The sequence below is a fragment of the Andrena cerasifolii genome, chromosome 3, assembly GCF_050908995.1.
Source record: "Andrena cerasifolii isolate SP2316 chromosome 3, iyAndCera1_principal, whole genome shotgun sequence".
NCBI classification, from domain to species: domain Eukaryota; kingdom Metazoa; phylum Arthropoda; class Insecta; order Hymenoptera; family Andrenidae; genus Andrena; species Andrena cerasifolii.
The window spans coordinates 9,383,355-9,522,381 of record NC_135120.1 but is presented as its reverse complement, the minus strand read 5'-3'; the positions used below and the strand labels follow the sequence as shown (position 1 = coordinate 9,522,381).

The 139,027-nt window shown below is 41.0% G+C and overlaps 16 protein-coding genes across 38 annotated transcripts in view; 10 read left to right on the top strand and 6 right to left on the bottom strand.

Moving 5' to 3' along the window:
• LOC143366919 (phospholipase A1) overlaps positions 1–2,637 on the top strand; it is a 3,024-nt gene extending 387 nt beyond the window's left edge. For 2 of the 4 annotated variants that reach the window (XM_076808388.1, XM_076808390.1), the window contains 5 exons: positions 644–792; positions 926–1,168; positions 1,846–2,034; positions 2,250–2,400; positions 2,471–2,637. In XM_076808388.1, the coding sequence (XP_076664503.1) occupies positions 644–792; positions 926–1,168; positions 1,846–2,034; positions 2,250–2,400; positions 2,471–2,528 (790 nt within the window). In that variant the 3' untranslated portion in view covers positions 2,529–2,637. Of the gene's footprint in view, positions 1–25; positions 793–925; positions 1,169–1,845; positions 2,035–2,249; positions 2,401–2,470 lie in introns of all 4 variants that reach the window. The other 2 variants (XR_013084854.1, XM_076808389.1) reach the window with 2 other exon arrangements.
• Positions 2,638–39,647: 37,010 nt separating this feature from the next.
• On the top strand, positions 39,648–48,434 carry Stma (Protein EFR3 homolog stmA). 3 transcript variants are annotated; one of them, XM_076809241.1, is made up of 16 exons: positions 39,648–39,893; positions 42,833–42,909; positions 43,553–43,668; positions 43,891–44,053; positions 44,225–44,377; positions 44,546–44,652; positions 44,949–45,092; positions 45,186–45,264; positions 45,358–45,493; positions 45,574–45,845; positions 45,939–46,111; positions 46,199–46,559; positions 46,630–46,829; positions 46,903–47,002; positions 47,067–47,222; positions 47,308–48,434. In XM_076809241.1, the coding sequence occupies exons 1-16, from the start codon at positions 39,812–39,814 to the stop codon at positions 47,458–47,460; spliced, it is 2,472 nt and encodes an 823-aa protein (XP_076665356.1). In that variant the 5' UTR covers positions 39,648–39,811; the 3' UTR covers positions 47,461–48,434. The 3 variants fall into 3 exon arrangements, with proteins under 3 accessions (XP_076665356.1, XP_076665357.1, XP_076665358.1); XM_076809242.1 differs by lacking the exon at positions 39,648–39,893 and adding an exon at positions 42,522–42,696; XM_076809243.1 differs by lacking the exons at positions 39,648–39,893; positions 42,833–42,909 and adding an exon at positions 42,947–43,084.
• A 711-nt stretch (positions 48,435–49,145) lies between these two features.
• Fkbp12 (peptidyl-prolyl cis-trans isomerase Fkbp12) lies at positions 49,146–50,685 on the bottom strand. Of its 2 annotated transcripts, none has more exons than XM_076809252.1 (4): positions 50,467–50,685; positions 50,064–50,130; positions 49,752–49,938; positions 49,146–49,379 (listed from the first exon to the last, which is right to left on the bottom strand). In XM_076809252.1, the coding sequence occupies exons 1-4, from the start codon at positions 50,491–50,493 to the stop codon at positions 49,322–49,324; spliced, it is 339 nt and encodes a 112-aa protein (XP_076665367.1). In that variant the 5' UTR covers positions 50,494–50,685; the 3' UTR covers positions 49,146–49,321. The 2 variants fall into 2 exon arrangements, with proteins under 2 accessions (XP_076665367.1, XP_076665368.1); XM_076809253.1 differs by having other exon boundaries at positions 50,083–50,130; positions 50,467–50,679.
• A 230-nt stretch (positions 50,686–50,915) lies between these two features.
• Positions 50,916–55,102, bottom strand: LOC143367437 (DGAT1/2-independent enzyme synthesizing storage lipids). Of its 2 annotated transcripts, none has more exons than XM_076809249.1 (6): positions 54,994–55,102; positions 53,046–53,184; positions 52,880–52,974; positions 51,951–52,312; positions 51,673–51,876; positions 50,916–51,592 (listed from the first exon to the last, which is right to left on the bottom strand). In XM_076809249.1, exons 2-6 carry the CDS (start codon positions 53,135–53,137, stop codon positions 51,485–51,487), a joined length of 861 nt encoding a protein of 286 aa, XP_076665364.1. In that variant the 5' UTR covers positions 53,138–53,184; positions 54,994–55,102; the 3' UTR covers positions 50,916–51,484. The 2 variants fall into 2 exon arrangements, with proteins under 2 accessions (XP_076665364.1, XP_076665363.1); XM_076809248.1 differs by lacking the exon at positions 54,994–55,102 and adding an exon at positions 53,443–54,090.
• On the top strand, positions 54,547–58,882 carry LOC143367436 (E3 ubiquitin-protein ligase MARCHF5). Of its 4 annotated transcripts, none has more exons than XM_076809244.1 (7): positions 54,547–54,824; positions 55,637–55,871; positions 55,997–56,129; positions 56,222–56,430; positions 56,503–56,821; positions 57,760–57,925; positions 58,005–58,882. In XM_076809244.1, the coding sequence occupies exons 2-7, from the start codon at positions 55,685–55,687 to the stop codon at positions 58,158–58,160; spliced, it is 1,170 nt and encodes a 389-aa protein (XP_076665359.1). In that variant the 5' UTR covers positions 54,547–54,824; positions 55,637–55,684; the 3' UTR covers positions 58,161–58,882. The 4 variants fall into 4 exon arrangements, with proteins under 4 accessions (XP_076665359.1, XP_076665361.1, XP_076665360.1 ...); XM_076809246.1 differs by lacking the exon at positions 54,547–54,824 and adding an exon at positions 54,856–55,008; XM_076809245.1 differs by lacking the exon at positions 54,547–54,824 and adding an exon at positions 55,273–55,415.
• Positions 58,883–58,976: 94 nt separating this feature from the next.
• Positions 58,977–61,248, bottom strand: LOC143367438 (2-aminoethanethiol dioxygenase). Of its 2 annotated transcripts, none has more exons than XR_013085036.1 (3): positions 60,249–60,754; positions 59,604–60,129; positions 58,977–59,564 (listed from the first exon to the last, which is right to left on the bottom strand). XR_013085036.1 is itself a non-coding variant. In XM_076809251.1 (3 exons), the coding sequence occupies exons 2-3, from the start codon at positions 60,546–60,548 to the stop codon at positions 59,737–59,739; spliced, it is 693 nt and encodes a 230-aa protein (XP_076665366.1). In that variant the 5' UTR covers positions 60,549–60,585; positions 60,787–61,248; the 3' UTR covers positions 58,977–59,736. The 2 variants fall into 2 exon arrangements, 1 of the variants encoding a protein (XP_076665366.1); XM_076809251.1 differs by adding an exon at positions 60,787–61,248 and having other exon boundaries at positions 58,977–60,129; positions 60,249–60,585.
• Positions 61,249–62,100: 852 nt separating this feature from the next.
• Positions 62,101–66,188, top strand: LOC143367458 (uncharacterized protein C2orf42). 3 transcript variants are annotated; one of them, XM_076809291.1, is made up of 7 exons: positions 62,101–62,257; positions 62,733–63,121; positions 63,233–63,556; positions 63,809–64,028; positions 64,097–64,302; positions 64,379–65,226; positions 65,404–66,188. In XM_076809291.1, the coding sequence occupies exons 2-7, from the start codon at positions 62,735–62,737 to the stop codon at positions 65,486–65,488; spliced, it is 2,070 nt and encodes a 689-aa protein (XP_076665406.1). In that variant the 5' UTR covers positions 62,101–62,257; positions 62,733–62,734; the 3' UTR covers positions 65,489–66,188. The 3 variants fall into 3 exon arrangements, with proteins under 3 accessions (XP_076665406.1, XP_076665404.1, XP_076665405.1); XM_076809289.1 differs by having other exon boundaries at positions 64,379–65,291; XM_076809290.1 differs by having other exon boundaries at positions 64,379–65,298; positions 65,411–66,188.
• Positions 66,189–66,832: 644 nt separating this feature from the next.
• Positions 66,833–69,814, top strand: Bic (bicaudal). The gene is made up of 4 exons (XM_076809299.1): positions 66,833–67,097; positions 67,672–68,043; positions 68,695–68,821; positions 68,907–69,814. Exons 1-3 carry the CDS (start codon positions 67,020–67,022, stop codon positions 68,803–68,805), a joined length of 561 nt encoding a protein of 186 aa, XP_076665414.1. The 5' UTR covers positions 66,833–67,019; the 3' UTR covers positions 68,806–68,821; positions 68,907–69,814.
• A 144-nt stretch (positions 69,815–69,958) lies between these two features.
• Crzr (corazonin receptor) lies at positions 69,959–86,812 on the top strand. Of its 7 annotated transcripts, none has more exons than XR_013085040.1 (7): positions 69,959–71,037; positions 73,006–74,302; positions 82,577–82,760; positions 83,732–83,934; positions 84,264–84,385; positions 85,548–86,112; positions 86,161–86,812. XR_013085040.1 is itself a non-coding variant. In XM_076809294.1 (7 exons), the coding sequence occupies exons 3-7, from the start codon at positions 73,673–73,675 to the stop codon at positions 85,669–85,671; spliced, it is 1,263 nt and encodes a 420-aa protein (XP_076665409.1). In that variant the 5' UTR covers positions 69,959–71,037; positions 71,485–71,951; positions 73,006–73,672; the 3' UTR covers positions 85,672–86,812. The 7 variants fall into 7 exon arrangements, 6 of the variants coding, with proteins under 6 accessions (XP_076665409.1, XP_076665411.1, XP_076665407.1 ...); XM_076809294.1 differs by adding an exon at positions 71,485–71,951 and having other exon boundaries at positions 85,548–86,812; XM_076809296.1 differs by having other exon boundaries at positions 73,247–74,302; positions 85,548–86,812.
• Positions 76,139–78,596, bottom strand: LOC143367462 (uncharacterized). The gene is made up of 4 exons (XM_076809300.1): positions 78,453–78,596; positions 77,262–77,488; positions 76,813–77,090; positions 76,139–76,370 (listed from the first exon to the last, which is right to left on the bottom strand). Exons 1-3 carry the CDS (start codon positions 78,594–78,596, stop codon positions 76,817–76,819), a joined length of 645 nt encoding a protein of 214 aa, XP_076665415.1. The 3' UTR covers positions 76,139–76,370; positions 76,813–76,816.
• Positions 86,813–87,471: 659 nt separating the features above from the next.
• LOC143367408 (ATP synthase F(0) complex subunit g, mitochondrial) lies at positions 87,472–88,361 on the top strand. Its single transcript, XM_076809195.1, has 2 exons — positions 87,472–87,632; positions 87,977–88,361. Exons 1-2 carry the CDS (start codon positions 87,596–87,598, stop codon positions 88,234–88,236), a joined length of 297 nt encoding a protein of 98 aa, XP_076665310.1. The 5' UTR covers positions 87,472–87,595; the 3' UTR covers positions 88,237–88,361.
• Positions 88,362–88,366: 5 nt separating this feature from the next.
• LOC143367404 (tRNA (guanosine(18)-2'-O)-methyltransferase TARBP1) lies at positions 88,367–93,874 on the bottom strand. Its single transcript, XM_076809189.1, has 10 exons — positions 91,139–93,874; positions 90,847–91,076; positions 90,560–90,776; positions 90,337–90,489; positions 90,085–90,249; positions 89,799–89,987; positions 89,546–89,720; positions 88,890–89,230; positions 88,680–88,816; positions 88,367–88,616 (listed from the first exon to the last, which is right to left on the bottom strand). The coding sequence occupies exons 1-10, from the start codon at positions 93,872–93,874 to the stop codon at positions 88,466–88,468; spliced, it is 4,494 nt and encodes a 1,497-aa protein (XP_076665304.1). The 3' UTR covers positions 88,367–88,465.
• A 510-nt stretch (positions 93,875–94,384) lies between these two features.
• Thg (tRNA-histidine guanylyltransferase) lies at positions 94,385–96,964 on the top strand. The gene is made up of 3 exons (XM_076809193.1): positions 94,385–94,739; positions 94,917–95,161; positions 95,235–96,964. Exons 1-3 carry the CDS (start codon positions 94,385–94,387, stop codon positions 95,691–95,693), a joined length of 1,059 nt encoding a protein of 352 aa, XP_076665308.1. The 3' UTR covers positions 95,694–96,964.
• A 126-nt stretch (positions 96,965–97,090) lies between these two features.
• On the bottom strand, positions 97,091–99,135 carry Vhaac39-1 (V-type proton ATPase subunit VhaAC39-1). The gene is made up of 6 exons (XM_076809194.1): positions 98,886–99,135; positions 98,409–98,759; positions 98,120–98,277; positions 97,858–98,034; positions 97,679–97,756; positions 97,091–97,591 (listed from the first exon to the last, which is right to left on the bottom strand). Exons 1-6 carry the CDS (start codon positions 99,004–99,006, stop codon positions 97,430–97,432), a joined length of 1,047 nt encoding a protein of 348 aa, XP_076665309.1. The 5' UTR covers positions 99,007–99,135; the 3' UTR covers positions 97,091–97,429.
• A 634-nt stretch (positions 99,136–99,769) lies between these two features.
• L(2)gd1 (lethal (2) giant discs 1) lies at positions 99,770–104,669 on the top strand. Of its 3 annotated transcripts, none has more exons than XM_076809191.1 (12): positions 99,770–100,138; positions 100,214–100,355; positions 100,669–100,775; positions 100,860–101,229; positions 101,298–101,669; positions 101,771–102,145; positions 102,232–102,602; positions 102,685–102,860; positions 102,939–103,205; positions 103,542–103,580; positions 103,943–104,033; positions 104,109–104,669. In XM_076809191.1, the coding sequence occupies exons 1-12, from the start codon at positions 100,079–100,081 to the stop codon at positions 104,226–104,228; spliced, it is 2,490 nt and encodes an 829-aa protein (XP_076665306.1). In that variant the 5' UTR covers positions 99,770–100,078; the 3' UTR covers positions 104,229–104,669. The 3 variants fall into 3 exon arrangements, with proteins under 3 accessions (XP_076665306.1, XP_076665305.1, XP_076665307.1); XM_076809190.1 differs by having other exon boundaries at positions 99,771–100,138; positions 101,765–102,145; XM_076809192.1 differs by lacking the exon at positions 103,542–103,580 and having other exon boundaries at positions 99,773–100,138; positions 101,765–102,145.
• Positions 104,670–119,753: 15,084 nt separating this feature from the next.
• Tj (Maf family bZIP transcription factor traffic jam) lies at positions 119,754–131,489 on the top strand. Of its 2 annotated transcripts, none has more exons than XM_076807701.1 (5): positions 119,754–120,888; positions 124,867–125,401; positions 125,916–126,250; positions 127,024–127,480; positions 129,446–131,489. In XM_076807701.1, exons 1-4 carry the CDS (start codon positions 120,805–120,807, stop codon positions 127,405–127,407), a joined length of 1,338 nt encoding a protein of 445 aa, XP_076663816.1. In that variant the 5' UTR covers positions 119,754–120,804; the 3' UTR covers positions 127,408–127,480; positions 129,446–131,489. The 2 variants fall into 2 exon arrangements, with proteins under 2 accessions (XP_076663816.1, XP_076663817.1); XM_076807702.1 differs by having other exon boundaries at positions 120,123–120,888; positions 125,916–126,241.
• Positions 131,490–139,027: the final 7,538 nt, after the last annotated feature.

Here is a 139,027-nt window from a genome sequence, read left to right as displayed (position 1 = left end):
GGTGACGACTTTCTAATAGTTTCAGACGTGTGTTCATAGAAGTAGACAAATAACATCCAGTTAGCACAGGAAGGCATTAATTTCATGGAGTAACGCAAGTGATAAACTCAGCTTTGTTTGTAAAATATTCTGGGCGATTTATTATCTCCTGTATTTGTGTTTTTTACAATTACCTGCCGGCGCGTGGTCATATAACAGTGTATTATAAACATACAGTCGCCAAAGATTGACATGGGGTATTAGACAAGCGAAGAGAAATCACTGGCGTTACTGTTGCAGAAAATTGCAAACTTTCCAATAGACTGAAACACATTTGATTTATAGGCTCACATTAACTGGAAATACTTTCCTTACTTCTGTGAGCACTGTACGCCTCTAAACTCTTTGCCCCCTTTTTTTAAAAAATAACCTATGTGAAATTCAAGAGTGCACAATAAGAAAACGTCACGCTATAAAACGACAAAGATCATAATTAATACAAAACATCTCATCCTCCGTGGTACAAGAATTATCGCCAAAGTGGATCTGACTTATCATTAAAATGAAAACTGACTTCTTCTGTCTACTCGATTCTAATCCAATTCTAAACCATTACAACTAAACCCGCAGAATAATCGATCACAAATTATTATTGAAACTGTAGCACCAGCTCTCATTCAATATCCACCATGGACACGCCAAGAAATCCAGAAAATATTATAGAGGACATTCTCCCTGACAAAAGATCCATTCTTTATATACACGGATTCATGGAGGACCCAGAATCTGACAACGTTCGGATAATTATTAAAGGTACCGATTTCATATTCCCTAATAAACATACTCAGTGGTCCGGAATACGGGGAGACGACGAGAGGAAGCGAATAAGCGACGGAAGAGGCGACGGAGAAATGAATTTCGCCGGTGCTTGATTCCATGTTCGAAGCGTACCTGGATAAAGGAGACGTGAACGTTATCCTGGTGGACTGGGGCGAAATAGCGATTGACATTAACTACGTTTACGTCGCCAGCCAAGTGCCTGTTGTAGGAAAGGCGGTTGCAGAATCGCTGGAGAAACTCGGTGAAGCGATCGATTTGAACACGTTGCACGTGATCGGGCACTCTTTGGGCGCTCACATTGCTGGCCATATCGGGAGATACATGAATATCACTCTCAGTCGGATAACGGGTAGGTTCTCCAAGAAGGAACTCGTTCCACCGCCAGGTGAGAGTCAAATTGGTAGGATGTTTTATCGAAATCAGCTTTTCACAGTAAATTATTAGCAATTTTCTTGATATCAACCTGGATCACTAGATAACAAGCAACTTCTGATGACGAACCTTTGATGCCAGATAACAAGGAATTTTATCCAAATCAACTTCGATTGTTAGCTAAGAAATGCAGAGTTATTCATTCGACCACTCTAAAACACTAGATCTTGATAACCCTTTCTTTGAAACACCCTATATGTGTAAACTCCAGATACACTTGGGCACTTTATTTGCGAGCATTTCGAGTTTATTTCTATCATTAACTTTCGGAGTTATTAACCTGCGAGCGAATAACAGGATTTAAGGAGAGCAGCGAGGGTCTTCAGAGCGTGGGTGAAGATAGACCCAGGCTGTTCGAAATTTAATTTGAGGGAATCAAAGTGAAAGCATTTTTGGGGGGTTTCTTAAGTGTTCCCTCGAGGTACTCCTGCTAACTAACACCTATTTCTGACAATTATGATTACTATGGTACGAAAGATATTCCGTAATCAGTGGACGCTTGACAGAATTAGGTCCCGGGGTACTCCATGATCCTCGAATAAAGTGCTAAAGTGGAAAGCAGAGTACCCTACATGTACGAATCGTTCACCGCAGGATTAGATCCGGCGCTCCCGCTATTTTATCCTTCCACGTGTCACGTTAGATCAACCGACGCGGAAGCAGTTGTTATCCTTCACACCGACGGTGGGTTCTACGGAACGCCTATCGACACGGGGACCGTCGATTTTTATGCGAACAGGGGAGTCAGTCCCCAGCCTGGCTGCCCCATAATCATCGGAGGAGGTAAATCGCAACGCGTATCATTAACATGTTCGACTCCTTTGTCGATGACATAGAAAATTTGGATGCACTGAAAACTTACGAGCACACTTCGAAACGAGAGAGAAATTTACGAGCTTTAACAGAACAGTTGATCGAGATTAGAGTAATGCAGAATATTGAAATGCATCGTCGATTAATATTTATGATTTCTTGGAGAGTTAATTATTTTTCGGAAGAACTGTGCAGCCACCAGAGGTCCACCAAGATATTCGCGGAGGCCTTGAAGAATCCGAAAGCCTTCCCCGCGCACAAATGCATTGACAAAATCCCAAGGAACAGAAGCGAAGGGGCAGAAATCTATTTTGGAGACTCTACGCCACATAATATGTAATTAGAACACTCGCTACAGCGCTGTTGCATTTTACAATATTTGTCCTGATATGCGCGGTTCTTTCAGCTGTGGAGCATACTGTTTCGACACAAACCCGCAGTCCCCGTATGCTAAGGGGACTTAATCATATCAAATTTAGCAAGAAGGGACTCACCCAGAATAAAAACATTCCACTCGTTCCAAGAGAGAAGAAACAACCCAACAAAAAAGAACCCAGTGCAACAAATTATGTCTAAAAAACACATGCGCGCATGAAGTCTCTCAAATAAAAGGAAAAATATATGTGCTCAGTTTTGAGAGAAAAGGAATTTCTCAGGAATTGGATTTGCTTTCCACAGCAGTACAGTGAGAAATAATTTGTCTTGTTAGAAAAAGAAACCGAATATCGAAGGCTGAGGAGACTTTCGCAGTAATTTATCAATGTGTCCCACGCGAACGACTCGAAACTGCCAAGATTCATCGGGCCCGACGAAACAGGATTGAGAATGAGCATCAACGTCGCAGGGGATTGGAAAACAAGATAAGAGAAAAATGCAGGAAAGAATAAATGAGTGGGCGTGATATAATTGGCAGCAGTTCATAGGCAAGCGGTGGTTCCATCAGGCAGCTAGTCCCGAGACGCCCTCCAGTTTATGTTAATGGCCCCAGCTCCACTTTTATGCCACCTCGTAAAGCGGAACGTGGCCGTCACGATTGGAAAGTAATCACCTGCGTCTCTTTGAAGCAACCTTATTGCACGTACGCCGACGTTTTACACGCCACGAGATCCTCCTCCCTTTCTCTTGGACACGGATGAGACGCTTAAGGGAGCACGCCACTTTGGTGCTTTCGAAAAATCCATTTCCCTCCACATTCTTGCAACTTAATATCCTAAGAACATTTCCCAAGGACACCGAAGCGAAATTCGAAACGATAGCCCGGATAATACAAATACTGATTTATGGACCTGTGCTCAAGGAAGATTTTTTTTATCCAATTTTTGCGGCTACTAAATATGTGCCTCCGAATTCATCGGCTACTTTTTAGGGCGCCTGATACAGTAGTGGTAAAAAGAAAGTTTAAACAGTGAATGGTAACAAAACTAAGATGGTCTCATTCGAGAAATTTATATCCCATATATTAAGGGGTAATTCAGAATTGACCAGTGGTATGGTTTGTTTTACGCAGACGTGTAAAAATATGAGTTTTGAACTTTCTTTTGAACACCACTCGTGTTTGATTTTTTTTAGCAATTTTCCAACTTCGAGAAAAATATAAGAAATTAATGTACCTGTTCCTCGTTCTTTGGCGTTATGTTAAATATATATCAAAATTGAAGGCTGTAATCTTGATTAGAATATAATTTCTTGAATTATTAAATTAATATTTACTAACGATTGAAACGCGACTTTCCCCATCAAAGTGCATCAATGATACCGCGTAGATGACGAACAAGCCTCTGCAGCTTATTGTCGACTTCTGCACATAGCACAGGCACGCGCAGACGACCGTTGGATTGCAAATTCAAAAAGGACAACCAGCCAACCCACGCTACCTCGTAGTTCTCCATTGCTAATCAATTGACGCTGTATCAGAAGTTCTTTAACCCCATTGTGTTCCGCGAAGGGCACACTGAACGCGGTATAATAGATTCGTGTCCACGAAAATCCTTCGACGCTTGATAAATCAACAACTACGTACACTAGCACGTGTACAGGGTGTGTAAATAAGTGTCGCCCGGTATATCATAATCGAAAAAGCTTTACTATTTCCACCTGAGAACACCGATTAACTACCAATGAACTCGATCAAACCATTCTCAGAAGTTGTACAATACTTTGAATCCTTAGGTAACTTCTAATATTGAAAATTTATAATAATCCGTGAAATCAGACGACACGTTGTAATAAACGTTTGTAACTTAAGATACTCGTAACTCTGAGCTACATTCGTTATATAAAAGAAACTATATTTAGCTATGTAAATAATAATTATTATTAGTCTTTAATGCGCAGAAATTTCGAAAAAAGTTTTACATAATAAAGAAGTAGGTGTCATTGGTGCACCTTAACTAGGGATTGCAGTACCGGTAAATCGGTTTCCCGGTTTCCCGGTGAATCGCGAGAAATATCCTCAAATTCTTACCGGTAATTCGCCAAATTTTTACCGGTAATTCGATCAATCACGTACAGCAATATAGCGCATATATGTGTTCATTAATTCCGTCGACATCTACTGCGTTATCAGTGAAAAAATACTTCAATTACTAATAAAGACGAAAACCGAAGTATCTCGTGAAGAACGATCTCTGATCCAAAAGGGAACTAAAAATCTGAATCAAGTCATCAAAAAAATGGAAGTATTGTCAAGTAGAGAAAGTAAGAAGAAAGTATATGTATACAAATGACATATGATTTCTTAATGACTACCCAAGTGACTGGATTATTTTGTAAAAAAAATTAGGTCGCGTTCAGGAGACGAAAATTTAGACAAATTATGTTTTTCGAGCTTATTTGTTGAAAAGAATTATTAAATAAAAAATATTTAATTACGTACGTAAGTTAAGTTTCTTTTCATTGTTTTCGTGGCGAAGATCCACATTAATAAGTATTGCTATTAGTTATACAAATATATCTATTTTGTGTTATATCATTTTATATTTTATGTTCAGAATAGTTTCATTTGCGTGTAATTTTTATAATGCTCGATTAGAGTTAAAAAAAAAAGTTTTTGTAATGTTTACTCTTATATTTTCAATACCGGTAAATTACCGATAAACCGGTTTCGATCGGAAATTTCACCGAATTACGGGTAATCTAATTAAATCGGTAAATTTGCAATCCCTAACCTTAACATAATTAAAGTAGTTTTCATAACCCGAAATGTTCCTCGAATCGTTTTACTGTATTTGAAGCACGCATATCCTCGTAGAAAATTATAGGATTTTCCGTCTTTCAATTTTAGAAGCACATAAAGTTAAGAGTAATCGCGACCTACAAATATAAGAATACTCTTATTGCTTGGCGCAGAAGGCCATCGCGCTTCCACCAAGCGCGTGCACCATCATCAGCCCGCGTATTTCATTCGGCAAGGCGCAAATGGCACTTCCGTTCACGAATTGTACACAAGTCCGAGGGAATTCGCTAACCGATTTGGTAGGCTGACGCACGAGTAACCGATTATAATTTCATTCCGAACCGCGCGCCGTCATGAATAATTAATACGAATCTGGCCGTTCTTCTTGGCGCGCTTCGTCCCACAGAACCTCCCATCGAATGGCGCACACATTCCACGTATTTAAAAAACGTCTTCTCCGCTCCGAAGTTCAAGGGCCACTAAAAACAGAACCGACGGATGTCACATGTCGCGACAGTAATCGAATTACCTAGATCCAGATCGACAGGTATCGAACAGTACGTTGCCAATAATACCAACACCTCATCCTACGTCTATAAAACTTCTATGAGTAAAAAGAATATTCCATCGACTTTCGTATATACCAAGGTGGTAAATTTTAACAGAATAGCAGTTATTCCTGACAATTGACTTGCTTAAATAAACGAAACGCAGATGATATACAATTTTCGACGTCACTGCGTCGACACTGTGGATCGAGGAGCCTCGAATGAAAGAAGGGTAGACACGAAGGAGATGGAATGATTGGAATGTGTGTTCGCAAATTGCGAACAGATGTTCTTCTCTGGTTTAGTATCACTGGCAGGGGATTGAAGGCGGCCCCTCAAACGACCGAACGAAATTAAATGCCCCGCGGGCGTGCACGCAAAAGAATTCTAACGAATTGAATTAAGGGGTTATGCCTAGTCAGCTTTCGTAAAAGGACGGGATTTTCGGGAATTTTTTGTGGAATATCTACTGTATATTTTTTTACAACTATTAGCTTATTTTGAAAGTACATATGTGTAGCAACTCTCAGTAATTTTGTTATAGAAAAACATTAAGAAATTAACGAATAACAGCCATTCTCGCGGAAGCTGTTTTGATAAAGGCGCTGTGCGGTGAGCAAGTTTTCTCTAAGCCGGATCAGCTAAAATTAAAAATTCTAAGTAGTTGTAAAGAATAAATGTGACTTGGAATGCTTAAATAAATCGGTCCTTCCCTTCCTTCTATCTTAAATAAAAGCATTTAAAATTATTAAGTGTTGCTCGATTATTCCCACCCCTGAATCCTACGAAGATCATCGGTATTTTATTTTAATCGAGAAGAATTGGCCCTTTCGAATCAATATATTTCTTATCCAAAAATTCGTTTTTGCAAAATGAGTATTAGAAAACAAATTCTTGTTTTTCAATTTGTTTTTATTAAACATACCAATATATTACACCTTCCTCGTCCAGAAATTATTATCTCGAACTTATTATATTATCTTATCATTATGGAAATTGTTGCAGTTGACACGTTTCTACAATAAATATCTACGAGGAAAACTGTCAACGACAAGATTTGTTTCCAGCTACTTGTTCTTTGCATGCGTAGCCGTCGACAGCGCAACGTGCACGCAAACGAATTCTAATTAGGCCAGTTAAATTAACCTGAATGGTCAGGCTTGTTAACCGCGACAGCATGTGTGACTGGTGCTCGTGAGAACCGCTATAACAGCTTGATCAATGAATAGAATTCGTGATTTATTTCCCCACGGAAGGCATTTATTGAATCCAGGCGGATAAGGGGACAAGCGAGATAATTAACTTCTGCTAACGAGTGAAAAACGGCAGACGTAAACACGTGCAAATGAATTTTTCATACACTGATAACTAATTGAAATAACCCTAACACAATTCTGTAATTATTGAGCCCCTTAATCGCTTAATACGAATATATCTGTATCAAATAAATTTCTATTTAACTCTGTGAATTAATCTCATGCAGGGTATTCCAACGATATGTACATATTAAAAGTGGTTTACTTTACACCAAAAAATAATTCCAGATGCTAAGATTTATCCTAGAACCTAGCTTTCAATAAAAATCATGATAAAAATAAACCAGCAAATTTCCATACAAACTCCCTTCGTCTTTGTACAGGACAACATGATTTAATATGCTCGCGATAACACGTCACCACTTATTTTCAATCAGTCTTACTACATCACTGTCAGTATCAACTATCAGTTTCTATCAAGCTATCGACATGGCAACGTATAGCAGTAGCGAATACGCGGATATGCTCCTCGCGTTGAGAGCACGTAGCGGTAATGCTTCTGCTGCTGCTGCAGGATCTCCAAGTGAATAAAACAAGATTATTAAAAAGTAATGATCTGGTATTACCCGAACCCCTCCTTGCTGTAAATTACGTTGCGAACCAGGAAGCGTAATGGAAGGACCGCGCCAAGTGTATGCACGGTTCGCTTAGCAAGCCTTCGAAACAGTTTTCCTTAATTGGTCCCCTAATTTGAGCCCTCGCGTATTTTCTCCGACGCCGCTAATAATCTCGAAGATATCGGCGTGGCTCGGGCGAGATGGGACACCTCCTATAAACCCAGTGACGTCTTAATTGTAATTTACAACCCCCTCGCCTAATCGTCGCGATACGTATTACGCATTTAACGTCAGCCTCGGCTCAGCCGCTCTGATGAAGTGCTCGCTCGAGCGCGCGCAGCGTTTAGATATCCGACCAATCGCGGGCCGATCCGACGCCTTCCTAATTGTGTTGTTAACACGCGCGGCGGCCGGCTGACCGCGGCAAAACAAAGTCCAAGCGCGGCGAACCAATTCTAATCGGAGCAATTAAGTTAAGCCGGCAGGGCAGCTGGTTCGTTACTGCATCCCGCGCTCGCAACAACCGTTACCACTAGCGCCGGCGAAAAGACTTCCGAAAAACAACTGTCACTTTTCCCTTCCTGGCCATTCGTTCTCCGACTTATCAGCCGACCGTGCCATATCTCAGCCTGGCAATACTCCATCAATTTCGTCGTGCCTTTTATTCATTAATCGCCGAGCTGCTCCCTTCACGCATCGCTGCGCCCCGATCGCAATACTGTCAATACGTGAAATCCATCGTGACTGTAATATCCTCGCACGCAACGGTAATACGAATTCTCCGTCGTTCGTGGAGTATTAGGGTAGACCGGGGCGAATCGGATCAAATTAAGAATTCAGCTCGTATTTCTTACATGGCGATAGAAATGAGCATTCCGATCGTTCGTAGTACCTCGTCCCTCTACTCCGCACCTACCGCAATAGCCCGTCAATTGTTTTAAGTCATTGTTTAGAGCTGGCATACGCTTTCAGTGAGATGGACGCATGCGAACGTTACAATTTTGGTCCGAATCTAACCTACGTAATCTGCAATTTCGTATTTAAAATAAAAAGTAAGCTTGGAAATTCTAATGTGTTTATTGTTATTAGTTTGCACGGTGTCCAAGTTTAGTATTTGATGTATTTTCGACTGTTATAACATAGTATGTTTATGTAATCTACAACCTTTGAAATACTTATATACGGGGCTAATCGGATCACGTTATTTGGGGCGAATCGGATCACTCTTTTTTTTCATTTCAGTATTTTTATGATTATAAATATGATAACTGTTTATATACAGATGGTTCGTACGTACATAAAAAAGAGCAATCAGGGATCACGGTTTCCAAAAAAATAAAGGAAGCTGTGATAAAAATTAAATCTAAAGAAATGACGGAAAAATAAATAAATTAATGGTCTTAAGAAGATGTCATTGTATTTACTGTGATGAAAAATTAATTCCTCCACTTTCAGACGATTGTCTGAGAAGAGTGGTGCCACTAGACTCCACTGTCATTAAATTAGATTTTTTTAAGTTGATTCTAAAGATTTTCTTATGAAAATTTCATTTTTTTCAGAAATTTCTGTGTTATCCAATATTTCTGACTTTTTCGTTTATTGTTTTAAAATGAAGTATTTTTATGTTTACTTGCAATTTTTATATATTAATGTTCAAGTCAAAGGTGTACTGGTCACGAATATATATTAAAAAATTAATTTTTTAAAGTTTGACTATTTTTTTACCGTCAAACGCAAAGTGATCCAATTAGCTCCGGCCTACCCTATTAATAAAGTGTGTCGAATATTGTAGCAACCCTCTCCTAGCGGAGGCTGGGGTCTACTCTGACCCATCCCAGCTGTATCAAACCACATACATTACTCGCTGCCCAATACATTACATTGCTTCTTCGAGGAAACAAGGGTGAATCGAATGTAGAAGCTCATCCCGATAAGCACAGGGAGGAAATTACTGTAAGCCATAGAAGCTGACTTGGCAAAGTGTTTGAGGTGGAAGACGCGAGGGTAGTAATACCTTACGCGTCTTAATAAAACTCAACAAAGAACGTGGTTTATTTAACGATGTAACAGCAAAAACTTCTCTAGAGTAAAAAATGTCGAGCGGACGAAAAGCACAACCGCTCAAGACGCTTGCTTCAAACCGAATGGGAGGTTCCGCCGCCTGGCAAAATCCAAAGTCCACGAAACCTTCGGTTGAACCTTATTACCGTAGCCTGATCTTCTGCTTCGCTCGAAGTCCCGCCCTATGCACGCTACACGTTAATACTGTTAGTCCACCATTGCTCCAATTTCCCCAAGACCTACGACACTGTTTTCCGAGGACGTAGCCGCAGAGAGCGGGATCATCGGCTACATCAACGACGTCCGCGAAGGATCCAGCTTCCAAGGCAGGATCTCCCGAGCCATTCATGCTCCGCTGAATAAAACGAAACAAATGCGATCGTTACGTATCCGCGGACCCCTTCTTCCGCCAGCTAGCAAGAAACCCATACAGAATCTTTGGCTGGATCGGCACCGCACAATACGCTCGCGCGTCTATCGGGACGATGGTATCCGAGGACGAGTGTTGGGCGCACGAGGCGCTGCAACCGGTGCGCCTCTCCAGAGGGCATAATTCTTTGATCTCGATTTTTGTCCACTCTGCCCCCCACCCCGCGACCCCCTCCCCCCACCTATGCTCCTCCGCCGTTCCAGATCGCGCACCGCCCTCTCCCCGTACAGAAAATTCAAGACCGGTTAATCCAGATTAACTTTGAGCCGGCGTACGTAGGTACGCGCCGGTACATACTCGCCCTATGTACACACGTAGCCGTGCGCGCCCGCGTACATATGTCCGTAGCGGCCAGCAGAGCCCCGATCGGGAGTAACGATCTTCCGCGATCAAAATGCAACGATACTTTCCCCCCGGAGCCACTCGCCGGACCTGTCCTACCGCTGCACCGAGATCTTCTTCGCATAGGCAGAATTACGGGCGCGTGCAACGTCTGCGCGCCCGTGACCTGCGAGTCCGCGGGCCCTCAGAATAGGACGAATCTCCTGTGACGGGTCGCTGGTGCCACGAAAGCTTCGATTGCCGTTCCAGGGAGATTCTGGGGGATGGTGGGACGTGGAGCTGGTAGTAAGAATTGAATTGACAGGCTTCGGTGACGAGAGGCTTTAAAAATGCACGGTTCAATCGACGAGGACTTTCTGTCCGGGTGATTCGCTTCTGGTAGGACAGCTTTGCGCAAAGCGAACTTTCAGCTTGCTTTGGTTTTGAAGCAGCGCTGTCCTGCATAGGGGCCCCCTCACGCGCCTACTTCTCCTGCCAACCTTCCAAGCAGCGTGACTTGTCGCCAAGGAAACCTCGCGACGCTAAAAAGGAGACCCTGACAGTTCCGTGGACAAGGAAGCTCAGACGCCATACGCAACGCCGATGTTCATTGTTACTCTGACTCAGCAGCATGGTGGGGACGGCTTTTGCCTCCCTGGAGGCAAGTTGGACCGCGCTGTTTTAAAGGAAACGTTTCAGGACCGTGGGTAATAGAGTCGATGATTTTTAGAAAATATCGGCGAAACTGGTCTGGACCGTGCGCAGGGGACAAGTCCCTCGGCGTGGAAACATGCCAACGCCAGAATTAACGCTACAGTTTCGCGAAATGTATTCCAATAGGCTGTACTGATCATATAAAATAGTAAAAATTAATTTTTTTGCAATGTGGGGTGGCCTGTTTTTGCTCTCCATGCCTCAACTTGGAGCTGATCCGGAGGTAATTCAGATTGAACCTGGAGTATCAGTTTGCATTCTGATGTTTGCTCTGGTCATGCCTGAGTGTTGTGCGGAATTTTATGTCACGTCTCGACCACGACAAATAGAAAACAAAAGCTATTTCACATCGAAGAGTAGTTGCAAGGAGAAGACTTTTATTTGTGACTCGCGAAGAGCATGGAAAAGGAGTCGATTCTGATCCACCAAGAGCGAAAGAGTGGATTACTTAAAATGTTAAAATCACTGATGTTACCATCTCGTAAATGAACATTTTAATCAAAGACTGCACGATGTTCGCCTCGAAGAAAAGAGGACTATACTTCTGCCACAGCGACCGGTCAAGGTAATGCTTTAAAAAGAATCTCGCTTAAAAGGCTACCCAGCCATTTCCCGAGGAACCTTCTCAATATCGACCCATGCGGAATCTAGGCTGAAACGTTAAATATTGCAAAAGGTTAGGAAAATGTAGGCCTGCGGGCCAATCTACAATTTAAATCTCTCTTTAATCCTTTATTCCTTCGATGCATATTGTATACAGCACTGATGCAAATATAACGTCGCATTGCTATTAGTATGTCGAGGATAAGGGACAAGTCGTGTCAGAAGATATTTGTCTGAGTTAGGTGGATAAGGAAGAAGTGGTGTTCGAAGATATTTGTTCACATTGAATTCAAATTATAATCCGATTCGTACACCTCCATTGTGGATGAGTCGATCGAAGAATGACCCGGTCTATGCTCGTAACATTAATCGAATCGATTGCGATTGAAAGTTACGTGTAAGATCTGTGTCCAACGCAAGAAGAGGATACCTATCGAGGCTGCGAGATCGCTGTATAAGGCATCGTACCCGATATTAATGATGGCAACGCATCGCCAGTAATGAACACATGCACAACCTGTCCCGCCCACGTGCCTACCCCGTTTCATACGCATGCAACGACATTATCTCGAACAGTGCTGTATCAAGGATTCTCCTAAGTCCTCGGGAAACTGGGCTATTGCCCTTATTTTAATAATTGGAAGCTTCGGCTCGAGTTTACCTTGTCAGCATAAACTTATCCGCTCTATTGCACGTCAAGGAAACGTTCAGTTAGCAAAATACCTTGGACTAATTATAAACCAATAATACAAAAATCGTAGGCCACACGAATGCCTCAATTTCCGTACCAGCTCTTCTAATTACGTTCCCCAATTTGCGTTCTAATATTAACGGTTAATATAGTATCTTAACCAAGCGAAGTTCTCGCCAGGATATCCTTCCTTGGTACCATATCCTTTTTAGATTGTAAAAGATTTGATCGTCATGGCCATCAGATTTCTACTCCCCCGATTGTGCAAATAATGCACGAAAGCTTCCAACGAAACTTTCGTCACATATCCCCAGAGTGTCTAAAGACACTAAAGAATTACGAATCCCTAAAATGGAGTAAGTTTAATGCACTCCGCCCTTGACTACGAGGAAACGCAATACCTGACAACAATTCAGAATAACAGATTCCCCCATTAACGTCCACACCCCCTACGAATTTCACTTTCAACCCCCTCCTCAATTTCCCCAGTCCACGCTCCATTTCCCTCCCGTTCTCCTTGCAACCCATCCCGCGTTTCTCCCAGCGTTTCATCTCGCCAGGACGGGCACTCGTAAAGACGCCCTTAGTCGACATCGTACCTGTGATTACGTTGCGGACGAATCGAATGAAACGGTCGTTCGACTGGCTCGTCTGTGACCTCGCCACCGATGGACGAACGTCGATCCATCGAGAGAAAAAATACCCACACAAGCGCACCGCCGTTTCGATTCGCCGGGGCGACAAGAAAGGTGCCCCGAGCGGCCGTTTAGTACGGAGCTCGGAGAGCGCTAGCTCCGCTAAAAGCGTCCCCGTTCCGGCTTTATTATTTCCAAGCCATTCGGAGATAAAGATTCGCACGAACTGGCGCAAGCGGCGCGCTTAAAGCGGGGCTGGTACGCACGGTGGCTGGCCTCGGGCGCCGAAACGTCTCGACGGGCCGCTGATTTCAGCATCGCGGGGCCAGCGGGACGTTTGCGCGCATGATCGGGGACGTTCGTGCGCATGATCGCGGGACGCCGGGGACGCGCGCACGCCGTCGTTTCCCGCTGTATGACGGGTCTCGCGACAGGGGCGCCGCGTCTCTGTACGCGCGCCAGCGTAATCTGCATAAATAGTCATAAAGCCAACGGGCGGGTAAAGTGGCGGTGATTAAAATAAAGGTGCCTCCCCGATTAAATCTGCCCCCTTCGTCAAACACGTGTGCATCTTCTCGACAACGGGCCCTCCGTGTCGCCTCTCCCTCGCGCTCCCCGCCGCTGGTTCGTTGCTCCACTCGAGCGAACCGGTCCGATAGGGAGGGCCTCGATAGAGAGGCATGCACGGACAGACCTATGAATTGATACTTGATGTAGATGCACGTACGCAATTGATTACGGGCAAAAATCGCCGGCCGTGGAGCGGTCTAAATACGCGAGCGTAAGGGCTGCTTCACACTACGCGTGACACGATGTCGTTGAGTGGAGAGGGTTCGATGTTTCTGGTGAATAATTGCGGGGGAGCCTTTGTTGCTATGGGTGTGCAGTAGCGGTGAAAAGAAAGCATCAACTGCGAACGGTGACATTAGGAAAAATTGAAGAGACCATGTAGGAAACACTGTAAGTGCCAAAAATCAAATTTTATACCACAGTATTACCATTGACAACAGTTTCCGATACAATTTTTTGTTAATTTTGGAACTTAGCGGATTTTCTACAGGGACTCTTCAATTATATCACAAAATTTACATCCCATAGATTAGAGGGTTGTAAAATAGACGTAAAATCAGTGGCGCAAGCAGAAGGAGGGCCAAGAGGCCCTGGCACCCCCCAGAAAGGGGCTTTATAAGAATAAAAGAAAACTGGATTTTATTCTTTCAATAAATTATTTTAATCACCTAATAAATTTTATCCAATTTGCATAAAAAATACTTTCATCCGTTCAACGCGACTCTAAAATATGAGGTTCAAACTTTCTATTGACCACCACTGTGGATCGTTATACGATTGTGGATACTAAGAATCATTCCAAGAAGCTGCTTCTATCTCAAAGATTTTCTCAACAAGATTAAACCTAAGAATGCAACGCCACGCACATAGTGTGAATCCACCCTAAACCACGAGCACGATAAACGTTCGCATTCTTCGCAACCTGTCGCCTAACATAAATGACTCGACCAGCGATAGATTCCCATTAGCGCTAGAAGCGATTCCGCTGAAACGAAGGTAAGTATTTAGGGTCACTGTCAGTGTCACTGCTCTATCCCTGATACCACCACAGTGGCGGAGAAAGTAATACGAGCGCGCGTTTATCACGCCAGGGAATTTAACGACGCATTGCGTAAAGACTCTGCCCACAATGGAAGGACGCCCAGAAACTTGCCATAGTTTGTAACTGTATGACATTATGCAGATCACGGCGTAGCTAAACAAGCCCTTCATCTTCCAATATCCCATTGAACAGCAGCGAATGATGTGATTAAACACGATTAAGTTACTTTATCCGCCGATTTTTCTCGTCCCCTCGTAACTCGAAAATCGCATAGACAGCGACGCCACTGGCTACTCCGCGCTGAGTAATTTGTAGTTGTGCCTGGTAATGAATACTAACGATGATACTCCCCGGCGTCACACCGCGTAATCAGGCGCGTTGACATTCGTACGGCGAGACCGGCGAGGGATGCAAAAACCTGCTATTACGTTCGCCGATTACTGATATTAAGGCATTTAAAGAGCGCGGTAAATAGTAAAATTTACAACTAGAGGCTGCCACGGCCGCGGCGCGTTGCCCTATATCGTGTCAATATTCAAGTAATTGCGGGGCGTGGTTCGGTCTCCGTATTTAAAAAGAATAAAGAAGTATCTAATGCCGATGGAGGCAGTAAAGCTGGAGGGAATAATTAAAGAACCTTAGGATAAAATGGACTAAGAACTTCCTTGGAACGACAACTCAGCAGTTGGACGAACGCGCCATCGTGGCCAGTTTTCCAAGCAGCTCACATACGTTTTCATTAACGGCTCGTATACCAGTGAGACGCGGCTTTACGTTCGATTTCACTGAGCTCGAGAAAGATGGGTAGTAGATTTAGCATGTTCCTGGCGTCGAGAAATTGAGCCCTCGTAAATAAGGCGCCTGGGTGCTAACGATATTACGTTCGCCAGAATTGCGACGTCCTTGCGCCGCATGGATACCTACCGTGCGCCTGCGTCCCGTCCGCGGCCCGTCGAACGGAGCGTCCCCTGAATGATGCTTAATGAACCTGAATGGCCCTATCGGCGCGTCCGTGCGCGTCACCTTGAATGGGACCACGGTTTTCTATCGGCCCCCGATTGCGCAATAACTCCCCGAAGAAATAGTTGCGAGAGATCGAGGGGTATCGTGTGTCGTCGCGCTGTGTCTGTTCGCCGCTCGCGCGTCCTTCGGGAGGACGTGATTCGTTTCTGGTTTCAGGGAAAAATGCCTGCCTCCTTCTTCCGCGGGGGAACGCGCTCTTGTGGCCGGAAAGGAAATCTGATATAGGGAAATTATATACCGCGGATTACGATATTACGTGCGTCGAGGGTGTAAACTTAAGCGCGGTGCGGGCTCGTGCCTGGGAAACCAAAACTGAAGCGGTGTGAAGCGATATTAACACTTCGAGCGGCGCGAGCTTTTGAGAAGGGTCCCTTTAAGTCGGTCGGGTCATTCCTAGTGATCGTTTCTACTGGGAAAATTTTGTGGGTAAGTAGAGGGCAAAACCCTTGCTCGGTTTGATTTCAAAGTAATATTCGAAGACTGTGGGATAATACTTTTCATGATGTATTAAAAAATATTGACATGTTTATAAGTCGATTCTTAACGACAATGGGAATATAATTGATAAGAAACGGCAAGGGATGGAGTTTTTTTACAAAGTGTTGTAACCAGGCAACGCCCGAGCACACGTATTATACACACTACTATACATTATACATATTATATTACTCTAGAACGTTTCGAGACGTTTCTAAGCTAAGTCAGTTGCGGGGCAAGCGCGAATCTACGAAATCAGCAAAATGCGAGCGCTTCGTCATGACCATGTACGGTAACGCGAAGCGACGGCACCACGCCCAATAGCGAAACAAAACCGATTTGCCGCCGCAAATAAAAATTAAAACCTACTTGTACACCTCAGTCCAGTTTAGTTGTTTCTGAATAAAGACTTAGTCTTTCAGTTTAAACACACATGGTGTAGTTCACCCGGTAGATTCTCATCCTTTAATCACTCCCGAACCCACGATTACGTCAGATCCCTTACCAGCCTTGCTAGCCATCACGCAGGGCACAACAAAAGGGAATTCTGTTTTCGAAACATTGAATAACGTGATCTGAAACAGACGCGTCCACAGTGAAAGCTGTTGACCCGCGTCTGATCGCATACAGGGCGTTTCTACTTGCCCGTGTTACTGGCTGAGGAAATACTTTACGAAGGCGCGCTAAAACGATGATAAAAGATACCTGACATTTTTAGCTGTTAAGTTATTAATGTATACACATTTAACTGTACACGATTATATTATTTTTGTTCTTCAAAATGCCTGAGTAGTACAAACTCTTTTCCTGATACGCACACTTTGAAAATAGTCATGCAAAATACTTTTAATGCCAGTATCGTCGATCTTCCTAATACTTTATCATCCCTCCTTGCGATATACGACTTAAAGATTATTATTTCACATTACACAAACCAACCAGCGGAAGCAGAAAACTCAGTTGCCTCCCAATAAGTACCGTAAAACACATTCAGCAGGAAAACAACATTGAAAGTGGAACGGATCTTAAATATAACTTGCGCTCCATAATTCATCTTCGTAACCGTGTTACGTGATATTGATTTATATCGAGCGACTAAGTACCTACGTCTTAATCTTCCATTGAACACAGGCCGAATCATAGTATCCCCAAGAGTTTGCGACTACTTTCTCCGGTGTTGTACAAGCATCATCGAGCGTGACGAAATAATTAGCGGCGATAGACGCGATTACTTAACGCTCCCTTAACATGTTAATGCCTCTGCCAGACAGATTGATCGAAGAATAATGGAGGAAGCGAAACAGTGCCGCGTACACCTATCGCGGCGAGCGGGAGGAAAAATCGGCAATCGTAAACACTATCGGCTTCCAATTACACAGACGCTTGCGCGAGTGTGTACGTCATTGTTTAGGGCCTCTTTCACGCCAACCGATTGTTATCACGCGACCAATTTATTATGCAGCTTTCAATCAAGTTGTCACAGCGCACTATCGATCGCGGGACTATCATCAACTAAATTGACTGCCGATTGAAACGACCGTCTTGCAGCGCTGTCGCTCGAAACAAAGCCGGTTAAATGAGTCTTCCAACGGGGAACGATCGATGTCGTGACTTCAACTTCTTCCACTTCCATCCAGGCACTATCAGAGAAGTTCTATATTTATAATCATCAACTTCATCGTCACGATGCTAATAAGTGTTACGGGCAGGATTCCGATCTCGTTTTGAAAATTCTACTTTGTTATATTCCATTTTAATGTGTTTGATCAATTGTCAGAGAGGGACCAGTTTAAGGGTACTAGGCAGTCGTTCCTGTCTAAAATGAAGCATTTCTGTTTCAATTAATTGCAAAGAAACCAATTGAAACTGAGTCTTGTTCTTTGGCATGAAGTTTATTAACATCATGAGCATTAAAAATATTGTTTGTGTAGTCAGAAATATGCATTATATATTACGCTACAGATGGATCATTAAAAAGGCTTTTTAAAAAAAGTTTCTTTTGTTTTGCAGGGATAACTCAGAAACGGAGGTTCCAAACGATTCAAAACAAATTCGAGGATTTTGACAAAATGTGTAGTTTTGGGCCAGACCTAAATTAAAGTTAATGAAATATCTTATTCTTTATGAAAATAAACTGAAACCCCATTGAGACCCCATTGATGAGGTTTTACCATCCCCCAAGCCCCAAAAGGTGAGGTCTTCGTTTATTTTCATAAAGAATAACAGTTTTCATTAACTTTAATTTAGGTCTGGTCCGAAACTACACATTTTGCGAAGATGCTCGAATTTGTTTTGAATTAATTGGAACCTCCGTTTTTGAGTTATCACTGCAAAACAAAAGAAACTGTTTCTCATAAAGCCTATTTAATGATCCATCTATAGCGTCGTATATAATGCATATTTTTTACTAAGCAAACATGCTTTTTAAAACTTATGATGTTAATAAACTTCATGCCAAAGCACAAGTCTCAGTCTCAATTGGTTCCTTTATAATTAATTGAAACAGAAATGCTTAAATTTAGACAGGAACGACTGCCTAGTACCCTTAAGGGAGATTGTAAAGTGGGTCTTTGTCTGAAGTTGAATTTTCTGTGCTTTTGGTTCAAGGATTTATAAATTCACTTCACACTGAGATATGTAGGAATAGGTTTTATAATTCCTATTTGTGGGAGCCACAGAAAAAAAGGGGCGACAGGACTCGAACCCACGATCCTCTGCGTACTGGCCAGCCGCCTAAGCAACTCCACCAACGCCACCCTCTTCCTGATTCCACACATACCTGCCCCAAAACCTGTAACGTTCAGGCGTTTCTGATCCGAATTCTCAAACATTAATAACTAAAACACGAAGCCTCCACCGTAACCACATTATTCTTGACTTTCCTCTTATTTTATCACGCAGAATCACCCATTTCGTTCTCCACTACCTGTTGCCGAACGCCCTGTAGAAAAAGCAGCGTTGAGCTCGCACGTGGAGGTAGAAGAAAGGGAGCGATCCCACCCGTTGCAATGAAGGAGATATCAAAAGCAACAGTACACGTTGCGGACCCGATGCTCAATCCAAGAGATTAATACACCCGAGCTGGATTTCATCATGGCGCGTCTGAAGCGACTGGCAGCCGACGCCTCGGCGTCGACGTACCGAGCCTCTATTTAGACGGCATGGGAACGTTCCTGAATCATCGTTGATCGGTGCCTCGGCGCAACAACAGCGTCTCCCGAGCACTTTGTGCCCCTTCGTCACGTTCGATTGGTGCCAATGTACAATCAATCGCCGGTATTCGCGTAATTGATACCCATCCGTAGCGTAACAAACGACGCTGGCCAGGACGAAGGCACCTCCATGACTAGGCCTATCGTGGATCATTCCCTCGACTTCATAGTAGATGCGGTTCCCGCTGGGGCTCCACGTTATCACGGATTAGAGCGTCGATAGGCATTCCTCGCTGTATCTCCTACGCTTTCGATATTCTTAAATAAAAAAAAACTAATAACGGGCTAATTAATTGTCCAGATTGGCTTAGATCACTAAACTTCGATGCGTCGCCGAGACACTAAGAGATTTAATAATAATACCGTTTAGTTAATTTCTAATGTAAACTGTGCGTTGCAGATTTCCTCGCATCATTCGACTCTAAAGAAGCTACTTGAATCAGTGGACTTTTATTCCTATGTCTCCAACACCGTTTCAAAAGTTCCTTTAGAAACCCACTACAAATCTGTTGCTCGGTTCCACTTGGGAGTCGGTATTCTGTAATCTATGCGCCAGCCACGCAAGCCTCATCTCCACAATCCATCCCCACGGTTAATTTCCATGGGATGCCCATCCATTACAGAAGTCCACTTACGGGATCACGTTATGAAGATGATCTAACTCGCAATTCCCACGTGGAGGACCACCGTTCTCCGCATCGCGAGCGGGTTATTATACGTCGGAGGATTAGAAACGACCGCGTGTCGATCGAGGTAACGCCGATTCAAAGGGGGGCCCCCGGTTGAAAGGGTAATAAATAACGGTGCGAATTAATTATCGGGCGTTCATCTGTTCCCTGGGTGACACGGCATTAAGCGCCAACATCAATCAATACCATTTTTCCTAGGCCGGGCGCATCGTTTGCGCGCCGAATAATAGAGCCCCTGGGAATGCTCGCGCCGATTCGTACGGTAGAAAATGGTTAATTAACGCGTACGAGCGTGGCCTTGTTGGGTGGTCCGCATGAAATACAAGCGTGCACGTCGCTCGTTTATATCGGAGATATTAATACGTCGCTAATTACCCGACAGTAGCTTCGACGGCAGGCAGGCAGCAACAGCTGTGCGCCGTTGTTGTTGCTGACTCCTGGCATCTCTGAGAGCCGCGCCACGAGAGAGGGGAGAGGAACAATAACGCGTGGAATACCGACGACGATAATCAACCGATTCGCCAGCCAATCAGCGTAAGTCAATTCTTTATGGGTAAAGTGGGTATAACTGGTACCGTGCGGCTGGAGAACGGGGGAATCTCTTCGGGGAGGGATAGCCAATCAATGCCTCGCTTAAATTAGTCAACGACGAGGACAATGCAACGAGGGCTGATTAGTTTCGAGGTTTCTTTTCCCGTGCAAGTTAGGTATTATTCTTCCGTCGCTCCTCTCATTAGGCTTAAGTAATTAACCCTCGGAGGGCGAATAGCTCGCCAGTCAGCGTAGCGGACAGCTTGTGTCGACAAAGGATAAAAAGATAATCGAGCGTCATTTCGCTGCTGGTCTAAATAATTAGTCGTAGAATCGGTGATATTAGCAAATCCTCGCCCACGTCGAAATTATTGCATCGAACGCGATGTGTTTATTCCATTGTAACCAGTTAATTTCATACCCCTGTTACACAATCTTTTGACGAGGCCTTCCTTCCTTTCCTTTGAGTTCTTGCAATCGGGACTGATGATTTTAAAGCGTAAAATGACTCGAGCGTAAAGACTGTACCGCAGGATGACGAGTCGGTCTAGCCGTCGATGACTTGGTCATTTGCTGCAGGTTGAGCGACGAGAATGGAATGGTATGTGCTCCAGAATACGTGCACTGCACGATTTGGGCTGGCGATTTGATTATCGTCGCTCGTGGGTGATGACGATCGAAACGCGAACGCTACAAAGTGGAGAAATGCCAGCTAAGTGTTGACCACTGTTAAAATGTTAACGGCACTGGCAAAGACTGGTATTTGCGCAAAAGTGACTTAGAATGTTGAGCTCTTAGACCTTCCAGTTGGTGTCTCTTTAGAGACTAATTGGAAAGTTCCGCTATTGGAGCTGTCTTCACCAAGAATTTAAGAATGCCCCGATACTACCATCAGTGCCCATGAATCACCTCCCCCCGCCGCTGGAATCAGCATGTAACGAGTCACTATCACCACCTCCTAATACCAGTGTCAACATATATCATGCAACTATCAGTGCGTCCTCAAGCTACCGATAAAACCAGCTTCGACGCCGGCGAACCGTCAGAATCATTTTTCAAAAGCACACACCTCGCACCCGGAAGCCTCTGGCAGCCTCAGCGGCGAGCACCTGGGCCGCCACAGCCTGGAGGATCTCCCTCCCAGCAGACATAATACAGAACTCAGTATCGCTGATTGGACGACCAAAGGCAACGGCTATCCGCCCTGGAAAATTGCACAGAAGAACGGAACCGTTCCACAGAAGCAGAGCACCAGAGCCGTGCAATTGTAACCGTTCACCCTAAACACGTGTCCCTCGAGACTGTCTTATTCCGCTCCGTCCTCTCTTCAGCGGGATTAACCGCGTCCGGTATCCGCTGAAATTCAGTTTCGCCGTTAAGGGTAGAGCCGCGCCTCTGATAAGAGCCGGTAGCTTATCGTTTCTCCACAAATTTTCAGGCAATTGCGCGCGCGGAAAGGGAAAAACCTGACGCGCCGCGTCGCCCCGCTTATTGGATCGGACGAAACCTGCTCCAGCCCCAGGGGTGTAGCGTATGCATTATTCAAATAGCGGTACCAGCTATCCAACACCTCGCTAATAACACCGGGCCCATTTTTCTCCCGGGCGACTAAGTATCCGCCGCTCGAAGCGCATCGACGAGCTAAACGTCCGTGTTGGAATGCCAGGGGAGGCCGCGGACGCGTGGATGAACGATAATAAACCACCGTGCCGCGAGGTGGACGGCGCGGGGCGCGCGCGTAAAAGTTCGCGGCGATCGCGGCTGTTCGCGCCGCGCGCATGCGTAATGGCCGAGTGTCATCGGCCGTATCCTGGTTCCTGACGCGACGTCGACGCCTCGTTACGATAGGACGGAAAAGGGAAACGGTAATTAGTGAACGTCAGGGGAATACTGTGGGATTCTAACGTGCCAATACACGCCTCAGCCACGTCGTATTATTGAATACAAGGAGGCGCTGGGCGGTACCGAGCTCGACGTACGGTATCCTGTGTGTTCTTGGAACTGGATGTCCCTGCTCCTCCACTCCAACTCGGGTAGGTCTGTGCTTTCATGGTTCTTGGAGTCATAGCGTACCTACGCTTTTGTAACGGCGAGGAGGAAGGCTTAAGGGGAGGTTTCGGTCTAAAACTTGATTTCTTTTAGTTCATTTTTCGAATGTTCAACCTTTTAGGAATGCGTGTTTAAAGGGATTTTTTGAAATTCGTAGGACTCCCGAAGTTATAGGCATTTGAGTAGCGGCAAATGCATGGGTAACACCCGGCCACTCGGCACTCGCGTAAAACTTTAAACGCGTATTTCTCGAAACAGTGTTCTCAGAATCGGTGGAACCTGTATCTCAAAAAGTTATTATCCGATTCGACTGAAACTTTTTTTATTTTGAAGAATATACTTCTGGCTAGGGAGGATCCCAGAAAAAATAGAAAAAATTGAAAATTTATAATTTTCTAAAGCGTCGAAAGGATGAAGAATATAGGGAAAAAGTAATTTCACACTTCAAGTGTTGTTATTTTCTAGAAAAATGCGATTTTTGTAAATTTTCTAGTTTCTCAGCTAGCCAGAAATATATTCTTCAAAATAAAAAAAGTTACAGTCGAATCGGATAATAATTTTTGGAGATACAGCTCCCACCGATTTGGATGAATTTTTTGACGCCTCGTCTTTAACGACTCCCCAGTGCAGTCTGCAATGATTTATTATAAAACAAAAAATATATTTCCATAGTTTAAGGCATCCTTAATACAACACAAAAAGTCCCATGAAATTATAGGTATTAGTTTTCCTTTAATTAATTCCTAAAGAACAGCCCCTTAAAGCGGAGATCTCTTTGGGCGTTGGGTCTATGGTGAAGTTGGGATGTCTGGGGTCAATTTGTTGGACGTATCAATTTGTGATTCACCGTTCATTTCCATATGAGCTAGGACTAGCAGGTCCTAGTAGAAGGTGAGGGCTTCTAAACGGAGTAGAGTCGATGGAAATAGAATTGAAGAATATTATTCAATTCCAGAGACTTTTATAAAGACATTCATGTCTCCTTAGCAAGAATATGTCCTTACTATACGTCCACCTTTTTGGTGGCTCTAAACGCGCCCCGTTGGGAGAAATCGGGCTTGCGTGCTTAGTGGTTACCAGCAATTATCTTCCCCCTCCTTAAACAGAAAACGCCAAGCGATAGCACGGGGCGAGTTGAAGAAAAAAAAGGCCCAAGAAGACGTAATATGTACTTGGGAGCCAGGAACAACACTTTCCGCGGTTACGCCGGCCCGCCGAACGTTCGTGCAACGTTTAATCGTTACCTTGGACTTTAAGAAGCTCCCCGATTTGTCCCGGTCGAGCGATCGATCACTCAGCGGCCGGCTCGTTGTTTCGCAAGCGAGCCAGACGATCGCGGGTGTAATTACGCTGATCGGGCAGCGTTCCTCGAGTTAACTTTCACACCGCGAGGGCATTCTATCGGCGGCCCATCGAGCGTTTCACGCGTCCAGCCGATACTCACCATTCCGCTCACGTCTCTCATCCGCCGTCTATGAATGATAATTCTTTCATCCCATAAACTATTAATTACACCAGCTCCGGGGCGTATCGATGATCGAAAGCCGTTTTAAGGCTATCAGCCGCCATCGCGCTCCCTTTGCGCATGCGCTCATCTTTCCGCCGAGGGTGCAACATATCGTGCAACATTCCATTCCATTCGAAAGAATAATCCGTTCTGCCCACCATCGCCCTCGGTCTTTGCTTCGACGTTCAATTAAGTTTCTAGCGCGCCTACTGAGTACGTTGACGTTTCTGAGTTTCGCGAAACGTCACAGTCCCTTGGGAGGATAAAGACGCGGAGAAAGTCGACTTATCGTTTTCTGTTGGATGGTAACGAAGTTCTTAAGGCTTTACGAGGAAATACTAAAGATCCATAGCCCATTAAGTCTGTAGGAACGACCGAAGCCTTGCTAAAGGTGGCTACTTCTACGGTGAAACAATAGTAGTAGAGTCCACTTTCCTTGTACTCTTCTTCGTTTAATGATTCCTCAGTGTTTTTCTGCAAAGCATTTTGGGGCCATCGAATCTCAACTCACCTTACTTGGACGCCGCAAAATAAGAAGGACGCATCGGTATATCTCCCGACATGAACACTAGTTAAAACCTGTAGCAATTTAATGGATTTAATTGTCCGAAAGGCAGCAGCATGGCACGGTGTCCCTGCATAGCGGACCTACCGACATCCTCTGTCCCTGTGTCGGCATCTTTTTGAAGATTATCGCCTTCGCGATAGTCCATAAAGGCTGGCAATAAACGCGGCAAATTGCTCAGCGTCCTCGCTTAGTTTTCCACACTTCCCTCCAATAAAATCCTGGATATTTTAATAGATATCACTTTCATCAGCGTGCGCATCTCGGACGATTGCGAACACGATAGTTATCGAGTAATCCTACGTTTTATCGCAAACACCAGCAGTTACTATACCAAAAAAAAGACTCGTAAAGTGATTCCTTGGGCTTGAATAGCTGTGCCAGTGACACACTGTCCGTATCTGTTGCAGATACGCCGGCAAAAGTATCGATCGCTCGAATCAGCGGATAATACCAGTTGGTCCGAAGTTCCTTATCAAGCGGAGCATTCGCGAGGAAATTACTATGTCATGGGTAAAGGAGATCACTGTTTTCTGAAACAAACTTTATCTATATATGTTCGGGCTTAGCTTCCAAGGGATGTCGCTTGCAAACGCGTGTAACGAGGCAGTACCAAATCGTTAAAAAAAGCTAAGTGTTATCGGCTGACCAAAAGAACTCTTCAACCAAGAAATACACTTCCACCCAGCAAGGAAGGAAGCATACCTTTCGATATTGAAACAGAACAAGGAAGTACAGACACTGAAACAGCAAGAAATTGAATGCGACTTCAACTTTCCTCGAACTGAACGGGCCACTCCAAAGTTCTAAGTAGTATTTAACCTGTTAAGCTATCTATCAACATTTGCCTCTCCTCTTCTTCAAACGCTTAACGCTTCCCCTCCTATCTCATTGTTCTTCCAATTCTCATTGTCCCACCATAACCCAGGCCAATTCTCGTTGTCCCAGTGTATTCACAGTTTCCCCAGTTGCACCTTTGACATCGCGTCAAAGGGGCATTGTGTTCCTGATTCGGCGGGCCTCGGCGACCAGATGACTCGCTCTCACGCAAGATTTTTCCGCGGATGCCGCGCAATTATCAAAGAGCAACCCATAACGTCAATCTCGACTTCGTCTGGAGGAAGGGAACGCGTCAGAGGTCATCGCTGATTGATCTCGCAGCCCGGCCAGGAAGGGGCTCTATCCTCTCGCTGGAGGAAGAATCCGACTTTTCCAGCCGCATACCACGGACACCTTCGCGAGGGTTCGCGCGCGCTGCCCGCAAGGATTCCTCGACCGCCGATGATTGCCGTCGACCAGGAATTTCATCTGGCGACCGGCTGAATGAGTTCACCGCGGCTCGCGATGTTTAGGGCCCCCGGGGCGCTATAGGTGGTCCCCGGTCGGCAGGTTGCCTGCTATCGCGGCGCAACTGGCCCAGGGTTCGTTCACCCACGGTTCACACCTCACTGGACACAATGCCGAGCGTGTACAGAGCGCTGCGCCTTTTGTGTCTCCTATCTCGAGATTAGAACGCGTATCGCCGACAGGCCCGGCCAGATGGCGGGGAATTAACATACCTGCTAATGATTCGCACGCCACTGCAACCGTGACCTTCTGCCGCGAAAGAAAATATCGACGACGGTCTTATCGGGAATGCGAATTGGAATAAAGTGGACGGTGCTGGGGAAATTCCTGTGCGCGCGTGCGTGAGTTTTTGCGGATATGTCGCGGCTGTTGGAAAGGGAAACGATGAGAGTGAAGGAGGTTGGGACAGTGAGCTTTTGCCAAGAGGTCGAGATCTAAGAATGGGGTAACTTTCACCACAAAACTACATTTTGAAACAAATTTCTCTAGCGTCTATTGTAGAACAGGTATTATTCTCAAAGTTACAACGTGAACTGGAGGAACATTGGCAGCTAATTAACATGTGGGGGGCTGAGAAGCATAGTGATGTAAGTCCGACTAACAAGGAGACGTGTTTAGCTATCCGTCTCCAATTACTTTGGTTTCTGGGTATGTTTTAGGGAACCGAAAAATAAGATATACGTGTTTTTTTATGTTGTCCCATTTTCATATTTGGGGGTTAAACCACTCCTCAAAGTTATCAGATTTTTAGATGTGTATCTTACTCCGATTGCTTTGGTTTTTTTATATGTTTTAGAGGATCCAAAAATAAGAAATACGTGTCTTTTTATTTTTGCCCATTTGCACGTTTAGGGGGTAAAACCACTCTTCTATGTTCATAAGATGAAGTACGAAAGTTCCTATTGTTTTATACTTCTTTTTAAGTATATTCATATTATAACATTAAACACGAAACATTACTTTACGCGAAACATCATGCGAGTGACTTACACCACTATGAATCTCGGCTCCCCAATTGTATTGAAGAAGGAAAAGGAGAAAAATGTTATGCATTTTCACACTACCGGCACAATCATAAATCTACCTACTCAAAGGAAATATAAAAATGTTAATTTTTATATTAAAAATGTTAATTTTTATTTTAAAAATGTCAATTTTTATATTAAAAATGTTAATTTTTATTTTAAAAATGTTAATTTTTATATTAAAAATGTTAATTTTTATATTACGTAACAAAATGGTACCCCATAACAATAAGTTACCCCATTACACGCATACATCAAGTCTATCTCGAATTAACCAATCATGAACCTCAGGTTCGTGGTACTAATGACCCCATTCAGGTGGCGAATATTGTTTATTCTCAAAGATGGCGTGGTTCAAATCGTCGCAGAGCCTTCGTGCGCTCAGTAGCCGCATACCGTATCCAGTTTAGATCAGTGATACGTGCAAGTAGAATCATCCAGTATGCGATCAGACGCGGGTTAATCATTCATACCGTGAAGACTTCTGACTTTATGTTTAACGTCCATTCTCTTTGAAACTTTAAAAAGCGTCACCCGTAAAACTTGAACGATCAGCTGATGCTTTTCGCAACCATCTAGCGTTCAAAGATTCTAATAACTACTTCACCTTGCAACAAACACTTTCCCCCAAGAAATTCAAATTTATATTCCCAGGCAAGATGACGCACTAACGAACAGAAAAATACAAAGTCCACAATCCCTCGTTCGCGCCAGCATACAACCAAAAAATCGCTCCCTCCTATTCCAAGCTGCTCGAGTCGCAACCCCACTCCGGAAATCCCCATGGAGCTCGCCTGATTCTCCTCGGAGTGGCAATAACCGTAAATTCGGCGCCGCGGAACAGCGGCGACCGGTCCCGTACGGTTCGATTCCAGATTTACCGCGGTGTAACAGATAAACAGGTGTAAAATTTTATCGCTCGCGTATATAGTGGGATCGCGAGCGGTCGCGTGGTGCGTTAAATTCAACGGTGAAAACTTGTTACGGTGCAGTCAGCTTAAAAGGTGAGCATCATTAACGACACGCACCATAACTCCGCTGAAAGCGCAATGCTCTATCGCCCTCCCTCTCCCCGCCCCTACCCTCCCGCCGCCCCTGGCTGCGGGTTGCACGCACACGCGGCCGCGAGGTGCGAAAGGTTTAAGCATTTTCTAATGAATGATTATCGCGAATCGGTCCGAGAGTACCCGTCCGTAACCCCTGGTTATCGGAGCGGAGTTATCGGCTAACAAGTTGTACCCCATAGAAACATAGTAATCCCCATTCCGGTGGTAGAGATAAGAGCACCTTGCTGCGCTCGGAGTAACGCTATACTCGCAGCAACGTTGCCCTATCTCACCCCTGCGTAGCGTTGTACTCGAGCTGGTGAACGGTTCGAGTCAGTTTCCCCTCTGCTGTCTTTGGTGTGGTGGTTCTTTTCTAGCTGGAGAATAGGTTAGTCAGGGTTACATTGGACGTGTAATGTATTGGGTAGAGAGAAGGAGTTGGTGAGACGGATCTGAATGTCAGTGGGAGAGGAAGTTGCTAAGTATCTATTAAGCCATGTGGTTTCTCCATCTTCAAGGGTGTGGGAAGACTTTTGGAAATATCTTTTTAGCATAGAGTTGAGATATTATAAAATTGATCTTGTTTTCTTGAAATAAATACTTTTCATGATTTCAAGAAGGGAGTAATGAGCGATAGCTATTAAAAGATACCGTGGATGTTCGTTGAGGGATTCTGAGGAGGAAGATTGGTAAACTAAAACAGGTTGTAGGGTGGTGTCTTACAACTGTATGGTTATTTATCTGCTATTTGGTTGGAGCTATTTGTAACGGTTCTAACTTTCAGATTTATCTATACTGATAAAGAATGTTCAGCATTTGTCTTGGATGATGAAAAAATAACGAGAAAGATGGATGGATGTTAATTGCGAATGAAACAAAAGACTTAATTATTGGAAGCTTTTTCCAAGTAACAATAAAATCTTTCTGCAATTTTGATTAAGTAACACATTTTCTGTTAACTCATATTAATAAATTGGAGTTTAAAATTTTTGTATCTTCAAACACACGAATCAAGTTATGTTCTGAACGAAAGCTGTCCTGACTGTGAGTAAGCCTGCTTACAGCTTTCGCTGTGCCTTGCTTCAGGTAGGCAGACAGTCGTTCCCGTTTACGACGGTACCATGGTGCAGGAAGGAAGTTAGAAAGGCGTGCAGAACCACGACAAAGCAGAGGAATGGCTAGTGTCGAACATCTCCCTAAATTGCGACTCGACTATTTCGTCGTCCCGCTTACAATTACTTAAACGAATACCAAACTATTCTCAAGTACAACGAAACCAACGATAACGAGTTTACAGATGGCACAGAGAAAAAGAATATAAATAGCAAGTGTTTGGAGCAGTGCAGACGAAACTGCCGAGATACTTTTGCTTCACTCGCCTCCGAACAGGAATTCTGGGACACTCGGGCAATACTTTCGATGCTTTCCAGAATATATGAACGTGGAAACCAGGTGGTAGTCCCTCGGCGTGAAAACACGACGACACCAATCAAAGTGTTCATCGACTATACCATACCTAATAAATAATCTAATTCTTAAACACATTCAGCCACAAGAAAACCGCCCATCTAATTAAATCTGCCCGTTCATATAAATTTCCCACAGTGGCAAACGCGAAAAGTACCATCAAAAGAACCTTTACCCAAGAACAGACAGAGTCTCGGCACAAACTCATACTGGACACTCTCTGATAATCACGAACCGCACAGCAAGGTGCCTTTTCTCTAAGAAGGAATCAAAGGATGGTGGCAAGCGACTAGGAGGACGAAAGTAATGACGACGAAACTCAAGCACCTCGAAGCTAACAGCTTCTGTAAAATCAGACACCGAGGAATAGGTGTTCCCAACAAACTATTAACGTTTCAACGGGACAAAACTAGCATTGAACCAGTCCTGAGGTGCCGCCAGCGCGCGCTCGTGCGGCGCGCATCGCGTCCGCGCATTGCCTCGAACAATGCGCATCGCCTCGCACAATACGCATCGCGCTCGCGCTTGCGCATCGCCTCGCACAATGCGCGTCTCGCGAGACAGTCGACCCTCGGGGTGAAGGTGACGTTCCAGTCCCTGTGCTCGGCTACGTTTGGCCAGATGGGACGAGAAATTTCGCAAACAACCAGCCCCACGACAATCTGCGCAGCTCGGAACGCGGCAAAAGCGTTGCCTGCCTCTCAAACAAATTAACGCGAGGGGCAAACACTGACGCAAGCGTCCGCGCTAGGTTCCTGCCTCCTCCATTCACCAACGCAGAGGCGACAGAAGGATGGACGGGCCCCATTCAGCCTTTTTTACTAGGAAACCACTCTCAAACATTTGGTTTGACACTTCTGTGACGCTTTTCGCGACCAAGCATAATAGCCGTTTGCTCATTAGGGAGACGGGTTAAAACCTCGATCATTGCCACCGTTAACGCGCGACGAGCAGCGCGAAGGTGTACGTGCGACTCTGCTCGGCGAGATCCTTGGGGGACGGTGAAAAGCGGCTCCCTTTCGTTCCTACCCTGCAGCCAGCAGCTTCGCGATGGTTAGGGGACTGGCAGTCGATCAAAGGACACGTTTGCCTCAATTATTCAGGTCCTATCAAGCCTCGTTTCCTAGAGGGGCGCCTTTCTATAGACTTTTTTGTGTAATTCCTAGTTGCAGTAGGGAATATTAATTTAAATAAATCTTGTGTAATGTGCGGCTTTTCTCGCAAATGCTCTGTGAACTTGGTGGTTCGGGGATGAGGTGTACAAGTTCGTCGGAAATAGTGGGAACGTTTTGATGTGTTTTGTATGAAGTAATTTCGCTACAAGTGTGCGGAAATGCAAGTCTGATGTTATATTGTAATTGTTTTAGCAGCTTTGAAGTTGAACAAATCCGTGCAACAGGGGGAAGAATTTTTGGGCAGCAAATGCTTGTGCTTTCGTGGGTATAAATAGAAAAATAGATACGAATGGAGCTTCTTAATAAATTAACGCCATGAAGACGATTATGAAATCCTGAAAATGGTTGAACAATTTTATTCAAGCAACAGAAATGTGGGACAGATGAGGGCAATATATCTTTTGGAAGATGTTTGAAGAACTACTTTGCATTGTCAGTTCTTCGTGCCCAAGTGAAGGGTAGATTTGTAATAAAGGAACGCGATTGTAGCGCATTGTGGCGAAGCTTTATCGTAATTCGCGTTCGTAGGAAAGAATTCTGCCCTGTTTTTAATATTATCCAACCCGACCAAATATGTCCATCGACCATCAATATTTGGTTTCCTCGTGGCACAATGCACATTGTCTGGTGCGCAGAGGGAATAGCCTTCCTTTCTAAAGGCACCTATAAGTTCTTTACCTCATCCGCCTCGTGGCCTCGTTGGCGGAACGGTATGAAAGAACTGTCGTAAAACCGAACGCAAAGATAGATAAAGCTAAATGCTAGATCAACGTCCTGCATGCACGTCATCAAGAGTTTGAGAGAATGAAATGCAATACAAATATATAAAGCACACTGAAAGCATTTGTTCTTATTTCCTACTTGATTCAATTTGTCCTAGTAGCCTAAGAAAATTATTCCCCCTGCTTAAATATTTTATGCAATTACAATTTCAAAAATTAAAAACTCTTCATTTAGCCTCTTAACGCTATTCGGTTCTTAATACCATTCTTTATTACTGGAAAGCGTTATGTTTAAAAAAAAAATATATTATCGCATTTATGAGAAAACGTGGAATGTTTATATGATTTAAAACAAATTACTTTTGTTACTTTTTGAGCAGACCTCAATTTATAACTATTAAGTCTCCATGATCACACCTTCTTATATTCACCAATTGATCACATGGGGTTCACTGCACCCCAGCGTCATTTTTCAGTTATCATTTTCGTATTTTAGAATCTTTTAACTTTTGTGTGATAATTGTACATTCGTAATACTCATACAATCAGGCTCGAATAGTACTTTTCAAGAAATGTAAATTTCGATATGAAGACATTTGTAGTTGAAAAAATATTTGTGGAGAAATATCGATTTTTTTTTGTTAAAATTCCCTAAATTTTGAAATCGTAATATTAAGGTCTAATAATTTACAGAAATATTGGCAAAGAAAAAAAAATTGCCTGGAGTGCGATATCAATATTAACAGATACATTTATAAATAACAATAAATTGCAAAGTCATTTTACAATCACGAGACAGAGAACTAACGTTCGAGAGATTAATACACATACTTGTACCACAAACACAATCATCAAAACAATAAAAATATTCAGGTTAGAAATATAGCAATGAATGACTAACCTGCCTTTTTAAATTTGGCGCCATTTCTGCATGTCCCTCCACCTCAACTGCACTGCGACACCACCTCCCTAACCTCGCTCACCCGACATCAAAATATCGTAAACCATAACTACACATTTAACCCACGAGCCTTAACATCAACCTAATATACCGCACACTGCAACAATACAAACGCAATCGAATAAATTTTAACAAATCCGTACCAAACCGTCCTCTGCAATCCGCGCGAAACCCTTCAAATCGAAGGACGTTCGTAGACTGCTTTTTACGATTCTCCACTAACCTTGCACAGTTCAGCCGAACATTTCTCGTACGATGCCCTTCGAAGAATGTTCGCACCACACCAAGTGAAGAATCAGAAGAATCTTTCCCATGGTTATCAAAGTTATCTGCCGTTCCAGGATGAAATTGCAGGCACAAGATGGTCCAGTGGCAACTAATATGGCGCACGTACGGTCCACGGATTAATCGCCTTATATCGTGCCACGGCCCCACTAACCTGTTACACGTACGCACTGTTTCGCGAGAGAACACTCGGCTCTATTGCACCGCTGATAAATAATGACACGACCGGCGCAACGCGTTCGCCGCGGTACCCTGCGGTTCACGATCACAGGCACGATGTTCTAATAATCGACACTTTAATTATCCCGCCCAATTCCCGTGGCTACGCCACAATGATGGCCGAGGAGGTTCGCAGGTTTCGTGCGTGCCGCGCCACCATAGGAAGTTCGCAACGCCACCCCACCCACTACGCGAACATTGTTGCGCGAGCTATTTACCACCAGTCGATTTCAGCGCAGCAATTGTCGAGAAGGAATTACCGATAACTAACGGTAATTATAGGATACAGCAGAAACTATGTACATGCGTTTCCTAAGATATTCCTACATCACTTCTACATATTATATTGTTCATATATCTTTCTCTTTCGCTCACGGCATGCTTTCTCCGTGTTTATATGCTCTAAGTACACATGTATGCAGTTATGTCTGTCTGGTTGCATCTGTTATACACCTAGGGAGCTTACTCGCAATCGGTACCTTCTTTCTGCGCCTCTAACGATATTGCCAATCGATTACCTGTGAGAATCGTTGCGTGATTAATTACTCTAGAGGTATCGATATCTAATGAACCGAGCGTGCACGATATATTGAATCGTAACACTATTTCTTGACGGGCATAGTGATATATTACTAATTGCCCCTGCGGAACGGCTTTCCCCCTACCACGCGAGCATCACAGGTGTTTAAACGGGGCTCAATCGTCTCACCCTTTGCGCAGCTTCAAAGCGTCCTAGTTCTTTAAATATCACCTGGGAAGACTATATAAAACTATTATTTTTAAATCTATCGATTCAAATCAGCATATAAATATTCCACGTTGCTAAACCATTTCTAAAATTCATTAGCTTCCTGAAATTATTTGTCTCTGCCAATATGTCGCAGGGCAATTGAAGAGTCTCTGTAGAAAATACTGTAGGTGCCAAAATTAAAAAAAATTTAATCACTACTTACAGTATAAACACTATTTATAGTATAAAATTTGATTTCTGGCAATTTCAGTGTTTTCTACAAGGACTCTTCGATTGTAAAATCAGGCTTTTTGTAAGAAGGCTAGGTTTTGTTACCTCAATTAGGCTGGGGAAACATAGCCTTTTTGCAATACGGCTAGAGACCTGCAGGCTTAATGGAATAAAAACATTCGACAACAAAAAGTATTAAAATATTGTATGATTATATATTAAAAGGCTTAATTGAGGCAAACACATTTTTTTCAAATAAAAAAGGCTGATTTTATAATTATCCTGCGACATATAGGTACATAGACCTACTAGCAATGCTTATGTAATTCTTCTTGCCCAACCAGATTCCATTTACATTAATTAAATTGAGTGACGGATCACCTCGGCGAGCCGAGCGATTCACGTTTCCCTTAAACGTGCAGTGCATCGCGCGTGAACTTCGCGCAGTCACCAGTGTATCGTTAACGTTAACACGTACTTAAACGGGCGTCCCGCGGTTTTACAGCCGAACGCCTTTCGCAATTGACACGTAAATTAACAGCGTTCTGCAGACGCCTCTCGTTCGCTTTCCCACGTACGCGCGATCATATCGCCGATTTATCGTTAATGCGTCCGTCAACAATGCCGGCCAAGTGCATCGTTAATTTAACAAGCGGCGCGTCACGGGACGATTGGCGTGGAAGATGTAAAATAAACGGGGCCCAAATCATTCCTTCCCACGATCGAACGAAGCGCATCGAGCGGATTGCGAATCCCGCGCGGCGCCATGTGCTCAATTTCATTATTCTGCCTTGGGCAGGTAAAATCAATTTCACATACGTATTCATCATTGCGCGCGTAGTTTCCACTATACGCTCGAGATGTGGCGGAGGCTTTCCTTTTTATTTCAAAGCGCCACTCTCTCGTGAAAGAATGAAACTCACGGCTTGACGTGACGATACAGGGTGCGCCCGGAAGGATGGTACAAGTGTACGAGTCGTATTTCTTAAATGGTATCTTTAGATTTCAATACTATTATTAAAGATGTTGTTTTTTTACCCTGATTTATGGACTTAATAGAATCTATATCTGTGTAATAAACTTTGTAACTAATTTTAATTGTATCTCTCAAAGCAACATTTTTCAGAATCGTCAATTAAATCGATGGGAAACATAAGTTTTTCATATCTAAGCATATACCTAACGTTTGTGATTTTTGGCAGATTTTGAGCACCGATCGCAGGAAAACGAAAGCAAATATTAAAAAACGAAATATAACACATTACAATGTAATTTATTTTCTCTCAGAGGACAGTATTTTTTCAATTTACAACATGACGACAGTCGATTGTGTGTTCGTTTGCTCCCAATGTACGACGTCAGGTCAAACTTCTAATTTACATATTTGTAAAGGAACAAATTGGAGTATTACTCCGTTACAGATTGTTTTAGAAACCTTTTCTACAAACTTTATTGCTAGTCACCCTCTCAGCTCTGCATTAAAAGAAACTTGAGGGGTGCAACGTTTGCACGCCACCGTGTACCAAAGTGTTAATAAATAAATAAATCTGGAATTATCGAAATAACAGATTTCTATTTTTGTATAGGTATTCATCTAATAAACTTGCCCTCCTTTTCCTTTGCTTCTACTTGTCGGATATATTGATCGTCCAGCCTCCAAGGTTGCCACTGTGGACCAATTTATATAAGCGATCGATAACGTGCAAATTAACTGGGCGAGTACAACTTTCGATACGTTTACAAGCAGGTTGCGCAACGACCCGAAGCTTTCGAATTCCAGCTCGACACAATTTGGAACTCATTAAACTCGCCCCTTCTTTCAATTCGATCAATGAAACTTCGTAACCCGTGCAACGGTTGCGCAAAACACACGATTCTTCCATTCTACTTGCATCGTGCCAAAGAAGATTGCAATTTCGCTTTGATTTATCATTATCTCACGTAGATCGAGCAGCTTGCCAAGAATCCACTTTCGCCCGACAGCTGTGCTCTAGAACTTCGATACTCTTGACTTTCGTCTCATTCGCTCACGTAGAATCACTGATTTCATTTTCTGCCACCTGTTACCGAGCACCCCGAACAGTTCCAAGCCAGATCATTTTTTTAAATTCATATTTGTATAGGTACCTTTGATTATACAAGACTAAACGTTAATGTATTTTTATGTATGTTATGTCTTACAGTACTGGAAATATTTATTTTATCACAAAATCATTCGTATCAAACTTATTTTGGCCAAGGTAGAGATCTACACACTTTTGCAATAATATTTTCCTAATACTAATGATAAGTGAGGTACAAGTGATAACGTGCTTAATATTCTGGAGATGCCATAAGTATTATATTTCCAGTACTTATTTAAAGGATCATTCTACTTTGATCGGCCAAATAATTAAACTAAGATTTTTTCTCAATAAATACAACATATAGTGAAATAAATCTTTTTGGAATTTGTTAAGCTACTCTTATAATTTTTCGACCGTTCAAAATAGAATGGCTACTCGAGTGTTTCCCCATCCCATAAAAAGTTCCAACATGAAAGAAATATTAGTTTATATACAGTTTATGATTCTGTCTCTCCACTTTCTTCCCGCAGATCCTACGTTTCTGCACGAACAGTGTTATAAAGCAGGCGATACTACCCAGGCCCGTTGCAGCAGCCGATTTATGCCTCGGCGGATGAACGTTAAATGTCGTCGCGAAGAAGCTTTACCTACATCGAGGACTGTACGAAACCTGCTGATAACAATGCGATGCAAAGGTTCCGCGTGCTCCTGCAGCGCAACACGAAGACAGAATCGTAACGAGAGTGGCAACTTCTACCTTCACACATCACGGGACGGAATCAGATAGAATCTGCAGGTCGTACGTCGATCCCAGCGGGGTGCCTTCGAGTCCCGAAGTTCAGCGAATCTGATAAATGATACGACTAGAAATCGAGCGAATAAACAAGCATCGGAGTTGTGTACGACTCCGACGAAACTTACGTTGAATCGTAGCAGAATAAAGTATACCTATAACTTTATTTGTTCTTCTGGCAGTCTGATAGAGCATAACAAATAGAACAATTCTTATATTTAAAGTTTTGTTCTACCTCGCACCGTTACAAAGTTATAATAAAAAAAAACGAAAAATGGGATAACTTTAAGGGCTGATTTCACTCCTCCTGAGTGAATTTCCACAGAAAAAATAACAGAAGGCGGCGAATCCCACAGAGTTTGCCAGTGTCGTTGTCCATCCAGACTATAATTCCAATAATTCCATCAGAAAACGCATAGCTGTGATAAGTAAACGACTCGACAGTCACGGCGCCCTCTTTTACCACACAGTAATGAAAATTGGATAATCGAAAGCCTGAATGGCAAATAAACAGAAGTATTTCAGGAATCGTTTCATGTACCTATCTGCACAGGCATTGATGTACTCAAGCGAAAGGTCGATAGATCTATGTTTGATGGTCTCGAGTACCAAGAGCTAATTGTTAGGGGCGTCGAAGATAGTATACAGTCGTAAGAGAGATGTACCTACTAGATTTTAGTAAGAAAGATTTCGCATAATAGTAAAGTTCAATATTTAATTTGAGAGATATAAGTATTAGTGGAAATCTATGCCCACTGTTGCTCGCCCTTGCAGGCATCGAAGTCACCAGTCACTGCTGCATTTCGAACGTCCACGTTGCCTTAGTCTTCTCATATTCTTACTTTCATGATTTAAGGACGTCAACTGTACACGATATGTTTATATAATATTAATATTATACATTAGGAATTGCGCTTATAATATGAATAAACTATTATGAGTATATACTATGAGGAAACAGTTTGTCATGTACAATGAAGAAATGTGTACTCTCACAAGAAAAGGTGTTGATATTTGCTTAATAAGTAACCACGTACAATTCTAATATCAAGTGTTTATAATTTATTTCGAATTAATGCATCACTTTTCTTTCCAAAATTTCGATACGTTATATAGTGGAAAATTTGTTAAAAGTCTTTTAGCTATATTACTTCAAGATTGCATCTTACTTTTTTTGCAGGGTGACAGTGGTGGCCCCCTTGTTTACAATGGCACACTTATTGGTATTGTTGATTGGGTGATCCTTGAGCTCAAGGCCTATCAGATGGCTTTACACGTATTTCATTTTACGTAGACTTCATCAATGACATAGTAAAAAAACGTAATTTAATGGTGACTTCGTAGACCGTACAATCTGTAAATACGCACTATGTAATATGATTATTATGGATTTCTTAATTTCTTCTTCTTTAGTTGTGCAATTGTTTAACACCTCAGACGTAACTTTCTGTATCTACCAAAAATTATGCTCGAAGTTTGAGCTTATGTTATTATCAAGTCCAGTTATCTTATTTTATGGCGAAGATATTTCGCATTTTATTTAGTTCTAAACGTTCTTATGGCAAGTGAAATCTTTGAAAAGTTACAAAAGTTTGAAATTGTTGATGAAATATAACAAGCAAATTTTTCTTTGGAAAATTGAAACTTATTATTAAATGCTTGCCCATATAATATGTTCTTTGTATGAAACGAGTCAACCTGGCAGTAAAAGAACATAATGAGATTAATTACTGTTGTCAGTGGACGGTGACGTCATCGACACTGCTCCACTGTCCTCGCCGTCTTTGGTATGGCAGAACGTGTGGGTCAGCCAGATAGGCCCACTCGTCTGCGGGACCCATTATGGAACCTCTACTGTATACCATTGACTCACGCGATGCCTGAACTTATGGCGATATTGCCACGAACAAATCGAAACAAAATGTCCAATAAAATCACTGTTTTTTTTTTTCTAAACTTAAAATCGTCACAAACTTTCACCGTTTTTATTAATAACAGACCAACTATCATAAATATTTCTGCAATTCTAGGTCACACATTAGAGGTACAGCCTTCCTCGGATTATTGAAATGCTTATTCCCCCGGATTATCGGGAAAGAACTACCCACCCCACAGTTCTCCTTCCTCGCTGCGGACGGGGCCTGCGGTCCCGGGTAGGCCGCCGGTTAACTGTCGAGAGCAATAAAACCATTGGGCCAGGTAAAATAGCCAGTACAGAAAAATAAAATGTTCACGTTTTTGATAAATGTTCATGAAAGTATTACCAATGGATTTTTTAAGGTTTCTCTGAACGCGCACTGAACGCGAGCGAGCAGGGTAGCCCGAGAGAGGGTGCTTATACGGTCTAGCAAAGCCAGCAATTCCTTATGATTTTTATTCATACGAACATAAGAAAATTCCTTGAAATTTTAACACAATGCGGACTACACTTTGGACATTAGATCAAAACACTTTTCAAAGATTTCTCCTTATTTTTGCTCCGCTATCGAACCTCCTTAAGTAATTGCTTTTTAAGCAAATGATTTTGCTAATAAGGAATTGCTTGCAGGAATTGCTTAGGTTTTATTCATCAGGCCCATTGATTTACGCGGACCGCGACCCTGAGAGGACGCAGCCTTTGTTAACAGAGGCGTCGGAAGAGTTGCCTACCCTCCGGCGCTGCTCCTCCAGGCGGCAACCCCCTGCACAGGCGCGAGAGGCGTCGCGTGACGTAGCTGGGGAAAGTATTGCCAAGGGTAGCCTCGTGCGGGGAATGCGGGTTAGTGGGGCACGGGCGTCGCGACGTCCAGCGTCGACGTCCCGCCGTTATTACCCTCTCCGCATACTCGGCTCCTCGTTTTCGTTCGTCAGCCCTTTACGTAAGCAGTTACGTGGCTCCCAGCCAGCCGCGCAACGGTGAGCCGGTCCAAGGGGGCGCCGAATCTTCGTCGAAATCATCCATGGGATACGCGACCGTTTGGGGAAATGGCTATGATCAGATGTTGCCTCGAGGTGGAAATGCCGGATGTGTTCGACTCCCTCGTACGGAAGTGCACTGACCCTGGCTGTGAGTACGAATCGCCGCTTCGCGTCCAAGCATCGATCACAGGGATCGAACGAAAATTTTCTTAATGGTGCTTCGTAAACAATCTGCAAAATATTCGTAGTCGACTTGAAACAGTGGCACCGTGGAATTGAGTGGGGAATGTGAGACGATCTGTAGCGTCTCGTGTTAATAGTTCTTAGCTTGTTAAGCAATGTTACATTTTTTATAAATTAATAGCTGGCAAGGAGGAATTATTGAAAAAACTGTAATTTCAGTTCGTACGTGGTTTCGCATCGGTTCTTTGTTTAATAAATAATGCTAATTTAAAATATAGTAATTGAGTTTATTTCAACTAAATAAATATTATAAATTGCCACTACGATCGCCAAATGTTAAGATTTATTATTGTAGATACGGCATTTGTATATTCGTGAAAATTCGTGGAGGAATTGAAGTTTCTGTGTATTCGAATTCTGTGTATTAGTTGAAGGGTGCGTTGATAGCAATCGTAGAAGTGATTTAAAGATACGTTGAGGGTGTTCGCAAGTGTAAGTAGGATTTAATGATCTTGCAAAGAATTTTCAGTCGCTTTACAGGGATAAGTGAAGATGTTACTTCGCGTGGACTCTTATCACGATTCGCAACAGCTGCTAAGCATCTCCGGCACAATTTACTTTCGTTTATCTTCCGCGAGTGCGAAATTACGAAACACCATTAGCAATGAATTAAAATGGATATTTGTACATTATTCTCAGTGTTCGATGTTTATAATGCACGTGCTTCGCTCGTAGTGGTGTTTATTTATAATTTTAGCGATTTATCGACTTTATGGCTAATTAACTATAATCTACATTTCACGTTATGTAGCTTTGTCTGTTTAGTGTTGAGTTTCCTTCTCAGAGCTAATATAAAATAATTATTCGACCATTTTTTATCATAATGAACAGTGATAAAACGATGCTCCTGTGGCCACCACAGTATAATCACGCGAAACGGCCGTTACTATTGATTTCCGAAGCCTCGTGTCAACAGCTGGAACATCTTGTCTTTCTGAACCACTTCGACTGACAGGCACTCTTACGTTTTCCTTGAAATAATGTCTCTCCTTCGGTAAACACACTATTATACGACAGAAAATTCTTAGGATTATTTACAGTACACCACCTTTATTAAACGGATCGTGTTACAAATTACGAATTGAAACGCAAGATAAATTCCTTCGGTACAGTCTGAAACAGTGAAACATTGAAAATGACGCGAATCTAACAAGTATCACCTATCGAACGTATCGATGCATTTTTCGTGTCGTTTGAATTCACCGCGAGTCGCTCCTAATTCAAAATTTACGCGGTAAATCCGTGTACAAATGGTGCAATCGATTGAAAAACGAGAACCGGTTATTTATTGCAGAAAAAATTGGATATGATTGAAGGAGATAAGTGACAAGGTAAATGGAAATTGTAATACAAAATAACACTCACGCGTCGATTTCTTTACTTCTACTTTTGCAATTCTTATTCAATGCTTCGAATCAGTGGGGTTCATTAACCATTTTTGTGCAATTATTTTAAACAAATGCAGTTTTTAACAACGGGGGTGATTTTAAAATTCTGAAAAAACACAGAATATAGTTCGAACCTTCCCCTTCATGGTCTAATTGTCAAAAATATGGGCATTTTAAAATTGGCCTTGTAAAAATTGCCGAAAGTTGACGCTGCGTCGCCCAACGCCGCGGTACTCGCAGCGGCCAAGCGGCTGTACTTGATATTCTTATACAGTATTCTCGAAAGTGGTAAGTATTTGAAAAAACCTGAAGAGGAAAACTTTCACTGTTTTTATATTTTCCTTGAACGAGGGTGACTAAGTTTTTTAAATGGAATATTATATATTTGATTACCCAATATGAAAGCGACTGTCAAGACAAATTCAACCATATGGTACACTATGACCTTCAAGGCCACACATTTGCGAGAAGGATTTTTGGCGACTCGAAAAATTTTTTTTTTACCATTTCAATGTCGTTCCCTACCTTACCGACAGAGCGGAGAATCGGATACAACAGTTATTCGATGCATTCTCTTTATTATTCTCCTGTATATACATATTTAATGTCATGCTCTGAAGGTGTAGTTTTAACTGAATTTTGCATCCTAACTTAAATGGCTAAAAATGTTTCTCGCAACATTATTGCTATCTCTGGAATAAGCGCACGTCGTCACGGGCCCAGCGACCGCGACTGATCTCTCTTCTAATAATAAAACATCCCTCTAAACGACCGATCAGTATCAAGCTGATATCTCTTTCTAAGTTGATCTCTGTTTTATAGAATTTAAGGAGAATGCATTGAATAACTGTTGTCACAGACGAGGTATAGATCTATACCTCGTCTGTGCTGTTGTATCCGGTTCTCCGCTCTGTCGGTAAGGTAGGGAACGACATTGAAATGGTAAAAAAATTCGAGTCGCCAAAAATCCTTCTCGCAAACGTTATTTTTATGCAAAATGAAGCTATTTTCATAATTTCAGCCCAATCGGGTTTGACCGGTTTTCGGAAGTACAGCCGAAACTCTGCCACCACTAAAAATAGATATAAATTCGCTAATCTAATAATAGCATCGTCTATTTCCGATTTGATTTATGTGAATTCTAATTCCGAGGCTCATTTATGAATTACCAATGCTCCGTGGATAAGACGAGAATGTCACAGAGTTACATAGTCACGCAATGTTTTTGCTAGCGGCTCAAAGTTGCACTCCATTGATAGTATCAGTCGATCGAAGCTCCGTCGTGTGCACTGTAGTGGCTCGATCGCGTCGAGATGTTTGGTAAATGTGTGATTCTCATTCTGTAACGATCCATTCTTCCTCCGAGATGATTCTCCTCACATGCCCATCAATTATTTCACGCATTCAACGGAGACGCGATCATCAACTTATAGCGGTTTCTTTCTAATTTTGCCAGGTTGCTGCTGGTGCTGCTCTGCTTTAGGACCACGGTATAAAAGGCTCGTGGACAATATCTTTCCAGTCAACCCACAGGTGAATTTCTTTACTATGTTTGCCACTGCCAATGAAGCTGTATGATTCTTGCACATTTATTTCAAGCAAACAAACGTGATACCGTGGATTTCTTCTTACATAAGTAATCTCGAGTACGCTTAAAGGTGGTGTCTATGAAGACAGTTCGTAACAAGTTTCTTGTCACACTCTACACGTAGTAATAGCTAAACATTTATTTATAATCATGAGCATTCGTCCAAATGCTGATAAGTTTATGTTATTAATATCTACTCCTTTTTCAAGTTCTATCGAATTGCAACAAACCTTTATACGTATATGCAATTTAGGTGCGTTTGCTAATTGAGTCAATGAGAGCTTCGTGCGAATAAAGCCAGATTATGAAATCCTGATTTATTTAAATACGTGTACATTCAGATGCAAAGAACTCTCATCAAGCATGCGATGCGTTATTGTAACTTAAAAATTATTTGAATATCTTTCTGTAGCATTTGAAGTGAATGCAGTCAGCGAAGTATTTTGTGGGAAATATTAGCAAGTAATTCTTAATATTAATGAAAGGATGCAGAATTGTAACACTTTACTTTAAGATTTCATACGCTAACGATGGTATCTTCTATAAAACCAACCGATTAATGTAAATCGTACATTGTTCCATAATCAGGATGGCTTGATAAAAAATAACATGGAAAAATTGACGTTTTATTCGTTGAGCAGTCCTGAGAAACTAGACAGAATTGGAGAGTATTTGTTTCAAAGGGCTTCCAGGGACATTTACAGGTACGACGCAAACAATCTAAATGCTAAACAATTATCTGTAATTAATCTGGCAGCTTTGATAAACGCATAGTCATGTGATTAATGTTAATTATTATTTGCTTATGCCATTTGTACGAATGATTACACGTTAAGAATGAGTAATCACGCGGGATGTAATAGCTGTGCTACGAGTACGATTGTTGTGTACGAGTATGACTAAAATAAATGTATTTAAATTGACAGGAGAAGAAATGGATTCGTCGTTATTGCCATGGAGGCAATGGATCAGCTTTTAGTAGCGTGTCATGCCCAAACTCTGAACTTATTTGTCGAGAGCTTTTTAAAGATGGTGCAGAAATTATTGGAGTCCACTGATCCGCAGTTACAAATACTGGCAACGCAATCCGTAAGTGTTGACGAATGGTATTAAATATTTACACTCGATCGCTAAACTCAACTAAATTGTACTGTTACCATTCTGAATTATGTGCTGCTGATATCTTTCATTTATATTAAAAAAATAATGATATTTTTGACATCTTTGTATTCAGTTGACCAAAGTGCTGGCTTCTTCCAGTTTGTCCGATTTGCCAACATCGAGCAAGATACGCCGTCTTATCACACACGTTACGATTTCTTTGTATCTAAGTACTCAGCCATGTGCCACTCCAATAATGATGACCCTGCGATCCGGAAACAAATTAGACTTGCTGGAATTCAGGGATTACAGGCATGGTTTTTACGTATACATGCATGTATAATTATTGAGTAATAGCTTGGCAGACACTACTGCTACAAATTAAATATATAATGTCTAGTTATATTCTTAGTGTTTCAAAATACTGTATTGTATTTCATAGATTGAAATGTTGTTATTTAATTTCGGCTTTTCATGTAGGGTGTCGTAAGAAAAACACTGTCCGATGATTTAGTGGAAAATATTTGGGAACCTGATCATATGGATAAAATTGTTCCTTCATTGTTATATAACATGCAAAATTCCAGGTAATATATTCCTGTTAATATTGGGATCTGACATCCGTCACTATGACATCTGGTGGCGGAAAGTAGAAGCGCTCGTTGGGTACACATCAATCCCCTCCAAAAATTTCGCTGAGCAGGATTTGAACCTACCCAATCACAAATACTTTGCATAGAAAGGAAAATTTTCGCAAAAAACTACATTACGGCATGTACAACACATGTATCTTGTACCCATATAGGCGCCATGTCAGATCCCAATAATTTACGTGTCTGTAATGTAGCTTGCTCGCTCTGTATCCATAATTTAATCCTACCAGGTATTCTAATAAAGAAGATGCAACACCAGACAGCCCAACCGAAGAGCGATCTGATCCTCCACAATTTGCTGAAACTTGTATGCGAGAACTTGTTGGGCGAGCATCGTTCGGGCATATCCGATGTGTTATCAGACCAGTTTTAAGGTATGTTTGTAACTGCATATTATTTACTACCGCAGCTAAAATTAGAAATAGTGCACTAACGGAGGTACGAGAATTATACAAAATAATTTATAGGCACTTGGATAATCATCAATTATGGGTTCCTAATTATTTTGCGATTCACACGTTCAGGATAATTATGTTTTCCATTCAGGTCAGTGGAAGAATAAAGAATCACGGCAATTATTTATCCGTGTGAAGTCGATAATTCGTGACATGTGAAAACATTAACAACTCTTTTTTCCAGTCACAATATTCTTATACGGTCGTAGAGGCATTAATGACTCATCTCGATGTTCATTCAAAATCATCTCCAAAAATTCGAACAAGTATCGCGGACACTTTATCCAAAATTATTTCAATTGCAGCTGGTGAAAGTGTCGGTAAGTTTGGCCGTGCGAAACGAACAGACGAGTAAATACGATTAAAATGCAGTGTTGCTTAATACATCGTGCCTTTTAAGGTCCATCCGTTTTGGAGATAATAAACTCCCTACTGTCTCACCTACGAATTAGTGTAACGAAAAATCAGCCAACCAGCAACGACGAACAGTTGTATCAGGAAGCACTTATTAATGCTCTTGGTGAATTTGCAAATCATCTGCCGGATTATCAGAAAATAGAGATTATGATGTTTATCATGAGTAAAGTTCCATATAGTCAACCAGATCGCATAGTTTCCGTTGGAAAGGGTGATGTACTGCTCCAAAGTATTCTTCTCAAGTCTCTTTTAAAGGTAATTTATGTTTGTTTTCTTCATCGATACAATTAAGATATACATACATCATTTGCCGTGTTTATTATCGATCGTATCTCTCGTTATCTCTAGGTCGGCACAAAATATCAAACGATACATTTAAATACAACATTTCCGCCAAGTTTCCTGGAGCCATTGTTGAGAATGTCGCTGGCGGCTGATGCGGAAATGCGACTTTTGGTACAGCAGATCTTCCATACTTTAATCGACAGGCATCAGAATATAACGAAAGTCGCGAAACCAACGTGAGTTATCAATAAATCGTTTGGAGCTATACTGCCAATCTAATTACGATCTATATCGAAAATAATCGCATTGTACTTGTTAAACAGAGTACATATTGCGCCACTCGATCTTACTATTGAAAAAGCATCGAGACCAGATGTGATCTTCATTCGCAAACACGGCCCTGAAATTTATTTAGCGCTGTATGAATCATTAGAATTGCCGAGCAACACGGTGGAAAACGTGGAATCTATATACACGACGTTGGCGTTGCTCGCTGTAGAATTGGCTTCGGAAGAAACAGTATTGGAGCTGCTAAGACTAGTGTTGAGTCTTCAGGATTTAGCTTTAACAAGTGGCCAAATCAGTGTCTCGCTCAAATTTAACTTGCACGCCATCGTCATCAGTTTATTGGTACTGATATCTTACGTTTGTAATATTACTTCGCTGATGGATTATGCAAGCAAAGTAAGTCACTATTTACTGGTGGTGCCATCGCATTATGACGAGTAGCTTCTATAATTTCTCGCATTTTAAGATTGTAGAAACACGAGGCAAGGAAGGACCTCATCTCCTGCCCGAGTTGCAGGCTCAATACGACAACGGTTTATCTTCTAGATTAGCGCCAGCTTTATTGGTCGATCAAACTGTCCTAAGCGAATGTTTGAAAGGAGCTGGTCTCGATAGTGGAAAGTTACAGCAGGGATCTGGTTACAGTAGCACTTCGTTACAACATCGGTAATATTAATATTCGTATCTTAATTTTCGCGTTCTCTTATACGATTGCATAAATATTACTATGATATTTTAGGCATTCATGGGTGGATAGTGCTGGACGAAACTCATTGGCTGACATTAATTCTGGTGGTCAGGAATTAGACAGCGGTGGCTCATCTCCTGGTGTTCAGAAGGTATACTGTTTTTTTTTTTTTTTTACAGTTTCAACTTACCTTTTCTGATATCTTTCTCTTATAGAAATTGCCAGGAGAGGAGTTAACGTTCGAGAGCATGAAGCGAATTCTAACAGAAAATAATAATAATCATGTGATGGCGGAAGAAAAGCGATTACAGTTGTCACACTTCTTTAGAAACGCACCGTTCCAAGATTTGGTATCAAAGACACAACCAAAGGTATGAAGAGTAATATCCTTTCAATCGAACGAACATACGGCTTACTGAAAGGATTAAGTTTGTAATTTCATGGATAATTTTACAGCATGACGTTCTCCAGAGCAAATTGTCTGAGATATTTAATACATTGGCTGTCGACCCACGAAACACAATTCTGCCCGGGAGTGCGCCGACAGATGCTAAACCAAGTCAAGCACCAGCTTATGAAATACATTTTCCAGAATTATTTGTCTATTAAGACAGGATGTTTTCCCTCCTTTTCTATGACATTGTTAATAAGTTAAATGCCACAATTGACGGATGTCAATTATAATTGCGTTAATTTATTTATACGTTTTACACTAAAGGTATGTAGTGTTTTTACGTATTGTTCGTTTTGATGAATTTATTTAATATTTATTTAATATTGAATACTCGTTTATATATAAGTACATACATAGAGAGAGATATATATATACATGCTGTTTTAATTTATGGAGAAGTTAACAATTACTGTTACTACTGAATTCCAGTGGTAATAAGTATTATTTTGATTCCGATGAATTTTGTTGCCAACTGTATTTATGAAAATATTTTTAATGAGTTGGAAAATATAATTTAACTGTTTATGACATTGCAATTCGTAACGCATACTCTATTAACCGCATTAAATAATAAATGCTGACATATTTCTGTACTTTAACGTCATGCTACTGATACGCTGCGTAATAGCACGTGCCCAATGTTGTCTTGTTGAAGTGATTCGTTCCATTGTCTGCACACCACTGGTGTAAATTGTACAAAAATGTATGAAGATTGTAAAACATGAGATTACTGTATACGTGGAGGAAGAATGAAAAAAATAACATTATAAAAACGTTCAAGTATTCGTACAAATTGTGTTCGAAATAAGTTAAGTTCTTTCGAAACCGGTGTCTCCGATATTCTCAATTTTACTTTATGTACGATAATTTCTATGTCTGCGTTCATATGCAACACCATGAAATTACAGTCGCAGTGTCTCAATGCCCACGATCGCGGCACATTTAAACCATGGATTATTTTGTATTTTACACGTAAAAACAATTGCACTTCCTAAAGTTTGGTTGAAGTGTAATCGTTCTTTGAATGAATATTGTTTCTTCATTCCTTTCAAATGTAGACTTCCTCTTTAGAATATGGGACACCTGACAGCACCAGATGATAATAAAGTAGATTATATTTCATGAACAAGTAGGATTTTATAAACTTTTATTATTACCTTTTATGTATAAAGCTAATAAATACGATACCTCGGTTAAATACTGTATAATTTTTTTTTAATTATCGACAGATCATATTCGGGCCACAATTAAAGATTAATAAGGAGAATGCAATGAATAACTTGTATCCGATTCTCCGCTCTGTCGGCAAGGTAGGGAACGACATTGAAATGGTAAAAAAAATTCGAGTCGCCAAAAATCCTTCTCGCAAATGTTATTTTTATGCAAAATGAAGCTATTTTCAAAATTTCAGCCTAATCGGATTTGACCAGTTTTCGGAAGTATCGCCATTTCTTGATATACCTTTGTATATACCTATTTACGTGAAGTAAACAGAAGTAAAATACCGCCATAAACGTAAGAGTTGTTAAGAGTGAAATGGTGTATATCTCTTTCTCTCTCGTAGGATTTAGCCCAAACATGGCGGACAGTGGCTTGTGGCCAGACTCTGATTATAGTGTCTCTAGTTGCTTCCGGTTAAAGGTCAGCGATCGATGGGTCATAACTTCCGGTCGCGGCAAATTTGAACTGTGCATTGTTTAAGATTCTGCACACAAAAATTGTACTTCGCGAAGTTACTAAACTTGAAGTAATCATTCTTTGAACGAATCGTGCTCTCTCATTCGCTTCGAGTGTAGAATTCTCCTTCAGGAAACGGGACATTATGGTTGATGAACGAGTGTAGGATTTTATAAACTTTATTATTACCTTTTATGTATAAAGTTAATAAATAAGATACCTCGGTTAAATACATGTATAATATTTTATGGAATTATCGACAGATCATAATTGGACCACGGTTGAATTATCAGTGGCTCTGATGTGTGTAATCAATTTGGTATACCCCAGGTAAGGTCTTCAATGCTCCACCTTCAACAACTCCACATCAAAGATAAGGACAGCATTTTGCGGAATAGTGTGTCTTTGTCAAGGATAATATAACAAAGTAGATTCGTATGATTTATAAATTAGAAAAGTGACTGTCTGAATAACAAAATACTAAATACATATACAATGGAGGGGCCCAGTGGAAAACAGGCACATGCCACTGCTTTGCTATTATATTAGCTGATGGAATTACACTGCAAAGCAGAGATGAGCAAAAAATTATTTGAGATAAAAATTTCGTACACAAATTTTTATTTCAAACAATTGTTTGCCCATCTCTGCTACAAAGGCATGTATCCGTTTTCCACCGAACCCGGCGATCTATAAATTTGTTCATGAGGATTTAAACTTCCTCCTGCATGTAATTGGCAATGAACGTCTATTTTGTATTAAAGGATATATTCCAGGATGCCCTCTGCTGCCATAAGCAAAGTCTGGTGAGCAAGTTAACCTGGCACGCTCACCAACGCACATTCGAATAACTCCGCAATCCCAGCCCCTAATTACTTCTCCGTTACCTATTTTGAATGAAAATGGTACCCCGCGATCTCTGCTAGAGTCAAATTTCTGGCCACTTTCGAGATAACCTATTACACATACAATATTTATAATACGCCAATATCGTATACGAGAAAAGTACATCCATCAACGTGTAAGAATTGAAAACTTTGAGTACGAAATTCATTATCTTTGTAGGTCATATTAAACTTACGACTCGATATGAAGTTTACCTGTATAGTGGACAACCACAGTCTGTCCAACCTTCGGATATGTCTGGCCTGTACACACGGAACATCATTAGAAGAAACGTTCCCCATTACAAATGAAACATGAATTACTGAAGTTTCGAGCACACATTGAACGTATTAACCAGCGATCGTAATCGCCTTATTTGGTAGGGACGGTTAGGCGGAGCATGCTTTCCATAGACTTTCAGATTGTAAATAAATCGCGCCCGCGACAATGCAACATATTTCCATGGCAATACGTTCAATGGAATTCGAACGGAAGACAATGAAAAAAGAGAATGAATGAACGATACGCGGATTGAAATGAAAGTTGCAACGATGAAAAAGGAACAGCGGAAGATCACAGAGTAATGTGTCGAAAATTACCGTCTCCAGGAGAAAGGACTTCCACATCTACGCCCATGACTATATTCTGTTTGTCACGGAAATCGAATCTTCAATGAAAGGGCGAGGAAATCTTATCACAGAGAGCTGAACGAGCTGCTCTCGTAGCCGGGAAAAACGATGCCAGCCCAAATACCGTTCGGTGAATATAACGAGATACCTGAAGATACCCTCAGGAAAGAAATCTTAACTGGAAAAGCGGACGGTAGGTTCGCTGCTCTCCGCAGCTTCCGGTTCAAGGTCCGCGATCGATGCGGCACTTCCGATCCCGGGGAATTTAAACCGCGGGTCACATTAATATTTCATACGAAAGAATTGCAATTCGGGAAGTTTAGTTGGTATGAATATTGCTTTCGTGATTCACGAACGATTGTAGGTTTTTATAAACTTTATTATCACGTTTGGCGTATAAAGTTAATAAATAAGACAGCTCGGTTAAATACATGTATAATATTTCATGGAATTATCGGCAGATCACAATTGTACCGCAGAAGTACGCAATAGAAGATATTTTCACGAGCTACTTACAGTAGCTGCGTCAACAATACAATAAATATAAACAATAAAAATATATCTATAACATTTGTAAAGTAATTTACAAAATCTCTGTTGTATAAAATTATATATTGTAAATACATTATTCGTACTAATGTAAATGTAGAAAGATTTATCAAAACTGGAAGTTATGTTAATCGCAAATTTTGTGTCGTAAATGACTTAAGATAGATTTGCAAAACGATCTACTTAGCAAGTAGGTAAGTTGTAATACTTTAGAGATAAGTACAGTTTCAGTGTTGCAAAAGTTAATGGTCAATAACTATCGCTAACATTCCTTACGTCTAATAGCACATCACCAATAATTAATATAAATTAATCTACGCTACAGATTAGAAATATAGATTTCGGAAGTCTAGGAAAGTAGAAGAATTGTTAAATATTTCGCCAACTTATGGCGGATGGCTTATTAATATAATCCATAATACTCGAGTAAATACGAAATCTATGATTGTTTTTCTTCTACGTTGTATATTCTGTCTAGTAAAGCTAATGATATATTACCAGGTATTCTTTGATGTCGCGTTATTAGATTATTAAGTGCATCGGCAACCTGAAAACGAAAACAGCGAATGTATAATAACTGAACTACACAATTCCCGAAATGATTTCCTGTACTTCGGCTTTCATTACCATTAACTGTAGCTGTTCAGGTGTAAGACTCGCATCGTATGGAATTGGGGTACCAACATACGTTGTCAATTTCACTGGAAAACCACCATAGATGGGTACAAAAGGAAATCTCGTTGCGGCGTATATTCTCAACCACATTCTTCTACCCCAACTTATTGTTCTGAATGCTTCTCTAACATTTTTTGTAAACAAAGGTATTATGCACTGTTACAAAAATATTAATATTTCAAGATGGTCCAAGCGTAGAATGAGAAATACCACACTAAAATAACACATACCACTTTGGCATCTAAAGCAACCTTTGCAAAACCTACTCGTTTCTTCCACATCAGTTCGTAGTAAGAATCTCCGAACTGAGCTTCGTACACACCGCCTGGCGAGATAGCGAGCATGTTACCCTCTTTTAAAATAGCGGTGCACGTTTGAACGGTACCAGGTATGACCTTAAGTACGTCGGAGATTATAGACCACCCAGGGCATTTAAACAGAAATCTATCTGCTACCGTGTGAATTAATCTTGAATTTAGAAGCAATACTTTGGATATAAAATAATAAAGGTCTATAGGAATGGCTCCATGATAGTATACAAAAAGGACTGGTTCATTTTCTGGTATATTTTCCATTCCAACTACTTCGTACCCTGTAAAAGGATCGAAAGACATTTAACAATCTCGGAAGAAGTGATTTCTAACGGAGTTGAGATGCTTAAACATCTCAATAATCAGGGAAAATAGCAAAATGTACTTACCGTCAAGGACCCAGTTCCTGATCAGAACCCAATTCCTGAGCAGTTTAGGAAAGTAAACCAAGTAATAAGCTTATGACGATACAAATTTATTCAAACAAATTACTAAATAATTATGAAGTATTTTGAAATTTATACGCAAAATTTGATAGCTCACAGTAAAACGTGTGATCAAAAACTGCTGCCTTTGCATTTTTCACTTTCAAAGTTAAATTATAAATTATTATTATGTGTGCCCTTTTTTAATACTAAATTAAAGATAAAACATAGATTTACTAAATTAACAAAAAATCTTTTAAATTTGGTTGTTTTCCCTTTACACGTTTAAAAACCCGCGGTAGTTACTCTTAAGTGATCAGGAACTGAGTCCTTGACGGTATTTGTGGTATAAGAAACTAAAAGAAATTCAACATAAAAGTAAATCAAGTTTTTTTTAAAGACCAGCACAAACACACAACGTACCATACCAAATCCAACCGTGAGCGTCCCAAACTGCACCCACCACATTGCGAGCTGCATTTCTCCAATCGGTTCCATATGCGTTCCTCAGCCTAACTCTATTAAAATGAGGTATCATCTGTGTTAATCGATTCCTTTGAACTCGATGGTAGATCTAATAAATACACACCTGTGTAACTTGTATACGTATAGTATCAATGCAGTGACATATAACAATGCTACGATCACCAATGGAAGTAGAAACGTTATTAACAGCGGCATTAGCAGCCACGATAACCAAAGTGTGAAATCCACGTCGATGTACTCAACTGCAAAACATAACAGCGATTAATCAATGAAAATTATATCTGTACACGGCGCAATATCCAAATAAAGAATACACATGAACGAAACCATGTAACTTTGAATTTATCCTACTTGATAGAAACACTGTTCAATACCTCGACAAGCAAATAGTATTCAAAGTTTTTGCTTGCAAGTCATTCATGTCGGCAGTGCTTATACATATATCGCAATGTTGTACCAATAATAGGTATATGTACGTATATGTAAAATAATATTTTTACCTACGGTATCTTCTACCATTTTCCATAAGTTGAACATTATGGAAAACATGTTTAGATTATAGAAAAATTGAAGACAAGAGTGAATGTATTGTTAGAGTAGCGAAAAATCTGTTTTTGTTTCGTAAAACACCCACATATTCACTACTCTCTTAACGCGAGCAACGAGCCCCAACTTTTGCGCTTGCTTTTCTTACGACTCTCATTTATATTCCAGAATAATTTTTCCCAGCCATTACAAACAGTCATGAATATTCCAATACGGGATGTTTATACTTTGATATTATAACTTTTATTCACGGTTTATTGCGTCCCGATGTAGCGCTGCATCGTTCATAAGTCATTTTAACAAATCATTCATTGACTTCATGTTAATCCCTACATTTAATGCGTGATATTTTATAACAATCGTAATCGTCTATATTCTACCCTTTCTTGGTTAATAATTGAATATAAACAATTACAAATTCAATAGACCGATAGGCAAGAATCGCTACGTGACAGTATGTCACTACAATTATAAATTGCTAGTAGCTAACTTCGCGCGTATCAGCTCCAATTTGTAAGAGCAAAACATAAAGATCGTTAGACCGCTTAGAATTATAGCGAATTTAACTCTTCTGTTCACGATTTCTCTAACGTCCCGGAATTTCATTCGATACACAATACGAAAAAATCAATTTCACTAGCATTATACAAAATCGTCCAAGCTCCTTTGAAATAGCAATTTACAATAACAAGATCATTTTCTATTAAAAAATTCATTCAGTTTAAATAGATTTTTATATCCACGATGACAAATTCTTTTTAACGGATAATTCTTCATAAATAAATTCTTTATTAAACGTTTAATAATAAATATATAACAATTCTGTTACGAAATTGTCCTCCAAGACAGTTCAAGTAAAATATAAGTATAAGTAAAGAAAAATTTTCAATGTTAATTAGTAGTCTACTAATCATTTAATACAAAAGTCAATAAAAACACGCTGGAAGTTTATTTCCGAATTAATAATTTTCAAATAGACTGTGCCTTCGGAAGATGGCGCTGACGAAATGAGATAGCAAATCACAGTAGCAATTATGAAAGGCCTGGCAAAAAAAATAGAACAGTTATAATTATCAACTATGGGGAGAGGCGCGATTTAAATTGGACGGTTTTAACCAAGATAAATCATTATATAGAGCAAAAGCCTCGGCGGATGAAAGTTGGAAAATCGCCAGGAATCAAGGGGCCATTGAGGAATGTGCTCGACATTGGTGTGAAGTTTGGCGGTACATTTCATTGGCGAATTTTCGCATTAAACATACGGTTCCTACCCAAGTAGCGATCTCACGTAACTTTTATCGGCAGAAAAAAAAGAGATGAAGGATTTATTTGCAAGGTGAATATCAGAGAGACATTTCTTTTAATAGAAGACATCAATAAAGATTCCTGCGCATACAAATCGTATCTGCTGTCGTATTAATTACTTCACGCTCGTAGTTTCCAAAGGGTGCCAGTAATTTCGTCACCTCGTAATTGTAAAACAGTGAATTGTTTAGGGACGTTACTGGACGTTGCTTCAGGTAGAGATTTATATTCCCCGACTCCAATGATGCGCTCGCATTGCCGTTACCCTACAATATTGTTAGCCTCTGCCTTTGTGTTCCAAGTTTCAACCGTGCAATCGGGAAGATATATTTTCTTCTCCCCTTTGATAATTGAATCTCGCTTTGATATGTTGTTCTGTAGCTTGCAATAAACACATACGTTCGCCAGTCGACCATCAATTTTGCAACGGCGCGACGCTGGTTAACGAAACGGGCCCACTTTAACGTTGTGTCTTAACGCGATAAGATCGATGTTGTTTAACGTAATAACGAGACAGTTTGGACATATTTCTTCCTCGATCCCTTTCAAAAATTTAGTTTCGCCGTTTTTTGCAGCAGAGATAACAATGAACAACGCGACAAATAAATAAATGCATACAGAGGTAAATGACTTTCAAGTTGGGAACAGATTTTGGTATCCAGTAAAGGTGCACGTATAATATGCACCGTATTGCCTGATGTACTTGAAATCGAGAACAGGTCGCACCACCACTGATGCGATTACGAGTAGCATACGTCTTCGCGTTAGAAGCTTGCAGCTTTCTAGGAGAGTGTACCAAAAAACTATTGTTCTAACGTACTTAATGGTATCCGTGTTTTGTAGGTGTAAGATGGTTATGCGGCACTGAAAATCTCATTTCGGTTAGACAGAATGTCGGACAACGATATATGGCAAATATATTTATCACGTGCCCACGATCTCCATCATAGAATAATACGCATAGGATCTTCTGATATTACTCAGGGTAATATTAGACGTCTTCCAAATATAGAAGTAACTGTAAGAAGACCTCTGACGAATCTGAGGACAGAAAGACAAGCTAATGAATCAAATGATGGTAAACAGCATTATTCTATCATACAACCCTCCTCTGTGCCTTGTAGTTTCTGCTAGCTAACTATTAATAAAATTCTTTTTATATAATATATGTCGATAATATTAATTCCTGTTTATTATTAAAAGAGGTACTTGATGCACAAGCTGCAATGGCTGCACCTGAATCAGTAAACAATGCACAACCAAGCGACGTGACTGACGGAGCATCTTCTATGAATCAAGCGGAAGTCGGTGGACCGGTAGTAAACCCAGACGACGAGTATGTACATAGCATTTCACGTTAATATGTCCTCGCCGGAACATAAATGTATGTACACGCGCACTGACCGTACGATTCCCAATTTCTTATAGCAAAAGATATTGCTGGGTGTGTTTCGCGACCGACGAAGACGATGTGACCGCTTCGTGGGTGAAACCGTGCCATTGCCGTGGCACAACTAAATGGGTTCATCAAGGATGCATACAAAGATGGGTGGACGAGAAGCAGAAAGGTCGCGCGGGTGCGCACGTAGCTTGCCCGCAGTGCAACACAGAATATATTATTGTATATCCGAATATGGGTTAGCTATTTTTATACTTTCAAGGATTTGAGGGAATGTTTTAAGGATATGCATGAGAATTAATTGTTTCAGGGCCCTTAGTAGTAGTATTGGATACCATCGATGGCGTAATCTTCCGAATCTGTCCCATTATAGCAGCTAGCATAGTCGCTGCGTCTATATACTGGACGGCAGTGACATACGGCGCGGTAACTGTAATGCAAGTAGTTGGTCATAAGGATGGTTTAGCTATGATGGAACAGGCTGACCCTTTGGTGTTACTAGTCGGTCTACCAACTATTCCAATAATGTTAGTTCTGGGTAAAATGCTGAGATGGGAGGATCAAGCACTCAGCCTTTTGAGGCGACACGCATGCAAGGTTCCTATTTTGAGGCATTTTTTGCCCAATAGGTATGTGCGAATTGAACTACATAAATCTTTATAGGGTAAAGTAGCCGATTATGAGACCCATTTCTTAAGAACATCATAACTCTTGACTGAGAACACTTTTATTAAAATTCGATACACGTTTTAAAAGTAGAATATGTATTCTTTAGCAACGTACTGGAAAGTACTATGAGAAAAATTCGGTTTCTTCATAATAAAATAAAAACGAAGGTCATTCAAATACGCAGATAAAAAAAATGGGTTCCTAATATGACACCCAGCTTGTTTTTTCCTGAAACTTCTTTTTTTTTTCTTTTTTTATAAAGTTGGCATGTGAAATCTATTTCTTCACTACCGCAGTCTTCGTGGGCCCACCACGCCCATCGGAACACTTTATACGTACACTTAACCCATTGTTCACCTAGCAGATCTGAAGAATAAAGACCTGTGCAAAACAAGCATTCTGTATCATAATTTTCTTTCTTAATCACTTTCATCATTCAGAACAATTTCTTATTCACTCTTATCAGTAGAACTTTCACGGGTCTCATATTTGGAAACAATAACATGATAACTACTAAGTAGCTTCGAAGTTAAGTCTTCATCATTTAATGATATACAACTAGTAAGCCTTAAGCTCCATTGCAAGCACTATACAACAGTATTTGTGAAAATCATTATACACTTACCTCTTTAGAGGTATTTGTAATTTAATCGAACCACTTCAAAAACTTTCTGCAACGTATTTCAGAAATATGTGCTTGCTCAAGACATTGATTAGAATGCCACTGTGCGGACAAAACAACTAATACACGGTTAGTTAGTAAAGAAATAGCATCGCTATGACATTCAAGAGTTCTGTAGCGGAGATAAGCTGGGGTCTCATATTAGGAGAGGTCGTCATATTCGGCTACTTTACCCTATGCTGTTCGCTTTAAATTAACACGTGTCTATTACATCAGTTATTCTAGTGACGAAAGAGCTCAGTCCGAAGGTGTACCACCTATGAGCGATCCAGTATCAGCGACACGTATCCTTTGCGGCGCACTTCTACTACCAAGTATTGCCAGTATATGTGGTAAAATATTCTTTGAAAGCATACACTCGAACTTTCAAAGAACATTGCTCGTATGTATTGAATACGCTCACTGTTAATAGAACAATTCATTTTGAATGTCACTAAAAATTATTCTATGGAATCTTGCAGGGTGGTATAGCATTTATAACGATAAAGGGTGCATTCAAGATATATCATAAACAGCAGCAATATGTAAGACAATGCCAACGTCGTATAATGGATTACACCGATGACAATATCGCGCTATACAGAAGACAAAATTCCGAGACAAATCAGACAAGTTAAATAAATGCACGTAAGGTGTCATTGACGAATGCGTTATTGAAAGGCAGTATATCTTCTCAAATTTAAAGGAACTAAACTCTCAGTATACTTTTATTATTAAAGCAGGTATCCGACGTATACTTTTACGTAACAGCGTAAGTTTATGGGTACTATAATCAGGTTTAACAAATACGTAAGGTATATGTACATATATATGAATGTGAGAATGAAAAATTTGTCGACTATACAGAGAAATCCGGCTCGTAAATCATTAATAATATGTGTCTGGTACGAAACGATCAATGGACAAAGAAATGTAACATCTCTTAAATGTGTTAGTGGAATAACAGTAATATCGCTTCGCCCTTCCTTCTGTAGCAAGTAACGAGTAAGAATTGAGGTACGCTGATGACGTTTCTTTAGCGCGATTCAATTTTTCCTTTGCTCCAAATTTAATAATCGAGAAAGCGAGGAAATGTCTTTATAAAATTCATAATGCACAAATTTTCTGTGCATTAAACGATAGGCGAAATTGTTTTTTTATTAGTTATTCGCGATCTAAGTGCCGAGCAACAGGTGGCATAGTCTTTATAGAAATTTATTTCTATTATAGATAAGTCTTGGATTAAATATTGAATCCTATATTAATATGCCCAATAAAGATTTTGTAAGAGAACTTTATTTTATGTAAATGCTTTATTTGCTGTAGACCTAAGGAACTAGTAAACATTAATTCAAATCAACGAGCTGTGTTCTTTTTGTGATCCCAGACAATTACAATTACGAAGAATGAATGACAGAAAAAACTCAGGTGCTAAATGAATTTCTTCGGAACAATTTCATATTATACAAATATATTTATTATTAAATAGGTTTTCTTGTAATGTAATCTGTGAATTAAGTACAACATGTTTAGAAAATATCTTGCTTAACTGTTCTGAAAAATCGTGAATATATTTTCCTGGCTAGTAAGTACCACGTAGACGATTAAATTAAAAAGAAATGCAATTTATACATATTTTTACAAATGCGACAATACATTTACATTTTACATATGCAATGTAACGAAGCATCATATCCTTTATACAAATAGAATTTGTCTTTATTCTACAATTATTGTATGTCTCTTATCACACATAAAATTTACTATAATACATTCTCTGTTTACACCTTTATTCTCTACATCGAGAAAATAGTAAATTTATTGCAAATATTTCACATCCGTTAGCCTTTCTACATGGGTAACTTTATCATTGCAAAACGAATAGATATGCATCAAGAAATGCACGTATTCCTTTTAAAATACAAATCTTCTTTGTATATGGTACAGAAAATCAACAATAATAAATAAAAATAGAAGCAACATTACAAAGTATAAAACAACTTCTATTATATGGAATTTATGTATACCTAGACGGTTTCAATCTAGAAAAAGATGCGCATTAAAAATAAGCAATAATATACATATGCTTAGAAATTAAATACTCGCGAGAGTACATAATAGAATTGAAACCATACTTAAAAAATTAAAAATTAATGCCATAAAATGCAAACTCTTTTAACAGACTGGACATAAAATGTGCTTAGACATTTCACGTCACATTAAGGGAGGCCCTGTGTATTTAAGACTTTCGGAGTAGAAATCCGGTGGACCTTCGATACCCAATAACTTCACTTCCTCGGTTACATCTGGCAAATCTGTATATAACTTAGAATTAATGGTTTTGAAGAATGTACATGGTCTGGGGCCCTTTCCACCCTCGTCAACGTCGTAAGGTGGACTTAATATATCTAAGAACGCGGCGGGACCCTCGATACACAAGATTTCGTGTAAATTTTTATCTCGCGGCGTAAGCATACAAGCGGGTGAATTACTATGCAAAGATATTGGTCGGTGTCTAAGCGCTGATACTTCTTTATTCAGTTTGATTATGTGATCATCGTTCGTCTTTAGCGTATAACTGTTCACTTGAACTGCCCCGCTGATTACCTACATTTCAAAATTACAGTGACATAAGTAAATCTTCCTTCGTCTCTTCTCAACTAAAATAACATGTCTGTCCGAATAATGCATATTATATTTACAGCTTTCTATTCGTCTCTACATACCTTCAGAAAGCCGTGCATCCCAGGATGATCGTGCATCGGCATTGTGACGCCGTGCTTCAATATAAAGACCGAAATGGTCAGGTCTTTGTTTTCAAATATGTCGATAACGCACATCGGAGCGGGCTGTATTTGTATGAAGTCCAGTACCTGCTTATTCAAATTCACATCCTCAGCTGTGATTTTATTCATCAAATTCCACAGTTTGTCGAAATTCTTCTGGCAAAGCTTGAATCCGACGTTACTTCGCCCATCGAATGTCTTCAATGCTTGTTTCCACAGAATTTCGATTGCCGACGTCATGTTTATTTATTTTATAAAACTATAGCCATGAATCCACCTAGCGAAAACCATATTATTACGACGATAATATACCATCAAATAATCGAAACGTAAAGAACCAATGAAATGTAATCCACGAGTTATTAGAACGATCGACGTTAATCAAACGCAACAGCCAAGGTCTGATATATTTACTTAATTACAAACAGAAGCTAAGAATGCCAGTGATGCGAATTAAATGCGAAATTTCAATAAGTACCATTAAGTTATTACGCGCAGTGTTCCTTTCACGTCCAATCTTCTCCACGATAATTTCATTGGACAGGTATCATCAAAATTATTGAAATCTTCATAATTAGAGGTTAAACCGATCGATCAATTTCTTTAACACTATATACGTAACATAATTTATTAATCGATATTGCAATTTTTAGACGGTAACAAACGTTGCTAACACATTCTCCGGTCTTCTAATTAGTCTTTAGTCCGTATCGATACCTCACTTTTGATATTAAACTTAACTATACTAAACATGGCTATGCGATTTGATATCACAGGTGATATTGTAAACATTTCACTTGCGAGCATTACATTTGAAGCGAGTTTTTTTTTATTTTTTTAAATAACTATGCAATAAACGCGAATAAATGTAACTATCAGTGCATTGAAATATTCGAAATAGTGTTCGACAGAAAAACGATGATTTATTATCTTCGCAATTACGATTGAATCGTGCAGCATTAAATATCTTCAAAAATTAACTGTATAATTGAATTTCTATAAATGCTCGGTATATTCGTTCCCTAGATTGTAATATTTTATAAACATAAATATAAAATGTAGAATAGGGATAGAGAATTTATTACGAGAGAAATTCGATGTAAAAGAATAAAATTATTTTCAAGTTCTTGCAAAATACATATCGCGCAATAAATGTTACAATTTTTTTTTATCAGACACTATCTAGTATCTTTATTTTAACGTAATATCAAGTAATATCAACAAATCCAAGTCATTTTTTGGCACCAATGCAGAGTCAGTACGAGTTACTGAATTCGCTATTAGTACGATCAACTTTACCTTTGTAAAATATACATATTATATCTACAATTCGGAAGTTCGGACTTATAGCGAATTCGGTATCTCGCACTGACTCAGCGCTGGTACCAGAAAATGACTTGGATTGGTTGATTCTTATAGAGCTATCTTCGTCTCTATCAGAAACAACTAATCCAACTCATTTTCTGGCATCAGCACAGAGTCAGTGCGAGATACCGAATTCGCTATTATTCAATCCTTTGAAACCTTAGGGCGGTATTCTCAGTCGCTACTTATTCTTAAGCAAATGCTTAAGCATGCGGCATCCTCTACTGACCTAGTAGCTAGTAAAGGATGCCGAATGCTTAAGAATAAGTAGCGACTGAGAATACCGCCCTAAGTTTGAAACTTCGAGAATCTGCCGCGCATCCCCACAAGCAGAGTGCTTCAGCACTCCACAGCCGCGAATGGCCGCGAACTGCCTCTAAGGCAAAAAGCTCCACCAGATCGCGTAACAGTTCCAAAAAGCAGAATGCCCTCTGCCGCGAATACTTGCAATTGCTTGCAATTTAGGAGTGAGATGAGCTTTATTTATTTACTATTAGAAGCAAACTTTCCTGGATGAATACAGTTATTAGTAAAAGGCATATCGGTTCTTTTCTCTTACAATAATTATTGATTCCGTTGCAAAGGTAAAATAGAATAAAAACGTGATAACGTCTTTAATCCCTATGCTGACCAGAATTTATAAAATGTGTCACATGAAACAATCTTGATTGGAAGTAATTTTACTCATAGATCCATGGATTTTATCTGATTCCTATTTTCTTCCTCTAATCTTCACATATTTATTTTTATGAAATCTTAATTTAAAGACTGGTAAACGTAATGCTGCTTGTGATACAATTCACGAAGTACTTAGATAAGACTATATAGTCGTAGTTCGCAATTTATTTCCATATTTCTATTATGATATAAACGTTTCTAACAGTTTAGTAATAGTTTAATGATAGAGAAATACAGAATTTATTTACTTATATTAACGTAACAACATACAGCGTTGAATGCACGATAATATACAAAATAACAATCATTTATCTATATGTATGTTCTACGAACTATTATATATAAGTAAAGAATGCATTAACAATGTATAATTCTTAACAGCTATGTCCAATGAAGAGCGTTTGCGGAAGCTTTTGTCCGACTTAGGAAAAGCGACTTTACGCGGAGTTCGTAAATGTCCAAAATGTGGAACTTACAATGGATCCCGTGGTTTATGCTGTAAAAACAAATACTGCGATGCGGTGTTTAAGGAGCCCGGTGAGAAAAGGAAATTATCGACGGAAGCGTGTAAGCTTATTACAGGCACAACAGCTCAAGTCTTCTCGGTTCGGGTGCGTGACAAAGGTCCAGATTATCGTGGATTTGTTCAGTTGCCATTGATAAATGCGACGATATCCAACGAAATGACGACTCTCATTTCGCAATCCACGGCGCTGTGCTTTGTCGATAGTTGTGAAAGGAGTTTTGATACTAGTGTTCTTAAATGTCACGTAAGTGTCATAGTTAATGGAACTTATATCACTTACTCTAACACATAATAACTTGTAACTTGTGATGTTAACTTCTAGTATATAAAAACGTTTCAATGGTTTTTCGTATAGGAAAAGAATTTGTCCGACATGCCTGTTTCTACGTGTCAACATATACAGGCTGCCTTAAGATGTTATGCAGAGGCACAACCATTAACATTGAGGAATTCAATTCTATCGTCCTTAAACGTGAATAATGAAATGAAACAAGAAATTTGGTTATTGGCCACAGAAACCTCAGGTCCGTTAGTACAGCGTGTATCTAAAAATATAATGGCAGTGAAATGTAAAGCTTCGCCGAAGCATCCATTGGGCTACCTTCATTTTTCTCTCTTTGTTACGAAATTGAAAGATAGAGTTGAACATCGCTATTTCTGTTCTTGTTCCACATTTAAGGTAAATAAAACGAAAGTAAAGCCAGGAATCCATCGGGAAGCTAAGCTAAGCTATGCTATGCGATGCTATGTTTGAACGTAGCTTTTGGTGGAAACGGTTCCATAAGAATGTATTGAAGCTAATTTTTTTAAAACGTAGCATGGCACAGCATCGCATAGCATAGCTTAGCTTTCCGGTGGATTCCCGGCTTAAAGCGAGCTAAGTTCTATCGTACATACGAGTATCGTTAAACGTAATTGAAAATTACTTTAGGGTGTGGGAAAAACAGCAGGGGACAAAGCAGACGTAGCACAGTCATCGCAGAGTAAACGTTGCGTGCATTTTTATGCGTGTATTTGTGCATTCGCTAGCGACGCAAAGTTATCTGAAGAGTTTAGTTATTATATAAATTTGGATCAGACCGATTTAAGTATACCGAAACCATTGACGGCAATGTTACAGAATAATGAGCAAGATAAAATAGTTGGCATTGGTAAGCCGATTCGATTGAATTAAATTTCATGTGTAATACGATAATGCTTTCACAGTAACAAATTGTAGATCTCGATGGATTAACTACAGACGATACAGATACGCATCTTTTAATATTTCGAGATGATACTTTAACGGTACAGAGTTTGGATGGAAATAGATTAGACTTAGATTCAATGAATTTGGATTCTACGATCCTACCGCATAGTATCGTTGAAAATATCGAAGTAGAATGTGATCGTACCTTATTAGAAGATAATAATATGATGTCGCAGGTAAGAATTCTCTGCATTTGGTTACACAAGTGTGTTTTAAAAGCTGTAGTGCTAAAACTTTTTGAGTATTATTCAGGTACACAATTTAGAAGTGATTAATCAAAGCGGTGTACAGCTTGGTGGAAATGCAGTTAAAATACTGGACGATCAGACAGCTATAGATTCTAAGTATAATGTGCTTAATAATAGTCACTATATTCTAAATGATGATAATATAAAGGTATTAAATACTGGAACTTTAAAGGTCCTTGACACAAGTGCTATTTTGGATGTGAATAATATGAAATTAATCGATACCGTTTCAAACGCAAGCGGTATGAAGGTAATGAATAAGAATGTGTTGATACAGTATGATACTGGGAATGTGTCAATTACGGAGAGTAGCGGTATACAGCAGCCGATCTCGACAAAGCGAAAGAGAGATGACAAACCGACGAGCACAAACAGCACGAGCTTGAATAATTTAAATTCAATAGAGCCGAGGAAAGCTAAGACGAAGTTACAAATCATTAAAAAGTATCAGAATCCTTGCGAGGATCTGGACGAGGCTAATATAAATTTACCTTTTATTAAGTGGCTGGCATCGATAACCGAGAGAATAAATCAAACCATGCATTTCCAATTTGATGGGAAACCCGATCCTCTAGTATTTCACGTGCCGCAAATATTCTTCGATTGCCTGCGGGAGAGAATATCTTGCGGCGGCAAAAAGAAACGTTTGCCAAACTCTACCACAGCGTTTGTCAGAAAGGACGGTGTGCCGTTGGGCACGTTTACTAAATACACGTGGCAGATTACTAACATCTTGCACGTGAAAAGTATTTTTGAAACGCCGCTGATACCCCTGGAGATCACAAGAAGTTTTGTTCAAAATGTCGATGGTACATATGAGTTGTACAAGCGTGAGGAAACGGATATTGATCGGTACAAGAAAACTGATAATAATGCATTGATTAAGCCTTTAGAATTAAAAACGTATTTGAAAGTTGGTAAGACCTACACTTAGGAAGAAGTTAATGATACATCGACTTATAAACGAATAAATATCTCGAGCATATGTTTACTCATAAATACAATATATTTCTTTATTTTATTTTACAGGAAATACCTCCCCAAACCAAGTCGAACCAACACCATTTTTGATAGAATGGATACCGGATATCCTGCCGATATCAAAGATTGGTGAACTCAGAATTAGATTCGAATTTGGTCATGTAAAAAACGAGACAAGCCACAGATGGAGGAAAATAGCCTTATTAAAAAATTATTAAACCAATAATTTTGTAATAATTGTATCTTTGTATTATCAAATTTTCACTTTCCTATTATTAACGATTAAATAGGATACACGATCCAGTGACAAAGATTTCTTTTTCGAAAAAAGAAAAACAAACGGCAAGTGCGACAGATAGCTTCATAAGTAATCCATTTAGAATATAGAATAATTCGTACACGAGTTTCTGTTGCAAAGGCAATAAAAGGAATGCCTTGCATTTTGGAAAAAGCGAATGTTGTAATCGAAAGCACGGTAGTTCTCTTGTTCGGAATTATTTTTTCAAATTTTCTTTAAAGAATTCAAGACTGATCTAATTTTATGCTACTCTTTTGTAAAGATAAAATTTAGAGGAAACATGGTTTCTCTTCGAATGAAAGATTCGTAATGATACATTATGCAATTAATTTATTGAAATTGAATGTATTAAGAATTATATTAATATTATTGTCAAAAATGTATTATATTATGTTATTCTTGTATAAGAATGTGATATATTGTAAATATATACTTTACATTGGATACCGTTATGTAAAGGGAAAAACATATTTACATTATACATGATAGAACTTAATGTGTTCTACGAACTCTAAAATAAATTATGTATCTAATTCATGCTTAATTGTAATTCTTTTCTTTAACAATTAGGTTCGTGATATTTCCCGAAATCTTATAAAGAAATGTATACTTATATATTTCAGATTCGTACAAAAACAAATTATCATTCTAAACCTCTCCACGTTTTTCTACCGATGAGATAAGAATCGCTAATCACTCTCCATAAGAAAAAGAAAATCGTTTCAATGACGATTTCAAAATTTCAAACTTCATGTTCGCGCCTTATTCCTAAGCAAGTTTGATCAATTTTGAATCATTGCAAATGAATTTATCCATTGCCGGTTCTGTGCAACGACTCATTCTTAACGATCCGTCACGGTATTGTTAAATTTCCAAATTGTACGATGCAACAATTTCGAATTGCATTATGAAAGCATTTACGAAGCTTTTTTTCTTTGAAGATGTGTATCGTAAAATAATGGTGCCCATAACCTCCATGCTCAGATGGGCTGTTATACGATACGATAATTCGCGAATGAAACGAGTTTTACAGCCGTACAAAATATTTCCCATGAGATTCCAATTTATAGAGTTGATCACAAAGAAGATTATGTGTGAACAACGTTCGTCGCAATTGATCAGTGCAGTGTTTTGAGCTGAGTTTCGAACGGAAGCGTTGTCCTTCCGGAAGCCGTCTCTGACGTAGAGAGCTAAAGAAGCGTACACTTCCATTTTCTCGATCCTCTCGGCGAACAGAGAGCACGTGTTTGCTCGCCGGTCGTGTTCGTCTCGTTTCATCGTACAAAAGTTAGCGTCGGATCAGCAGCCTGACCGAGTGTGGTTGCCAAGGTTCGGTAGCTTCTGATCGTCGTACAAGCAGGGCAAGATGAATCCCGAAAAGCTGAAGAAGCTTCAAGCCCAAGTACGAATCGGCGGTAAGGGAACACCCCGACGCAAGAAGAAGGTTCGTAGCTTTATTTCGATAGCCAGCGCGAATTTACAAGTCTCCTTACACGGCTCGCCGTTCCCGTTGATCTCCAGTCCATGGAACTACACACTCCAAGTGTCAATCGAACAACTCGCTGTTCGCCCATTTTCGAAAAACTCTGCCCCTCGATACCCGACCAGGGGGTCATCATTCTTACGTGACATTAAAATTCCGCGGTTATGCCCAGCGAGACACGCGTTACTCACCACTGCAGATCATCAACCCATATCCCGTATTCATAATACTATTTTTCTCATCCTCTTCTTTCATTTTTTTCCGTGTTAAACACGAGTTCGCCCGTGCCCGGTCCCTCGTGCACGGACTTTGAGCTGGTCACATTGATCTTGAAAGTCTTAGCAAACTTTACATAATACTATTTACTTTACAGTGTTTACGATTGCAATAACAATCGGTGTCTCCCATTGTTTAAGTAAATTCTGCATTGCGATATAAAAGCTTCAGAGGGAGAAATTTTACAATTGAGAAACAATGCACATCCTACGTATCCTCTTGTACGTTGTTATTTAATTTCATTCGTCGGGGTTTGCAGGTTGTGCACGCTACTGCCGCCACAGACGATAAAAAGTTACAGAGCTGTTTGAAGAAGCTGTCTGTGAACACTATACCTGGTATAGAGGAGGTTAATATGATCAAAGATGACGGCACCGTCATCCATTTCAATAATCCAAAGGCTCAAGCTAGTCTGTCCGCCAACACATTCGCCATTACTGGCCACGGCGAGAACAAACAGATAACTGACATGTTACCGGGAATCATAAGCCAGTTGGGACCTGAAGGCGTTACACAGTTGAAACGATTAGCGAGTACAGTTTCTGGAAGTACGGTCGGTAAAACGACGTTGGAGGAAGACGACGAGGTGCCTGATTTAGTGGAGAATTTCGATGAGGCTAGTAAAGAGGAGGTAATGAATCAGTCCACGTAACAGTAATTGTTTGGTTTATGATGATTTAAAAATCATGTACAGTGTGCGTAGAAGATTATAGGATAGGTATTGAACATAGTGTACATGAGTAAATTAGAGCCTCCACCTAGATTTGAGTACAGGAAACTAATATTTGTATCAACCTCAGTAAAGCTAGAGCCGAGTATATCAACCTGAGTAAATCTAGAGTGTTATTGTTGGGGATTAAATCAAAACTGCTCTCAGTGGGTCAAAAAGTGTGGAATTTGCAATAAACATAGTAGAATATTGCAATATTTTTTAACTTTTTGTAGTAGTTTTGCAGTTTGGGCTTAGTTTGCCTGTAGAAATGTTAATTTAGTAGTTCATAAACTCTTCTATCATCTTATAAGATTTGCGTATGTATGTAGTATAATAGTTGCAGATTTAGACTGAAAGAATTATAGAAATACAATAAAGTCTATTAATAAACGTATCTCCACTATTCTCGATAAATTTATCTTATATTACTTGATTATGAATAACAATGTTGCCACATATTTTTAATTTTATATATTATTTTCGTGTTGTAAGATAGTTGTAGCTAAGAAAATTCTTATAAGCTTGTTTCTGTAATACCCACGGATGTACACGTAACAAATATACTTCAAGGTTGCTCCAAAAAAGGAAGCGGATGAAAGTGATAAAGCGGCTGGCGATAAAAAAGAAGCTGTTACGATTGAAGAAAAGAAGGAGGCCCCCTTAGCTATGCCTGAAGCTTAAAGCATTCAGTGCCAAGGTAAGATTACAACATGATTCCACTTAAGTTGTATGAATTGGAAGATGGAGCGGATAAATCATTTTCCCGTGTTTTTCTTTTACAGCTATTTCGTACAACTAACAGTTGTAACTGACAAGTCGAGAAATACAAGTTGCAAAAGCAATGCGTAAACGAAGTATAACTATACATGCGTTATAAATACTTCACATACCATATGATAATGCTATATAAGTAACAGTTATCGAGAAATAAAAAAAAAAAGCTGTTACAAGAAATCAAACGTTTCTACGGACAATGTTCTTTACTGTGTTGCATTTTGCTAAACGTAGACTTTGCTTTGAGACAGCTAAAACGATCTTACTCTTCCTGAATTAACATTGCGTGACTGTAAGTCGTGTACGAGATCATCCGGTATTCGAATTTTAGGCATTTACAACGATTGTTGATTCACGCGAGACGTGATGCGAGATCGTGGATCTTTATTACAATCTTATTCATAGTACTTTTTCTCATTGTCACGTTGCGTTCGCATGTGATCATTACATCGGCCATAATGAACCTGAAAAATTTATAGAAGTATCGATTAGCAGAATAAAGAAAACTTTCTGGCAAGAGGTAAACAATGACCTTCCACCGATTCGCAACGACGCGTCGTGTACGAGGGGAAAAGAATTTATATAGATTGTAGAGAGATTTAAAAGAGAAAAAAAAAATGCGCGAAATACTGAGGCACCTCTATTTTAATTGATGGAGTTAAAATAACGGCTACGAATAAGAGTAGTTTTTTGCAACAGCTTTCCAGCGTGGAAAATAGGGTGTAATATTTTTTAATGTAATCTACGGAATAAATTCATTTGCTGGAAATGCGGGTTTCTACTTAAAATCTCATGTTTTCTCCAATATATTGTAGTTGTAATAATGTCAATATTTATATTTTCATCCATAGAATAGATCTGTAATAACAGTGTAATTATGGAAATATACTAATAAGTGCTACCTGTATAATAATAACATCCGTTTCTTAGTATCTTTCACTTACGATTCAGGCTTTTTATTCGCTCGCGCGTCTGAGCGTAATTTTGCTCGCTTTTATCGAACGTTACTAATCCACTAATTACTAATAAATAATCCACGCGTTAGATGGATGTAGAATTTTTATACACACATGTAGCAAGAAATACCACAAGCATGGGCACAATCTTAGTTTATTTTATTGTACAAATTATTTCATTTCTTTAGTCGTTTTCGCAACACACATTTCTTTGCTGAAGTGAAATTACTATTCTTTAACGAGTACGATGTCTGCTATGGAACAATGAAATAAATAAATAAATACAGCATGAATTTATTCGGATCATTAATTCATCCATTAATCGTTTAAAATTAATTTCGCTTGAGCCATTGTTTAGGTGTTATCAAATATGGTCCACCGTACGAAACTGTGCCGCGAAACAATAATAGTGAGTAAGATTTAGTGGTAATTGGCTTGGCGAAGCGGTGGCATTTATCCACTTGAATTTATTTCGGCGGCAGACTTATGTATAAATAGATTTATGTATTGAGCAACTATCCACGGAATCTGAACAACATTAATCGCACGCGTAATTGGTATCCTGTACCAACAGTTACAAGTGCCACTTATGTATTACACATTTAAGTCATCTAGCAGCGTGCGGTTGGAGGAAGCGAGAGACCAAGAGGAATCAAGGAAGAGAAGGAAAAAAAACTAGTAGACACGACGATCGCTGTTGTCTCCCGTTCGAGTAATCATCAGTCGGCTTCCGCGCCGCGAACGAGTCGTCGCTCAAACTGAAAGATCGCGAGCTTCTGATTTTCCCGTCATTCTTTACAGCCTGTCGCATTCAAATTTTCTGAAAGGAAGTGTATTAATCAAGCATTCACGAGGCACAGCGAATTTCAAAAGCTCGCGTGACGCAATGAAGCGAGGCTCCCGTGATCTTTAGTTTCTGTCGTTTCGATGATCGTGTCACATCATCGTCGCTCCACCATGTTGACACTATCTAGCTTCTTAGTCACATTATGTGATCGAACAAAAAGTCGGGGAAGAAGAATCTTGCCAAAGGACGAGTCGCTCTGAGAGCAAGGAGGAGGAGGAAACTGGTGCGCAAGAAGAGAATGGACTGTTGTCAACACGCGAAGCTGTGAACGCGTTTGGAAGCAGCTATTTTTGAAATTTCGAGAACAGGAAGATTAACCATTGCTCCCGTGAAATGGTACGAATTATCTAGCACAGTCATTCAGCGTTTCGTTGGAATCGTTCTCCCCTTTTAGTGTCAAACGCCTCATTCGACTCGAATTCAAAATGAAAGAAACGGGATACGCTTCCGTGGAAAACATGTTCTGTAGGAAATAATTCATTCACGCTTCCATAGTTTCTTCTGCGAAGCTTAACTTAGAAGTACAGGCCATCTTTGTCCAGTAACTGTTAATCACAGGATTCGTGTTTTGTCAAAGCTTCGGCGAAAATAGAAATTGGTAGCACGATTAAATAGAAAAGTATGAGGACTGAAGGCACCAAGGCCAATATCGAAACTGGTAAATATAGGTACTGACTGCGCGTTTTGAGTGTTTCTATTTGTACCTACTCGCGAATAGGTTAGTCGACACGGGGTCCCTTCGCAAACAATTACGAATTTATTAATTCGTGTATTCTCCTGTAGAGTCGCGGTGTCGATAGTAGCGCAGGCTAAGAGCGAATTGTACAAAAAATTGATAGGTGGAAACGTCAAGGGTATTTCAAGATCAAGTTATATTTTTGTAAACGTAACCTGTTTACGTTTTTTTCTTTAACGGAAACAGGAAGCTCACAACTAATCGAGTTTAACTATGGCTGCATGGGAATTCAGAAATGAAACGCAGTTAAAAGTCGAGCAATCTGAGAACAAGGTATTTGTCAGTGAGAAATAAAACTTGCGTTGTCGTACATTGTTCATTCGCGATATGAGAGACCATAGATTCTGTGTAAGCAGATTTAAGCGACCATGAATTCACGCTTTCGTTTACCGTACTTGCGGAAACGCTTTGCACTCGCCAACGTACTAAATAGTTAGGAAAAGGTGTCCAATTAATATCGACTAGTACGTTGCAACGATTAAAGCGTGTAAAGCTTGAATCATCGAGGTGCAAGGTGGACGATGCAACCTGTTACTTAATGCAGGAAGGTGCGTAGAGGAGTACCGTGTTGGTGTCCTCGAACTCGATCTTCTTTTTGCGCTAACGAGTCCCGATCAAGCGGAAAAATGTAGTACGAATCGCGTTGCTTCCGCCTGAACCGGTACGAATGATTTCACGCGAAAACTAATTTTTTTCGTCGCGCGCTTAATTAGTATTCGCGTCGATTGTACTACCCCAGAGGATTATTGGCCTTCCAGAGTTCGGGTAATTAATATTTCGATTAGAACGATCAACCTTCCATCCTTTTCGATAGATACTCGTGTTTCGCGTTTCGCCTCTCCATTTTTGTCATCTCTTTTTGTCGCTCTTCCGCGCGGCACAAGGTCTGCGTCTCAAAAATTCTTGGACATATTTTTTCCTTTTCTAACCAGTCTCGTTTCGAGATTTCCTTTTTCCTGTGCACGGGATTTTGTAAATGTAACAGCTTCATTCTTTCACCTAGTTCGTCGCTTATTTATAAATATTTAAACCAGATCCCATTTTGTGGGATATAAGATATTTAATATTTAAGATATTGATATTCAAAGAACCTGAAGTTTCCAAGAGTCTCCAAACTATTCGTATTAAAATTAGCTAACTTGGTTGCTTGAATCGCTGCATGGAAGTTGAAAGCTAGTTCCTCGCACAAGAAAGGTGCATTTGAAATGTAAAACCGAGCAGGTAGTTGGAACGTATCTAATGAACGCGTAATTTATCGAATTCATTGGAATTCTACGTTTAGTAGTAACAAAGCCTTGTTACGTTTCACGTGGAATTAGCAGTTGCGACAGAGGAATAAGACTTTCCAAGCCCATCCAGCGGCCACCTCGTGCCCCTTAATTATTTTCATCGTAATCAGTCATCGGGACTTGCTGCTCGCCCCGCGCGAATATTAAACAACGAAAGATAGATCTATCCCTGGCAAAAAATTAAATCCTGCATTAATTTAAAAACACCTTGCTCACGCACCGTGGTAGCGTCGCGCCCGCGAGCATTTGAATCGCAAACGAGACACTGTTTATTCGCAGCTCCTGCATTCAAGGAAATCGAAGAAAGTTGTTCAACTCCAGGGTTGACCTAACTTCCGTTAAACGTTTTATTTACGCGCCGCGAACGGAGTCGCCTTCGGGCAACGGCGGAGGAAGAAAACAAAGAGGAACGTCGATCGGGTACTCAATGATTAACACAAGCGGAAGTGGATTCTACTTAACGCGTAACAAGCATGTCATTAAAGTGTCCGACGATATAGTTCTGCGCTCCTCGTTACAGAGAACCGCCGTGTTCCAATAAAGAACCGTTCCCTTATCCGCGCTCCAACGGCTCTCGCGCAAATAAGGCGAGGCCGGCGTGAATTGATAGAACCTCTTTAAAAGAATAAAACAGGACAGAGTAAAGAAGCTCCCAGGCAAAAGAGCGTATAATCGCCAGCGAGCAGGCGGAGATACCGCGGAATAGAGCTGGCTCGTTTGGTGAACCTGAATGTCAAGTGGTGCTTTAACAAATGCGAGTGGCCAGTGGAGTGGTGGCGCCGATGAGACCTTGCCAGCGTATCTCGGTCCAGTCTCGTCGATCGAACGGCCCATCGAACGTCTCTCGATCTTCCTTGAAGCAACGTCCACGCCCCGGGTGGAAGGCACTGCCTAAGGGAAGGATGACAGGGACCAACGTGTCGGTACCGTCGATAGAGCACAGACGATGACTACGTTTCCCACGCCGTCGTTGCCGGGGCAGCTCCTCGTGGCCGTGTTGCCGGCCTGCGACAACCTGACCGACTTCGTCGGCCACTCCCGCGGCCTTGACTTCGCCCTTGACGCACGGCCGTGGCGGAACATCACCGAGCTCGACCAGCTCTATCGCTTCGGCGGCCTGGAGAACGTGACGTGCCTGGAGCACGCGCCCCGGCTCACCGACGCCACCCTCGCCAAGGTGATCGTGCTGGCCGTGATGGCGGCCCTCAGCTTCGCGGCGAACGTGGCCACCATCTACTCGATCGCCAGGTCCCGGCGACGCCAGCACAGCTGGTCCGCTATCTACGCGCTGATCCTGCACCTGGCCGTGGCGGATCTTTTGGTCACAGTGTTCTGTATTGGCGGCGAGTCGATATGGAGCTACACCGTCGCCTGGATCTGGGGGAACGCCGCCTGCAAGCTGTTCAAGTTCCTGCAGGTGTTCAGCCTCTACCTCAGCACGTTCGTCCTGGTGCTGATCGGGTTGGACCGGTTCATAGCGGTGCGCTACCCGATGAAGGGGTTCAACACGGCGCACAGGTGTCTGAGGCTGGTCATCATGGCGTGGGTGCTGTCCTTCGTTCTCGCTTCTCCTCAGGTGAGGCTTTTTATGGGGGCGGAGTTGGGTGTAGAGTAAGTAGGATGCAGCCTGGGGTGGTATATTTTGGGGACTGGCTAATTTTGGGGAGTAGCAAATTTTGGGGAGTAGCAAATTTTGGGGAGCAACAGATTTTAAGGAGCATCAAATTTTGGGGAGCGATACATTTTAGGGAGTATCAAATTTTGGTGAGTGACAAATTTTGGGGAGCAACAGATTTTAAGGAGCATTAAATTTTAGGGAGCATCCAATTTTGGGGACCATCAAAGTTTGGTGAGTGACAAATTTTGGGGAGCGATAAATTTTAGGGAGCGATAAATTTTAGGGGGCATCCAATTTTGGGGAGCATCCAATTTTGGGGACCATCAAATTTTGGTGAGCAACAGATTTTAAGGAGCATCAAACTTTGGGGAGCGATAAATTTTAGGGAGTATCAAATTTTGGTGAGTGACAAGTTTTGGGGAGCGATACATTTTAGAGGGCATCCAATTTTGGGGAGCATTCAGTTTTGGGGAGCATCCAATTTTGGGGAGTATCCAATTTTGGGGAGCGACAGATTTTGTTGAGCGATAAATTTTAGGGAGCATTCAATTTTGGTGAGTGACAAATTTTGGTGAGCAACAGATTTTAAGGAGCATTCAATTTTGGGGAGCATCCAATTTTGGGGACCATCAAATTTTGGTGAGTGACAAATTTTGGGGAGCGATAAATTTTAGGGGGCGATAAATTTTAGGGGGCATCCAATTTTGGAGAGCATCCAATTTTGGGGACCATCAAATTTTGGTGAGCAACAGATTTTAAGGAGCATCAAATTTTGGGGAGCGATAAATTTTAGGGAGTATCAAATTTTGGTGAGTGACAAGTTTTGGGGAGCGATACATTTTAGAGGGCATCCAATTTTGGGGAGCATTCAGTTTTGGGGAGCATCCAATTTTGGGGAGCATCCAATTTTGGGGAGCGACAGATTTTGTTGAGCGATAAATTTTAGGGAGCATCCAATTTTGGGGAGCGACAAATTTTGGGACGCAACAAATTTTGAGCGAAAGAAATGTTTAAACGCAGGCTTGAAACACTTTAAAAACAACTCACTTTTTATCATGTAGTGAATTAGCAATGACTCAGACGTGACTTGCCATATTGAATTAATTTTGAAATTGTGTCGACTCTTTTAAATTCAAATATTTGATGATATTTCGCGTAAGGGGCGGCAGTTCCAGCCCGAGTTCCTGCTACGATCACTGCCGTCGACGAGACAGTTCGAATATCAGTTTTGCAATGAAAATCTAATTTATATCGCCTGCCACTTAACGTTCGTCGAATACGTGGAATTTCAAGAGAAAAAGATTCAGTCTGCCACTGGTTTCTTTTCTATTTTTTGTAAACAAATATCGAGGACATAGCTCGGAGGTACACTATCGAGCGACACGCGGTTGCATGAAATTAGATATAAGTGTGATGTAATAGGCAGTCGCATAATTATCGCGTAATTAAAGTTGCAGTATTGATAATGACGGAAAGCTTATCTACCTTAATAAGAATCATCGGGACAGGTGAGAAAAAGAAAAAAAAACGCGTCAATCAGCCTGCCTTTGCTAGTTTGTCGCTCGAGACGTTTAATAAAAAGTTAATAAAACTCCCCAACGGAAGTGAGGCTTGAAAATTTAGTCACGCGCATCCACTAAACGATTCAAAAGGCTTTTTTCATATTCTCGTTCTGGACTGAAAAAATAAAGAAAAATGAACGTGTATAATGAAACATGCCTTATCAGTGTTATCAGAAAATGTGAACCAGCATTGTAATAATTAGTATATTTTTATCCAAGGTACTGTTTACAATATTGCCGCATTTAGCACGTAAACACGCGACTGAATGTGGTATGCTAGCGAAAAGGTAGACGAGTAAAAAATTGTATACACGATCTAGAAATGAAATTGTTTATAAAAACAACGCTTCTTCGAAAGCCACGCGACCCAACAAAGACGCCGCTCTTTTCGATCTTGTACATTGACGACAAATGACGATTGAACAGATGGTTCCCGAGAGTCTCCCACGACACCTGTTACGTATCTGAAAACACATTGATCCATTAATAAACAATATCTTCTCGGTCTCCTGAATTAATCAAGGAAATTTATCAAGAAACATAGAACGCTACATGTAGAAATAGCAGAGAAAACATTCTTCCTAAGAATGATCGTTAAATTTGAGCCAGAAGCATCATTAACCCTTTGAGTACCGAGATCCAAACGCTGAACGCACGCCACGTGCGGGAATGTTCAAATCCTATCCACTAACCATACTCGCTGGACGCCTATGTACGTTCCCCGCACAGCTACCGTACACTGTAGTTAGTAACACTCTAGATAATTATTTCATAATTCACGAGAATCCCCCGCATTGCTAACTACTAAGTTGGCTATTTCAAACTCCCCATTGCTATAATTGGTTCAACGTTACCAGTCCCAAATTTTGATACCAAAACACTAAATTCCTTAAAATATCAGCGCACCTTTCTAACTCGTCGCTGTGGAAAAGGTGGACGCAGCAGAGCTGCACTCGCTGGCCACGGATTCCTTGGCTCCGACTTCCGGCTTGAAGAGCTGCTCGTTCTCCGCTTTGTCGTTCGGTTCCGTACCCTTGTGCACCGCACATGGTCCTAGGCCACCGCATGTGCACTTCCTCTTCCTCCTGCTTGTACGCCTGCTCCTACGCCTGCTCCTACGCCTCCTGCTCTTACACCTGCACTTCTTCATTCTCCTGCTCCTTCTCCTGCTCCTTCTCTTGCTCCTTCTTCTGCTTCTGCTCCTTCTCCTGCTCCTTCTCTTGCTCCTTCTTCTGCTTCTGCTCCTCCTGCTCCTTCTCCTGCTCCTTCTCCTGCTCCTTCTCCTGCTCCTTCTCCTGCTCCTTCTCCTGCTCCTTCTCCTCCTCGATCTCGTCCTCGATCTCGTCCTCTTGCACTTACACATCGTCTTCTTTCGCCTCCTTCGCATGCGTTTAGGCTTCTTGCACTTGCAGCACACGCTCAACTTCTGCTGCATGCACTTCCTGCGACAGTAGTCCAGGAGGCTCAGCTCCTGCGACGCGATCTCCTGACCCTTGGCCTCGCTGATGATCGGCAGGACGTAATGGCTGCCGTTCTTCTTCAGGATACCGTACGCCACGCCGCGCTTCAGGGCTGTCTGCATCTGAGCAAGGGATTAGAATCGTTAGATGAATGTCTACGTTCACTTTTATAACGGCAGCCATGAGAAACACTCTCAACCTTCCGTTACCTGCACTGTTGCAAAAAGTACAACAGTTGTGAATATTTTTTTTTGCTGCTTTATAGCAACCAATCGGTTCGAACTCTTTTCTAATCCTCTAGCTATGCCTTCTGCACTTTATGAAAAATCCCCGCCTCTTTTACTCCAGCTTTTCAGTCTGGATGTGCAGGCGTCGAAGAGGAAAAGTCGCACTAGGAAAGCGCAACGCGCGTGTAAAAGTTCATTGGCAAAACACGGTCCAAAGAGGATTTATCGCGTGAAAGGTGTCACCAGAGCAATGCAAGGGAATAAAACAATACTTTTTTATAATAGCAGTCGTTTACTCAGCTCCATCTTTTTTCTTTCTTAAAGAAAACTACATCGCATTTTAGCTTTTAATATAGAATTATTTTAAAAGGAAAGTCGTAAGTATTCTTAGCTTACAAAATTTCAGAATACCAAATAAAAGCAACAGGTGAAAATTAAAAAAAAAAAAAACGATAAAATTGCGATGTTGTAAAAAGTGGACGCGGGTAACAAAAGGTTAAACATAATATGGATTTCAAGATTTAACGCGATTGAAATGATCGTAGACTGATGGTTACTGATATCCTTTGTATTTATTGGAATTAATACAAAGAAGCTTGAATCTAAAGGGGGAATAGTCAAGTTTGGGGCTCACGAGCTCTGGATAGCCCCGAGTACTTAAAGGGGGATTCCCGTGTATGTAACTGATTTGTTTCTTTTAGGATATTTAAACTTTTGGGGTATTTAATTGAACACCCAAAGAAGTCGAGGAAACTATGTTTTCTGTAAAATAATTCGTTTATTGCAAACTGTGGAGGTATTTCTCCGCGCCCTCTCCTCTTATTAAGAGTATGAAATCGATGAAGAAATGAGGACCAACCTGGCGACGTGCCACATTCTGTGGGACATCGTAGACAGACGAGAGATAATGCAGTATTTCTTGCGATGACGACCCCTTCTGTTCGCGAAGATTCTTTATCGCCGATATCACCAGCGCGAGGGTTTTAGTCGAATCAGTCACCATGATTGCGTCGGCTGCGAACTATAAAAGAATCATTTTACAGTCATTACGTTACCTTTCTAAATTACTCTCAACGCTTAAGGCCCCCCTACCTTGACGAGCGAAAAATGATGCGAACTTTGGGAATTTTTTAAAACAGAACCCTTAAATATATTTACTTCCAGCTTTGTGGCTTTATTTGCCAATCTTTAGAGAATATGAAAAAAAAATTGTATGCGAAAATAATGGTTATATCCGGAGTTATAGTGGTCCAAATAGAGCGCCTTACAAAAATCATATATGCGCATAGTTAGCATAAAATCCGCCGTTGTAGTTGTCTAAAATAGAAAATTAAAAATTTGGGTAATCTACATGAGTGTGGCTATCGTCTGAACTAGACTAAATGAGAAATTCTAAAAAGTAAAAAAAAATGACAGCGTCTGAAACATTCATTGATTTCTACAAAAAAATCGCTGTTTTTAAACGATTTTTTTTTACGACGCAAAAAGTCTAATTTTGCAAAAACCGACTTAGTTTTAGTAATAACGAGAATGGGACATCTACTAAAGATATATACCAAGTTTAAAGTAAATCGGGCGATTGGCTTTTGCGATATCATGCTAATCAATTCGTAAAACATCGTTTTGAGAAAAAAGCTTTTAAACTTGTTGTATTATGTTATAAATTATACTGTGATTCGCGATATTGAAGCATATGAATGACCAGCTTGCCATTTAATGTGTCACCGTGACAAAAACTTGCGTGTTCTATCAGTGAGAATGAAAAATCTAAAAAGATCGGTGGGAAGTAAATATTTTTATTTCGACTATTTATGAATTTTTGTCCACTAACTATTGCTTAATTTTTTTCATGAATATTTTGTGGAAACGTGATACATTGAGTATAATGTAGGGTATTTTATTTTATCCAGTGCGTGGAGGTTTTGTACGTACGACCCTTAACATGTTGACAGTGTCAGAAGGGGTTGTTTGACTAAGCCTAGGAATACCACTAAAAATTGTACTTTTTATCCTCAAGATGCAGTCGTGGCAAAGAGTTTAGCTGCTCAAATCCACTTCCCCCACTACAAATCCCTCCAAACTCACCCCTACCAGTTTTACACCCTATCCTCCCCTCAAACTCTCGGGCCTTCCAAATAGACCATAGCAAACAAGTACAAAATAATTACAGTGTGAAGAAAAAAAATAACAGTGTGAAGGAGTGAAAAAAGAATTAAGATTTCGGAGCCAATGAGCTCACTCTACATGCGCGAAACGGGTTCCTTCTTAAATGACAGGGAGTATTACCCCACAGCCGGGGTTTGTTGACTTATTCGTTTCACTACTCTAAATATGATAAAAACTACGACCTAGACTCGATTAAAACAGTTTTCAAAATTTGCAAACTTCTGGTGTGCAACATGCCAAGAAAATACCAATGGTCTGTTTATAAAAATTAGAAATGTTAAAAATTAGTTAACAAGCCCCGGTGTCTCCCCTACCGTTTTCTTCTTAATTAGATTTTTTTTAAATGTTGCCTAAATATGTACAAATATAGGCATACAATTTTCAATTACTATAATTGGAGGGTTTCTCTTAAAAAAAATCCCAAATATCGCGCTCTTTTTCAGGCCGTCAAAGTGGGGAGACCCCTTGAAGCTTGCTTCCTAAATGTAGTACGTAATGCACAAACACAGTGTGGTTCTTCATTCAGCAATAACACGAATAGGTACGTCAAACTTTTTTGACCTGACTAGTGAATCAGAACCAGTTAATAGGTGTCCGACGAACAGGTAATCTGATCGTCGAGATCTGTCGATAATACCCGTGTCATGATAAACATATAAACAAAAAGCAAGGCATTAACAAGGCTAAAGAAGCTCTCCCAACAAAGAGAACGCCCCGAGAAACTGTTCAGCATTCCAAAGCGTTCTACAGGCAATCTTTACAAATACAAGATCTGCGATTAATTCGAGGCTCAAGTTCTCCAAACGAAACCCACTGGTAATTTAATTCAGGGCCAGCTGAAGCCCACGATCAGCTTCCAGGAATATTATATTAAAAAATAAGAACAAGAAGAAATAGAGAGATAGGTGAAGGGAAGCTGTTACGATTAAAAAAAGATGTACCTCGACGACGGGGATGATAAAACGGCGCACAGATAATCCACGCGCCTTTTGCTCCTAAAAGTCCTTTTCATCGAGATCCCGGCCTTCAGTCCATTATTCGAGAATCTTATGGTTTCCTTCTTTTTTGTTGTTGGAATTTCTTTTAACGGGGAATACGACGAATTTTCTGCTGAAACGACGAGCCGAAATTTCCTTGCGTCACATTGCTGACGAATGATGGTGACGAACGAGCATCAACGTTTACAAATGAACGATGATATTCTGAGCGGCTTTGGAATGGATTTTTTTTTTTCTTTCAAAATCGAATCCGTTCAGCGATCAGAAAATTTTTCCATCGGGCTGAACGGGTGCGCGGAAAAACGCGCCAAGAAAAAGTTACACCGCGCGGGGGTACTCAGAGATGCTAATCGAATAAAAACGGTCCCTGACGCGGAACTAGTTATTGTAAATCGTTGCCATTAATCATAGCAACGCGGGCGACTGCTCGCCTCGTACATCCGTCGTCTTTCATCGAGTTTTGATCCCCGCGACGAAGATTGGAATTTATGGGTCGATGATTAGTACCTAATTAAAAAGGGGAAAAACCAGAATGACAGTAATTCTCGATTTATATCGGCACAAAGAAATGAACGGAGACATTCTACTTGTTTTCTTCTTCCCCGTTCGAAAAGCTGTGGAATAAATTGACTCGGAGCTGCGAATACAATGAAATCTTTCGTTCTTAAAAGCAAAGTTTATCGGTCGTACAGAAATAGTTCGTTTGAAGTTCATGAATATTTAAGAGTCGATTGGTTTCCACAAGCTGATAGATTTGTTGCTCTGGATTTAAATCTATGGGTATATGGAAAATTGTAAAGGAACGCGTGACAATTAAATGTACAAAGTACATTTTTTATTCCAGATTAAATAGTTTATCAAATCCCGTATTAAAATTCAACGATTTCTGTTAATATACAGTGCTGGAAATATAGATTGCTTTGGTCGAATATTGTTAACACTTTATCACTTATTATTAGTAGGGTGGATGTACCAGTGAATGAATATTTTATATTAAAATGAGTAAAATAAGTTATTAAAGTAAGGAACTAGTTAATTAGAGACTTCTTTTAATTTCTTTCTTCATGTCCAAACACTTTTTGCAGCACGTGGAATAAATCGCGCTGCAAATATAATTTTATAAAAGTGTTCACTCATTAGCCTTAAGTGTTCATTTATTGGTGCGTTTACCCTATTAGGGAAATATTATTGCAAAAATATGTAGCTCACAAGGGATGATCCCAAACCCGAAATTCAAAAAATTCTGAAACTTTGTGAATATGTAGGGGATTTCCTCCTAATTACAACGCAATCTTTGTTTGCTGCCCATATTCAATCGAAGGGGGTGAAAATTCGGCTATTTTCCGATTTTGTGTTATAACTCGCGAACTGTAAGAGATAGAAAAAAAGTTTCAAGACAAAAGTTACTTCTTTCAATTAAATCAACCATTTGGTGCAAAAATTATTTTACAGTTCACGAGTTATAACAGAAAATCGGTAAATAACCGGATTTTCAGCGGTCAATTACACCCCCTCAGAGTGAATTTGGGCAGCAAACAAAAATTGCGTTGTAATCGGGAGGAAATTCTCTACATATTCACAAAGTTTCAGATTTTTTGTCAAATTTCCGGGTTCGGGATGTTCCCTTTTCAGTATCTTGGCCAAAATAAGTTGGATACGAATCGTTTTGTCAATCATAGTGGAAATTCTGCGTGCTACGTAAATTTCAGAGTGACGCAATAAATATATAAATATTTCCATTACGGTATGTATCGAAATTAAAATCCCATGTTGCAGTAGGCACATGGGAATAAGAAGATGCATTTCCTTTTGTTTGCAGATCTTTATATTCCACGTGGCCCAGGGCCCGTTCATTGAGGAATTCACTCAGTGCGTGACCCATGGATTCTACACGAGACCATGGCAGGAGCAGCTTTACGCGTCCCTCAGCCTGTTCTTCATGTTCCTCCTTCCTCTAGCCATTCTTATCACTACTTATGTATCCACCGTGCTCACAATTTCTCGTAAGTACAACTTAAATCTGTAATTCGATCACTGTCTTTGCCGTAGCATCCTTTGCAGCAGTGGTTTTAAGGAGTTATGCCTACCTGCAAGGTCGGAAAACGCAAATATTCTCGGGATTTTTTTTTTTTAAATAAACGGTCGTATATTTTCGAAAGTATATATTTTAAACTTGTAGTTTTTTTTTTGCAATGCGATGTCTAAATAAATAATGTAATTATAAGCGATCTTTCGACAGCGTTTTTTTATTACGGTGACCACTGCAGCTTTGACCTGGTTCATGTGAAATAAAAAAATCGCGGGAATTTAGTTAGTATATTAGATTATCTAGTCCTTAATTGTTCATTATCCCGGAAAATTAATTTGCTACAAAGTGGCGGCTTCTCATAGCAAAAGTATCGATTTTCGCCACAGAGTCGCTCTCACTTCTCATCATTTTTCATCTGTAAAATAAAAACTACCCTACGAAAATGAAAAAGCCACGATTAAGGGCTAGATAATCTAATATGCTAACTAAATTTAGTCGAATTTTTTGTTTCTGATGAACCAGGTAAAAGCTACAGTGGTCACCGTAATAAAAAAAAAACGCTGCCGGGAGATCGCCTATAATTCCATTATTTATTTACCAGAACTTTGAAATATGTACTTTCGAATATACAACCGTTTATTTAAAAAAAACTCTTTAAGTTTAAAAAAAAAAATCCCGAATATACTTGTGTTTTCAGACCATACAGGTAGGCACAACCCCTTAAGCGAATTTAAATAAAAATTTGAATATCCAATTTTATATGTAAACTATATTCTGGCATTATAATATAAGAACCTTCTAATATTCTATTAAAACAGCAATTTTATTACTCTAATTTTATTTAAAACAAATTTTCACGCATACTTGTGCACGCGGCTCTCAACTTGACTACTAACACACAACGTATCAGAAATGAAATGCGTATATAAAAGAAACTAATTTTAGGAAGCGAAAGAATGTTCAGATTAGAGTTGACCAACACTAGCGTGGGCTACATGAACGGGAATTTGAACAGAAGGAAATTGATGCACCGCGCCAAAGCCAAGTCATTGAGAATCAGTGTCGTCATCGTGGCCGCGTTTATCATTTGGTGGACGCCCTACTACGCGATGATGATAATCTTCATGTTCCTTAATCCTGATGACCGTGTAGGCGATTACTTCTATTCTTCTGCAGTAACATCGAATTTATTTTGTACTGGGTTGGTGAATGTGAAATTGCCGGTAATTCATAGCGTAAAAGTTCTTTTATTTATCCTGGGAATAGAATAACAATAAGATTGCCGTCGGTAGCTAACGACTCGAGAAATCTCGCAGAAGCTGGAAAGAATAAAATAAATAAAATAGTTGAAAAGTAAAAGATATTTCCATTCACCAACCTAATACTTTTACGCTTATTATAAGAGGAATCATTTTTTTAAACGATTCTCATTTTCACCGACATGGTTGAAGAATTAACAAGCCCGCGATGATTCCAGCTTAGCGAGGATCTACAAAGCGGAATCTTCTTCTTCGGCATGAGCAACAGCTTGATAAATCCTTTGATATATGGGGCGTTTCATCTGTGGCCGCGGAGGAACCATAAGAACTCGTATAACAGGTAAATAAACGCCGTGAAAGGATATAACAGAAGATTCTACTGGATAGTTGAAATCGAGAGAATCATAATAAAACCACATTAATTCGTTTAATACCTTGCTTTATAAGAAGTCGCACTTGTTTATTATGGAGCAGACGTCGTTACGTAGTTTGTTTCGACAAAAAAAAAGCAGTTGGAAACTTCTTAAGCAGTCGTTAGTGTTTTAACGTAATTTTGAATGATTCACAGATTATTAATTGGCGTATCGATCTTTTTGTTCTAAATTAAGTGTGGCGGTTGCGACCTTTAGAGAGATCGCTAATCTTCGGATATCAGTAGCTTGTTCATCTGCAAAAAAGTAGAGTCGACTGTGGAAGTTGTTCCTGTAATTAACAAGGGAGATTAGGCAACACGAAAATTCAGAAAATTATGCAACTCTGTGTGCAAGTGGAGATGTTCATCCGTAACACAAGCCTAATCTTTGTTGGTGCCGTAGTGCGGTTTTGGGGGGTGAAATCACCCCTTGAGAATAATGCAGAATTTTCTTTCTCGAGGAATATCTCAAGAACCGTGAGAGATATCGAAAAGAAGTTTAACCCTTCGTTGCGTGCTGTTGCAAATATGCAACATGTTTTTTGTTTTCAATTTTTTGTTGTACCTAACCAGCATGTAGTGTGATGTAACTACTTTATCATGAATGAGACATATCCTAATGTCTAAACATTTACATATATTGCGTTGAACGTTGTAATTCCGCGGTTTTTAAGTAATCATAATCAAAATGACGGAAGCAGTGGAAAAATAAAAAAGCGCACTTTTTTTATTATTTTTCCCTTATTATCAGTGGCGGTTTTAAGAAAAAAGGCCCAGGTGGCAAACGTTGAGGGGCCCATTTTTCGAGAAGCTAAAGCGTTAGTTTACTGAAAACGGGCTCAGTGTAATAATACAGAAAAAAAATATAATTTGGATAAAATCGTAATTTTTTTTAAGGATGGGGCCCTAGTGGGGTCTTCCGAGCAGGGGCCTAGATGGCAACTGCTCATCGGCCGCCCTGTTAAATTCGCCACTGCTTATTATTATCACTTGTACGAGCCCAAAGTTGTATCTATTTCCCGGTATCAACAATTTCGACAGCACTTTCATTTAGTATTATTCATTTAATGGTCGTTTTCGTAATTTTCAGGGAGCTGTCCTCGACGCAACGGAGAATCACACGCACGAGTAATAATGATAGCAGCTCTAGGCGAGAATCGCGAGAAACTCGGGTGCCGTTCCTCTCGAAGAATAATTCGAAGACTAGTATTTGAGGGAGACCGAAACGGTGCTCAGTGGGGGTTGTACCAATTACGTTGTTCGGCATCGTGCAACATTGTGAAACTTGTATCCATAGGCGTAGCGAAGGTAGGGCAGGGGTGGGCGTTTGCCCCCCTCAATAAATTAATTTATTACAAAATAAAAGTAAATTAAATTGTGAAGTAATTCCACATTACACGACCCCGGTTATATTAATTCCTAAACACGTACATAAATTTAAAATTCGGTCTCACTATTTATTGCCCCTCTCTGAATGAAATCCTAGCTACGCCCATGCTCGTATCATGTTCCTAAATTTCGGACAGAGTGCGTTGAGCGCAGAAAAGGGGTTACTCTTTTCTTTTTTTTCCAAAGCACGTGTAAACAACTAGGGCGGAGTGTGCATACGTCTGTAGGATATTTTATTAGCCCTCGTCCTTTATGGATTCAGGTGTGTCTGTAATGATTACCAGTTAATTTTGTTGAAAAGTGAAGTGTATTAGTAGATAACAGTACCCCACAGACTTTGAGTATTTATGTATTTTATTTTTGTTTATTATAAGAAATTATATTAGAACGTAATGTAAGAATGTTAAAGTGAGGAAGATAAAATACATAAATACTCAGTGAGGAAACTTCCTCACTTTAAGGTCTACTTAACCAAGTAGGCGTTAAGAATATAATCATGCTTTTGAAGTAGATTGTACATGAACTCGACCCTTCGTATAGATAAAATATTACATATGTAAATAGACACATTTTTCCGGCAATACCACCAGTTCAGAGCACTACCAGTAATGGCAGTCAAAATAATAATGTTACAGTCAGTTAGGGTAATCTGGAATCGATGGTGATATAATTTCATATAAAATTTTGTAATTTAAAGGAAGAAGTACTTTTACTTCTCTGGAGTAACATATTTGTACATTATGTAGCTCAGTTTATATTGTATATAATAATGATTCTTTAATTGTGAGTTAATTGTAAATGACATCTCTGTGAAATGTATTGTCGAATGTTACCAAAAATATATTTCCAAAGGGAACTGTAAATGCACGAATTAGTTACATGAACGTAATAATTCATTGTTCTTATTTGGAGATTAAATTTATAAAAATATATCCAGCATACTCTAAACTATAGACTAGTCTAAACCACGCTTGCTTTTCTTTTCTAACATAATATCCAACGTCAAAAATTTCAAAGTTGATTTTCTCGAAAATGAAGCGCGATATGAAAAAAGTTACTCTTTCTTTTCTACTTATAGCAAGTAAATATTCATTTTCGAGAAAATCGACTTTGAAATTCTTGACGATGCGTCCAGTCGTGTATAAAGAAATCTACCCTAATGAAACTCTCGGGCGATTTGGGCGTAAGTGGAATTCGCCCAATACTGATTCATATTTGCGTTATTCGTAGAATTTTTCACCGTATCTATACTGCACTCCACTTAAAAGTAGACTCGTTCCGCGCAGGGATATCCTGTTGATTGGTAGAAAACCGGCAGGAAAACTGCTGCGACCAATCGCGTATGTCAGATCCGCGGGAGCTGCGCAGATCGGTCGCAAATCAGTAGGGGTGAAGGTTTTTTTTTAATTTATCTCCATTTGTAGTTCTATCTACATTTTGCCCGTTCGTAATTAGAAACTAGTTGTACATTTAAGGTGCCTTCATACATTCGCATTCTCACTCCATATCCATACCAATCACTCACGCACTGTAAATTCGGTCTTAAATGTCAATTGCGCGTCGATGCCATTGATTTCTCACGAAGGCGGTAATTTAGTTCAAATTCTACATTATAGTTCAACAGATGTACGCTAGATGGATGAATCGCAACCGTCGCGACGCAATAGAGGTAAGTCGATGGGTGCCGGAAGGAAGATCGTTCTTCGTACCCAAATTCTAGTCGGGAGAGTTTGACTTCCAGGATTAAAAATGTCAGCGATTACAAAAACAGTTCAGCTTTGCAAAAGTACGTATCTAAGCCGTACACGAATATCTCTTACCAAATATTTTTAAATCCTGCATTCTTTATTATAATGAACTTAAAACTGATTATTATATAACACCAATTCCTTTTCTGTATGACACGAAAATTAACAATTTTTTTAAACGAAAGTTTTAACTCACGCGCCATTGCCTCTTTTCACAACGTTCGAATAAATAATTTCAAAATGATGCAACCTGTTAAAGATATTTTTCAATTAATGTCTCGAAGGTTATGTATAACTAGTACATTGATTTCATTCACTGCCATTGCAGTCAATTTAGATAAATGGTAACCCAGTGTCATTTACAATTGTATATTAATTGCAGCTGCTGTAGGAGCTTCAAAACCTGTCCTTCATAAAATCCAATATTATGGGAAAGTGGAATTGGTTCCGCCAAAGATCTCTGACATTCCCGCTATTCGGGACGGTATCACAAAGCTGATACATTCTGCTAAAACAGGAGGATATCGTAACGTGACAGTACGCGAAGCTTGGCTGAACACGTTAGTTACCGTGGAAGTACTATGCTGGTTTTTCGTTGGCGAATGTATTGGAAAACGGCACATTGTAGGGTATAATGTTTAAAGATATGATGTACTACATTCGCATAGACATAATCTCTGTATAAATGTTAGGCATTCTCGTAAATACATATATGTATGGGGAGGAATATAAGCTTTATAAATAAACATTAATATCGTTCGGTTAAACCATCTTTTCGTTTCAATGTCATGTTTTATTTGTCGTGACATTCCAATACAAGTTGCAAAAATAGATGAAAACTCCAATTACATAAATGCATTTAAAAACATAATCATGACAACATGTGTTGCGTCGCATACTGCCATATACATATGGCTCCGCTAACATGGACATTTAACGAACGAATTATACCGAGTTGTGGTATCTCTATACAAGTATCAAATAGAGGTATCAAATTAGCTGGGATTCCATCCTTTTCATTTCTGAAAACAGCATTCATATAATAATGCCAGTAATCGTTTCAATTTTTTTTTGTAATCGCTTACCCCAGGACAAGAACTGTTTTCTTCTCGAACTTCATATTTAGCAAGTTCGTACTATTAGCTGTTTGTTCCACTCCTACTAAACGCCATCCCATGCTTCTTTTCTCCAACAGATATTTACTCAGTTGATAAGGTTTTATCTGAAATATTTGGAAGTTTATCATCGATTGCGAATATAGATTTTCAAGCTTCGTTGTAAAATATTATGCATACCTCTGTCATGGTTATCCACTTTTCAGCGGACACGCTGAGAGTCTGAAAATCTTTGTCCTTAACTTGATTCAAATTAGCAATAACTAATTCGTTAACGTTGAAAATCTCACAAGTACGGGCAAGCCCGCCCAAATTGGGAGCTCGATCGATAAGACTTGCTACAACTATAATCCCTTCATCCGTCAATACCTTTCTCTGAGACATTGATTCCCTGACTGTCAAATAAATGTCATTATTTAACGCATTCGTGGACATGGCAGGATTAATTTTCTTCTGAATGTCACTTAATTCTTCAAGGCTCGTTCCAAGGATAGAATGACCTGTAGTTGGTTCTGCATCGGCTATATTTTAAAACGACGCAGAGTGTAATGTCCTGTGATTACCACTGACATAAATATATATATATATATTATAAATATATAAAAATATACAAAATATATTATAATATATTTATAAGTGTCAGGGTTATAACATAAATATATAAATTATAAAATATATTATAAATATAATAATATATATAATATATTTATAATATATTTTATAATTTATATATTTGTTATAAATATTATATTAATTATATAATAATATATAATATATTTATAATGTATTTTATAATTTATATATTTGTGTTATAACCTTGACACTGACTGAATTACCTGTGGCTTTCATTAAATACAACGATGTTCTAGTCTCTGATAATGATCGGCTTGAATTAAGCAATCGAAGAGGATGACGAATATTTTCTTTAAAATTTAGGGTTCTAAAGATATCTGGAGTAATCCATTCACTTGCATCCATGCCAGTCAATCGAGGAAGTTCGAAATATATTGTCTATGAATACAACAACATTGATGGTATACGTCAGAGTTAGTAGATTTCAATGATCTGAAATAGTTTCTACAATATTACCTCCAAACTGTAGTCTTGTACAGGATGAAAGAAAGAAAGGTAAAAGTCATTGAGAAGTCTGCTCGAGTTTTTCATAAAATTTCCATCTTTTAAACTTTCGACCGTAGCTTCATATAATCCTCTGTACTCTAGTGTGACGTCGTCACAATTCAAGTTTTCTAACATTTTATACAGTCTGACAAAGATGACCTACGTTAAATAAAAATATTAACATAGCATATCAATGACCATATATCGCTTGATTTCAATCAATGAACTCTTCTACGCAGTTACGGTGTTCAATTACCTGACTATAAAGGCGCATGTTATATTGCTGTCCTAAGCAACAACGTGCGACATATTGTATTCCAATTGAAATGAAATTACGTTGATTTTCTTCAGGGAGTAACTTTGAAACATGATAAACAATACACGCTACTGAACTGACGCATCCAGGACGCGTTGCAATCGCCTATATAAAAGTTGTATCAATTAGACTTTGCACATTTAGGATTTACAATCAATCTTGAACAGGGGCAAACGAAATTTGTTCGAATACCTTTTCGAAAAACTGCCACAGCTTAACTTGAAACGTAATATTGTCAACAAAGATTCTTATTAATATCCATTCTTGCATTAATCGTACGCTGTGTTGATTACTTTCCATAAGTATTAAGTTACACAAACGTTCTTGTAACAGGGCGGAATTTAGCTGCAAAGAAATTTATAATTGTATTTCTGTCGACGGTTATTCTTTTCTCGAGTACATAGCATCTTGATACCTTATTCAAATTCGGCTGTAATATTAATAAACTTTGCAAGATTCGGTGCTTCGTTTTATGCATGGACGAATTATTGAAGTATCGTTTATTTTTATATTTTGCTAACTTTTGTAAAAAGTCTGGAAACAGGACTGACGCGTGCTGCTTGTCCGCACTAGTTATCTTATGAAACAGAACAGCGGAAAGTGCTCGGATACTTGCATCGTTATCATGATCTCTATTGATAGAATTAGGAAGTTAGTAATGCGTTGGTACTTAAAGTAATAAGTAAATACAAAGGTACTCACATCATCGATATGTGCTCTGGGTAACAGTCTTTATAATTCTTTGCGATATACAAATACGCTTCATTTTCTATCTGTTTATCTTTGCGAAACACGTGCCCATGAAGGAGACACTGCGCTAACGGATCTTGTACATTTTTCAGGCAGCACGCATTTAGTAATTTCAATTCGTTTAATAGAATTTTCTTCAATTTCGGTACATCGTTGCTCTGTTGAAGTAGTTGACCCAGAATCTAAAAATGAGTAAACGATTAATACGCAGGAAAGAAAGTCTCGAGACAATACTTTCCCTTACATTTTGCACAAAATCCAGGCCTTTGGGTAGTACCAAAAAGTTACTATTTAAAATAACTCCTATGAGATTCTTTATTGCCGTAAAGTACACTTTATTCTTTGTGCTTGACAATGTGGAACTCCAACACGTAGTAAAAATGGTTTCAAAACTTGATCTACTTTCCGGATTAGTGATTAATCCCCTTTCAACGATTACTTTCAAAATCAATGCTATTTCGGGAACAATCTCGCTCCCTCCCATTTCGTACAGATGGAAAATGTTTTCGAACCAATTAATATTTTCAGGCCATAGGTCTAGCTCTACCCTCGACAGAAATTGATTTGTAAGCTTTGCAAGTAGTAAATAACAATCCGATGCTATTTTCCCCTTGGAAGTCGTTACATCCTGGTCGTTATCAACTATTTGCATATCATAAATATCTAACAGAGGTCTTACATAAAACAACGTACAGTTTACGCTTTGTGTAAAATGTAAAATATGCAATGCGCACATGTAGTGCACGCTTGTATATCTTTCTATATTCTTAAGAATAAGTGTGCTCGTATTTTTAAAGTACTCCACGTACACTATAATATCTTTTTTCGGTAGAATCAGAGTGCCATTACTAAGAAACGAAACAATTACAGCAAGATATCTGTTTACTTCTTCATAATTGAATGCCGACGGTATGTTTGTACAGCTTTTCAGCAGAAACTTTAAAGCATTATTAATGTGCGAGAATAACAATTGTACGATGCTTTTGCTGCTCCCCAAGGCACTTAAATTAAGGAAGTGTGACATAACTTCTGTTATATAAAAGATCTGTGTAATATCTGCATAAGGCCTTTGGGTAATTCCATTAAGCGAGGACAACCAATTATTTAACGTTTCTTCTGCGCAACATGGTCTCTGTTGCAGTATCAACCCCGCATCGTGCAATATAAAGATTATAATAGCAAACTTCGCAGGACTTGTGTTTAAAGGTGTTTCGTAATTGAAATGCTTCTTGCACATACATTTTACAAACTTCGTCGCATCCTTTACAGTCAATGCGTTTCTCAACCACGTTGTTATAATGTTCCATGAAAATGAACCCCTCACCAGAGCTTCTTCAATTGGGAATTCTAATAATGTATCTATCACTGCTTTCAAATCGTGTATTTTCTTTACGGAGAGAGTAATTGTCTTCAAAAGTTCGATCTGCGATGCGACCCTTAAGATGTGCGAGTGCATACTTAAATTCTTTTGTACTAATGATTTTGTTATAACTATTTCGCTACCTTCCCAGCAGTTTGATGTTTTACTCGAGACTATTCTTAAAATTAACATCATATAGAATATAGGTATAGGAGCCCATTTTTGTTCATTCATTATTGTGAGGAGTTTATCGATAAATTCGGTATCTTCTTCTCTCGCGTGTACAAACAATGTTACGATATCATTTAATATTTTTGGTTCTTGCTGATGAGATTTACACTCGTACAAAAACGTATTGTTTAAAGTACAGACAAACAATTTCAGAAACTGATGATCGTGTATAATCGTCCGTAATTCACAGACGTATAATATGCCTAGCTTTACTACGGTATTATTTTCATGATGAAACAACCTTTCGAAAATTAGCTGCAACCAATAGTTATTAAAGCAGTTGTTGCACGAACCGTGCTCTTTGTTCCCTTTTACTAACTTCGGCAGATGCGTTAAAGCTGGTACTATTAAGTGATACTGTTTCTCTTCTAACGCTTCTAACACCAAGAAAAATTTCTGCCTAATGCCAGCTATCGGCGCTTCGATATTAGTTGGATCCTTGCACACGAAAGGAACAATGTCCGGTTTCCTTAACTCTACCATACTTTCACCTATGTTACTCATGAAATCAGTTATTCGTTTCATTATAAACAACGCTTGTTTACGGTACTGCTGCGTCGGGGATTTTAAAGTCCCTAATATTAACAACCATAACTGTTCCGTGTAGCACAAAGTATAATGCCTAGCATCTATGTCTTTGGAAGTTGGTGAGAAGCACGTGTCGGTTATAATGCTCAGCATGCTGAGTATATCTTTTGAGTCTTGCAGCTTATTTAAAACAATGTACCATATGGTTGGTAAAACATGTTCGGAGCCGAACGTATTTATCAAAGTAGGAAAATACGAGGCGAACGTTTGCCACTCCCTGTGTTCTTTAGCATCCAGCCACATTGTAATATCCTCGACAAACAACGAGATAAAATATCTAAAATTCTTCGACGTCATGTCCTTATGCAGGAATTGTCGTAATTGTAAAGCTTCTAAAAAACATTCCATTATTTTCATGTAAAAGACCCTACTTATGTTATCATTTAAAATTTGAATGTTCGAACTTTGAAACTCCACCAAATGTTCGCCGATGCATTGCGAATTACAATAGAGTATGGTATGTAAAAGTACAATGTCATATAAAATTGATAACTCTAAAAAGTCCTGCGACTCCATCTTCATGTATAAAACATTCTTTATAGTTTTGAAACATAGATCGGTGCGAACCGTTCTCGGATATTTCTTTCCAGAACAATAGACAAGCTGATACTCGTAGCACAATATCATACGGAACGTCTTTAACTGATTGTTATCCAGACTGTTCTCCATTACCTTGGCATCATAATATCGCACTAAATTGTGCAATAATTTAAAAGGATCGTTTTTAAACGTGGTTTCAGCGAAACCCAAAATTGACGCATCCGTTGTCGGGAAACGAGCGTACCGCTCGTGCAAATCCATTTTACGCTCGCACTACTTCTATTTCAAAATTCTATTCCTTCGCTCTTATATATTTATCCTTACGTGCATGTTATGTTTATACCGGAGGATACACGATATACGCGCGAAATCACAATTCGCGAAAGTGGCAACTGTGTGTTATCGACGGTCGAGGCGTGTCGTCTCTTTCCCCGCTTTTTCTAAATAATCTAGATATCCCAGATTTATTCAAACTTTCGAAACACAGTGTTTTACTCAGCTCGCATACCTGTGTAATATGCTGCGAGGCGTACGCACCACACGCACCTAACCAATAAACGTGCACGTGGGCACGCCAAGTTATAAATATATGTACACGGAAAGGTTTATTAGTTATTATAACGATAATAATAGTAACGATAGCTTTTGAATAAAATGTCCCCGTTTTGAGAGCGTGCTCCCCGCATCGGAATCTAAAGCGGACCCGCGGCGACGGAGATCTCAATACTCAGCAGTTTCAGGGAATATTGTATTTTGTGACAGTAGAAACGAATGAAGGGCAGTAACTTCCTGAAAATCATTAGCTTAGTCAAACAAGTGGTTATAAGCCGGCACATAAGTTTGACAACAATGGCTAAAAGTAAATTTGAATACGTGAAGGAATTTGAACGCGACGACTGTTGTTTGCCGAATTGTTGGATTGTGGTTAGAATAGACGGGCGAAACTTTTCGAAATTCTGCGACGCGCATCAATTTACTAAACCGAACGATATAGCCGCCTTGGAATTGATGAATCGGGCGGCTATTACGGTTATGGAGGATTTCAAGGAGATTATTTTAGGTTTCGGTCAGAGCGACGAATATTCGTTTGTCTTTCGAAAGGACACGCAGCTGTACAAGAGGAGAGGTGCGTATATTTCGGAAAATGTATAGTTCGTAACAGGATAACCATCGATACAGCATTAATACAAAGCTAAATAGCGTGCTGGAGACAGATTTTACTGTTGCGTTAATACGCGCGTTACATAATATGTCATGGAGCTCCTAGAATTATTTTGTTAATAATCTTAATCTGATGTTTCAGCTTCGAAATTAATGTCCAATGTAAACTCCCTGTTTGCATCATCGTACGTTTATCATTGGCCACGTTTCTTGCGGGGCAAGGAGTTGTATTACCCTCCTTCCTTCGACGCACGTGTCGTTTTATATCCCACAGATAAGAATTTGAGGGATTACTTAGCCTGGAGGCAGGCGGACGTACATGTGAATAATTTGTACAATACTTGTTTCTGGAATCTTGTGTTAAAAGCTAAACTTACTCCGAGTCAGGTAAACCTAGTTATGCTCTACCTTTCCTCAGTGTAATTTAACTAAACACTTACTAGTCTCATTTCATATTCAGGCAGAAGAACAACTTAGGGGTACGCTAGCGTCGCATAAGAACGAATTACTCTTCCAAGAATTCGGTATAAACTACAACAACGAACCTCCCCTCTTCCGGAAGGGTACTACGCTTATAAGGAAGTTAGTGCCCGACGGCACTGGCAGATTAAAGCCAGCCGTGGTTCCATTGGTGGATGACATTATCGCGGATCGTTTCTGGAAAGAAAATCCGGAAGTAATCGGATTGAAAAGTCTAGCAACTTATCAGCCTCCGAACTTAGTCAACAATGTTATGAAAAATGCGATGCCTACCACGACGCCTCCGTCGCCGACTACTAACATAAAACACATGAACAACGCTCCGCCGCTTTCTATCGCCAACGCGAACTCTATGAACGAGGAAGTGCATCCTACGAAAAGTCGAGACTCGGATGCTGAAAGGATGCAGTGCGAGAGCGAACGAATCTGTAGAAGATAAGCGGCGTTTTATTTTTATCGAATAAATTTGAGGCGCATCCTAACGGAAAATAACGAAAGTTTATTTTTTAGTATTTCTCTAAATATATTTTAATTTTGCTCTATTTAAAGAAGTGGCACTATAAAGGATTAATAATTAGTGGTGGAAGGATCGAACTGTTCAAAAGTAATTATTTTCATTATAACTCCGACGCACTCGTCTTCCACCGAAAGTTATATGTTTATCTTGCCACTTTAATAGAAATTATATTTTCATAAAATAAATTAATCATATCGTATGTATGCAAGTACATGTACCTACGCGCGCGTATGTACGCACGTGTATATACATTTGTAAAAAGTGTTTTACGAAAGAAGGACACGTACGCATGTGTTTAACGAATATTTTTCGTTGGGATTTTATATTTTGAAACCAATTCAATTTCAACATCGTGTTTTTTAATAGAGGAGAAATTACACCGAATAATATTAAATTATTTATGAAACAAAAGGCTGCTCTAGAGTAAATATATTAAGATTTTTATAAGGATTCCTGTTCGTAAGCGTAAACGGTACAGATTGTAGACGAATTTCGTATGCTTCGAGAATTCATACTCATTTCTTTTTTTTTGTAGTTAAAATTACAAACCGTTTTCAATTAATGTAGGTTACATTATAAAATTTCACAATTTTGCATGTATATGTTTATACATTTAATAATAATCAGTTGTGTTGAACACTATTACGCGTAGAAATGAAATAATTTATTTGCCTTATTGTTAGGAGAGAAACGCACGGAACGTGAAGCATTTTGTAATGATTTCTACAATGTTCCCCCATCGTTTCTGCTCTATTGCAGCTGCAATAGCGCGGGAATTATGTGGGAACGCAGATAGCGGACGTACAGATTATAGACGCATTTCGTATGCTAGAGAAATTCATACTCATTTTCAATTAATTTAGGTTATATATTATTTTATAATCTTGGATGTATATGTTTATACATTTAGTAATAATCAGTTGTTTTGAATACTATTACGCGTAGAAATGAAACAATGTATTTGCCGTATCGTTAGAAAAGAAGCATGCAGAATGTAAGCATTTTGTAACTTTAAATATTATAAATACTTTTAAGAGATGTGTTCTGTTTGTAACATTGTACTCTTCGAGCACATTTATGGAAGCATAATTAACTACGACAATTTATGAGAAACTGATGATCGATTAGTAAACTATTAATTATACGATATGTACATACAAGTAATAAAATATCTTTCCCTCTTCTCCCAGCAAGATTGTTAAAGAATGAATGAAATTTAGTAATACAAGACATTTGAATTAAGTTTTCTGAACTCATGGAATGTATTATATGTCGTTTTTTTTTTATATTACAGTGGAATCAATAATTACAACGTCGGGTAATATAAGACACAACAAATATACTGGTCTACATAAAATACATTATATACATCTATATAATATAAACTCTTGTTTATATATCATAATAACAGTGCTAAATAATTTTTAATACCATTCTTTCAGTTTGGCTAGACATACAGTTTCCTGTTCGGTATTCCCTTACAAATTAATTATGGTTTACATTTATTTGGCAGTTCCCTCTTCGTGACAGTACGAAATACTGTGAAATTATTAACGATTCGTGATTGGGAAATAATAATACGGAGGAAGGGTGACAAATTTTGTATAGTATTGTATAGCCAGACATAAATAAGCAGTGTAACAGAACCTTAGGCGGCATTAAAAGATTGGAATGTAGTTATCTATTTTAGCACGATGCTTCTGTGCAACGCATTCTGCTATCCACACAATATTGCGACATTCTTGTTCCTTTAATTTAAGGTAACTGTAGAATACCCCGAAGTGGAACTGTTGAAGAAAAGCATTCACGTTCAAGCGAACCTACAATAATAGCATTAAGATCAATAATCTCCAAGGGATAAGTTTCATTACGAAGTTATTAATTTTCTGCGGTAGCGTTTAATTTACCTCATGTTCGAAAAACTTATCTTCTAAAGTCTTATCGCCGGGGTTGTTGCCTGCGCCTTCGAATAAGGCACTGTATTCCTGCAAAAGCAATACAAGTGTAGATTCGTATACACAGATATCTATATACATATCGCAGTGCTATAAAAGTACGAGTGAATATTTTTAAAATATGCACGTACTGCATAATACTCTGCTACAGCTTTGACCTGCTCGTAATCATCAGCCCTGGCCAATGCTGCTAATCCATCTGGATTTAATTTCCCACAACGTGGATACAATTTGGCCCTGTCGTCTTTGCCCAACTCAGTTCCGAATGAATTGATAGTGATAATAATAGCTCGTCTATCCGCTTCGAACTATAAAGATAACGTACACTTAGCGTGCAATGTCTCGAAGCATCTCAAATCTTAAGCATCCCATTAATTGTATCAGACTTTGTACCGCAAGTATCTCGCACATAGTATCGGCGGTTGTACCGCCGATCTCCTTGCAGAATTTGTAGAACGCTTCCAAATAAGCTTTGTACAATGTGTTTCTGATGATCTCGATGTTCATTTCATCCAGATCCTGTTCAGAGATGCAGTCCACGAAGAAGGGCGCTGTAGAAAAACTGTTTTTAATACTCAATTCCAATATTCGCATGCCCCGCGTTATTAAATGTACATACATACTTTTAATACGAATATCTCTTAAGAAAATCTGAAGATAAATCTACACCCTTGGACCTTACCTAACGGAGTGTCTACCAACACTGCATTATAAAGTTCAGCAGGTGTAGCTGCTACGTGAATCGCTTCCATTTGCTCGAAGCTTCCTAGGGGGTGGCATTTAGGGATCAATTCTGAGATTGGTCTTTGGTGCAAAGTACCAGTGATCAGTAGGATAATATTGTCGATCATGTAGCTGTAGGTAATGAAATCTAGAAACTGCGACAACGGCTCGACAGAATGGTTGCGCATGTGCTGGAACTCTATGACGAGCTTTTCCCTCAGCTTGTCATCGATTACACTGACAGAGAGCGGTGATGGTTCGTTAGCCAAGAAACTGCCATAATCTGTACCAGCTAAATGCAGTTTCAAATCTGTGCGAACAATCAGCATTTAATAAGCGGGTAGGCTAATCACACGCGAAGGGTTAAATACGCATTGGATTTAAAGTGGCTAAACGTGTTCCGGTGAGGAAATCATAATTGCTGAGGGGAATGTACCTTCGAGGGTCTCGCACTGTACTAGATTGAGGTAATCGCTCTGTTGAAGAATCCCGCATTTAAATCCGCGGCAAAGACCCTCCAAATATCCCCCGTCGATATTGAACATGCAACCCTTCATTCTGGACGCTCGTTTATTACAATCTAGAATCGCCACACTAATCGAAGCACAGATACGTCAAAATCGAACTCGGGCTCGCCCTTTTTCCGTGACGATCATATGACTACTAGGCGAGAAGTTCACCGCAGGCTGCGAAAAGCTGGAAAGTCGTCCAGATGGCAGTTTATCAATCTCGAATGACTATCGAACATTTAAATTTTGAATGTTTCATCTGTACTTGGGTTTTCGATCGGGAATCTTTTAAATTAATTTTAAGTTTATAGGTGTGGGAGTCGGAACGATTGCTACTTGAAAATTATTCAATGGTAATTTTCTGTGAACTATATTTTAATAGTTAATCTGTAAACCCATATTTTGGGCCAGATTGTGTCGGTATACAGCGCATTGCATTACCGGTGTCTACCCCCTTAAATTAAAATCTAAATTAGAATTCTGAGATAACAGAAAACTTTGATAAACCTATTAACATAACACGTGAGTATTTCAATTCGAAAAAATATTATCAACAAACTTCATTCATTCTTCTAATCAAATTTCCGCGCGCAAAACCATTCACATATGCGCACTCATGCGACACTCACACAAAACCCCACAGTCCCCATAACAGAACAAATATGTATTTAAATCATATTTTGGAGCAATAAATAACTAATATTTTTTATTCAAAATGATTTGCAGTGCCTCCAGTCGAGGCTTAAGTTCTCAAATTGCAAATCAACAAAGAAATAACAAATTTGTATATTCTTGTATGTAGCCTCCGTTCCAGTGAATTGAACTATCGCGGAAAATTATTGAATTATCGATTCTCTACTTTGGATTTATGTCTTGAAGCCACGTCCCAGAATACAGACCCTTGACTGCGCCCCTGCATTATACTTACAATCACTTTGTTTACAACGGATTAATTATCATCAACATTTTTCTATTCCGTGCGACGTATGACGCACGTCTGTAGAATGGCGTTTCACCGAGATACCACTTTGTATCTGTAATGTCATTTGTCTGCACTGGCATTCTTAATATATTACTAATTACAAATTGATTCGCAATAGTGTATATTTTACAAAACAGTATGTTTGGAAAGAAAGAGAAATCGAAGCGGCCAAAACGGCCTGCTGGTAGCCTTGCACAGGTATTATCTCTCAATATTTTTAACCTTATCTTGCATTCACGTAAATTTTTACTAAAGACCGTATTTTTTCAAAAGTACGGAATCTTCGAGATACCCGAAGGTTTAGATACAATGGGTAACAACTTTGTGGACGACGATGATGATGACGATGACTTAGAAGCTGAGTTAGCAGCACTGACAGCTAGTGACGATAATCGCCGAAAACCTACACGCAGTGGTAAGGAAATGCCCCTTGTGTATTTACTGTGGCCCGATGGAAAGAAGACGGTTGAAATGTCATGGGGGCAAGAGGGGTTCGTCGCTTGCATTGGCTCCCACCGCCCGTGTCCCGTTTGCTTACTTTGTATTTGTCGACGTTGCAGCGCCGGCCAATGGGGATATACTATTCGGACCTGATATTCGGACCCTAGAGTTTCTCGACCGACTTCTTTTCATCGGGGCACAGTACATTTGATTCCTTGCAATATCTAACGACTATATTTTAAATCCGACAACGTGTACGTAAGTTTCTGACAAGACTATCTTTTCAGCACCTCGTAAACCGGTTTCCGATGCCGATTTGAATGCAATGGTAGCTGCGAGTCTGCAGGATCATGATGAAGAAGTATCCGACGGAGATGATGATCCAGAACTATTGGTATAGATTACGTCGCTTATCGTACATTTTCCTTGGTTAGACAGTTATATGTAAAAGAATTTCAGACATTTTGTATTGCACTAGAGTGAACTTAGGATGATCGCAGGCGACGAATCTCCTGAACCTGCCTCGCCAGAGGAGGAAGAGGCTTCAGCACCAGGGAACGTAGAACCTTCTGAATCAGAGGGACGTAATATGTCTACGGGGTCCGTGATTCAGCTGTTAGAAGAAAGATTAAGATTTTACCAAATGGCCGAGAAGAAAGCGAAAGAGGAAAGTGAGCCAGGTCGAGCAAGAAGATTCAGTAGGGGCATTAAAACGCTTAAAGACCTACTGCACGACGCTCGGGCAGGGAAGACTATTACAGAGGCTGATATTCCTCCGCAATTACCGCAATCGGCTATCTCTGAGTTAACAAAAGAAGTATCAGAAAGTAGCAACGAAGGAACAGCAGGTATTGGTTAAAGAGTAATTATTAAATGGTTATCTCTATTCGTTATGCGCTACATGCATCTCTTCTAGAAGGAGCTAGTGCTCCAGCCGAAGCTGGTACAACATCACCCGTAGAACAGGATACTTCTTCGGAGTCGGTTCCGACAAAGACTATAGATGAAGGAGCATTAAATTTATTGAAAAGTAGACAACAAGAATACAAGACATCAGCGCTAGCATGGAAAAGAGCTGGGAACAAGGAAAAGGCACTCCAGTGTGTGAATATAGCGAAACAATTTGATGTAGTCATCGCAGCAGTAAATGCGGGTGAAGCAGTCGACTTATCGGACATGCCGCCGTGTCCAAATAATCCTGTGTCAAACGCAGCTGCTGCCGCAGCAGAATCTGAGAAGGCAGAAAGCGAAACACAGCAGCAAACATCTGTGGAAACACCAGCTGCAGGTGAAGCTTGAAAATAATTTCATATACATTATTACAGTTAAAATAATTAAATTAAGATAATTATGTTCTCAATTCTTCATAACATGTTGAAACAGCGGAAGCAAAACCAATTGGCCCAGAAAATATAGAACTCGCTCTGAAGGAACGTCTCGAAGTGTATAGAAGATCGAAAACAACTGCAGAGACTGAAGGAAATTCTTCTAAAGCCCGAAGATATGGTCGTATTTGCAAGCAGTTCGAAGACGCTCTCAAGTCACTAGCTCGTGGGAAACCTGTCCCCTTGGATGAATTGCCTGTGCCGCCTGGCTTCCCACCGCTTTCGACTCCTCCGCAACCTGACGCGCCTGCGCCAGAAGTGGATAACAGCGAAAGGGAACCAGAACCAGCGGCACAAACCGTCCCAGAACCCGAAGCACCTGAAAACAAAAGTACGTCAAGTCCAAAAAGTCCTGTTTCTCCTTCGAGAATACAATTAGGTGTGTAATAGAACTTATAATATCCAGCAGGGTTTGTTACTCTTATATCTTACTAATTGCTAGTACTTATTATCTTGTAATCGTAGGAAGAAAGCAAAATCAGAAAGCCTCGCGCGCAGATAAACAAATGGCGCTGTTGAGTCAGCGTCAGCATGAATTGAAACAAGCTGCTCTTAATGCGAAGAAGGATGGGGATCTGGAATTGGCGCGTACTTACCTGAGGCAAGCGAAAGGGATTGATCCATTGATCGAAGCTAGCATGTCCGGGCTGCCGGTCGATATGAATTCTATACCGCTGTCCCCTCTGGCAAAAATGGAGCTCGATGCTGGTGGTATAAGTGGTCAAGCTGATGACAGTTTTATGCTAGTAAGCAGCGTGGACTGTTTGGAGGAAGCAACGGGAATGGACGAGCAGATTTATGAAAATCTTGACTCCCAATTACTGAAGCAAATTAAGGTGCGGTAGAAATATGATGCACGTGTTTGTAATGATTTATTAATACAACTACGTAACCATTCCTTTTATAATTCTAACCCAGTGGTGCTTGTGTACCAGAGACCATTCGAAAGCATTGGGAGACGTACCCGGATATAATAGATGGGAACGATTGGCATTGGGTTACAAACGAGATCTGGATATGTTGAGAGTTCGGAAGCGCGATGATCTGCCACCGCCGCAACATCATTATGAGACAAAAACTTACGCCATAGTCCAGTTAGTAATCTTTTATGCATCGCGAGCGCGTCAAATATCATTGCACAGTTGTAGACCTTATGGTATTTATTATTCTAGGAGTTGTACAGACTTAAGCGATGGTGAGATAGAAATATCAATAATAGGAGGAGTGAATTATCCAAAGGATGTAGATACGTATGTTATGTTCGAGTTCCCCTTTCCTTCGGATAGCCCTCCGACAGATAGAACTGCCACAGTTAAAGGAACGTGTAATCCAGAGTACCAAGCAGTATTTTCAGTAACGGGAATAATAGATCGTTCGTCGAGACAATGTCAGCGAGTATTCAAAAGGCACGCATTGAAATGCCAAGTTTGGGCAAAAGGGTAATTAAACAGAGTGATTCAACTAGATTTTATTACTATTCCGCTAATTATATACAAAAACTTTACAAGTTATGATTTCCTTGCCACTTTCTCGTGCACATGCATTTAAATATTTAGTTACGATGAATTCCGTTTCGATAGCGCACACATCGTAAGATGCTTAGATTTGCATTTACCGAGTTAGTAAAAGATAGCTGAAGTTTTAACATCGATGAAATGCATTAATATCCGTTGTGTGTAAATAATGCTTTGGTCTATGTAGTAAAGTCCTATGCCAGACGATTTGCCATAGCGTTAATATTAAAAATAGAAAATAGATTAGTACGTTGGTTGCAGATGCTCGCTGAACTCCTTCTTCTGTTGCACTCATCCAAGGTATGAAAATTTCAAACTTCTAAAGAGCACACAGCTTTGAAATCATCAGAAACAATGTGCTATCATCTTAATGTTTTAAGAATCGTTGATCATTAGTTCAAATTCCTCCTGGCTCCTCTTCTTCTATCTAACTAGTTTATATTGCAAATATTATGCTGCAGTTTCAATGTATTTAAAAGTCACTTTGCAGTAATTCTTATAAAGTTAAACGAGAGAAGCATTTGTTTCAAGTCGTACGTACATGCTTTTGTATTGCACGAGCAAGCTGTGACAACGTATATATTGTTCTATTGTATTCCAGCCTTAAATTACGATGCCCACACAATTACCCACTGTTGCATGTAATTAATATTCTTTTGCAGAGGATTCTTTAGGGGCGATAGTCTTTTAGGCACGGTGACTGTGAAATTGCAGCCTCTGGAAACTAAGTGTGTGCTCCACGACTCATTTCCGGTAAGTTACGAAGATTATTAATTGATCGTCGGACTTTTAACGGAACAGGCGTATAGTAAACAAACATTGTCGTAGTTAATGGACGGAAGGAAAGCCACAGGTGGGAAACTTGAACTGAAAATGCGATTAAGGAATCCGATCCTCACGAAGCAAATAGAACAGATCACGGACAAGTGGTTGATCATCGATCATTGATTCCATTCCGCCGTAACGACTTGCGTTTATTTCGCTAAACTATCGCACCACTGGGGCCTTGGAAATGCAGTTTCCAGATTACAAACCGATAAAGGGATTATTACTCATTTTAACAGTAGCCGTTCGATTTTATGTGAATATGTATATCTATGAAATACTTTGTACATTTTACTACAAACGCTTGCCCACGATACAAACATACGTACACGCATGACGTTTACTCGATTGTGTATGCATATGCAGAATTTAACATGCAAACATTACGGACACGAAATTTGATTAAAGAAAACCCTGCCTATTAAACAACGACAATCTGTACGTTATGCTTTATATTAGCATCATGGAGCTGCTTTGTAAGAAACGAACGATACTGGTTAGTGGCTTTAAAAACACTCGCCTTTATGATTATTTAATGTTTCAATAAAAAGAATGGATTAATTAGTCCTAACTGTGGTACAAGCAACCTTATAAATATGAGCGAACGGTGTTCGCAGAGTTTATCGGGTGCTTTAAAGTTCAAATATTTTTAGCGTACAGCATTCGAAGGGAAAATCAAGATAGGATGGTCGAATCTTAAGCATAGTTGGAGGTAATTGGTGCGCGCGTAAGAGACTATCGGTTGTATGTATCGAACGATTTAAACGCGGAGAAGGAACGGTCGTAGGACGAAGCTGAATCCACATTTCCAGAGAACAATACAGCAGGTGAACCCCACTAACAAACTATTGTCCGATAATCGTTCAACTCTGTCTCCTTCCAATTCACTGCCCCTCTGCCCCATCCCAGCCCATGCGAGCTTAACCGACTGATCCTTAACAGCTACATAATACTTCTGTACGGTGCGTGTATTTACTGGGATACAGAGGTGAACATCCAATTCAATGCGCTAACCATAATTATTGGAAGGAATAAATGGTGATACCTTATAACTCTAAATATATCGCGACACTTGTTTCAACACTTTCAACTGAGCAATTCAAACATTTTCTTCACATTTCAGTTACTATTCAGAACACCGGAATGAAACATGAAAGAAGTAGCGATGGGTTTCTCGAAGCGTCGAAACATAGAAGCCCAAGAAAATTTCGAGCTTCGAGAATTGGAAAGCTTGCAGGTTTTTCCTGATTCGAAACTCTCGAAGCCCAGACTTATCTTTCCTTAGAAAAGTATAAAATTAATGAATAAAGAATTTGTGTACTGTTATATTTTGTTTATGGCCAATAGAGATTTATGCAAAAATTATGTTCACTTCAGCTCTTAAAGCAAGACATTCCGCTTAGGACACAGAATCAGCACTTCAAGTTTCGAGAGTTTCGACAATTTAAAAATTAGGTTCGAACCCACTCCTGAAAAGAAGTATCCCAGAAAGTTGTAACGTGACACGTCTATCGTATTTAATCATTTTCATAGCCAAGCACACTTGCTTCGCAGAATAGTTTCCATCTCAGCTGAATCTAAGTATGCAGCAAAATTGCACATAATTTGATCCGACGAATTTGTAACGAGGCAGGACGTTTCCAGGCGCAACCCGGGAAGCCAGCGTCTGCCTTTTGATCTTTCTGACTCGTCGACCTCTTGTGGCCGCCCGTGCAAGGGTCATCGTGCGGCACAAAAGGGGGCTGTGCTACAGAAGATTGGTACATAAAGCGGGTTGACACCCACCGTGTCAAATACTGGTGTCTAGTGGGCGGCCGAAAAACGCTCGACCATATCGCGCCTTGGCTTTCACCGGCCGGCACAAAGGCCTTTCCCGCGGCGCGCGTATCGATCGCGCCATCGGAAAACAATGGGATTTATTTGCCAATTAGACAATTAGGTCGGCTGAAAGGGCGCAAGGAGCGCGAACAACCGAAAGTTGGAGCGCAGCGAGCACCGCGGATCCGGATTACACGGTCCAGTGCAGAGTATTTGACGAGCATATACATACCGCGGTTAATGTTGACCTTTTGGCCTCAGCCAGCGGGATTCCGCGTGCAAATTAACGATGTTTGTTCTCAACCCTTTGGCCTGCCTTGATTCATCAATTCGCCCTACCCTCAGACCGAGGAGGGTCCGCGCTGGTTGGTTCTTTCGCGGCGCAATTCGTTTCGAAACCACGCGGATATAAACGCGTTCAGAAATTTCGAATATGCGAAAGTGGATCGTAGAGAATTGTTCGCTTCATTTCCAATTGACCTTCAATTCCGACGACAGACGTTAAAGTCGAACAGCCACGGTCGAGGATGTCAAGACTCTTTTATGCATTCCCGATAGCCTCTGACACGTTTAATAGTTTATCGCTACGAGTCTGCTACAATGTATACAATGTTACAATGTGAGTCTGTTGTAACGTACGTCGTCTTTTGTGACCTAAATTGTATCATATATATTATATATCAATAAGACTGTCAATGCTTGACGGTTCTTTGAAACATCTCCGTTTAGAATATTCCTCGTCCAGCGTGAGGGAACTATTATTTTCTTAGCTGATTCAAAAATCGGTTTCAGTGTTATAGACTTGTAATAGAAAGAAGAAGTGTCGTATTCAAAATACTGAAATATTAAAATTCTTGAACGATTTAATCTTGGGGAGAACCGAGTTGCACGGATGAAAATATTTGTAACCCTTCGTTGACACACCTCCTTTTTCGATCAACTGTGACATACCTGGGTGGCTCACACCCAGATCAATTTTTGAACGACTGGCATTATCATCTAAAGAATCCAATTGTCATAAAAAAAATCATGGATCAGTTTTAAGGTCTCTAGAATATATTCCAATAGTTTTTTTTATTGAAATTTAATCACAGTTTTGGTAAAAAAATTCTAGATTACCACGTGTCGAGAAAAAAACGAAGAAAATCTTTAAATAGTTGTAACTTTTACAAATTTCAATATTAGAAGCTAAAAATCTACAGAATTGTTGTTCGGATATAATACTTTGAGCGTCAATATCAGCTTATGGGTGGCTCACACCCAGAGTGTCAATGAAGGGTTAATGCAGATTCGATGAAGTTCATTAGGTGATTAGAGAAATTTATTTAAGGAATAAAATCCAGTTTCGTTTTCTTTTTACAAAGCCTCTTCTTTGGGGGTGCCAGGGCCCCTCGCCCCTCTCTGGGTGCGCCACTGACATATATAATAGGGGTGGGTTTGAACCTAATTTTTAAATTCTCGAAACTCTCGAAAGTTGAAGTGCTGATTCTGCTTTGTAAGTGTCTTGCTTTAAGATCTGAAGTGAACAAAATCTTTGCACAAATCTCTACTGACCATAGTTAAGCGTAATACAAGCGAAAATTTTTTACTCATTGATTTAATACATTTTTCTTATCAGGGTTTCGAGAGTTTCGAATGACGGAAAAAGTGCAGAGTTTCGAATTCTCGAAACCCCAAACTTTCTTGGGTTTCGGCGCTCCGAGAACCGCATCCGCAGTACATAACTATTACTTCTAAAATGAATGTGTTGCAGATTGGATTATTTCAGCGCGCCGCAAGCGATCGGCGTTGATGCTCGGATAAATTAAAATCTCTGCCATTCGTTGGAGCAAATGGACGCTGCGCCGTGTGGCGTGGCCTCGCCACGCCTTCGTGTTCCTTTCCGCTGGACACGTGCTCGCTCGTCGGCCGGCTCTTCTTCTTTTTCGAAATCGTTTCCCCGCAGATAGAGTCCGGTTACGCGGTTTCTGCTTATTCGGCAGATGACCGGACGTGACGTCACTGGAAGCAGCCGAGTGTTGATTGCAGATGCGGGATGCGACCCGACACCCGAGTCCTTCTGCCTTCCTTTCCTTCCTTCGCCTCGCGAGTCCGCCCCGCGGCTTCGCGTTACGCGGCGACGCCTCGGTTTGTCCGTCTTTCGTGTCACTGAATCTACGACGCATAATTTGATGTAGGCATGTACTTCCGACACCTCGGCGTACGTCTCGCGTTCCGAGTCACTTGTAGATTCGACTAATTTCAAGCTGTACCTACAACCGTCTCCCGTTTCGCGACTGAAGCAGGGTGCCGTAATCTCGGTTCGATCGATCCGACAAGAGATACACGAGTGTATTATAATCGTAGGAGGTGTGTAAAAAATAAGTTTCAAACTCGAGATCGACATTGGAATTCAAATAGGGGCGGATTTGGAGATTTGGCGCCCCGAGGCTGACAAGCGCCTGCCGCCTTTTCCGTGAAATATCATCGAATATTTTAATCTAAAACAGTCGAGACAATTTTAAAGTTAATTCAATAGGACAACTCGTATATGAGTTATTACTAATTTGCTAGACGAAAAAAGGAAAAGAGAATTGTTTTTGAAGTTGTCTCGAGCCTCTGTATTTCAAGCTTTTGCAATTTCCTCCGCCCAAAATTTGTTAAAAGTTGGTATCGTAAAAGGTGGCCAAAAATATTTTAGTATACCTAACCACAGTGGCGGATTCAGAGGGGGAGGGGGAGAGGGAGGCTCCCTCAAGGGAAAAATATTTATTTTAATTTGCAAAATACTTATTTTAACTTAGCAATATGAGAGAAAATATGATAAATTCATACAAAAAAAAAACACTTTTTCATTTAGCAGGAAAATATTATTCGGAAAGGTCCCTGGTTTATTTCTCAGACCTACGCCCCCTCCCCCTCAAGAAAATTTTGAATTCGCCCCTGCCTAACCATATAATAATTATTTTAGATTAATATACAGATATTACTGATATCACCTGTAAATCGTTGACGTGCCACCTCTGGCACGCGTGCCACAAGTTCGCCATAGAGCAGTTTCATAGCATTATAGCGTTTCTACTGAACAATTCTTAATTTAAATTTCCCTTCTATCCCACACCGTTACAAAGTTACATTAAAAAACGCGACAACTTTAAGGGCTGATTTCACCCCACCAAAATGATTTCCGCAGGAAGGAAGAATCGCTCCCGGCGTACTCCAATGTGCTCTACGTTCACCTGAATCTCTACAACCCCGAATTCAGCAGGCCAAGAGCGTTTCCTCGCGAGTGGATGGCGGAGTAGAAGTAAAATGCAAGTTTTACTCCATGGATCTCTAGGAAGAATCACTCTTCCGTAACATCCGCCATTCAAGGCGCACTGCGTACCAACGAAATCGTCACTCTTAGCTGTAATCTGCGCTACTGTATTTTTCACGCCGCCCGTCGATACGCTGCTCTTATCGTCGCAGGGTCAGAATTAACGGCGGTCTTTATCGCGGCGTTCTTCGCCGGGGAAGAAAAAATTGGCGAACATTTGAAGTCACGGGCGGCGAAGTTCGTTCGCTGGATCGCGCGATACGGGCGCGATCCGGCGGCTCGCGCAATCAGTACCGCCTTCGTTGTCAGCAAACGGAGAGACAAGGGCTCGCGGCTGCGCATCGGTTATTAATAAATCGTTACCGAGAAGCCGCGGCGATTTCGCGGAGCCGCGAGTGACTTCGTGCTCCCTGTAACGGTGCCTTGTACGGGGTATGTCATTACGATCTATCCGCTCCTCCGGTTGCTTCGAGTTGTTCTACACGCCGCGATACGCGAGCAACGCACCATGTCATTTAACGGGGCATTCCCATTCCGCCGGTCGAAATCGATTCCCGCTGTTACATTCTCTTAAACTTCACACCTTCAAGCAGATTCTCCGGAGACGCTAACCGCGTTCTCCCTGAAACTACTGTTTTCACAAACGGTTGACGCGAAATCTCGGAAATGAGGGACCCGATTGGTCCCACACTGTGCACAATGGTTCACCGCACATGTAGTTCTAGTCCGACCTAGAACCAAGCAGGGTAAACTGTGCAATGATTGACACCCTAAGCGGAAATCCCAATTGGAATTTCTGTATTTTACTTGTGAATTTTTTATATGATCTAAATTTTCAGTCATTATCGATGATTATGGATTTCTCATTAAAATAAAACATCTCGAGTGTCTATTAAATCATTTGTTTTAAAAATATTCAACGAAAAACAAAAATAGGCATAAAAGTCCCGACCTCGAGTTCCCGATATTTTCGGGTTCTCGCACACCTCTAATGAGCTGCAATGGCTATAAAAATGTGGATAAATGTCATCTCAGATTTTAAAACGCTACCGCTTTCTCGAAATTAAATTTTTGCTCTAGTTCTAGGTCGGACTATAGCAGCACTCATGCGGATTAATAATAGCTTTGGTTTTTCAAATTCTGATAAGTCTGGTGGTCGGAATCGTGTGAACCATGTAGATTGTTGCCGAGATGTGTGGCCAACAGGGTCGTTCCTGGCGGGGTGCAGAAGGTGCAAAATTTTGACTAATAAGAATTAAACTCTTTTGCATGATAACTGTTTAAAATTATGTATATATAGATATCAAAGTAAACAATGCATATGAAATTCTTAATTAAAGAATATTAAATTAATAAGGGCGGCAATATTGTTTTTGCACCTGGGCGGCCAAACCCAGGAACGGCCCTGGAAGCCACCGTTTTCATTCATCCCCGATTTCCTATCTATAATTGGGCAAAGTTATGCAGAAAGTTATCAACCCTCAATAATCTTAAATTGAGTAAAAGTTTGAAGATTTTAATTGTTAAAGAAAAGTAGCTTTATTTCTATTGGCTATATTCTATTTCTTTTTATTATTTTACAGTGTTTTTTAATGGATTATTTAATAATAAATAGTATACCTAATTAATATTATTGTAAATTTCCTGTAGTTTTTCTTTTCTAAGCCTAAAACGGAACTATGGCTTGGTAGTTTTAATAATTGTATAATGTAAGAGTTGTTCCATGGGTTGCTAATTTTTGTAAAATAAAGATCCCAAAATTATGGGATTCCTACAGTGTTTAACTAATTTTCCGTCATTTTAAGGGTTGTTGCTATTAGGCTCCTGCATAATTTGGCCGAATTATACCTTGAGAATTCTATTTCATTTCGATCGTCATCCGCAATCGCAAACAGGATCATATTAATTTCAAATTAGCGAGTGCCCGAGTGGCGAGTCGTCGACGAAGGCAGAATAGATCAATGTTTGCTTATCTCGAAGGAATCGCAGAGATAAAGGGCGTAAAACGTGATAGCAATAGGGGGAGATATTGGCTATTAAATTTAATAGCCAGGGAAGAGAAACGCCGGTTCTTCTGGACTCTCTTTCATCCACCTCCCCCTGCGCCACGCTAAAACAATAAAACCTCGCCATTAATAACGTCGCGGTGACAAATATGACGGAGCTTCCGACGTGGCCCCGGAAGTCGCTAAATGCGCCAGTGTCCGGTTTCATCCCCCTCCCCGTGGCTTGAGCTGGTCGGAGGTTCCCTCCGATAAATTTCATCCACGAACCGTGAAAGTCAGTGATCCCGCGGCATTCTCAATATTTCCCCCCGAATTTTTACATAGCGAGGTTCGCGAAGGACGCCAGCAGCTGGAAATAATCCGGGGACCAAACCGACGCGACCCCTCCGCGCACGCGGGGCGCGCGTACGCGGCCACGGCCGCCTCGGCCCGCCGCTGGTGAAACGGAACATTATGTTTTTAATCACGGCGACACAAATACCGCGATTCGATTGTTCCCCAGGCCGATACACAGCGATGATCCGAGAATAATTGAGGCACGAACGGCAAACAGATCTGCATCCCGGCGAGGGGGTGCCTCCGCCCCTCCTCCACCTTCGCCGCCCCACGCTCTATGACCGTGGCACGATCTCTACTTCATTGTCATCTGTCATCACGCCGCGAACAAATGGGCGTCTCAACAGCCGGCAGACAAATGACTCCAAGGATTATCCGTCGAACGTCCCTCGTCTTTCTCCCTCTTCATCGTTCTTCCGCGGCGATCTGCCTCCTCTTCCATCCCCGTCGTCGATCTCTCTTTTCCCGCTTTCGATCCTCCCTTCCTCCCTGTCGGGGGCTACCTTCCTCCTCCCTTACCCCTTTCTCCTTCCTCCCTCTCGCAACCCCCCTCGGCCACCTCGTTTATTCCTACTTTCCAACTCTCCGTCGTACCTACCTACGTCCTCTTTGTTACTTCCATCGGCGATCGCCCCGTCTCCCTCCCTCCTCCGCCCCTCGCGAATGAATGAATCCGGGGGAATATCGTTTCCGCTTCTCGAATACCGCGAGCGATCGCTGCGGACACAGTTTGTTTCGCGATCGCTCGAAATTCCCCGCGAGTGGGATCCCCGGATCCTTCGGGGATTGATATTAGCGCGGGAGAGCGGTGGCTCTTCCGCGTAGTGGTTCATGGACGATTTGGAATATTTGGATATCCGTCATTGGCTGGCTTCCTGCGTCCCGTCTGGCCGCCGCTTCGTTTCGGGGATCTCCGCTCGGTGTTTGCACGGACTGATCCAACCCTATTGGCGTATAAAATTAATCAACTCGATTGCAGACGCCGTGGGATACGCATGCACACTTTTCTCTACAATTTCGTCCAAGAATAACAGATAGCGAAACTACGAAGTACTGTTTTTTTTTATTTATTTCACATCGAGGAATATATATTCCGTATCGCAGTGGCAAAACGCGCGACTATGTTACATTATAAATCAAAATGCATGGGGGTAGGTGCAGGCTTCGCTGCTGGGTCTGATTTATGGAGCATGTCTGACCAATGCACGTTATTTCCACTGTAAGATCAATCACGCCGAAAGTCACTGTTCCAGAACGGTGTTATCTGTGCGTATCGCTTTGATACTAACTCAGGTGCAAGCGCCACGTTTCAAAAGAGGCCTTCGCACCGTGTTTATTCAAAATTTTGAAACTGTTTCTCAGATCGACGGTGATTCATTAAGCGTTTCTTTCACGTTAACGAATATTATACAACCCCTGGCAATGGGTTTGAAATTAAACAGACGTTCTCAAAAGAGAATCAGACGAAGATCACGAAGTAACTAACTAATATGCATAAACAAATGTCAGAGAATACTGGGTAATATAAATATTGAATAAAGTATTAATTTCTTTGCAAATTCATAAATGTTCCACACTTTTATCCAGGACCTCAGTCCGTTCCATACTTATTCCCAAGCAACATTTCGCTTCTTCTATATTTTTCATTACCTAATAAACGAGATTCTTAATTACTTTTGGTGCTTTTACTTTAAAGCAGATCAACTTAACATTACAGCTGCGCTTTATCTTCGCGTTTGGCTCCAAACTTATTGCCGGGGGTTGTATTTATCAATCCCATCTAGTTCTCATCGACCAGGCTCTCTGCTCGGCTGTAAACTCTCGATTCTACTTGTCCACCGCAGCGGCGTCGAGTGGAAGCGGCGATGCTCGATCGATTTCGCCCCCGAGAAATTTTCAATTTCTCCCTTCCCTCTCGGAATTATCGCATATGTAACGTTTCCTGGTAGGAAAAACCTTTCTATCGACTGTAGGTGGGTTCATTGGTAGGTTGGCTTGCTGGCTGACTGGTTGGTATCGATGCGCAGGCTGGCAAGCCAGCTATGCTGGCTCAGCACTCTCCCTCTTTCCTCCTCTTTCCACCGCGCTGCCAGCCAGCCACCTTTACTCCTCTCGTAGTCTTAGCCCCGGTCTCATCCTGAAACTCGTTCATAAACTCAACCTCCTTAGGGCTGCGGGGCCAACGGCTGATGACTTTTAATTTGCATCTGGCAAGATTAACGCCTCGCGTAGCACATCCCTATCTGGACGCGAGCAGGGTGGACCCCGGATCCTTCCGATCGGGCTCTACATTTCACCGTTCGCGCAGAGAACGCGGCATAATCGAATGCACGTCGCGGCGATTATGGTAATGAGACGTAGGATTTTATCCAGCGATGATGGCTTCTGGAGCGTCGAACGGATAACTAGGACCTGCCGCATAATTTTCTGCGCGTTCGGATGTGGGACATTTGTATGTAATTTTTGGGGTGGAAGGTTCGTTAAGCTCGAGCATTTTAGTGGCAGGATATTGGGTAATCTTTGAGGAGAAAGTCAGAGTAGGATGGAAATGAGTATGCAGACTTAGAGAGTCGATACCTCTGTATGTACAATAAGGGTTCTCGAACTCCACCACAGTAGGACCGTACCGTCTTGACAAGGCTGTCTGGTTAGCTCTGCACCGCGCCTCTGTTACTACTCGTTCCATCAGGTAAAGAGGCTCTGCAAGATTGAACCGAACCTGAGCAGCTAGATACTTCTCATTACTCTTCCAACACTCTGACAAGGGGAGGTTTTCGGGTGTCCGCCTCCGATTGCTTTGGTTTTCGAAAAATAACAATTGTGGGTTTTTTTATTTCGCTCTGTTTGCATATCTACGGACTGACAGCACCCCTCAAAGTTCATAAGAAGAGGTACAACAGTGTATTGTTGGTTTAAAGAATCTTATAACATTGTGATGGATAAAGCTTGATATACAGAATGTTATAATCATTTTTAAACTAACAATAGTGACCTTCGTACCTCTTCCTACGAACTTTGAGGGGTGCTTTCACCCCCTAAATATGGAAAATAGAAAAACACGTACATATTTGTTATGTTATAGTCTCTCGTAGCGAGTTGCATGGATACGAAGTTCGTTTCGTTGCGAAACTCTGCCAGCAGTCGCCGAAACCTTGCGCCACTGGGAGCTTAAAAGCGATTTCACGCACGTTTCGTTGATCGTTCTTGGAATGGTGGCAGACGGGGGTAGAGAAGACGAAGCAGAAAGTATAAACAAATGATAATTCCGAGGAGAGGCCGATGATACAATGTCACGGTTGATCGGGGTTTTATCGATAGGCTGCGTTATAAATGGAAGGTTATCGGATCGATATCGATCATGTACTGTTTCGTCAGACCGAGTAGCATCTTGTACTTGTCTCATCCTGTGGACGGTCGGTGCCACGTGTCGCGATTTTATTTACCCTTCGCGTCTCGTTCGCCGCGCGAATGGGGGATGCACTGGCGAGGTGGATCGGTCCGTTCCGGAGGAAAGGATAACGGAGAAGTTGCGGATATATCGGTAATTTCGAGTGGCTCGATGAACGAGTAGAGTCCGTGGGAGATGGATAAATGGCCGAGATTGGCATTGGAGTTAAGATCAAAAGACTGGTCCGACGGTTCCGTTGTAAGGGAGAGGGCGAGCGAGAGGGAGGGGGACGGTGCTGGAACTTCCCTGTTTGGCTTTCGAATGCAATTGCTTGTCGTAAATCTCGCGGTAAAGTTTGTTGTGCGCCAAGCATCCCAGACGCTCCGCCAGATGCGATAGATCAGTCTCTTGACCTCCCGGTGTAAAAGTATGATAACAACCAGCAGGAATTACTGTCGCGGAGGAAGATCGGTCCCCTCTGCTTCCCTCCAGTCTTCTTTCTCCTCGATGGAACTTTGCTCGCTACTTGCACACATGTGCGTGAATCGTGGCAACTCGCGTGATACTTGTTCGTTCATACGGGATGTTGGACAGTTGGTGGATAAAAGAGGCGCGTGTGTCCAACTTGTTGCGGTGTTAGAATGCACTTGAAATCGTGTAGGGAAAATTTCTTGATAATATTGTATTGTTATAAGTCCATCCTTAATAAGTATTTATGGTACTTTGAAATGTCTCTTTATACTGTTTAGAGATTCCTCTCCCACATTTGTCGAGATTTATACTACTTCTTAAGAAGTGATGATACAGGGTAGTGTAAGGTTGAAGAGATGTTATGGGAGCTCGTGGCGGGGAGGTGAGGAAGAGGGTAGTTTAAAAATTTCAGAAACATTATTTTACAGGGGGATAGGGGAGGAATGGATGAAGAAGTTGGAGGGGTGATTAGGGAGAGGTGAAACAGAGGGGTGGGTGGAAATATGTAGATAAAGATATGTAGAGATGTATTAGAGGCAAAATTTGTTAGAAAAATAGAGGAAGCACAGGTTGGGGTGGGTTGGAAAGGAAATGAAAGTACATAGTAGAAAACTTCATTTAAGAAGTAGCAATAAGATAGTCAAAGTCCAAATAGATACAAGTATACCTAGCATCTGGGAATAGTGTAAGATGAACGAGGGAGTTTGTTAACTGAAAGGAGACAATAAAATGTTACTACTACTGTAGTAATATACAGTAGTAAAATACACGTAGTGATATAAAGTAGTAAAACACATGTAGTGATATAAACTATTTCTATTATAGTGTAGTATTATTAATACTAGTAATATTAACAGTAGTAATATTAATAGTAGTAATATTAACAGTAGTAATATTAACAGTAGTAATATTTATAGTAGTAATATGTTCAGTGATAATATTTATAGTTTTAATATTTATAGTTTTAATATTAACAGTAGTGATATTAATAATAGAGGTAATATAGCAGTAATATTAATAGTACTAATATTAACAGTGGTAATATTTATAGTTTTAATATTAACAGTAGTGATATTAATAATAGAGGTAATATAGCAGTAATATTAATAGTGGTAGTGAATTTAATAGTAGTAATATTAACAGTAGTAATATTTATAGTACTAATATTAACAGTGGTAATATTTATAGTTTTAATATTAACAGTAGTGATATTAATAATAGAGATAATATAGCAGTAATAGTAATAGTGATCGTGAATTTAATAGTAGTAATATTAACAGTAGTAATATTTATAGTTTTAATATTACTATAACTATACTGTAGTAATATAGGAGTAATATTAATAGCACCTAGTACCTAAAGTAGTAGTGACACTACTAGGTTCTTTGCAGTTGATCCAAGGCATCAGCATCGGCTAAACATAATAATTTTTCAATCGATTGCCACGTCGACCGCGCGGACCGCGGGCAGTGGAAAATTTTTTCGCGTTCATTATACCGTAGAAACCGTGCCCCGCGTATCGAGTCCAGGTCGAACGACGAGGAGGGAACGAAAAGAAAACGGCAGGCAGAGGATGTTGAAGTGCAGCGTCGACAAATTCCTCGCTCAACAAAATGGCCAATCCTATCGTCCTCCTCGCTCGTTCTATTTCGGGGTCTTTGCGGCACTTGTCGTCTAGACCAACAAAATTCTGTTCGTCTTGTCACCATGGCCTCGACAGGTTAAAGCACGGATAGACCTTAAAGCGTCCTTCGCATCTTTCCGCGTCCTCCTGCGCGTCAAACGGAATATTTATTCCCTTCCATTCGGGTACACCTTCCCACAAATCTTGAGCAACGACTTCGTCGTTTCTCTCCGTCCGATACGTTCGATTTCTGCGTGCAAAAACGAACGAGCTAATCGCGCGTAGTATCGACGTATGAGTCGATGAATCGAGGATTGCGAAACGGATAACGCGACACGATTGCATTGGTAGATACGCTTTGCATGAAACGGTAAACGCACTTCTTCACTTACCTCTTTAAGCCTGTATAAATTAAAAGTCTTCTTTGACCACTACAATTTCATAAGTCTCCAGTTTATTAAAGTTGAATTTCCTCGGAGGCATGCAGGCTGCACTCCTTGGAGCTCCACTAAAGCAGCACTACTCGTACTTATAATTTATCACGTTGGCTGTCATGGGAGTCAGCAGTGATTGCACTTTAACCTCAAAACTTTTCCATGGACAGCTTCAAAAAGTAAACCTTCAAATTTGCAAACTAATTACTGCTAGCTATTAGAATATCAAGTGCGTCATTGGGCTGCGAAATATTCTTATGCATATTTCACATGGAAAACATTTTACAACCGCCTGGTAGTCAACGTGTTAATAGCAGCTCGGTTTTACACAAAATTAAACTGTTTGCTGCTTCATGTTGCAGGTATAATTTTGGTGCTACGCAGGAGCAGTGTAACGCGAGAGCGTAGTAGACGGTGTTTGTTAAAATTTTTAAAAAGCACATCACTGCGGGCGCGACAAATTCGTTGCCATGCGTCGCGAACGGTCGGAAATGAGGAGTAAAGGGGAAAAAGCCTGGATGGGGTAGACAGACTGGGAAAGGTGGTAGGGTGCGGCGAGAGGCGGCGCGAGAGAACGAAAATTTGATATTCATGAAGCATTTTAAAGTCGTGCCACCCGAGAAATGGGCATAGAATATAGACTGCTAAGCGGGGGGGATAGGTTCGTAGACATTTGCGGAAACCTATTTAGATGCGAGTCCGTGATTCGCGCCCGTCGCTCGTCTGGCCCCCGTGTCCGCCAGTCTGCTCTCTGTTTCAAGAGAAGGAATGTGTGCAATCGACGCGCAACTTCGATCGGGAATCGAAGGACGACATTTTCTTCGTATGTGTCACGTTGCGCTCGTTTCTTGCACATCGATAAATCTAACGAATCCATACAGACGACGAGCTGCAGTTCATTAATTTGAATCCTAACGTTCAGAGAAGCCAGGTAATGTACCTCTATTGTTAAATACGCATACGGTAATATAGGTGGCTTAAACATTGTAGCGATACTTGCGACTCCGCCGCAAGAGGGCAGTCGCCCGATCCCGCTTTCTCGCTAGTGCTTCCTCAACTACCGATTCGTATATATACCAGTTTCGTCATACTTCCTAATATCCCCGCGTCTAAGGCAGAGCTTGCTAGGTAAACCATAGCCCAGTTTCCCACGGCCATATACACATGTGTTGCGATACGACGTCGTGTACGATGAATACCGATATTGTGTTTGTTGTTTACCATATTTGAGATCATTATATATATATTATATGGGAGAAACCGTGTGTTCACACGACGACGATTCTCGAAAAAACAATGAAAATCGGATATAAATATATCCCCCCCACATATCATCATATCATACGTGCATATATCCCCATGTGAAAACCCGGGTTTACCGGATGACAAAGAGAGAAAGAGAGAGAGTCCCACTAAAAAAAGGCAGAGAAAGAAGGAGGAGGAGGATCACCATCCTCTCCCGCCCAGCACAGCCTAAGGACCAGGAGAGAAAACACGCATAACTATGGTACAAACGTAACGCATATAATAATAAGAAAAATACGAAATTATCAGAAATGGGGACATGAGCAGAAATTGGGACATTCACCTTAGTACCCATTAAGAAATATAACACATATCTTTAAATAAGTGGTGCGTTTCTGGCAACTCCACCACTCACCACCCCCTACATCTCCATATATATATATAGTGTTTGTATGGATTATTTAGCTTTCGCTGATACCACAGTGAACATCTCCATATAATAATCTACCCAAGGGATGTTCGCGTCAGAGAGATGACCCAGTTAGTTAGCAGGTCATAATCTCCACCCTTTTCTCCCTTCGTTAAAAAGGTAGTCTCGCGGCTGACGCTTTCCCATTCATATCCAGCGATCGACGGGAGAGGACGACGGCGCGGCGGTCCGACTTCCGTGTTCCCTAATTCCGTCGGTCGCGTCAGCGTATTTCACCGGCGTGCATCACTCCCGGGTTGCAGGTGCGTCGGGGCTCGTCGGCGCGGTGCAGGAGGCCCCCCGGTTTAGCTCGTTGGAAGATCGGCGCCCCCGTCGATCCCAGATCGCGGTCGCGAGATAACGGGTCGCCCCGATATACCGACCGTGGCTAAATTGAAATCCCGAGGAAAGAGGGAGGCGCGGAAGTACCGGGGGGGAGGGTCGCGCACGGCAACGCCGCGGGTGGGGGTAGCATCGCGCCCGCTGAAAAATTATAATAATCACTTTAGAAATTAATGGGGTACCTCGAGCGGGGTACCGGGATCCGTATCGGGAGTGACAAGGCTTCGGGGGTGGTGGGAGGCGAGAGAGAAGCGTGCAAATGGCGACTCTTTCCCTTGCCGGCCAATCGTCGCGCGCCTCCAGAGGCCGAGAAACGGCGGCCACGCCTACCGGTGACGTCACGCGAGCCCTGCGCGCCAGAGACTCTCTCCGCTACACTCCGTCAGGCCAGTCACCACTCGGGCCACGTATCCAGCGCTGCTTACCACGGCGTCTTCTTCTTCCCCTTACCGTCGGGCCACCGCGTATATTGCGCGCCGCGAGCAAGGGAAGGCCCCTGCTCGTCCAATTTCGCGCGCGCCCTACTGTGTACGCGCTGCGCGTGCAAGTCGAGTCGTCGCTCTCCGGGGACCGTTCCGCGGCGATCACCCGGTAAGTCCCGGTACCATTTTTTGGCGGGAAGATCGCGGCGAAGTGCGGTGCGGTGACAGTGCTACCAGTGCGACTGTACGATTCGGTAACGCTACTCTCGGGACTCGCGTGGAACAGTGCTGAACCCGAAAGCAGAGCTTGCTCGCCGGACAATGGTGCGGTAGATCGTTGCGCGGCCTCGATGGAGCGACTGGCCGTCGTTTCGTTGCGCGTCACCCCGATCGACCTATAAACTTGGACTTGTTGAGGCTGTTTACGAAGCCGCCGTTGGTAATTGCCGATCGCGGGTCAGTTAATTATCAGCGGACCCTAGGAGTGGTCGCTCGGAGCCGCGATCTCGCGAGGGTCCGTTCCCGTGATCGTATCGGGGCACGGAGGAGGAATCGGGTAGCGCGGGATCAGTGGATTGAAGTCCGCGACGAGCGATCGTTAGGATCACGTGGCGCGTTGTAATCGGTGGCGCGCTCGCGGGGCAGGCAGTGTGCCGTCGTTAGGCGGAGCCGTCGAGGAAGGTGGTCGCGAGGTAACAAACGGCGAAGACGAGCCGTCGAGGTGGTGGCGGCGGAGGTCGTGGAGGTGGCGGCGGCAGCGAGAAGACGTTCCCGTATGCGGCCGCGAGCGATACGGTAGAGGAGGCGGAGGCGCAGGAGGTGGAGGTAGAGGTCGACGAGGTTAAGATGGAAGCCGAGGACCATCTCGCCAGGGAATACGTACAGGAGTTCGTTCTCGATCATCTCGATCCCGCCGACGTCAAACGAGAGGTTGGTGCTGGATTACTTTCCCTACGATAATCCCCAGTAACTTCTTGTCTCGTGGGAATTAAAGAGGAATATCTCTTCTCCGCTGGCGGGGGTGGGTTATCTTTGCGAGGAAATTAGCGTTCCGTAATATTGCGATGCGTCGAAGAAGTTGTGCTGCTCGGTGGCAAGATTCTTACGATTAAGTAGCGCTTAGTTTCTCTTGCTTTGCGTGTAAAAAGTTTGGAGGATTTTGGTACCGAGGCTTTTTCGAATTTGTTGCGGCAGTCGTGAGTTACGTCGCGGTTTTTCAATCTCCTCAGTCGAGGTGGCGATGTTTGGAAACGGGGGGTTTGCGTAGTGCGTGACTGGGGAAGTTTTTGTAGATTCCTTCAAGTCAGCGGATTAATCGTTTTGCGGTTTAACGTTGCGTCGTGTTAGGTATTACCGGGTTTCATTCAACATTTCATTGAAATAGGTATTCTGCGATGTTACCTTCGCTGAATATAATCATTCCCTGGTAGTAATGGGAACTGGATAATATATAGGAATAATTGAGGAGTCCTTGTAGAAAACACTGTAGGAGCCAAAAATTAAATTCTATACTATATTATTATTATTGGCGCTTAGAAAATTTGCCGATAAAAAAGCGAAGTATTTAATTTTGGCGATTACAGTGTTTCTACAAGGACTCTTCAATTCCTGATAAAATAACTGCTCCATTTTGAAATACATTATCATAACCTTGAGTTTAAGAATATTTCTTATTGTCCCAGTTTCATTGCAAATAAAAGGTGGGATATAAAACGATTCACCGATTCGTTCACATAAAGTTAGAATGGTGGCCAGTTACAGAAATTACTCTGCTGCATCGTTCTCGTTTATGGTGTCAAACATTCGCCTCTATTTGTTTACCTTTGAATTGGGCAACGGAATTACTTTTCACGTGAATAATCGTAGGTTTCCTCTTGGAAAAATCAGATTCATAGTATCTACTGCGATTCTTTATATTATTCTAAGGCGAATGTCCCAATTTCTGCTTATTTAAGAGATAACTCGTCATAAAGAAGGTGTAACAAATTTGTTTGTGATGAAAATTTGCAGAGTAATTGCTTTAATAATAAATCAGCCAATTCAAAAACTATTTAAGAAAGATATTTCAAGATTGTTAACTATTAGTAATTTCTAATTAAATAGCGATGTATGTATTAGTAAATAGTTTAGAATTATTTTGTTGCAACTATTGCACAAACGTAACGCACATAATAATAAGAAAAATACGAAATTATCAGAAATGGGGACATGAGCAGAAATTGGGACATTCACCTTAACAAATTTATGCTACTATTATACGTTACATGCTACGTTACACTCCAAGCTATTCGAAATATTCTTTTGAGCCATACGAAGCCAGCTAAACACTTCACTTTTTCATATATTTGACACCCTCAAAAGATGAAAGTAAAATGTGAACTATTGAACTGTGAAACGTTTTGAAAGATTAATACCTAAATTGCAATATTAAATATGGGGAGCATACGTCCATGTCTCTATTTTGACGAGACCGAAGTACCTTAAATTTATCCACGACGATAGTTGAACGCCACAAAGAATATATCGCAGAAAGTGTTTTTCTTTCCTTCGAAAAGGTCATTCACGTGTTGCATCCTCATATTTTTTTAGCGAACATAGACATGACGAATTAATCCGCTTGCGTTATTATCTGCAACATACTGATAATATCCGCCGACGTTGGGATGCCGTGTGTAAACGGAGTCACGTGCACCGTTTGCATTGTATAAGCGTAAAATTATTACGCTGCGGGTTGCATGGAAAAAGGGGAGCTTGTTGCTTCGCGTGAACAACGACTGCCAAACACATTCAGCAATTCTGCTTGAATTAAATATCTCATTTGGGTTTATACGCGTATTCTTTTGCACCGATTAGATGCAGGCGTTTCGTCATTGACGGATATTTTACGATCGTCGTTACGCGTTCATTACGTTGCATAGAAATGGCTTTATATTGAGTTAGTTGAGCCTCTTCTTTGAATCTTAAAAGGCGTATTAAACAGTGTTCTGTAATATTGAAATACAACAAATTTCTCGTTATTTACGTGGTCGTCGTCGATTGGAATACGTTTGTAATTAATCCATCGTGTATTGTTCGATTTAGACAGAAGCTCATTAAGGGGTGTCCCTACCTTGACGGCCCGAAAAGAATGCGATACTTGGGATTTTTTTTAAAGACAAACCCTCAAATTATATTAATAAAGACTTTGTGCCTATATTTGTGCATATTTAGGCAACATTTTAAAAAAAATTCAATTACAAAAAACGGTAGCTAAAACTTTAAACGCGTTTTTCTCACAACGATGTTTTTCGAATTGGTTAGCATGGTATCTCAAAAACCAATCACCCGATTTACTTCAAACTCGGCATATATCTTCAGCAGATGTCCCATTCTCGTCGTTACTAAAACTAAGTCTGTTTTTGCAAAATTAGACTTATGCGTCTTAAAAAAAGTCGTTTAAAAACAGCGAATTTTTTGTAGAAATCAATGAACGTTTCAGACGCTGTCATTTTTCTTTTACTTTTCAGAATTTCTTATTTAGTCTAGTTCAGGCGATAGCCACACTCATGTAGATTACCAAAATTTTTAAATTCTCTATTTTAGACGACTACAACGGCGGATTTTATGCTAACAATGCGCGTATGATTTTTGTAAGGCATTCCATTTGAAGCACTATAACTCTGGATATAACCACTATTTTTGCATACAATTTTTTTTTCATATTCTCTAAAGATTGATAAATGAAGCCACAAAGCTGGAAGTAAATATATTTAATGGTTTTGTTTAAAAAAATTCCCAAAGTTCGCATCGTTTTTCGTCTGTCAAAGTAGAGGCACCCCTTAAGCGGATATGATTTCAGCGGATAGTTATCGTTAAATGGTTAATTTGACCACAAAACTAGATTTTAAAACAAATTCCTGTAGCGTAGATTGTGAGACAGATGTTACTCTCAGACAAACTGCATCTTGACGTGCATAATACCTTTTATACAATAGATGCTAGAGGAATTTATTTCAAAATCTACTTTTGTGGTGAAACTCACTCCATTTGATTGTATCCTATGACACTGCGAATTGAAATCACCTTCATTCTCGTATAGGGGAATTCACACTTCAGTTGATTCTAGGTCCAAGTTGATAATTATCCAATGAAACACTATTATCAGCCAAATTAGCATACTGTGGCACCCATAACTACTTCTAAGCATCGCAACTAAAATTCACAAAGATCATCGTTTCTACCTAATCAAACAGACTACACTCTCTTTCGGTCACAGTTGCTTCCAAAGATCATCCACACCTTAACCGCGCTATAGAAGAGGCCAAACCTTAACCAGTCGCCTCTAAACAGGCACCCAGTGCGTCAAAAGAAAGTTTAAACTGCGAGCGGTGTAAAAAATAATATAGTCCCATTAGACATACCTACATCCTAAAATTGCTACCCAATAGATTTCCAAATACATAACCTTTGCTACGCAGACACGAAGGTAAAAATCCGAGTTCCAAACTTTCTTTTAACCACCACAACACGTGTGCTTAACCAGATTATAAAATAACAAGCCCCGCTACAACAACGCTCCACCAAATATCCAGCCTAAACCACTGTGCGTTGCTGAGGAGGTGTCTATCGGGAAGGCACAGGGGCACCTGTACTTCGTTCGCACAGCCTGTGTCTCGTTCGTTCTCTTCGTGTTGGTCGATGTGTCTTCTCGACCGATAGCTGCGACACGTGTGCCCTACCACGATTGATTTAAAGAGAAAGTGGACCTTTGGGGGTACAACCGACCTTATTCCTCCCGCTTGCCACGTTCTCAGCAACGCACAGTCCTAGCAAAGATACCACAACGTCGCTCATTTCCAAGGACCGAGACCCACGATCTTCTAACCAACCTCTTCGACAAAGTAACGACACCACCGTTCCAACGCTTAGGTGCGAATCAGCTCGCCGATGATGGTGAACGGTAGCGTGGTGCAGCTACCCGGGCAGGTGCAGGCTCAGGGCCTGGCGCTGGCACCCCTAACGCCCCCGGCGCACGAGCTGGAGCAGCCGCATCCGCTCTACGGGCAGCCACACATTCAGGTGCAGCACGGGGTGCTGGTGAAGGCGCCGCCCGGCGCAGCCTCTCACCTGACGACCCTTTCTCATCCCGGAACACCGCCGGACACGCCTCCGGTCTCGGCCTCGCCGCCGCCGGTGCAGCTGCACCGCGGCGAGCGGGACCCCCGCGAGAGAGGCCTGTTCCTGCACCTGCAACAGCCGGGCTCGCTCGTGCAGGACGAGATGCACGCCGGCACCGGCGGCATGGGCTGGCTCACGCAGTCCCTCAGGCAGGAGCCGCTCGACCTGAGGCCGCACTGCCCCCAGGAGCAGACACCGGAGTCTCACCACGAGGCCTGGTCCTCCACGCCGACGCACCATCACTTCACGGACTTGCAACAGCTGCAGCGTCATTCTAGACACACTGGTGAGTGGCGCAACGGCGATTAGATCCCCCCCATCCGTGATACGCCCCGCAAGAGGTAGACCGCTCGTTTCTCGTGGATTAGGGCGCGCGCGTCGTCTAGCGTGCGAAGTGGCCAGAGGCTCTGGCGTCGTATCGTTTCTCCCTGGGTGAATAGAGATTGTGTGCGTGTTGCGTCCGAGAGTCTCCACGTGCATCCCAGGGAATCATTCATCGCAGGATCATTCGATCCTCTTTTACGAACACCGATAGCCCCATCCGTCGCAAAGACGAGTTCGTCCACCCTTTACCGCCCTTTCTTACCGCTCTTTCACTGCTCCACTCGCCACGCGTGCGAGGATCGTTATGAGAACGGAGAGTGTCCAACTAACTAGTAGCGCTGCCCGAGAGCTGCAGCGAGCTCGCCCTCTGTCCGATGAATCGGTTCGCGTCGAAACTGCGCCCTAGTAAGGAAACTCTCGACGACTTGTACTCCTCAGGGAAGGGAACTCGAAGTCGGCACGCATTATTGTCGCAGGTGGATACATCACGATGTCGGGTCACATAGAGTACTACGGGGGCGGGGGTGCAGGCGGCGGGATGCTTCCCGCGGGCGGGAGCGGAATGTCAGGGATGGAAGACAGCATGCAGGGCATGCCGATGCAACCTGGAAGGCCGATGAGCGTTTGTTCAGTGAGTTCTTGCGGCGCCGGAGGGCCCAGTCCCGCGCACAGGGCAGGCAACAGCCTGTACTCGAGCTGCGCCAGCGGCAACCCCCAGGAAGAACTCATGAACGACGAGCTCCTCATGTCCCTTTCCGTTCGCGAATTGAACAAACGCCTCCACGGTTGCCCGCGGGAAGAGGTGAGTCAGGTCTCTTATTTTCTTAATGCCACTCCCGTGTAGGTAATGCTTGGTTCGTTTTCTGTTCAATGCCACCCACCTTTGTCTCCTGTCTCTGGTGTCTCTTGTACTCCCACCTTGGGCCTCCTCTCGAGATCCTTCGTTTTTTTTTGTTCCGCCCCTCCTCAACCCAGTTTCGAACGTACAAATGCTTGAAGTATTCCGACGGAGCAACATTACGGGCTACGCAGAATTGTGCAAGCAGTGAATCGTGATAATTGCGGTATCGGTGAGAAGAATTGAACGGTACGTGAAGTATTCGAGATTAATTAGACGAGCTTGACCTATTGGAATCAATCGGTGAGCCAAGGTCGCCTGGTACCTTTGGAAGATATTACTAAACATCTCTTCTGTGTAATGGAATGTAAATTCGACTCCAATAGGTTACGAAGTGGAAATTAAGTGGAATAACTAGTGGATTTTGCGACTGCAGTAGAACAGCTCGCTCTATGGTCAGACGTACCTCTTAACTTGAATTCTAATGAATTTTTCTATTAACGTCAAAGTCCCTGCCATACGTTTTTCTTCAGAGAAAGCAATTATCACTAAAGCGATGCACGAAGTGTCCCCCTGCAACGGCCACTTCTGCAACGCTTTTGTACGATTAACGAATGATAGAGATAACGCAAGGAATTAGCGCAGTAGAGATCGCGTAGGCAGCAAAGCTTGGAATCGCTAGCGAACCGGTCCCCCTGTTATTCGCGACGAATCGCTCGTAAAACGGATGCCCGTGTTGTGCGAAGGTGGTGCGCCTGAAGCAGAAGCGACGGACCTTGAAGAACCGCGGCTACGCGCAGAACTGCCGTAGCAAGCGGCTGCAGCAACGCCACGACCTCGAGACGACGAATCGTAACCTGCAGAACGAGCTCCAGCGGCTCAAGGTCGAGCTGGCGCGAGTCCAGCAGGAGCGCGATCTATACAAGCAGCGATGCGAGATCCTTAGAAGCCGGCAGAATCATCATCATAACCACAGCCATAACCATCATCAGCAACAGGCGTCGCAGCAGCAGCAGCAACAGCCTCAGCAGCACCAGCAGGCGCAGAATCAGCAGCAAGGGCAGCAGCAGCAACAGCTGCCGCAACAGCAACACCAACCCGCGCCCGCCAGTCCCGAGGTCTACCTGTGACAACGACAGCGCCGAGGAGGCGCTTGCTGGACGTGAAGAGACATCCGTCGCGAGATCGTGTGATTCCCGATCGGTGAGTGACGAACAAGTATCTCCTACCCTCGCGAGGACCTTCGTTTTGCCAAGAGATCCTCCCTTTCGGTTTACTGTTTCGCGACTTGTAATGTACCTACTGCGCGTTGCTGAGAAGATGGCAAGAGGACGCGGACGGCATCTTCTCTCTAATACAGTCATGTAGCACCACGTAACGAAGAGAGTGAATACCCCTCTGTGCTAGCCTGCTATATAATAGACATCTTCTCAGCAACGCACAGTACTTAGGTGGAAAGGATGATTTTTTTGGGAGGTCAGCAGAAAGAGCGAAATAAAATGGTTGTCGTATGGTGGTTTGCTTTTGAGGAGATCGCGTTTCAAGGTTTCATATGGTGGAACGGATAAATGTGGTTAGGGCAGGCCCGGCTCGTCCCTATAGGCAAAATTAGGCAACTGCCTAGGGTGTAAAGTTGACAAGGGGCCCAAAATAGTCTTTTCATTGTTGGCATTTTTTAAAATAAAGTTTTAAATATTACATGTTGCACTATAAATGTTTTAAGCTACGAATGAAAAGTCAGAATAAGGTCGTCGGAAGGCTCAAATAAATGTATTATAAATGAAGGGCGCAATTTGGCAAGATCGCCTAGGGCGCAGAAAAGGCTCGAGCCGGGCCTGGGTTAGTGTAAAATGATTCGCGACAATACAATGGTTAATTGTGAAATAGACGAGGGTCATGTGTTACAGATGTTAAGTCAGTGGTGTGATACTCGACAAATTTTCAAGCTGGACTTTCTTAAATTTAGAATCTTGTTACGAAGGAGTTTTATTTTGCGCTTTCGATATATTTTTTTTTATAAAACTTAGGGTATGTATGAATATTGGGGCTGAAACTTCCATTCCACTTTCTAAGAAATCCTTTATTCGAATTTGTCCCTTTTAATACTTTTGTGTTGACACTTTTACTATTTCTTCCTGTTTATCCTTCACTTGTATTTCTGTCTTTAAAGTATTACCTGGATTTTATTTTGCTTCCGAGGGTGTCTGTTTTATGGATCCGTACTTAGAGAACATTAGTTAGAAACAGGGGCCGAATGAAACTGTTAAAAATTTCAATTAACTATGAAATAACTGTAATTTTATGACAGTTATCTTTTCTGTTCCAAGAAAACTATTATGAAGTGCAGTGCATTAAGAAACTTTTTTCTTGAAATTAGAAAAAAGTCCTAGTTAAACAGCAACATTTACTCTGCTCTGAAACAGTTACAGTTGTGACAAGCAGATTTTCTGAAAATATTGTGGGAAACCTGAAACCGAGCGGTAAAAATAGTCGTATAAAAATCACAAAGTGCTTTCTGCTTCCACTACCTTAAATAATACTAATTAAAAAAATATTCCTACCTTTTATATTTTGTCCTTAAATATCTGTTGAAAAGTAACTTTCATTAATCGAACATAAAATAACTGTTAAAACTGAACTCTTACAACAGTGTTAAACTGTTAATGTACAAAGTTAACTTACGACAGAAAATAAATGATTAGAAGGTAAAAAGTTCGATACATAACATTTGTTAATAAAGGTTAACAGTTTCATTCGATCCCAGGTTAGAAGCAATAGCGAATGGGCAGTAGTATTCAGTACTTCGCAAAGGTGTATTTGCTTGTTTCGAAATAAGTAAATTTTGAATATTCCAGTGGGGAAGAATGTGAACTAATTATTCCACTGCGATTACAGTCACAGTTTAGATTTTCCATCGGATCAAGTTGTAATCCTTTCTGCTTTACATTTTCGCGCAATACAGCCGCATTCGCGATTACGCGAGCAGTGACGACATATTTCGCAACATAAACTCTGAAAACTGTCAACTCGAAATATTAGTTACCCAGTGAGGCGTGAAAGTTCAGAAGGATTCGTGTGGAATTGTGCGAAATTGAGGATGGATTAGATCGTTGTCTGGAGAACGAAATGGTAACTAAGTGTTTTTTTTTCCCAAAAATTTGTTCACAGTGACATACCTTGGCCGTGGATTGAAAATGCCAGGCAAGCAACCTGAGCATTCCCTCGAGAAGCAGCATTTGTTCAATCGAGATTTAAGTCTTAAGCACATCTCTAAGCTCGTCTACGTGTATATAGAGCGCTCGGTTCTCCTTTCCCCCCTTCTGTTTTTCGTTCTCCTTCGCGTAGCTTTGTTAAGCCACGGCGACAAGCCTCGACTGTTGAAACAACTTTGTAAATCGCGGAGTTCCAGCGCAGCTAAGGTATCATTAGATTAAAGGTAATTAGTTCTATTCGCATAGGTGTATGAATAATATGCTCGTGTTAGGCTGGACGTCTTTGCCAAAGACACCGTACCCGGAAACAGAGAAGGGAAGTAGAAAGACAAACGAGAGGCGTACTTCGTCGTAGCGCAAAAGGAGAAGAAGCGGGACAGGGATGAATCTTGCGTCGGGGAACGTAGGATTAAAAGGGTTCGTCCTGTTTGTTATTTAATTTCTAGCCAAGGTGTAATTTTAAATTCTTCGATGGACTCGAGACGAATGATCGCTTCGGATAGCCTCCTTCCCTCCTTAGTCGTTTAAATTACACAGGCAGCTGCAAAAAGAGGGTCGAAGAACATAGACGTGACTTTTATCTCTACCCCTCTAAATTCTTCCACGCCTTTCCTACCTCACCCTCTGCTTAACACTAGCTCATAGGCGAGCTTTTCAAGAATCGTACCAGCGAACAAGCGGCGTTTGTAAATAACAACCCTTAACTCTCAATTGGCCAATCGCTATCCCTCTCGATCATTCTCCATCGATTCTACATAGCTGCGTGCGTGCAATACAGAGCCTTCGACTTCGCGCATCGTCGCGGGACCGTAGCGAGCAAACGGCCGATCGTTGGCCGATTTTCGTTGGCGTTACGATCGTGCACGGATGCCGCGATCGACGCCCCGTTCCCCGCGCGTTTGCTTCCGTTTGTATCGCGCACCGCGAGATTAAAATCGCCTAATGAACGGGGACAACCCGCTTCCAGCGGCCGCCAGGCTCCATCGGCGCAACTGTCTGTCTCTCGAGGGGGTGGCGCGGCGGAGCGCGCGCGCGCGCACCCCGACGGATCTCGGAAAACGCGTGACAAATTACGAGGGGGTACATTTTCGTACTAGCGCGAACGGTGATATCGTTTTAGTACATATGGCACAAAATGATCTGTATACGGTAGCTCTATAAATTATTGGCCAAGGTTTTAGGTTTCTTTTTAGGGGATGTTTAGGCGAGCGGCGCCGTCTGCGTTGTACTCTTTGCGTTCGCAACAGCGGCGTAAATTTTGCAGAGGGGGGCATTCTGGGTAGCGAGAATTGCGAGCTGGTAAATAATAAGGCGGGGTTGCGTGGATATTCAGATTTCAACGCGTTGCCCTGTGTGCCACCGGCGGACCACGCTGAGCTCTCAGGCCGGGTACATCTGCGGTGGTGGTTGAGAGGAAACTTTGGAACTCATATTTGTTACGTAGATAAGGAGCTTAATATTATGTTGATATCACTGGCCTATTCTACTACCCTTAATCTGTGGGATGTGAATTTTCAGATGTAATTATTGTTTCCGATGGAACTATCTTATTTCCGTTACCGTTCGCTGTTCAAGCTTCTTCCGGCCACTACTGCAATGAATGCGCTAGCGTGGGAGGGTGGCGTGGGCCATCGGTGGTGCACGTGGCTCGAATGGAACGTCGCGGAAAAATGGCACGGTGCAGAGCGGGTACATGGTGGTGGATGGTTGTATCTTTTTTTCTGTTTTCTTTTTTTAATGGTAATTCTTTTGTAAGATTGCACGAAGGTGATGGATAAAAGGGGTTGATGCAAAAATTACGCCACTGTCATATCGGATGACATATGAAGCATATATTATTGTTTTGTCCCGTTGGACCAGGTTCGGTCGTTTGTGTCGGCCGAGCTGGCCCCGACTCGACTTAAGAATGTTTTAATTCCCGTTACATTGTCTCATGTGTACATAAAATAATTATTATACTTCTTATTATAAATAAATGTCGATACCGGCAGTTTGAGATACGCTGCTGCGCAGTCTTTTCTTCCACAGAGCCCGCATGTATCCTCTTCCTTCGATGTGCGACCGCGGCGATCTTTAGTCCACGTGTGATCGAGTTTGCGACGTAGATGCGTGGCACCTAAGCGCAATTGTAACTTTGGGTGGAGGAAGATACTTTTTTTACGGTAATGGGCGTACCTTTAAGCGTAGAAGGTTTAGGGTAAACGAGTCTGTTCTTTTTTCATTAACGTAGTTAATAAAAACACTCTTTTTGATGTTTCAGTATCTTCGGTAGCTTCATTCGCTCTTCAACGTAAGTCTCAATTTCAAAGTAATACAATACGATAAATCCTCATTTTCATCTTATTCCACTAGATAGCCCAGAAATTGTCTTATCAGTTTTATCAATTATCCAACGACATTTATTCTCCTCGAAGTTAAAGGAGTGTTCAATTTTTTTTGTTACAAATCAGTTGGGCTTAATCGGCTGCTAATACTTTTCCACGACGGACGACTTAAAACTTAGCGATCCGTGCAAGAACTTTTCCTGAAAACTGAATCTCCGTTTCGCGATTATTAAAGCTACTTCGTAGCTCAGTAATTGAAGCTCGCTGGTCTGCGTGAGAATTCTTTCGCGAATCTCGGAGCGAACCCTATTGGCATGCAAGTACGCCGACAGGGAGGAGAAAAATAAAAGGACGAAATCGGTTAATTAAAATGGGCTCGGGCGAATGGGGGATGGGAACGCGACCAAGGAAGACCACGGGAACGAAAAAGTTCTGGTTAGCGGCGGTCCGCATTTCGCGTGATTCTAGGTGTAACGTGCAATGTGCAGGCTCAGCATTTCATTTGAGAGGCAGACACGAGCATTGGGTATGGAATCCCCTTCATTCTTTTATGCACCAACAAACCTCTTCTCTCTCTCTCTCTCTGTCCCCCTCTGCCTCTCTCGTTAACCTTACCGCGGCACCGAGCAACAAATATTTGCTACACGTGCAGCTCGACAGTTTCGAATTTCGATGAATTCGACGCCTCCGACTGGTCGTCGGTTATTCCACACGGATTCCAATTTAATCCTCGAGCTTCTCTCGTAACGGAGTTTCAAATTCTTTTTTAGCTTCATCGAGGTCCTTTCTCGGTAAAATTCTAGCCTTAGGTCCCCTTTCTTCCACTCTTTAATCAAAGTGGTAATAATTGTGAGGATTTAAATTGAGGAGCTCGCAAAAAGAGGCACATGCCGCATCTATACTGACTTTTCGTTTTTTTAGCCGGTTCAGATAGTCAAATGTACCCCTAAATTCGACTCGCGATGAGTCATTCGAAAGCTTATAAAAAAAGGACAATTTGAGGCTAGTTTCAACTTTGTATCTCGACTTGGGGGATAGTGAAGGGTAAGAATAGAAGATCAGGTTCTTGCCGAATTTTTCCTACAGTAGTGCGTGAAAATTTTTGAAAATAATCACAGGCATTTAACGCATTTAAAGTGTCTAGTTTTTGAATCGAAGATTCCATTTTTTTTCATGCATTCTGATACTGTTTTATCAAAATGAAGCGCAGGAAACGAAGTTTCAGAATTTTTTGACTGCTTTGAATGTATGCACGGGCCAAAAAAACTCTTATAAAGCAAACATTTCTCTCTAATTTTGTTTTTTTTTTGGTTTTGTTGTGCGATTTTTATTGGCAGAGTTATTCGCGATCAAAGAAATAAAGGTACCTACTTTTCACTTTGAACACCTATAACTTGCGAACTCATGATCGTAGACAAATTTTCACGAGTGTTTTGGAAAGCTAAGAAAGTTTCCTTTCAGAACCTTTAGTTGCAAATTTAAGATTTTTTTTTAGTATTAATTGCATTTTAAAGTGATCCCAAAAATTAACGAAAATGTTTTGAGTATAATAATTTGGCCACCCTCTGTAAATATTACGTAGATTAATATTCTAGGATTACCATAAAATCAAGGAACGATAAACGCACACAGTAGCGGACAAAAAAGTTACCACTCTGTCGAACCACTCTACTTCCATTACTTTTCAACATCAACTCAGAACTGCAGTATGTGCTTGATATACACATTCTGAAAGAGAATTAAAAGCTGTATAAAACCCAGTTACAGTTGAATTTATTTGACTGACAAACAAAAACCCTACGTAACATTAAGTGAGACAACACACATTTAAAGCTGACAAAAAGTTACCACTTCTGAACATTAATGAAGAAATCTAATATTTTGTGGGGGCACCTTTTGCTTATAGGACAACCTAAAATATTACCAAACGTGGTAGCTTCTTTCTCGGCCCCCAAAATGTTTTGCCCCGTTCAATGTCATATAACACTTTTGTTTGTCAGTTAAATAAATTCAATTTTAACTGGGTTTTATACAGCTTTAAATTCTCCATCAGAATACATTAAACATAGGTACACACAGTTCCAAATTTATGCTAAAAAAAAAAATAACAAAAATAGAACAAATAAAAAAAATGGTAACTTTTTTGTCCGCTAGTGTATATTAATAACACCAGCCTTATTTTTTTCTCAAAGTTACAGGCGTTTTTAAAGAAATTAAAACACAGTTGGGCCGAAAGAGACCATGGGGTAGTAGGGTTAAGGATATCGAAATAAAATTGCGTGAAAAAAGATCCAAGGGACGTAGGGTTACAGACACAAACGTACGACTGGGTGAAAAGAGACTCGGAGCACCGTGGCAGAGTTAAAAAACGCGAAACATTTGCGCGCGTTTTCATGAACGAACGTGCTCGGGCCCCGTCGCTTCCCTCGCTTTATTTGCAACGCCGTTTCTGCTGACACCGCTGCTCGGCGATGAATCCATCGAGATGGAACGTCGGTAAACAAAACGTTCACCTCTTTCGGCGAAACCCGCAGCCCTGCAGAACGAAAAGGTTCGGGACCCCGTGGAGTCGCAAGCACGAATTATTCTGCACGCAGATGCAGAGATAATGCTCGTCAAACAAAACAAAAGTCAGAGCGAACGCTCCGAACATTGTGCGTGTGCTGTATTACCATGGAAATCGTTGTATATATTAATTAATCAATTAATTACGTTAACTCCATTAGAACAGGGAACTGGGGCTACTGTTTTTGAGAGAGTAACGGGGCATTGAAGATGGCAGATTTATTTTAAAAGTGACACACTTGTGGGGAACTAGGAACAGCCTATTTTTAAGTACTTAATTCAGTTGAACATATCGATGGCTTACAAGGAACAGGGTGCGGTAAAATAAGTAAATAGGTGTCCGAGCGCTTAAACCAATAGGCCTTAATAATAGAGATATTTACATGGAAATTATTAAAAATTTCATAGTGGCCGTGGGGTTTTAGTGGGTAAAAATCCCACACTACCCTGGCGCCGCCGAGGGATTCCCCTCTGGAGGCGTCGAGGTGTCTTTTGAAGGTTTCTCCACGTTAAACAAAAAATTATAAATATAATTAACATTTAATAATTTACATGTAAATATCTCTATTATTAAGGCCTATTCGCTTAAACGCTTGGATACAAATATTAGCGCACAAATATTATACGTCCACTCTTAGTGTTTTCGAGAAAAAAAACAGGTTTAACCCTTCGTAGTCACACGGGGTGTATCGCACCCCAGGCAATTTTTTTCCTTCCCCAAGATTGCTACAAATTTTTATTAAAATTTAAAAATTTAGCGAATTTTAACAAAAAATCACTTTTTTCCACAACTATTTTTTCAACTTCAAGTTTTATCTTCAATATTATAATTCGTAACGCGAAATTTAAGTATACTGAGAATACTGAACCTTATCTTCCAAATAACTGTTGTATGATGTAATATATTTTTTTTTATAAAATCAGAAGCTAAATTTCGATCGAAGCCGAGTAGTAAAGCTAGTAATAGATATATCAGGGTATACAATTTTTATAAATGTTACATAAGCATTAATGACAGCAAATACTTGGATACTTTATATATTTTACGAGTATTGAGACGCGGTGTGATCGGTGTGGAGATTACACGCTTAGAAGCGCGAGAAGTCAGCCGCGTTCTCAGCGGCTGTCAAACGAGAAGGTGGATAAAGTTCTAACGAGGATTTAACTAACTTGTCCGCAGGGGTCGCTTGACAATGGGCTTGTCTTCGACCCTCGGCGACCCTCTGAACAGACGTCGCTCGTCACACTGACAGATTGACTGATCGCTACTTGCAGCAGGTTCGTTTCACTCCGAGTATTCTGTCCTCGTCGCTGCCACTCTCGTAATAACGCTATATACATTTAGCGAGCGATTAGGGGTGGTAGCACGTCGGAAATTGATACAATCGTTCTCACTCCGTACTCGTGTTACAATTATAACAGCGCGTTCAAATAACCCATTCAAAGTATATCATTATCCGCCACATCCATCTCTCAACTACATACCCCTAATCAGCAATACAATCTCAGCATTCGTTTCTTCATTCACGACTTTTTGTACAGGGCAGCAGGTAATCCGTAGAAAGCGAATTCCTTGCTGCATTTATTTTCCAAGTAACCATTCGAGAATCCTCGAGCAATACTTTCCAGTGGCGCACTCAGGACTTAATCTTCGGGGTAGTCGAGTGGAAGGGATGAAAATATTTTTAACGCAAGTTCAATAAAATTCATTAGGTAATCGTAAAAATTCATTTAACCCTCGAGCGGGCGCGCTCTGTGAACTCCGTTCACCGATCTGCGTATTTCCTTCATTAGGTCTCGGTAAGACAAACATTCTTGTGCCAGTTGACTTTCATTTTTGATGTTAAAAATATTTTACATATACTATTTTTGTGTTTTTAAATACACTTACTGCATTTTTGTATACATTCATGATATTTTCCCATCGCATTTAATTTAAGTCACCACTGTCATCAGAGAAACCGTTTCTGAAGTGTAATATATCCCCACAAAATTACCTTTTTAAAAAATGGTACATAAAAGAGCACCAAGTATATAATCCCCTCAAAAAGAATCCCATTTAAAAACATTGTCGTAAATTAATAAAATTTATTAATGTTCTATATTTTATATAAGGGGGCTAAAATGATTATTTTCAACTGACGAACTGAGTTCACCACGCGCCTGCTCGTGTACCTCTCATTGGCGCTCCCGCCCGAGGGTTAAAGAATCAAATGCAGTTTTCTTTTTACGAAGCTTTGGGATTCCAGTGGAGGTGTTAAAAGTCTCCCAAGAGCCGAAGGTGCGTGGAAGGGACCTCCGGAGATCATTGTCCTCGAGCGTGTCAAGCGTGCGCGTATACACACGCGCAACTGGCACCGTTTCGACGAGAGATAAGGGCCTGGAGCTAGCGGGCCCGTTTCACGGCTCGAGTTTCACATTTTATAACTGTTCGTACGGCCGCGCGTTATGGGGCCTGGAGCACCCGGGCGATAGCCGAAGTAGTCAATGGCGAGCGGGCGCTGGGGGTATCGGGTGAAGCGGATGGACCGAGCGTGAAGGGGAGGGTCGGCCCGTGCGCGAAGGACGAGCCGTAAGAGGGACCAAAAAGGAGGCTGCGGAACGAAGCTGGAGGTGAGACCGAGCTTTATTGTCAAGTCACGCCGGCATCGTGGCCTATCTCTATCTGCCACCGTCACCCCTTGCGAGGCTCTCCGCGCGGCAACCCCTTACCCTGCGTGACGTAGACGTCGCCTCCCTTCGATCTATATGCTCCTCTTGCGCGAGTAGACCCGCCGTACGTGCACCATCGCGCTCCGCCACCTTTTGTGTCCAGTATGTCAGTGAATTGTAGATAAACAGTGGCAAGTGGGCGGTAGACTTTCATCATCTCTCGTGCGAAACGGAAGGGCAAGATGTCGAGTACGCGAGCCGCGATTTAAATACTGGTGGTGGAAATTGGAGAATAGAACGAATAGTTTTTGCACGAACGTGTGTGCCGATAGGACGACTGCGAACACTGTGCTGCCCGAGTCAGATGATTCTCGGCGCGAATTGTTTTGTTACGTCTTGTTACAGCCATTAATCGCATTTCCTCGGAAGCATTGATATCACGGTTATTAATTACCGCAGGCCACACGCATGCCGCGTTCTGTAGAGTGTTCAGTGCTTGCATTGCTATATAGGCGGTCTGATGTCATGGCTTAATCGTATACCTACAACATTGTATCAACTTGAGCTTGGGTTATCAGAGGGAGAATGGGGAAAGGGTGGAGAAACGTTCGTTCGTTTCATTGCACCGTAGTTCTTTTGCTAATTATGCCGTTGGGGTACAGTTCTGCGAGTAATATTGGGGTGTCTATACGATTAAATTGAATTGGAGGAATCTTTAGGTGGAACTATTTATTGCATCACTCGAATAAATATGGTATCACTTATACTTCTCTTATTATATATTAGTAGGTACAGAAAAATGGTACTGCAAAAATGTGTAGCTTACTATTTTGGCTGAAAGAAGTTGGATACGAAGCATTTTATCATTCTTGCGAACTGCGTAAATTTCAGAGTGATGCATTAAATATTTCCAGTTACTGTACCTTATGCACAGTAACCCTGAACGGTAACAGAAGTTCTTAAAATTTATATTCCATAGATTAGGCCATCAGGGGGTTGTAATGTAGACCAGTGATACGAACCTAATAAGTAAAGCCTAGTATTAAGTTCGTTATGCAACTCCTGTAAAGACAAGGCCGGTGGGAATTTTTGCGGGGTCGGGTTCGAAAATTGTGCGGGGCCAATGAAAAAACGCATTTATATTGTACTTCTAAATTTTATAATAATTAATATCTATGCGTAGGGCTCCTAAAAAGTGTGATAAGCTTATCGTAGATCGCGGGGCCTTTTTAAAAAAAAGTATAATAAATATTTACGCATAAGGGCCTGAAAAATTTGCGATAAGCTTTTCGTGGACCGCTGGACCTTTTAAGTAAAAGCCGTAAAGATATATATTCTAAACTTCCTATTGACCACCACTCTATTACATTTCAAGAGGGGTTGAATAATTGATCTCTGGACCAATGCTTTTATCCTTCATGGAACCTACTACTACAAAGATTGCTGGGTACTTTTTGCCCTGTAGCAACTGCCCCACTATAATTATTCCAGCTGACGTTCTTTTTCTCAGAACAATTAATTTCTTCAAATTTCCAAGTGTCTTCCCATCACTATTTTCTAATATGCTCGGTGATATGTTCGGGTCCAGCAAGACCCAGTTAAACGACCCACCACTGCTCCGCACGCAGCTGAAAACCATCAGAAGCAAACACCCAAAGACATAATATGCATCAGCAAATTCTACGCACCCTCGACGAACCGTGCACACCGCTAACTTAATCTACGGAACGATTTAACGACCTCAACGTCGACACAGATTCCGCAGGAATAGTGGCAAGCTCCAGGTGGCCGCGAAGGGGGAGAATTCGATCTTGGAAGTCGGAGCCCGAAGCGAGAAGAGCGGAGCAAGGTGAACGAAATGAAAAGGACAAATCAATCGGTTCTTCTCATTTCGTCTAGCAGCTTTAAGCCGGTGACGTCACGTTTACTCTCGCCGCGTAGAGAAGGTGGAGAAAGGGAAGATTCGGCGACGCCAGCATCTTTCACTTCTGATGACG

Coding starts and splice junctions, on each gene's coding strand:
- Stma (XM_076809241.1), top strand. CDS start 39,812: ATGGCTATGATCAGATGTTGCCTCGAGGTGGAAATGCCGGATGTGTTC. Junction 44,378..44,545: donor CTGGAATTCAGGGATTACAG/GCATGGTTTTTA, acceptor CTTTTCATGTAG/GGTGTCGTAAGAAAAACACT. Junction 45,846..45,938: donor TTCTCAAGTCTCTTTTAAAG/GTAATTTATGTT, acceptor CGTTATCTCTAG/GTCGGCACAAAATATCAAAC.
- Fkbp12 (XM_076809252.1), bottom strand. CDS start 50,493: ATGTGGAAGTCCTTTCTCCTGGAGACG. Junction 50,131..50,466: donor AGTCCTTTCTCCTGGAGACG/GTAATTTTCGAC, acceptor CCGTGTGTACAG/GCCAGACATATCCGAAGGTT. Junction 49,939..50,063: donor GGTAAACTTCATATCGAGTC/GTAAGTTTAATA, acceptor TATGTGTAATAG/GTTATCTCGAAAGTGGCCAG.
- LOC143367437 (XM_076809248.1), bottom strand. CDS start 53,491: ATGTTTTCCATAATGTTCAACTTATGGAAAATGGTAGAAGATACCGTA. Junction 52,975..53,045: donor TACGTATACAAGTTACACAG/GTGTGTATTTAT, acceptor TCATTTTAATAG/AGTTAGGCTGAGGAACGCAT. Junction 51,877..51,950: donor TTGCTTTAGATGCCAAAGTG/GTATGTGTTATT, acceptor TTTTTGTAACAG/TGCATAATACCTTTGTTTAC.
- LOC143367436 (XM_076809244.1), top strand. CDS start 55,685: ATGTCGGACAACGATATATGGCAAATATATTTATCACGTGCCCACGAT. Junction 55,872..55,996: donor AGCTAATGAATCAAATGATG/GTAAACAGCATT, acceptor TATTATTAAAAG/AGGTACTTGATGCACAAGCT. Junction 56,822..57,759: donor AGGCATTTTTTGCCCAATAG/GTATGTGCGAAT, acceptor CTATTACATCAG/TTATTCTAGTGACGAAAGAG.
- LOC143367438 (XM_076809251.1), bottom strand. CDS start 60,548: ATGACGTCGGCAATCGAAATTCTGTGGAAACAAGCATTGAAGACATTC. Junction 60,130..60,248: donor GGATGCACGGCTTTCTGAAG/GTATGTAGAGAC, acceptor TTTGAAATGTAG/GTAATCAGCGGGGCAGTTCA.
- LOC143367458 (XM_076809289.1), top strand. CDS start 62,735: ATGTCCAATGAAGAGCGTTTGCGGAAGCTTTTGTCCGACTTAGGAAAA. Junction 63,122..63,232: donor CTAGTGTTCTTAAATGTCAC/GTAAGTGTCATA, acceptor TTTTTCGTATAG/GAAAAGAATTTGTCCGACAT. Junction 65,292..65,403: donor AAAAACGTATTTGAAAGTTG/GTAAGACCTACA, acceptor TTTATTTTACAG/GAAATACCTCCCCAAACCAA.
- Bic (XM_076809299.1), top strand. CDS start 67,020: ATGAATCCCGAAAAGCTGAAGAAGCTTCAAGCCCAAGTACGAATCGGC. Junction 67,098..67,671: donor CACCCCGACGCAAGAAGAAG/GTTCGTAGCTTT, acceptor CGGGGTTTGCAG/GTTGTGCACGCTACTGCCGC. Junction 68,044..68,694: donor ATGAGGCTAGTAAAGAGGAG/GTAATGAATCAG, acceptor ATATACTTCAAG/GTTGCTCCAAAAAAGGAAGC.
- Crzr (XM_076809296.1), top strand. CDS start 73,673: ATGACTACGTTTCCCACGCCGTCGTTGCCGGGGCAGCTCCTCGTGGCC. Junction 83,935..84,263: donor TCCTTAATCCTGATGACCGT/GTAGGCGATTAC, acceptor CGATGATTCCAG/CTTAGCGAGGATCTACAAAG. Junction 84,386..85,547: donor CATAAGAACTCGTATAACAG/GTAAATAAACGC, acceptor CGTAATTTTCAG/GGAGCTGTCCTCGACGCAAC.
- LOC143367462 (XM_076809300.1), bottom strand. CDS start 78,596: ATGGTGACTGATTCGACTAAAACCCTCGCGCTGGTGATATCGGCGATA. Junction 77,489..78,452: donor AGAATGTGGCACGTCGCCAG/GTTGGTCCTCAT, acceptor TCCCTTGCTCAG/ATGCAGACAGCCCTGAAGCG. Junction 77,091..77,261: donor CGAAAGAAGACGATGTGTAA/GTGCAAGAGGAC, acceptor AAGCAGAAGAAG/GAGCAAGAGAAGGAGCAGGA.
- LOC143367408 (XM_076809195.1), top strand. CDS start 87,596: ATGTCAGCGATTACAAAAACAGTTCAGCTTTGCAAAA. Junction 87,633..87,976: donor AACAGTTCAGCTTTGCAAAA/GTACGTATCTAA, acceptor TATTAATTGCAG/CTGCTGTAGGAGCTTCAAAA.
- LOC143367404 (XM_076809189.1), bottom strand. CDS start 93,874: ATGGATTTGCACGAGCGGTACGCTCGTTTCCCGACAACGGATGCGTCA. Junction 90,250..90,336: donor TGTGGCAGTTTTTCGAAAAG/GTATTCGAACAA, acceptor ACTTTTATATAG/GCGATTGCAACGCGTCCTGG. Junction 89,721..89,798: donor TACAAGACTACAGTTTGGAG/GTAATATTGTAG, acceptor TTGTATTCATAG/ACAATATATTTCGAACTTCC.
- Thg (XM_076809193.1), top strand. CDS start 94,385: ATGAAGGGCAGTAACTTCCTGAAAATCATTAGCTTAGTCAAACAAGTG. Junction 94,740..94,916: donor GCAGCTGTACAAGAGGAGAG/GTGCGTATATTT, acceptor CTGATGTTTCAG/CTTCGAAATTAATGTCCAAT. Junction 95,162..95,234: donor CTAAACTTACTCCGAGTCAG/GTAAACCTAGTT, acceptor TTTCATATTCAG/GCAGAAGAACAACTTAGGGG.
- Vhaac39-1 (XM_076809194.1), bottom strand. CDS start 99,006: ATGAAGGGTTGCATGTTCAATATCGACGGGGGATATTTGGAGGGTCTT. Junction 98,760..98,885: donor ACAGTGCGAGACCCTCGAAG/GTACATTCCCCT, acceptor TTGTTCGCACAG/ATTTGAAACTGCATTTAGCT. Junction 97,592..97,678: donor ATAAGTTTTTCGAACATGAG/GTAAATTAAACG, acceptor CTATTATTGTAG/GTTCGCTTGAACGTGAATGC.
- Tj (XM_076807701.1), top strand. CDS start 120,805: ATGGAAGCCGAGGACCATCTCGCCAGGGAATACGTACAGGAGTTCGTT. Junction 120,889..124,866: donor CCGCCGACGTCAAACGAGAG/GTTGGTGCTGGA, acceptor TCCAACGCTTAG/GTGCGAATCAGCTCGCCGAT. Junction 126,251..127,023: donor CGCGGGAAGAGGTGAGTCAG/GTCTCTTATTTT, acceptor TGTTGTGCGAAG/GTGGTGCGCCTGAAGCAGAA.